Below are 140,568 nucleotides of genomic sequence, written 5' to 3'. Positions count from 1 at the left end.
CTTACCTGGTCAGAAGCTTTGACTTTGGCCCTTGTAAAGATCAAAAATACTGAAAAGAAGACAAATGGATTGATTCTTTTAAAAATAATAGTTGAATGCTCAGTGCCTACTGGCAACTCTAAATCTTCCATTCTCAGGTGTAGTAAACGTTATGAGAATTTAAATGAGCAAGTTGATGCTCTGACTAGCTATATCCAAGACCTATCTAGCATACTTGAAGTATATAACCATCAGGTAAAAGAGGCATAGTCTCAGGCAATGACAAGCCTTACCATCTCATTTGACCAGGAGACTGAATGTACATCAATTTCTCTAGAAGAAAACACCACCACTTCCATAGAAAGACCTACCTACACTGCCATCAAAATAAAAGTCTTCCTGGATCCACACAAGCCACGCCTAAATAGATCCATCATTCTCAAGACAATTTAGAGACAGCCCCTACAGTTGACCTTCAACTAAGGATGTCTAGGGATAATCCCCAGGCTCAGAAACAAATGGCACTATCACATAGACAGCTTTTCCCAAGATCATGGATCAAGAAAGTTTTCTTTCATCTATTACCTTCCCTTTTAACACCCCTCCCACATACACACACAATTATTAAACACATTTTTGCACATTTATTAGAAGCCTGACTAAAGAATGCTTAGTTCTGACCCACTTTCTTTCTCTGAAGCTGCAACCCCAGTCTTTAATATGTGAAACTTTCAGAGACATTGTAGAGGAGGGCACTGACAGAGCCCAAGATGGGCTGCCTCAAAATATCCTACAATGACACATTGACTAGTTTGAATTAAAATGAGTTGAGAAGCAGCTGGTGCCAGAAGGGTACCTGGATCCTCCTTATGTCCTTGAGTTTAGGAAATAAATGTCCCACTTGAAAAGTATCCTCTCTATACTTAGAAGACAGGTCTTATTGCTAGCATTAAATAACTCAGAACTGAAAGCTTTGTATAATCAAACTTTATTGCCTCTACTCTAATTTATTTTATTCCTTTTTAGATTTCTCACTAATAAAAACCCAAACCTTGCTTAGATTCCTTTCTTTCGAACACTTTCATTGTCCCATCAATTTATCACAAATTTATTGTCTCTTTGTTTAAAAAAGTATAAAAAGGTACCTGATTCAATTATTATGGAGCCTCATTTTATGATCTGAGCATTATATTATCATTTTCCTCTTTGCATGTATTAAATTGCCTTTTCTCCTATTAATCTAGTCTTGTGTCAATGCCAATTACACTGTTTTGATATTAGTCCAGCCAGAAGAAGTAAAGAAGAACAGAGGGGGGAATTGTGCCCCTCCCTGACAGTATTGACAAACAAATGCAGTACCTGGCATTTAATAGATGCCCACTAAATACTTATTGGATTTAATTTATAATATCTGTATCCCATGGGTATTAGGTAACCCAGGACTAATAAAAATTTGCTAAGGAAATACCTGTCCATTTGTTGTGCACCTACTCTGTTTTAAGCATTTATTAAATATTTTACACATACTGACAGCAGCATTCACTGTTTAAATTCCTATTTCCCCACCTCCTTCTCTGACAATCATCAGCTTCTTCTCTATATCAATGATTTTGTTTTTGTTTTTCTTTATTCATTTGCTTTTTTAGATTCCACATATGAGTAGAATCATGATATTTGTCTTTTTCTGTTTGACTCAGCATAACACATTCTCGGTCCATTCATGTTGTTGCAAATGGCAAGATTTCATTCTATTTTATCTCCGAATAACAATCATTCACTTTTTTAGTAGTTAAAGATATGGAAGCCCTGAGAAGGGTTAATATAATACCAAAACTGAAGTTTGAACATAAGATTGTCTTCAAAACTTGTGGGGTTTTTTTGCCCTACCACTTTGCTATATATCCTACAGCTGAATGAATGGATGAATAAATGAATGATCAGTGAACTCTTCAATCTATCTCTGTAATTTGCTTTCTAAGTTGACTGTGAGAACATCTCAATGATCTTTGTGCTGACCGTATTTCTGAGCAGCACTGTTGCCCACTACAGCAGGAGCAGCATCAGCCACTAGGCTCTGGGGTAGCTACTGGATTGTTAGGGAAGGCCATCAAGGCTGCCAAAAGGACCCAGACAACTGGAAGACTGCCACTTCATTCCCTGTGCTTGGAATATGCCCTCTGCTTGAGTCTGCCCAAGGACACTGTCTGGACATAGTAATGTGGTGATGAGAGCATCTGGACTGGGCAGATGGCTGAACCCTGTTAAGGCCTCTTGTGTACATGACTGAGCCCAGTTAAAACATTTATATATGTTTTCAAATTTAATGGGTGGGTGCAGAAATCTATGTGTATTGCAGGTGCCAAGACAAGCTTATTACATTACTTCCCTTGTGTGTTAAGCCTGTCACCTAACAATCTGGAGTGAGCTGCTTTCCTCTTTGGTCTCTCCCTGCCCTTCCTGTGTGTAGGGATCTGTTTCAGATTATACTTGGGAAGCTCCCACTGGCTTCTTTAATGTTCTTATTTGAAGAACTGTGCAGAACACACCTTGGCAAAGTCAAATGGCTGTTTTAGTGGGCTGACCTCTCTATGGGTAGTTCTGCTGGGTGTTGATGCCCAACTAGGGCCTTGAACTTAAGGTAGAAAGTTGGAGAAAGAGCTAAGATTAAAGAAGAATGTGCTGTTGTTCACCTTGGGTCCACTTAGTGTGGATCTACTTTGTCCTAGGTACGGTATTATATATTTTACACATATTTACAGCATCATTCACTTCTTTTTGCACAATTTTTTTATTCCCATCCCCAAACCTCTCTCCTTTGGCAACTATGAGCTTATTGTCTGTATCTATGATTCTGTTTCTGTTTTTCTTTTTAAATTCATTTGTTTTGCTTTGGAGGCTAGAAGAAAGAGCAGGATAATAAGTTGGAGACCCTGGCTTGCAGTTTTGCAAAGCTAGGAAGGTTCAATCTGCCTCAGATTAAGATCTGAGGGCTTGTGACTAATCCCAGTTAGGACACCAAGAAGTAGAATCCCTGGGAGAGTTAGGAGAACAAAGAGGAAGGTGTTATGGTTGCCTGACAGTGGCACAGATGCAGTGCCTCCTGCCCTCTGACCCCTAACACAAAGGACAATTTTAAACAGCAATTAATTCCAAACTCCTAGGAGAAAACTTCCACTTACTCTGTCTCCTGAAATTGTAAATCTTATCATGTCTCTTAAATGTAAACATTCTAGAAAGTAACCTAAACAGAAGCTGAAGAAACAATAAGAATACTGTTCATTTTAATGTATATGTTATTCTAGGTTTATCTACACCTTATTGATTTATATGTTTTTTAATAATAGACTTCTAGTCTACATAGCACTAAAAATTATTCTTATGAACATTTTGAAGTGTATATGCATGCAATAAACAACTTTAGCTCACCTGGGAAAGGGTTTGGAGCATTGGCAAGAATTTCAGTTCACAAAGTTCAAAAAACATTCAGCTGTGCCTGGAGTTCTTTTCACTTCCCTGACATAAACACTCTTCGTCAGAAGAGCAGGCAACTGATTTCTGGACATATTCATTTTTCAGGACATATTCATTTGTCCTGAAAACGACACCACAATTTTACACTCACAAGAAGCTGAGGATGGACTTTCGACCTTATCCTCTGCGAAATATTAATAGACAGAAAGTTAGGGAAGAGGAGAGACAGGCAGAATTGGTGAATTGTTTCCCAATTTCTCTCAGATGAACGTTACATGTTGTTCCCAAATGTCTTCACACAGTAGTCCTTTTTGCAACTGAGCCTATGTTACTGGTAACTTGGGTAAGGATCTAAATTTTAGACTTCGGCCAAGATGGAGGCATAGGTGGATGCACCGTACCTCCATGCACAACCAATATAGGGACAACAACAATTTAGAAACAGAATAACATCCAGAAATGACAGAAAATGTATCTGAATGGAAGTCGGACAATGAAGAAGTTGAATTAGACCCTTCATCCAGACTGGTAGGAGGGGCGGAGACGAGCAGCCAGGCGCGGGTCGTGGCTCGGAGCGCAGATAACAGTGGGACTGGGAGTGTAAGGTATCTGGGGCATGCAAGACTGCAGTGGATGGACCCTGAGTGTGCAGGCAACAGCTGGCAGACCCTGGCCCAGGGGTGGCAACCAGCAACCAGCAGACCCAGTGAGGCGGCGATTGTAAAGCAAGGCAGTGCTTGTAACCCAGGATCACAGCGCTGGGAAATAGAGCCTTGGGACACTGATTGAGGACTCCTGTGAGAGTTGAAGTGCACAGAGAGACACCCAGCCCCACAGGGGAGGTCCTTAGAGGGTCCCATGGCATGCACAAGCCCACCCACATGGGAATTGGCACCAGAGGGGCCCAGGTTGCTTGGAGGAAGCAGCAGAGGGGACTGACGTCCCACAGAGAATGGAGCAACTACCTTGTTCCCTCTCTACTCCTCCCCCATATACAACATCACAACCCAGTGACTGGGGTGCCCTGCCCTGGTGAACACCTAAGGCTCCGCCCCTTACTGTAACAGGTGCGACCAGAACCCCCCCCCCCCAAAAAAGAGAGATGGCTCAAACATAAGAATAACTAAAAGCCCCAGATGCCATCCTTTTAAGCGACCCAGAGATAGCTAACCTATCAGATGCACAGTTCAAACACTGGTGATCAGGATGCTCACAGAATTGGCTGATTTTGGTCACAAATTAGATGAACAAATGCACGCTATGATAAGAGAAATGCAGGAAAATGTGTAGGGAACCAATAGTGATGGGAAGGAAACTGGGACTCAAAACAATAGAGTGGATCAGAAGGAAGAAAGAAACAACCAAACAGGAAAGAATGGAGAAATAAGAATTCAAAAAAATGAGGAGAAGCTTAGGAACCTCCAGAACATCTTTAAATGTTCCAACATCTGAATTATAGGGGTACCAGAAGGAGATGAGGAAGAGCCAGAAATTGAAAACCTAATTGAACAAATAATAAAGGAGACCTTCCCCATTCTGGCAAAGGAAATAGACCTCCAGGAAGTCCAGGAAGCTCAGGAAGTCCCAACGCAGTTGGACCCAAGAAGGAACACACCAAGGCACATCATAATTACATTAGCCAAGGTAAAAATGAAGAAGAGAATCCTTGAAGCAGCAAGAGATAATGAGACAGTAACCTACAAAGGAGTTCCCATCAGACTGTCAGCTGATTTCTCAAAAGAGAACTTGCAGGCAAGAAGGGGCTGGAAAGAAGTACTCCAAGTCCTGAAGGGCAAGGACCTACATCCCAGATTGCTCTATCAAGCAAAGCTTTCATTTAGAATGCAAGGGCAGATAAAGTGCTTCTTAGATAAGGTCAAGTTAAAGGAGTTCATCATCACCAAGCCCGTATTTTATGAAATGTTAAAGGGACTTATCTAAGAAAAGAAGATTTAAAAAAACATGTAAAATGACAGCAAACTCACAATGATTAACAACCACACCTAAAACAAAACCAAAAGAAACTAAGCAAACAACTAGAACAGGAACAGAGCCACAAAATGGAGATCACATGGAGGGTTAGCAACAGGGGAGAGGGAGGAAGAGAGAATAGGAAAAAGTACAGAGAATAAGTAGCATAGATTGTAGAAGCTAAAGAACGTATGACACATGGACATGAACTAAGGGGTGGGAATGTGGGTGGGAGAGGGTGTGCAGGGTGGAGGGGAATGAATGGGGGAAATGGAACAACTGTAATTGCATAATTAAGAAAATATTTTTAAAAAAGAATCTGAATTTTAGATCAAGCTTTAAATTGTCTAGATGTTTAAAAAAGTTTCCAAAGGCTATCTGCTAACTGTGACGTACTGTCTTTCTGCTTTATTTATTTATTTTTTGTTATTTTTTGAGTTATAATAACTTTTGCCATAATTTTTTACCTTTTAAAGTAAAACATAACATAGAAACTGAAAAGTGCTCAGCTCCAAAGTATAGAGTAGGTGAGTCACACAGGATGAACCCATCCCTGTAATTATTACCTTTGTTGAAATAAAAAAGGGACCACTTCCAAATTCCAGAAAATTTCTGTACCTCTAACCCGTCAACTCAACTCAAAGATTGCCAGTCTCATTACTTTTTAAATCAGAGACTGAGTTTGCCTATTTGTTAGATTTAAATAAACAGAACTAAAAAGCATGTAATCTAGTGTGAAGATTATTTTAGGAACCATTATGACTATCAGGATAATACACATTTTTGGGTATAAATGCAGTTTTTTATATTTATATTACTATTACATATTTCATTGTCTAATATATCATAGTTTATTTAGCTATTTTAGATGGACAATTGGCTACATCCAGTTTGGAGCTATTATACATGTCACTACTATGATCATTGTCTGTGTGTTTTTTATGTACTTGTATCCACATTTCTGCTGGGCATATACTTAGGAGTGGAATGGTTAAGTCATAGAGAACTTAAGTTCAGCTTAAGTGTATCTTTCCAAATAGTTTTCCTCAGAATACTTCAAATCATATTGACACTTATAATGACCTCTAAAAGAGAAATAGCTTTTCTAGAGTTTTATTGGTCTGAAACAATTTGTTTATATTATGTTTATGTATTTTTTGTCTTGCTTCTTTTGTTTAACAAAAGGGTTGATTCAATTCACCCATTTAATCTTCCATTGTAAGCTTTTGTGTTCCATTGCATGACAATATGACATTATTCTACTATTGAGACATGCCTGTGTCTCAGTTTTTCTATCACAAAAATATTTTAAAAATTTTTTCACATATACACTTGTACACATGTACATAAGATTCTCCTGTGGAATGTTCCAAGAGTGGAATTCCTGAGTCATAAGATATGTGTATCTTCAGTCTTTGTAGATAAAGTTAAACAGCATTTTAAAGTAGCTATAATAGCTCACACATTGACCAGCAGATCATGATTGTTCTCCACATCAGAATTTTTAACTTTTAAAAATCTACTGGCTGGGTGGTGATATCTCATTGGGACATTAATTTGCACTTTCTTTAATACAAATTCAATTGAGCACCTTTTCATGTTGGTTTACTATTTAGTTTTCCTGTGAAATTTCCGTGAATATGTTTTTTCCTATTGAGTTATCTCTGTTACTCATCTTGACTTCTAGTTTTATTCTTTGTTAAAGATTTTATTTATTTATTTTGTATAGAGAAGGGAAGGGAAGGAGAAAGAGAAGGAGAGAAACATCAATGTGTGTTTGCCCCTCACGTGCCCCCAACTGGGGATCTGGCCTGCAACCCAGGCATGTGCCCTGACTTGAAATGGCAACCTTCTGGGTCACAGGCCCATGCTCAATCCACTGAGACACACCAGCCAGGGCTGATTTCTAGTTTTCTTATATGTATTTTTGTGTCATTTTATTTTTAAATTGTTTTTCAAGTCCAGTTTTCTCCATATTCCCCCCATAACTTCCCCCTGCCACCATCTGCACCTCCCACAATCGATTCTACCTGCTTTGGTTTGGTCCATGTGTCTTTTATACATGTTCCTTGATGATCCTTCCCCTATTTTTCCCATCATCCCTCTCCCCCTCCCCTTTGGTTGCTGTCAGTCTGTTCTTTATTTCAATGTCTCTATTTACATTTTACTTGCTTATTTGTTTTGTTGATCAGGTTCTGCCTATAGGTGAGATGATATGGTATTTGCCTTTCACCACCTGGCTTAGTTCACTTAGCATAATGCCGTCCTGACCAATCCATACTGTTGCAAAGGGTAGGAGCTCCATCTTTCTTTTTGCTGCATAGCATTCCACTGTATCAGTGCACCACAGTTTTTTCATCCATTCATTTACAGATGGGTACTCAGGTTGCTTCCAACACTTGGCTATTGTGAATTGTGCTGCTATGAGCATTGGGGTGCATAGGTTCTTTTGAATTGGTATTTCAGGATTCTTGGGCTATAGTCCTAGCAGGGGGATTGCTGGGTCAAAAGGCAGTTCCATTTTTAGTTTTCTGAGGAAATTCCATACTGTTTTCCACAGTGGCTGCAGCAGTCTGTATTCCCACCAGCAGTACACTAGGGTTCCCTTTTCTCTACAACCTCGCCCACACTTGTCTGTTGATTTGCTTATAATGGCCATTCTCACCAGTGTGAATTGGTATCTCATTGTTTTATTTTGTGTCTCTCTGATTGCTATTGATGCTGAGCATCCTTTCGTATGTCTCTGGGCCCTCTGCATGTCCTCCTTTGACAAGTGTCTGTTCAGGTCCTTTGCCCATTTTTTTAATTGGATTGTTTGTCTTCATGGAGTGGAGTCATGAGTTCTTTATATATTTTTGCCGTCAACCCTTGTCCAAATTGTCATTTGCAAATATATTTTCCCATATGGTTGGTTTCTCTTTCATTTTCCTGATGCTTTCTTTATCTGTGCAGAAGTTTTTCATTTTGATGAAGTCCCATTTGTTAATTCTTTCCTTTAAGTTCTTGCTCTAGGGGACATATCAGTGAAAATATTGCTGTGTGGAATATCTGAAATTTTTCTGCCTATGGTCTCCTTTAGGACTTTTATTGTGTCATGACTCATATTTAAGTCTTTTATCCACCTTGAATTTATTTTTTGTGTATGGTGTAAGCTGCTGGTCGAGTTTATTTTTTTTGCATGTAGCTGTCCAGATCTCCCATCACCATTTGTTGAAGAGGCTGTTTTCCCCTATTTTATACTTCTGCTCCCTTTGTTAAATATTAATTGACCATAGAGACTTGGGTTTATTTCTGGGATCTCTGTTCTGTTCCATTTATCTATGTGTTTGTTGTTATGCCAGTACCAGACTGTTTTGATTACCGTGGCTTTGTAATATAGTTTGATATCAGGTATGGTGATCCCTCATACTTTGGTCTTCTTTCTCAAAATTTCTGCAGCCTTTATGGGTCATTTAATGTTTCATACAAATTTTTGAAATGTTGGTTCTATATCTGAAATATGTCATTGGTACTTTAATATGGAATTATGTTGAACCTATAAATTGATTTGGATAGTATAGACATTTTGATGATGCTAGTTCTTCCAGTCCATCAACATGGCTTATGCTTCCATTTGTTTGTGCCTTCCTTAATTTTTTTCTTTAGTGTTGTGTAATTTTCTGAGTACAGGTCTTTTATCTCCTTGGTTAGGTTTATTCCTAGGTACTTTATTTTTCTTGTTACTATCATAAATGGGAGTTTTTCCTGATGTCTGTTTTTGATGTTACACTGTTGGTATAAATAAATGCCTTTAGTTTCTGAGTGTTGACTTTGTGTCCTGCTATTTTGCAAATTCACTTATTAGGTTGAGTAAATTTTTGGTGGAGTCCAAAAGATTTTCTATGTACGCTATCATGGCATCTGCAAAAAATGACAGTTTTACTCCCTCCTTTCTAATTTGGATGCCTTTTATTTCTTCCTCTTATCTGATCAGTGTGGCTACGACTTTTAATACTATATTGAATAGAAGTGGTGAAAGTAGACACACTTGTCTTGTGCCTGATCTTAGTAGGATAGCTTTTAGATTTTTCCTGTGTCAAGTATGATGTTGGCTGTAGTTTCCTTGTATATGGCTTATTATGTTGAGGCATGCTCCCTCCATTCCCACTTTGCTGAGAGTTTTGATAATAAATGGGTGCTATACCTTATGGAATGCTTTTTTAGTATCTATTAATATGATCATGTGATTTTTGTCTTTCATTTTGTTTATGTGATGTATCATGTTTATTTACTTGTGAATATTGTACCACCCTTGCATCCCTGGAACACATCCCACTTTATCATGTTGTGTGATATTTTTAATGTGTGGCTGGATGAGGTTTGCCAGTATTTTGTTGAGAATTTTAGTGTCTATGTTCATGAGCGATATTGGCCTTTAGTTTCTTTCTTTGTTGTGTCTTTATCTGGTTTTGGGATTAGGATGATGCTGGCTTCATAAATAGAGACTGGGAGTCTTCCCTCTTCTTGGATTTTTTTTGGGCTAGTCTGAGGATAGGGGTTAACTTTTCCTTAAATATTTTGTAAAATTCTCCTGTGAAACCATCCAGTCCAGGGCTTTTTTGTGTCAGGAGATTTTTGATTACTGCTTCAATTTCACTAGCTGTTAGTGGTCTGTTCAAGCTTTCTGCTTCTTCATTCACTTTCAGAAGATCACATGTTTCTAGAAATTTGTCCATTTCACCCAGGTTTTCAAATTTCTTGGCATATAGTTGTTCATAGTAATTTCTTACAATCCTTTGTATTTCTGTGGTATCAGATGTAATCTCTCCTCTTTCATTTCTGATGTTATTTATTTGTGTCCTTTCTCTTTTTTTCTTGAGGAGTTTGATTAAAGGCTTGTTGATTTTGTTTATCTTTTCAAAGAACTGGTTCCTGCCTTTATTGATCCTTTGAATTGTTCTTTTAGTTTCTGTGCCATTTAATTGTGCTCTGATCTTGGTTATTTCCTTCTTTTTACTTGCTCTGGGTGTTGTTTGTTGTTGTTCCTCCGGTTCTTGTAGATGTAGGGTTATGTTGTTTATTTGAAATTTTTTATTTTTATTTTTTAGGTAGGCCTGTATTACTATGAACTTCCTTCTCAGGACTGCCTTTGCCATGTTCCAGAAGTTTTGGACTGTTGTGTGTTCATTTCCATTTGTTTCCAGACACTTAATAACTTCTTCTTTGATCTCATTCTTGACCTATTCATTGTTTAATTGCATGCTATTTAATCTCCATAAATTTGAGTGGTTTTGATTTTGGTTTCTAGTTTTAGGCCCTTGTGATCCAAGAAAATGCTTTATATGATTTCAAATTTCTTGAGTCTGTTGAGGCTTGTTTTATGCCCTACCATTTGGTCTATTTTTGAAAATGTTCCATGTGCCTTTGAGAAGAATGTATGTTTTCCTTCTTTGGGATGAAAGGTTCTATATATATCAGTTAAGTTCATTTGATCTAAGGTATTGTTTAATGCTGCAATATCCTTGTTGATATTTTGTTTGGAAGATCTATCCATTTTTGATGGTGGGATTTTAACATTCCCTAGTATAAATGTTTTTTTCTGTGTATATCTTGAGGTCCAAGATTTTCCTTATATGTTTGGGTGCTCCTATGTTGGGTGCTCATATGCCTATAATGTTTATGCCTTCTTGATGGATTCTTCCCTTGAGTATTATGAAGTATCATTCTGGGTCTCTTTGTATGGCTTTTGTTTTGAAGTCCATTTTTTCCAATATAAACATTGCTACACCCACTCTTTTTTTCCTTCCCATTTGCTTGGAATATTTTTTCCAACCCTTCACTTTCATTCTGTTTTGATCTTTTTTTTTTTTTCTGAGGTGGGTCTCTTGCAGGCAGCATATATGCAGGTAATGTTTTCTTATCCATTCAGTTAATGTATGTCTTTTGATTGGAGCATTTTATCCATTAACATTTAAGTTTATTATTGATAGGTACTTATTCATTTTCCCCCTGTGTACCTGTGTTCCCCTCTCTCTTACTCTTTTTCTTCCTCTTCTTAAAAGGAATCCCTTTAGCATATCTTGCAGTGCTGGTTTGGTGGAGGTGTATTCTTTCCTTCTACTTTTGTCTGGGAAATTCCTTATTTCACCTTCCATTTTAGTTGAGAGCCTTGTTGGGTAAAGTAGTCTTGGTTGCAGGCCCTTGCTTCTCATTACTCAGAATATTTATTACCAGTCCCTTCTGGTTTGTGGTGTTTCTGTTGAGAAATCAGCTGCTAGCGTTATCGGAGTTCCCTTTTATGTTACTTCTTGTTTCTACCTTGCTGCTTTTAAGATTCTCTCTTTGTCCTTATAACTTGGCATTTTAATAATGATGTGTCTTGGAGTAGGCCTCTTTGGGTTCGTCTTGATTAGGACCCTCAATGCTTCCTGAACTTGCTTGGCTTTTCCCCTCTCTAGGTTCAGGAAGTTTTCCATCATTATTTTTTCACACAGGGTTTCTAACCCTTGCTCCTTTTCTTCTCCTTCTGCTATTCCTATGATTTGAATAGTATTGCTTTTCATATTGTGTTGCAATTCCCTTAAGCTACCTTTATATTTTTTGTGTCTGTTTTCATGTAGCTGCTCTACCTGGATGTTTATTTCTACCTTGTCTTCCAGCTCACTAATTGGGTCCTCTGCTTCATCCAGCCTGCTTGTAATTCATTCTAGTATATTATTTATTTTGTAAATTGTATTCTTCATTTATTTCTTGTTGTTGTTTACAGTTTCTATTTCCTTTTGCATACTGGTGTAGTTCCCACTTAGTTCCTTGTAGTTAGTTGTCTGTGAGTTTCTTGAGAATCCTTACAACCATTTTGATTCTATATCTGATCATTTGCTTGCCCCCATTTCATTTGGCTCTTTTACTGGGGAGTCTTCCATTCCTTTTGATTGTGGTTTCTTTCTTTTTCTCCATATTTTAGGTGACTCTTTGTTTGTTTCTGCAATTCCTGATTCTCTGCTTTGCCAGCTCTTTTTGTAGGATGAACTTCTGTGGTAGGAGTTCTGTGGGACTCAGTGGTGTGGTCTCCTTGTTCTCCTTGTCTGGATGCTCTAGGGTTGCCCCTTTTTCCATTTGTGTGGGCTCTGTTTGTGTGGGCTTCCATTTATGTTGGGCTTTACCTGTTGGTGGGTTCTCCCCTCCAGCAGGTTTACTGCTACTCACAACTCCCACCTTGTCTTGTATGTGATCAGGGGTAGGACAAAGGTGAGATGGAATAAGACAGCAGGAGAGTATTATATAGGATTTAAAGTATTAACAAATAGAGAACAGATAGGAGATCCTTTGGAGAAGTACAGCAATAACCATGATACTTCACCCAAGTAGCCACTTTTTATAAAAGGTGAAAAAGAGATAAGACTCTTATTAGAAGGGAAAAAGAATGTGAGCTGACTTTAGAAAGGAGAGTGCTTATTCGAGGTTAGATGGTGAGACATAATGAGAGTAAGGGATAGAAACGTGGCGTAGTGTGTGAGAGAATAAAGTTGAGCTTTAATAAAGAGTAATAAAGCTCCAGAAGATGGCAAAATGGATTAAGACCAGGGAAGGGTGCTGAGTGAGATTTGGAATAACAATATTATGATTAGAAATATATAACCTAAATAAAAAGAATAAAAAGTAAAAGATCAAGAGTAGTGCATTATTGGAACATGAATGAAGTGAAAGAAGAAAAATTAAAATGCACTATAAGAGGGAGTGTAAAGAAAACCAAACAATGAATCAAACAAACAAAACAAAACAAAACAAAAAGCTAAACAGAAAGGGAAATAAAAAAATAAAAATAAAAAATGAAAGATAAAAATAACAAAAATAAAAAATAAACAAAAATAAGATGCAAGTTCTGAAGGATAGCAAAGTGAAATTTGTCTCAGTTGTTGGTGTTAGCCTTCTGATTTCTTTCTGGACCTTTGGTCTTCTCACAGCTCAAGGTCTTTTTGTCTTACCCTTGGATAGAAAAGCCCACTGCTGACTTTACACCTGTGAAGCTGGTTTTACTGTTCTCTCAGGGTGCTGCAAGACAGGGGTGAGCCGGGCTCTGTATTTTTCCCCTTTCCTCTGGTTCTGCGAGGATCGGGGCTCCATCTGGGCTACAATATTTGTGGGTGCCCAGTTTCAGTCCCATGCCCTCAGAGCGTAGTGTGGCCCACACTGTCCACTGTGTATATGTGCCAGGCTAGCACCTCTAATCCACCTCCTTGTACAACCCTTTGACTAATCTGTGGGATATACTGAGTGGGAGCAAATTGTACCCCTTATTTTCCCACTTTGTTGGCCTGAGCCTGCACACGCCCAATGTTCCTTCAGGGCAGTTATGTTCCCCTATTGAATTAAGTCTCTCTGGGTGTTGCTACCTCTCTGAGCCCCTGCTGTCCCCTTGATCAATCCATGAGGTGCCCTGCAAGGGAACAAATTGCTCCCCCACCCCACCCACCATCCCTCTTTGCTGGCCTGGCCGCTTCATGTGAGAGGTCCTTGCACAGTGGCCGGGAGCCTTTTTTGAGCATATTCCCCTTGTTTGTGGCAGGCTGTTCCTAACAAGCACCCGGCTTTCCCCACAGTCTAACTCTCTGACCAGCCCAGAGTCTATCTGCATCACGGCCTGTCATGGGCTACATTTCTCTGGTACTGTACCAGCTGGCAACCACAGTCCCAGCCAGGCCCCGCAGCCAGCTGTGTGTCTCTTACTGAGTCTTTATCCCCCCAGGAACTTTAAGAATCCAGGTTTCTCTGGGCAGAAGTCTGTGAACTCGCCACTTTGGGAAGGCAGGGAACTGAAAAGTCATGAAATCACTGATCTGGCTCTCCTCTAAAACTGCCGAGGCAGCCATGGTCACTGGGGCAGGGCCTGGGGACTCTCCCATCAGCCTAAAACATCTCTTTACCATCGGTTTTTCAATGTCCTCTGCAACCTTTGTCTTCCAAACTTTGTATCAGCTAGAATTCTCTTGGCTGTTCACTCTGTTCGTCAGAAGATTGGCTAGGTGTCCCAGTTGGGTGCATGAACAAGAGGGTTCAGCTACCACCTACTTTGTTGCCATCTTCCAGACCTCTCCTATATTGTATTTTAGATACGAGTTTTTTGTTGGTTAGATGGCTTGAAATATCTATTCTATGACTACTTTTTAACACATTTAAAGGTATTTTTCATGAAAGGTGTAGTTAGATTTGATGTAGTCAAACATCAGGTTTTTCCTTTATGGAGGTAGTGGTAGGTATTTGTGTGTCTTGTGTTCTGTATGAATTGTTTTTTATCCAAGTCCTGACATTATTTATATATGTTAGGTTATTCCCACCCTCATTCTTATGATTAAATTGTATTGACAAAATTGGCACTCACCTCCAAAATATACCTTGGACCCACGTTTCACACCACATAAAAATCTATTATTGGTGAAATATAGATTTAAGAGAGAAAGGTAAACTGATAAGTATTCTAGAAAATAGTGTAGGCAAACAAAACAATGACCTTTGATGAGAAAAAATTCTTGGAGAACACATACACGTGCACACACACACATTACTACTACCATTACCACCACAATGATTTACAAATAATGACAGCCTTATTTCATTCTTTCCAATTTTTGCACTTTTCTCTGTCATTTTATTTGCACACTGCAATGAAAAGACCATCCCAGAATATGAAGAACAGAAGTAAAAAAGATGGCATCCCTGTCTTCTTCCTAGCTACAAAAGTATAATTTAACCTCTAAATATATTTGTTATAATTTCTATAGGTATTTTCTTTATTACATTAATCTTATAGAGTAATTGTATTTTATCCCATTTGATACAATTTTATAAACTTATATAAAATTGGATGTTAAGGTTTATCACACTTTGATTTTATATCTATTAAGATGATCATATTATTTACTTACCTTAAGTCATATCATTTAATGTGAGTGATTATTTAAAAGCTTAATAAAGTAGACTTCTGAGGATAAACCAAACTATGATGTCTTATCTTTGTTTTTATGGCCAAATTTTGTTTAATACTTGATTTAGAATTTTTTGCCTCTGTATTTATAACTGATATAAGCTTTTAAAAATATGCCTTATTGTAATATTTTGATATAAAGGATATTAAGTTATCAAGTAATGAATTGGGTAATATATCCTACATCTTTACTCTGGAGGTATTTATATAAAACTCATATTATTTTTTACTTAAATATTTGTAGAAACTGACATAGAAAGGTCTCTGCCTGCTGACCTCTGGTCAGTCTTAGCCTAGTCACCAACCAGATTATTTCTGGGAGGGCATCTATTGGAAACAAGGAGCTGTGATTCCTGAATCTCCCATGGGAGGTGCCTTTCAGATTTCAGGGAAGATGGTGGGTTGATTCACCCTCTCCGGAGCCATAGTCTGAGTCTGTCCAGGATTATCTCCTGTACTTGGCACAGTGGGGCCTCTGGTAGAGCTCCTGAGCCAAGATTTTGGATCTCCAGATGCCAGAAGGGTGTTTCTTTGGCTCACCTGTGAGGGGGGAGTACCAGTCTGTTTCCCAGGATAGTATGCAGGTTGGTTTAGCCCTTCGTCAGTCTCTGATGAACCCTGAGTCTATTTATGTTGCTGTATCCTCAGCAAGGGTTAAGATGCAGGATGGTGAGATCATATGGTATTTGTCTTTCACTGCCTGGCTTATTTCACTTAGCATAATGCTGTCTAGATCCATCCATGCTATAGTGAAGGGTAGGAGCTCTGACCCCTCACCCCATGTTCTTATATTTTTCTACTTGCATTGTTTGAAATAATAAAGAGATGCCTTTAATTCATGATATGGATTTACTTACACATTTTATTTTATTTAAATTTACTGACACTTTTATCACTTTAGGCATTTTCATTTCTTTGTGAGAACAACCTTCTTTATCAAACTTTAATAAAATATTCTTAAATAATTTCAATCAACTTTATTTTTAAAAAGCTTTATTTATAGTCTTTTGGATACAATTTTATCAAGGAGAAGATTCTGGTTCACTATACTTTTTTATTCTATACTTTGGATATCTTATTCCACTTTGTTTTAACTTGCATCATTTCTAGGAAAAAAGTCTTCTGTAAGTAATGTTCTTTTCATCTTCTTGCTGTCTTCAAAATTTTGTCAATATGTGGGTTTCATAAATTTAGCTATGGTGTTCTTAGGTGTACTTTTGTCTGTTGTATGTTTCACATGGGGCTCTCTAAACTTCTAGGTATGTGGTTTCTTGTCTCTCACTAATTTTGGAAGATTATATATCTCTTTTCTTTCCCTCTTCTACTCTTCCAGTTAAATGTATACTAAAATTTAGATAGTGTTCAATGAGCTATGCTTCTGGGAAGCTCTAAAAGACAACATCCTCATTTTTCACCCAGCCTCCAACCCTCACCACTCTGACAGCTATCAGTCTGTTTTACGTATCCATGCTTCTCTTTGCATTTTGTTTGTTAAATTATTTTGTTCAGTACATTCCACATATAACTGAGATCATATAGTATTTGTCTTTCTCTGACTGGCTTATATCACTTAGTATAATACTTGTCAGGTTGATCCATGCTGTCTCAAAAGGTAAGATTTCCTCCTTTTTTATAGCTGAGTAATATTCCACTGTGTAAAGGTACCACAGCTTTTTTATCCACTCATCTACTGATGGACACTTAGGCTTATGGAATATACAGTGTGGAGCAAAAGTAGATTTATAGTTGTGAGTACAAAAAACACAGAGTCAATGAAGCAATTGTAATAATCATAACCTGGGCATCTTTTTCCATGTGAACAACTGTAAATCTATTTTTACCAAGCCATGTCTTTTTAAAAGATACCTTTTGTTACAATAATTTACCACCATGGAAGATTGGAGGAACTCCAAATGTATTTTCTTCCATAATAATAATAATAATAAATATAATAATAACAATTAAAATAATTCAACAAACATTAAATATGATAAACACCCCTAATCTACAAGTGTTGTCCAGCAAAGCGAAAGGTTGCCCATTTGGTTCCTGGTTGGAACACATGCCTGGGTTGTGGGTTTGACCCCCAGTTGGGGTGTGAGCAAAGGGCAACCAATCGATGTTTCCCACTCACATCAATGTTTCCCTCCCTTTCTTTTCTCTCCCTCCCCCTCTAAATATAAATAAATAAAATCTTTTAAAAATAAAATATGATAAGCTAATAAAACAATAACAATAATAGAATATTAACTTAGTGGCTAAAAGAACAATCTAACCTTATATTCTTTATCTCTAGCCTCACATTTTATTATTGTAGCCTCCAGGAACAAAATAAAAAACAGCAAAAAGTAAGGAGAGAGAAGGGGAGGTTCAACTCTTTTGATCCAGTTGATAAGGAACGACTCTCTTCCTTTGATTTGGCTTGTTGCCTAACACTCATCTTGCATCAATTGCTGTGTCAGTAAATACAGGATCACAACACTAACCCAGCTTAATCTCAACTCTAGAAATTGCCAAGTTAGAATAAGGGTCTTTAAAAAAAACTGTCTCTGATATTCACGCATATACTTTTAAAGCTATGACAGAATTTTCAGCTCTAAATATTGGATGATTGTATTTTAAAAGATGATCTTATAGCTACCCAAGTACAGATTAAATCTTTCTAGCTGCTCTTGCATCCAGGCGTGACTATGTGCGCATGGAATATGAGCATAATTATATGCATGTTATTTGTGGGCCTGGGTAAGAAAACTTGGAGCCTGTTCTTTACCAGTTACTTATTTCTATCTGCTGTCTGGATATCAGATGTGGCAGCACTCAACCTTTACCTTGCAGATGTGTGCAACTCTTTAGGGGATACAGAACAACAGAATGGAAGGAACCTGAATCCCTGAATGAAAGATAGAGTGGTGGGACTGTAACATACTTTTGAAGCTGTAGCACCAGCCTATTTAATCTGATTTTGATCTTGAATACTCTCAACTTATTCATTCTCTATTCCTACCATCAGAGAAACACACTTCAAAATGGCTCTGGGCATGCCTAGTAAACATCAGAGTCTCTACTTGTCTGTGCAACATAGTCCATAGTCCATGGTCCAGGTCCCAATCGATCTCTCCCTTTTTTTTTGCCTTGTTCAAAAGTGAGTTATTCTTTTTTTAAAAAAGATTTTATTTATTTTTTAGAGAGAGGGGAAAGAAGGAAGAAAAAGAGTGAGAGAAACATCAGCACGCGCCTCCAACTGGAGACTTGGCCCTCAACCCAGGCGTGTGCCCTGACCAGGAATCAAACTGGTGACCTTTTGGTTTGTGGGACTATGCCCAACCCACTGAGTCACACCAGTCTGGAACAGAAGGGAGTCATTCTTTAACATCCAACAGGAATGAGACCTTTTCCGTCAAGCCATCTATAACCCTTCCTAATACTTAACTGTTGCTTTTGTAGACACAGGCACTTTTTTGAAATATCATTTTTAACACTCATCACTTATTGCTTTATTTTGTATTTCCTTCCTTCAAGGTATAGATTGCCAAGGGTGAGAACCTTACTCCGTTCATCTTTCAATATGCAAAGGCAATGGTCCGCACAGTTATGTTACATATGCCAGTGAAAGCTGCCACTATGTTTTGCAGGAAAAATATTACTGTCAGGATGGGCGGGGTAGGACAAGTGGGAATCTAGTTACAATTAGTATTTTGGATTACAAATATGGCCACTGTTTGGACTACAAGTAATATGGCAACTGAACTCTGACCCAGAAGAGGTGACTGACATCAGACCAGGGGCCACCAATGCTAAGTTGCTTCTTTGTTCACCAAGAACCAAACCTTGGCTCCCACACGAAGTCAAGCCATATAAAACTCCCAGCCTTTCCCTTCTCCCGCAAGGTGTTTTCTTAGCCCTTTCTCTGGGTGGGGGAAAACGTCGCCTGGGAGCACAAACTTTCAAAATAAAGCTCATCTGCTTGTTTCTATGGCTAATTGGCTGTTTATTTCCTTGGTGGGGTCTAAGAAGACCTTACAATTACCACTGCCCAAATTAAAAATACCAAACAAAGGTAAGTTATAAAGAGTGACCAACTAATATCACACCATAGAATATGTTATAACACTGAAAAGAAGAGGTCCAGGATAGAAACTCATATTAAAAGACAAACACTCCCGTAAGAATATGGTTGGTAGTGTTATGCAACATATTAAATGGAATAAATGGATTTCAATTTTTAATGTATTTAATAGCTTTCCTGGAACAAGTTTTTCGTTTTAGTAATCTATTTTTGATAACGCTATAAAAATGAATCTAACATCTAGCTGTCGCTACTTTGTTTTTACCATGTTGTCAAACAACCAATTTCAACCAAACATTTTGATGAAAGTGGAAATAACACTTTAATGTCTTTGAAACCAACTCAGAATATTCTAGGCAGAGAAAAATAGGCAGGCAATGAAACTAACCCCAAACTGTTCCCAGAACATAACTACTACCTATATCCATCCAGAAACAACAGGTGTTACAAAAGTCTAATTTAATTATGTAATTTTCTTCAGTAATTTAATACAGTGGAATCCCTTAGAATTACATAGGTTTTGTTTCTGAATTTTATTTATACTAAAATTCAAATATGTGGTAATGAAGCTCATTAGAAGACAAAACCAGAAAACAGAGACAATATTTGTGGCACTTGTCAACTTTTAAAAATTTGTTGACGGTTATTTCTTTGCTCATGTTGAATGTTCCCTTTTGAGTTTGCATTTTTATATTATTTTATTTAAAGCAAACACTCAAAATATAAACTCAGGACCACTATTATCCCCCATAGAGCCACCACAAAGAAAGTAAGTGGAAGAATTTACTACAAAATAATAGTGATTATCTCTTGACTGGAAAAGTAAGAGTTTTGTGCACACAATTATCATTGATTAAAAAGGACGAATTACTAACAAGAGTTAAAAATATCTAGAAATGAAAAGGGAGTCTAAGCATAAAATTAAAACAATAATTACAACAAAATCCTTATTGCTTTTCAGAAAGTACTCATGACAGGCTCTTGACCTCTGTCAGCCTGCTGTTATAGGCTCACTTTCTTCCCTGCTAATCTGTGTTCTGTGTAGAGTTAAGGAAAGCAAACCACATGAGGAATGGTACCCCGGCTGGGATTCTGAAGCTTTGCCTCCTCCCTGGCCCTTTGCATGCCTTTCAGTGGAAGGAGGGAGGGGATGAAAACCCAACAGTTAACTTTACAGGAAAGGGTGTATCCTTTCGATTTCGGTTCTATACTTCCCGACCTGACACAAAACTGCTTGCCTGCAATCTCTGGCTCTAATTTCCATCTATAAAAGAGAACAGCGGGTACCGGGAGGAATCAGAAGCTGGAGACGTCGCAAGGGGAGAGCGAGGACAGTTGAGACCTTGATCCTGTTTGCAGTGTCGGAGACACGTAAGTTTGCCCCTAGACCTTATCTTCTGTGCACAAGTTCGGTAACTAACAACAGCACGTGCTTCAACAAATATCCCACCCCAAGGGTGCAGGTTCCGCACCGCAGTCCAGGAGGCAGCTGGCAGGTGGTGGGGGACGGAGGAGGTGTAACCCGCGGGACTAGATGCTCTGGGAAGCTCAGTGTTTCAGTTTGGATCCTAGGCTGCTGAAAGGCGACAGCGGGCACACTTTGTCCCTGGGATGTGCTGCTTCTTCTTGGGTGTCCACACAGGGCTGCACAAAGAGCCCTACATGGGTGAAGGCGGAGAGTATCCTACATCACTTCCTTGACGGGGCTGAACTCCTTTCTGTGGCTGAGGAACAAAACCTGGCCTCCCCCTCAGAGAGGCACTGGTTAGAGGCCCTTCCTCCATCTCCCTCCTCCCCACCTCAGATATTTCTTTTTTAGGACAGTGGAAAACAGAGAGAAAAAATGATCCTCAACAGACAGTTAAATATTAAAATATTCTTTGTTGTATTAACCATTTTTCATATTCCAAGGATTCTATAAAGTGGTATTCAGATGAAATTAATTCATTCTGAAGTATTTTAATCAACTGTTAAAAATAACTGTAAGGTCTAAACCTTTTTTAATCCTGCAGTTTCCAAATGTGTGGTCCCTACCAAACAAATTACCTCAATTACTTCTGTTTTTGGGTTCAGTTGTTTCTGTTTCGTTTGCAAAAATAACAATATTTCTCAGTTTGTTTTAACTTGTACACACTAGCAACAGAAGAGTGGGAGGAGGAAAGGGAGCAAGCAGGGGTGGGAAACAACTGGGAGCTTGTGCTTGGACAAGCTGACCTGAGGAGCCTGGGGCAGAAATGCTCACTTATCAACATTCTTTTGCATGCAGTTTGGTCTTGAGCTTAAACCCCTCAACTTCCGACTCAAAATGGTCTCTGAGGAATGCAGTGGTAAGGGCACCTGTAGCCTCATTGTCTGGGCTGCAGGCTTCAGCTGTGGCTTTAGTTCTGGGAAAGCCCAGCTTCTCCATTTGGAGCAGAGGTAGCTGTGAGGTGACATCCTCGCAGCATGGCACATAACCAGGGCAGCTGCAAGTGGAGTGGAACAGACAGATGCATGGAGAAATGAGAAATCAGGGTCTTCTGACTCTTTAAGGGGGGATGTTAGAGGCAGTTCCATTATCCATGAGCTCAGTGTTCCTAATTATAAGTTGCATAGGTTAGACTTATCACTGGTTCTCAACCTTGGCTCCACATTACATTAGATTTGCCCCCCATATTTGTACCATTATCACTGTCATTATTATTATTAATTATTATTAAATCAAGAGTAGGCTTAGCTAAGAGAGCTCTGCCTGCCTTTATTTGTTGGATGGAGACGGAAAAAAAAGAGCCAGAATGAAATGGGCTGTCTAAAGATTTTTACCTCATTCCCACCCCCAGTCTCACTCTTATAAGCTGGAAAGTAAGCATGTTATCTCTGGGTGTTGGCTGAGTCACTGCTCAGGCTGGAGCTTGCTCCTGGGGCAGCTTCTTTCATAGTATGTTCTGAAAATTGGGAAATGCCAGCTTCTCAGCACTTCCTGGAAAATGAGTAGTTCTTTCTTCTCTCTAATGAAATCCTATGACAGCTGTGTTCAGGAGTTTACAGGCCCACTGGAGGGTAGAGTTTGCTTTGGGTCTTTTCACATGGATATTTTTAAAAATGTATTTTTAAATTAGAGTTAACATAATATGTTATCTTTAGTTGGTGTACCTCTCTGGCACTATACAGAGTTATTCCCATATTATTGACTATATTCCCTATGCTGTACTTTACATCCCTATGACTATTTTTTATAATTGGAACTTTGTACTTTTTAACCTCCTTCACCTTATTTGTGCATCTCACAGCCCCTCCCATCTGATAATCAGCAGTTTGTCTCTGCATCTATGAGTTTATTTTGTTTATTTATTTTGGTTTTTAGATTCCATTTAATACCATAGTGATTTCATGTGGTATTTGATCTTCTCTGACATACTTCACTTAGCATAATACCTTCTAGGTATATTCATGCTGTTGCAAATGGCAAGATTTCATTTTTTAAAACATTTTATTTGTTTTTAGAGAGGAGAAGGGGGGAGAAAGGGAGAGAGAGAAAAATCAATGTGTGGTTGCCTCTCACCCCCTGCCCCCACACTGGGGACCTGACCTGCAACCCAGGCTTGGACTCTGACTGGGAATTGAACTGGCAACCCTTTGGTTCACAGTTTGGCACTCAATCCACTGAGTCATACCAACCAGGATAAGATTTCATTTCTTATGGCTATGGAATATGCTAATATTCCATTGTATATATGTACCATGTTTTCTTTATCCATTTGTATATCGTTGAACACTTAAACTGCTTCCATATCTAGACTATTGTAATTAATGCTGCAATGAACGTAGGAGTGAATGTATCATTTTGGTTTTTTATTTTTCAATTAAAGTTTACATTCACTATACTTCTGTATTAGTTACAGATGTGTAGCATAGTGGTTAGTGCATACGTCTTTTTGAATTTGCACTTCTGAGTTCTTTAGATAAATACCTAGAAGTAGGACTGCTGAGTCACATGGTAGTTCTACTTTTAATATTGTAAGGAATCTCCATACTGTTTTCCACAGTGGCTGTACCTGTTTACAGTCACACCAGAGGTGCACAAGGGTTCATTTTCCTCCATATCCTTGCCAAGATTTAGCCTTCATTGTCTTTTTGATGGTAGCCATTCTGACAGGTGTGAGGTGATAGCTCATTGTGGTTTTTATTTGCATTTCCCTGATGACTAGCAATGATAAGCATCATTCCATGTATCTATTGGCCATATCAATAGTTTCTCTGGAAAAATGTTTACTCAGACCCTAGGACCATTGTTTAATTGGATTATTTGGTTTTTGATATTGAGTTGCATGAGTTCTTTATATATTTTGGATATCAACCCCTTACCAGATATATTATTTGCAAATATCTTCTCCCATTTAGTAGGTTGCCTTTTTGTTCTGTTGATGGTTTTCTTTGTGGTGTAAAAACTTTTTAGTTTGATCTAGTCCCATTTGTTTATTCAACCTTTTTGTTGTCTTTACCTTAGGAGAAATGTTCTCCCCAAATATTGCTAAAATCAGTTTCAAAGAGTTTATTGCGTATGTATTCTTCTAGTAGTTTTATGGTTTCAGGACTTACTTTAAGAATTTAATCTATTTTGAGTTTATCTTTCATATGGTATAGTAAAGTGTTCTGATTTCATTTTTTGTATGTATCTGTCCACTTTCCAAACACCACTTATTGAAAAAAGTTTATCCCATTGTATATTCTTGACTCTTTTGTCATAGATGAGTCAAACATATAAGTGTGGGGTTACTTCTGGGTTCTTCATATAATCTATGTATCTGTTTTTATGCTAGTTCCATACTGTTTGATTACTACTTCCTTGTAGTATAGTTTAAAATTAAACAGCATGATACCTCTAACTTTGTGTTTCTTTCTCAAGACAGCTTTGGCAATTCAGAGTCTTTGTGATTCCATACAAATTTTAGGAATATTTCATCTAGTTAGGTGAAAAATACCATTGGTATTTTGATAAGAATTGCATTGAATCTGTAGATTGCTTTGGTCATATGGTCATTTTAGCAATATTAATTCTTCCAGCCTATGAGCACTGTATGTCCTTCAAATTATTTGTATACTCTTCAATTTCTGTCATCAATGTCTTATAGTTTTCAGAGTACAGGTCTTTTATTTCTTTGTTTAAATTTTTTCCTAGGTATTTTACTTTTTCCGATGCAATTATAAATGGAATTGTTTTCTTAATTTCTCTTTTTTAAAAAAGATTTTATTTATTTCTTTTTAAGGAGGGAAGGGAGGGAGATAGAGAGAGAGAGAGAGAGAGAGAGAGAAACATCAATGTGCGGTTGCTGGGGGTTATGGCCTGCAACCCAGGAATGTACCCTGGCTGGGAATCGAACCTGGGACACTTTGGTTCCCAGCCCACGCTCAGTCCACTGAGCTATACCAGCCAGGGCTTTTAATTTTTCTTTCTGATTGCTTGTTATTGTTATATAAAATGCGATTGATTTCAGAATATTAACTTTGTATCCTGCTACTTACTGAATTAATTAATTAATGTTAATAGTTTTTTGTGGAATCTTTAAGTTTTCCTATATATTGTATCAAGTCATCTGCATATAGGACAACATGGGTATTTTTGAACACTGACATAGAGGGTAAAGAATTCAGAGGTACTCTTGTTATTGCTAACTGAATTTCATTAATATATACATTTTATTGGCTTTAAATATACATCTTCTTTATTTTGATGCACATTTCTATTTTGAAAAACAAAAATGATCTCCCAGTGACTCAATTTTGTTTCAAAAGGAATGATTTTTATACTTTGTGGCCAAAAGGATTTTGATGATTTCTCACAAAAGAAAAAAATCAAAAGCTATTTCCCTTCTGGAAACCCAAATTCATTCAGCCTCTTGAATATCATAGATGATTCTATAGATACTACATTTCATTGACCTGTCATATGTCAAACCGAATTGTCAATTTAAAATATCAGATTTTGATGAATACTAGTCATACTCATTATTAGTTGAGTAGCTGTTCCCAACTACTAAGACAGAAGAGATGCATGAAATCTCTGGCTAAAAAATCATGGCTTATGTTTCTGGGGTCATCCTAATGCCAGGTCCTCCCTCAGCATCAGCCTCATTGCCCCCTATGCAGCTGGTTAAGTCTTAAGTTTGGTGACAGGATGTTCTCATAAGGTGACGGCTTTGCTTCTCAGTGAGGATGACCCTCACATTGGGTAGGCCCACTCCAGTGCATTATAAGAATTGGCCGCCCAGAGCCAACAACAACATTCAATCTGAGGTCCTTATGGCATTGGGAGCAGTTTGGCCCTTGCAGAGAGTCACTGTAAGGGCAGAACCAAAAATCGATGAATTTTTCATTGTGGGGCTTAGCCGATGCTTACTGTGACAGGAACAAAGCAGAAAACTCACACAGCCTAAGGTGATGGATGCTTTGTATAATGCCTCATGGAGAGTAACAGTATAATCTCTTTTCAACTGGGATGTTCTCCCAGGTTGGCAGGTTGCCATGGCATCTGGACCCAACATGAGAGCCCCCATTTGTCTGGTAGAAAACATCAATGAGCAGCTATCAGTGAATCAGGAAGCTCTACAGATTCTTGAGCAGATTTCTCAGCCAGTGGTGGTCGTGGCCATTGTGGGACTGTATCGCACAGGCAAATCCTACTTGATGAACTGTCTTGCAGGACAGAACCATGGTGAGTGCTGTCCTCTGGCAGGGGACATGTTTATGACTCCGTATCACCGTTTATTAGTTTTCTTTTCCGATTGTGCAAAGAGAGGGCTGAACTACTCTTGATAAACCAATCTTCTAATTCTCACCACTAAATTATAACCTTATTGTATTTTGTTACCATATTCTTTGTTTTATTCAGTTAAGGAAAATCTCTCCTACTAATGTGCAGATTCCTACCTTATTCTACCTGTGCAAGCACTGTAATCTTTCAGTTGTGTCTCTTCTCTTTCATGACACATTTTGCTTTCTCTATGGAATATTCCCGTCAACATATAAAGATGTTTGAGTATCTATCATGATGTTAAAATTTTATGTGAGTGCACATTCCACTGTGGCCACTATCTTCCACCAGCCAGCCACCATTTTTTAAAATCACTTTGGACAAAATATCATCTCAATTTCTTTTTTTCCTTCTGTTGTTTTTTCTTTAGCTGCCTCTTTTGTCCACTGCTATCTGGTTTGGACTTGACCATTTTTTAAAGTGCTTTTATTATGGTTATCAGATACCTCCATTATTTCTGGTTCGTGGATGCCTCTTGCCTCCATCTTGAGCACTTGCTGGGTATCATTCTCACAGTTAACATTCATTTTCTCCTTGAAGTAGATGACACACACAGTAGGGCATTTTTACAAAACAGAGAAAGCACCATCCTATATTCTCAAGTTCTTACATTCCAACAAGTTTGACTTTGCAATGCTTTGGCTGCTTAGATTATCTGTTGTCACTGTGTGTTGGGTCTCTCCTTCCATTTAGGTTTCCCTCTGGGCTCTACGGTGCAGTCAAAAACCAAGGGCATCTGGATGTGGTGTGTGCCCCACCCCTCCAAGCCTAACCACACTCTGGTCCTTCTGGATACCGAGGGCCTGGGTGATGTGGAAAAGGTAAGGCAGAAAGTCACAGATAAATTGTTTTTAATCTGGATATTGTCATAATGAACTCTTTAATTTAACTGCTTCATCTGTATGTGGAACCTCAAAATCCAACTGTATGTCAGGCAAATTGTTGTTTGTTTGAATCTTTCTTCTAGGTAAGGTGTCATGGTACACTGAGTAAAATTTTATTTCTTGGCATTTAGTGGATAATTTGATTCAATTTAATAAATAATTACTGAGTACCATATTCTCAGGTCTCTAGATTAGTACTGTAGGTACTAGTGACCAAAGTAAAAGTCTTTCTCTCAAAGCATCTACAGTCCTATGGTGAAGTCTGTCAAGTATTCACAGAACATTCTGGAAGACTTTGAGACACCTCTTGATGCATTAATCCTATGAAAGCAGGTATTTTTCTACAACACCATTTTAAGATGGGTTTTTGATATTGTAGTTTTATACTAATTGGTAAAATGAATTATTTCTCCTTTTCTGCTTTAGTTTGAGACTTTTTGGAAATAGTATCTAAATTTCTACAGCTCTCTAAATCTACCCAAAGAAGAGTTAGAAATTTTGTGTTTATTTTTAGATATCAAACAGTGGTCTGGTTGTCTAAATAAACTATTGTTTGTCATATGTGTAATTATGTAATTAATTGTAATTATTATGATTAATTACAATGTAATTATTATTATTTTTAAATGTCTTTTAAATTTATTTTTATTTTTAAATTATATTTTATTGATTTTGTTATTATAGTTGTTCTGATTTTTCCCTTTTTGCCCCATGTCTGACTAGCACGCTGTACTTCCTCAGGCCATTCCTCCACCATTGTTCATGTCCGTGGGTCATAAGTATAAGTTCTTTGACTACTCCCTTTCCTATACTGAACTTTACATCCCCATGGCTATTCTGTAACTACCTATTTGTACTTCTTAATCCCCTCACCTCTTCACCCATTCCCCGACACCTCTCATCTAAAACCTCACAATATCCATGATTCTGTTTCTGTTCTTCTTATTTGCTTTGTTTTTTAGATTCTATTGTTGATAGGTATGTATTTATTGCCATTTTATTATTCATGATTTTGATTTTCTTTTACTTACATAAGTCCCTTTAACACTTAGTATAATAATAGTTTGGTGATGATGAATTCCTTTAGTATTGTCTGGGAAGCTCTTTATCTGTCCTTCAATTCTAAATGGTAACTTTGCTGGGTGGAGCAGTCTTAGCTGTAGGTCCCTGCTATGCATCACTTTGACTGTTTCTTGCCAATCCTTTCTTGCCAGCAAAGTTTCTTTTGAGAAATCAGCTGACAGTTTTATGGGAACTCCCCTGTAGGTAACTAACTGCTTTTCTCTTGCTGTTTTTAAGATTCTCTCTATACTTTTAAACTTCAGTATTTTAATTATGATGTGTCTTGCTGTCAGCCTCTTTGCATCCATCTTGTTTGGGACTCTCTGTGCTTCCTGGAATTGCATGTCTATTTCCTTCACCAAACTAAGAGTTTTCTTTCATTATTTTTTTCAAATATTTTCAATTTCTTGTTCTTTCTCTTTTCCATCTGACACCCCTATGATGTGAATATTGGAATTCTTGAAGTTGTCCCAGAGGCTGCTTATAATATCCTCATTTTTTTCATTCTTTTTTCTTCTTCTTATTCTGATTGCTTGTTTTTGCTTCCTAATGTTCCAGATCATTGATTTGATTTTCAGCTTCTTCCACTCTACTATTTCTCTGTAAATTATTCTTTATTTTAAGTAGTGTAAACTTCATTTCTAACTACATCTTTTTCATGCTGTTGAGGTCCTCACTAAGTTCCTTGAGCATCCTTAGACCAGTATTTTTTTTTCATAAATTACTTTATTGTTGTTCAATTACAGTTGTCTGCATTTTCTCCCCACTACTCCCCCTCACCCCCTCCAAACTTCCCCCCTCCCTTGCTTCCACCCTCCCCCTTGGTTTTATCTATGTGTCCTTTATAGTAGTTCCTGAAAACACTTCTCCCCACAGTCCCCTCCCCCTCCTCTCTGGCTATTGTTAGATTGTTCTTAATTTCAATGTCTCTGGTTATATTTTGTTTGCTTTCTTCTTTTGTTGATTATGGTTTTAAATTGAAATTTGGGAAGATAAACTAACAAATTGATGTTCCCTTCTAAAAATTTCTTATTGCATTTTCTAGATATTTTTAACTTTGCTAATGAACCAATTTAGACACCGTTTATAATAGAAAAAACTCTGTATTATGTCATTATTTACACACTGTTATATTTTATACAAACAAATTAGCCCAGCCTTTAAGATCCTTCATGTGGTTTCAGTAGACTCACTGTGCACCCTTAACTTCTTGCCTACCCTGTGTTCCAGCCAAATCAAGTAACTCTATTAAAAAGACCCCTGGATTCTGCCATGTTTACTTTTGCTTCTTAGGGTCTTTCTATCTGCAGGTTAACCTTCATTTCTTCAGATTCACATTCTACCAAGTCTTTAATTTTCAGCCAAGATGCTGAGAAAGGCTTCAGGTTATATACAAGTCTCCAATTTTCAGATCTTAGTTCTTCCTTGAAGAACTTGTAAATTTTAATTTAATATTGTAGCTATAGGTTCTAGTGCTTATATACATTATTAAGATGTAATTCCTTACAGATATTATCTTTGTTGCATTCATTGTTATAGATGTGCATCACAGCTTTGAAACAGTCATCTAGAAAATAATATTTTTCATTTTAAACTGCTTTTAAATTTAACAACAGTGGAAATATTCAGTAGTTTCCCATAAACATTTGTTGATAATCTCCCCAGTTGTGTTACTTATGGTATATTTTATATAGCCCATGACCAACAAATATATTTAGAACGAATATGTGCTAGCTAACACCCTTCATTAAACCTAATTGTACAATAGGTACAGCACTAGGTTTTTCTATGTTATTTTATTTCATCCAATTAAATAAAAAGAAAGTCAAGAAAGTCCTGTATGATATAATCCTTTATCTATGAAAAAAATTACAGTCACAAGAAATGCCATTGTAATCGTCAAACCTGATATCTGCATCTATGTCTGTTTTCAAACTTCTTTGTGTGGTGAGTATGTTAGCTGGAATAAAAATGAAAGACTGGTAGAATTAGTGTCTGAATGAATTTCCACATGTAAACTCCTAGCTGTCTGGCCCTAATGTCCTTCCTAGGGTGATCCTAAGAATGACTTGTGGATCTTTGCCTTGGCCGTGCTTCTGAGCAGCGTGTTCATCTACAACAGCATGGGCACCATCAACCACCAGGCCCTGGAGCAGCTGCAGTATCCTTCCAGGGACCACACCACCATGGGTCCTGGGGTCTGTGGGAATGGAGATCCAGTCAGCTTCTTCCCTTTCACTTAGTTGCCTTTGGTGGACCAGCAGGAACCAGAGCAAAAGAGTTTTACCATATATGTTTTCTTTTAGAGGAATGTGGGAATTGTGGGTAGGGAGTTTCTTTTTCTTAACCAGGTGCTAGTTATGTGACAGAGCTGACAGAACTCATCAGGGCAAAGTCCTCCCCTACACCAGATGGAGTAGACAATTCCATGGAGTTTGTGAGTTTCTTTCCAGACTTTGTCTGGACTGTACGGGATTTCACCCTGGAGCTGAAGTTAAACGATCACCCCATTACAGAAGATGAGTACCTGGAGAATGCCTTGAAGCTGATTCCAGGTGAGAGAGCATGACTGGACAGTGGATGGTCCAGTACAGAGTGGGGGGGTGCTAAACACTGTCTGTCATCTCTGGAGTTGCATTTGTGTTTTAGACTAGATGAAATCTGTAGAAATGGTGGCTGGGAGATGGGTTGAAAGGCCCTAGGGATTGGAGCTTAAGTTCACTTAAGAAAAGTAGAGCCTATAGTAAACTTATAGTAAAATTATTCACAGTCAATTTGTTCTTTACACAATTTTTTATTTAGCATCTGATTCTAACTTTAGCTCCTGCTTTCCCCTTGAGAAAAACAACTGATTAGATAGTTAGATACAAAATTGCAAGGAAAAGTCTGTCAAATGAAAAAACAATCTTTCACATAAGTAAACATTATTCTTCTAAAATAGGCATGTAACTTTCTAATGTCTTTATATATTGTCTATAAAAATGATTTTATGTTCTAATAAACCTGAAGAAGTATATTTTGTGTTTTCAATCTATGCATTTTTGAATTTTTGGTAACTATCAGAAAATACATTTTAATTTATACATCTTAGCATTTTTCCTTTTAAAAATAAATTAATTTTTCAAATAAATTTACATTCAACATTATTTTTGTATTATTTTTAAGTTTATAACATAATGGCTAGATATCACATACTTTACAAAGTAATCCTCTTAATTTTTCTAGTACCTTGCATCATACGCAGTTATTACAATATTTTTAACTGCATTCCCTATGCCATACTTTACATCCTCATGACTGTTTTAACTACCAATTTGTGTTTGTTAATCTCTTTATCTTTTTCACCCAGCCCTCCAAAATTCCTTTCCTCTGTCAGCCATCAGTCTGTTTTCTGTATCTGTGAATCTGTTTCTATTTTGTTTGTTTATTTTGTTCATTGAATTCGACATAGAAGTTAAATCATATGAGATTTGTCTTTCTCTAATGTATTTCTCTGAGCATAATATCCTCTAGGTTGTCCACACTGTCACAAATGGTAAGAGTTCACTCTTATGGTTACATACTATTCCATTGTTTATATGTACCATATTGTCTTTATCTACTTGTCTATTTTGGGGCATTTCCATGTCTTGGCTATTATAAATAACACTTCAATGAACATAGCAGTACATATATATTCTTTCAAATTACTATTTTAGATTTGTTCGGATATATAACCAGAAATGAAGTTGCAGTGCCATAAAATAGTTTTATTTTTAATTTTTGGAGGAACCTGCTTGCTGTTTTCTGTACTGGCTGCACAAGTCTGTATTGCCATCAACAGTGTACTATGGTTCCCTTTTCTCCACATCCTCACCAATATTTGTTGTTTGTTGTTTTATTGATAAGAGCCATTTGGACAGGTGTGAAGTGGTATCTTATTGTGGCTTTAATTTGCATTTCCCTGTTGATTAGTGATGTTGAGCATGTTTGTATAAGTCTTTTGGCCATCTGTATGTCCTCTTTGGAGAACCATCTATTCTGGTTCTCTGCTCACTTTTTAATTTTTTTTTATGCTGACTTGTGTGAATTTTTTATATATTTGGGATATTAATCCCTCATTGGTTGTATTTTGACCAATATGTTTATCCACTCAATAGGTATGTTTTTATTTTGTTTATGGTTTTCTTTTCTGTGCAAAAAGAATTTAATTTGATGTAGCCTCATTTGTTTATTTTATGTTCTTGTTTTCATTGCTGGTAGAGATATATCAGAAAAAATGTCGCTAAAAGAAATGCCTGAGATTTTACTGCCTACGCTATCTTCTAGGAGTTTTATAGTTTTGAGTCTTAACAGTTAAGTCTTTAATCCATTTTGAGTTTATTCTTGTATATGAAATAAGATGGTGTAGTTTCATTTTTACATGTATTTGTCCAATTTTTCCAACACCATTTATTGAATAAGCTTCTTTACCCCATTGTATGTTATTTTGCCTCCTTTGGCATATGTTAATTGATCAGATTAGTATGGGTTTTTTGGGGGGCTCTCCATTCTGTTCTATTGATCTATGTGTCTGTTTTTATTCCAGCACCATGTAATTTGATTACTACAGGATTGTAGTATATTTTGGTATCAGGTGGCATGATTCCTCCAACCTTGTTCTTTTTCAGGATTTCTGTGGCTATTTGGGATCTTTTTGGTTCCATATACATTTTTGGACCATTTATTCTTGTACTGTGACAAACACCATTGGTATTTTGATGGAGGTGGCATTGAATCTATAGTTTGCTTTGGGAAATATGGACATTTTTACAGTTATTTTTTCTATTTATACTACAGGTTTTTTCAATTCCCACATATTTATCCATGCTATGATTTCAATAATAATAAATAATTTTAATGGGTATATATGTATGTGATGAAACCTTGAAAGAAATATCAGTTCTGATTTATTCATTTTTTTCCTCATGCTTCTATTTTTGCTTTCTCAAAAAGTGAGAAATTGGCTAGGCAGAAGAGCAGCACTGTCAAACCAATACAGTTCTTTATTTTTAATACTTTAGAGATTAGTGGTGACATATTTAAATTACATTTTAGTTATATTTACTCTTCAGAGGTTTTGGTTTAAAAAAAGCTAGTGGTGTACACATTATTTTTTGGCATCTAAGCAGTATTCCTTAAATAATCTGGCTGCTATTGCTACTATTTTTTCATTGTCTTGTTTGTTGCTCTTCATTTTGGTCCCACAGCTCCATTTCCACACAGAATTGAGCAAATTTACATTTGACTTATTTTTCCATTAGTCATTCATCTATTAATCAACATAGAAAACACAGTGTTCTAACATTTTAGGTCTGATAGCAGCAATAGATATTTTACCATGTTTGATATATTCTAAAATTTCTCCCCAGAGTTGTATCATTGGTAAACTTGATGTTAACGAAGCATTGAATATCTATGTGCTAAAGGAGATATAAACTGAAGCTATACACATAGACTATGGCAAAGATACAAAAATCTGCCATAATAATTTTTAGGTCTCTTGTCCTCACTCAGACTGTTTCTACTGTAATCTCTGTTTGTTTATTTTTTTGTTTTGTTGGTTTGTCTTCAGGCAGGAACCCCAAAGCTCAAATATCCAATCTCCCCAGAGAGTGCATCCGTCATTTCTTTCCAAAAAGAAAGTGTTTTGTCTTTGACCGACCTATCTATGACAAACAGCTCTTAGCAAATATTGAGAATGTTGCAGAACACCAACTGAATCCTCAATTCCGGGAACAAACAAACAATTTCTGTTCTTACATCCTCACCCAGTCAAGAACCAAAACCCTAAGAGAGGGAATCATGGTCACTGGGAAACGTGAGTCTCCTTTTCACATTCTGCGAAGTCTAATATTTGTTGAATATATATCATATGATGTCTTCTTCAGGATTTCTGTTTGATTTTATGTTGAATTATGGATTTACAGATATTTATACTTCATGAAAACAAGTGTATATTTATCACACATTTGAGGGTTTATTAATTCTTCTTCAAAATAACAGACATTATCAGTAATATCTACAACATACATACCTGTGAAAAAATCCTCTAGTGATAATAAATCACTAACTGGGTATCAAATAGAATATACTGTTTCCTCAAAGGAATTTCTTTATAATGAGTGTGATTTGCAAGGAGAATACAAAAGATATTTTGACAGTTTAGAACAGTCCAATAATGAATATTAGCTCATATATCTCTGAAAATTTACTGGAAACTTTAGAATTAGAAATAAATATAATCACATATACCCTGATCCATATGTCTACCTATGTAAACAATTTGCTTCTAAGATTGCTAATAAGATGTTATGTTTTCCAGATATCCTTTAGTATGTTAGATGAAGGTAGACATTGAAATTTTTTATCCTCAGATGAGGATATGTTTATTAATTTATAAGAGTGGAAATGAAAGAGAGAGAGAGGAACGTCGATGGGAGAGAGCCACATCGATCAGTTGCCTCCCATGTGTGCCATGACTGGGCATCAAATCTGCAACCTAGTATGTACCCAGCCTGGGAATCGAACTTAACAACTATTTGGTGCATGGGACAGTGCTCCAATGAAGTGAACCTCCTGGCTAGGGACACATGGAAATTTTTTAGTCTTGTGGCATGAAGAACCATGAGAGTTAAGAGTCAGTGGGACAATAGTGTTACCAGAAGAAATAGGTTCTTCTCTGGTGTTATGGGAAAAGAATTCCAGGGACCCTTGTGTAGGAAAAGTTCTAAGCCTTGGTGGCAAGATTTATTAAAGTGAAAGTGAAAGTAAACTCTCAGAGATACAGAGGGTAGGCAGTCTAGAGAGCAGCTACTTGCTTGAAGTCTTCATTAGCCTCCCTATATTTTGTGGGGTTTGGAAAAGAGCAGGCTTTCTTTCAAACTATGTGATCCCTTTCTTGAATTTTCCTGGGCTTGTGCTTGTGCCCTCCTCCTATCAAATCTATTTCCTGGCATTTTCCAGGCTGTGCCCTCAGGCTTGTACACACACCATTTTGGCTCCTGTTGCACATGTCTCATGGTTCTGCTTAGTCATTTGGTATCTACTGTGTATGCACTCAGTAAAAGGAATTCCCTCTATACCTTTTTCTCCCTCCTCTGTTATTCAGACAGACTTCCCTGGGGGACTAAAAAACTGTCTTTCCTGCCTACTTGGATGATTTTGTTTTGTTTGGCAAAATGATGTTACTCCAGTGTTGGTCACTCACCAGGGTGACTGTAAAGCCGTTTTTTCCTATTTAAAAAGGCTTAATCAGATATCTAGTTCCCTACGCTCCCTCCTCTCTTGTTAATATCTAACTAACAGCCTACTGTAATAGTGTAACAATGTAGAAGGAGACAATATATGTGTGTGTGCATGAGAGACAGGAACAGAAAGAGAAAAAGACTTTTAGAGATGTAGTCTCAGAAACTTGACCTTGTTGAGTGTTAACTTGATAAATTTCTTGGCTTATTAGGGCTGCAGACTCTGGTAGTGAGTTATGTGGATGCCATCAATAGTGGAGCAGTGCCTTGTCTGGAGAATGCAGTGACAACTCTGGCCCAGATTGAGAACTCAGTGGCCGTGCAGAAGGCAGCCGACCACTACAGTGAGCAGATGGCCCAGCAAGTGAGGTTCCCCACAGACACGCTCCAGGAACTGCTGGACCTGCATGCAGCCTGTGAGAGGGAAGCCATTGAGATCTTCATGGAGAAGTCCTTCAAGGATAAAAACCAGGAGTTCCAGAAGAAGCTTGTGGTACTTTGTCTTAGCACTTATTTACCCTTTGTGGCCATTCCTTTTGAAGAATGAAACCTATAAGTACTTTTGATGACCCATTCCTCCTCTCTCACTCATGGATCAAGTAGTTTTTTCCTGCCTCAAATGGAATTTTCAGGGTAGTGAGTAAATCAGATCTTGTAATTCCTGCTTTATTCCATGTCTCTCTTCAACAGAATGCTTTTCCCACGAGGACCAGAGCCAGACTTCCTTCTGCAGGGTTCTTTGTAATTTTATATCCTTAGTTCTTTTCTTCTGGTGACATCCCTCTATACTTCCCTTGCAGGAGATCATAAAGGATAAGAAGGATGATTTCATGCTGCAGAATGAAGAGGAATCTGTTAAGTACTGCCAGGCTAAACTTGATCAGCTTTCAGCGGCCCTCATGGAAAGTATTTCAGCAGGAACTTTCTCTGTTCCTGGGGGTCACAAGCTCTACTTGGAAACAAAGGAAAGGATTGAAGGGGACTATTGCAAAGTGCCCAGGAAAGGAGTGAAGGTGAGGAATATGCAAGCATGAGGATATTATGACTGTTTTAGTCCTTAAGTCCTATTAGTTGCCTTTTTTCTTAAGTAGAATAGAAATATTAAATCTTGAATGAGCGTGGATTTCCAAATTCTGCAACAGGCAGCACAGAAATTATTCATCTCTTCATTCAGCAACTTGACATTTAATGTGCCAAATGTTGATGATTTACAACTTCAAGTCAGACTCTTTGGCTTTAAAGCTGATCAAAAGTAAGAAAGGAAGTACATAGATAATTGTACATCACTATAATACTCATGAACCCGAGAAGGTTGGCTACATAGGTAATGGCAACATGTAATAATGTTAAAAAGCAATAATGATATTTATAGTGGAACTAATGTATAATGAACTGTTATTAGTATAAGCATAGTGTTAAGTTCTTTCCCTAGACTTTTAAATGTAATTCTTCAGATAGAATGAAGAAGCATTTGTACTTTTTGTGAACATTTTACACATCTGAACTGAGAGGCAGAGATAGGTTAAAATGACTTGCCTCAAGTTATAGTCAGCAAGTGACGGAAGGAAGGAGCAGTGTTAACTAGAGATATTTCACCCTGAGGAAGCAAATACAGATAAAAAAAGCAGCAGAGACAGTGGGTCTGTAGAACTGAGCATGGGGTTTCCACTGGCTGGAACCTGGAGTGTGGGAAGGAAGGAGCCCTGGGAGAGAGACAGGAGGGAGAGAGGAGGGTGAGAGGATGAAGCGGGTATGGAGAACCTCTGGTCACTCTAAGGAGTCTGGACACTGTGTGTAGGGCCATGATACAGTTTTAATCCTGAAGAAAAATGTCCATGGACTTCCTTGTTCTTGTTGCATTATTCTTCCCAGTGGAAATCAACGTCTTTTGATCCTGTTTGTTTCCTTAGGCAAACGAGGTCCTCCAGAGATTCCTGCAGTCACAGATGGCAATAGAGAAATCCATTCTGCAGGCAGACAAAGCACTCACAGATGGGGAGAAGGCCATGGCAGGTATGGGACAGGGCAGGTTCCTGTGTGTCCTTGACAGGTGTGAAAAAACACCTTCCCAAAACAAGGAGCTCTTTTTCTCTGTGGAAAAGATTCTGCAGTCTTTTAACATTCAGTGAATATCAACCAGTCAGGCCTTTCCAATGACATTCTGAACTATGCTGTTGATGGTGAGGTCAAGGGGGCTGGTTTAGAGATTTCCCACCTCTACTTTGGTCTGGTTTGGGTTCTGAGCTCAGGAGGGTAGACATCAGACTTCACTCAATTTTCTTGCCTCTCTCAAACCTCCCTGGGGCAGAGGAGCGGGCCAGGAAGGAGGCTGCTGAGAAGGAGCAGGAGCTGATGAAACAGAAACTTCAGGAGCAGGAGCAACAGATGGAAGCCCAGAAGAAGAGTCTCGAGGAAAACATAGCCCAACTGAAGGAGAAGATGGAGCGAGAAAGAGAGAACATAATAAGAGAGCAGAATATGATGTTGGAGCATAAACTGAAGGTAAGTCCTGCTGTAGCCTCAGTAATGCTCGATGGTCATTGTACTCAAGTGGGATGGAGAAGATTACCACCAGATCATGGAAGGAAGCGCATTTTCTGCTTATGGTTTAGTAAAACCTTGAATCTTTCCCTTCGTTCTCTGTCATTGTTAAAATGTCTTTGTACTCTATTCTGTTCATACACTCTGGTGTGTCAGGGCAAGTAGGTGGCTTGCTGAATCATACAAGAATATAAATAGGCTTTTAGGTATTATTTGGTGGTATTTTCATTTTCATTCTCCTTCTCCTTCCACTTCCCCTTCCCCTTCTTCTTTTCTTCTTCTTCCCTTCAACATTTCATGTAATAGTTTGGTGGTGATAAACTCCTTTACCTTTTTTTCTTGTCTGGGAAGGTCTTTATTTGTCCTTTGATTCTAAATGATAGCTTTTTTGGGTAGAGTAATCTTGGTTATAGGTCCTTGTTTTTCGTGTCTTTGAATATTTCTTGCCAATCCTTTCTAGCCTGCAAAGTTTCTTTTGAGAAATCAGCTGATAGTCTTATGGGGATCCACTGTACGTAATTATCTGCTTTTCTCTTGCTGCTTTTAAGATTCTGTCTTTATTTTTAAACTTTGGCATTTTAATTATGATGTGCCTTGGAGTGGGCCTTCTTGTATCCATCTTGTTCAGGACTCTCTGTGCTTCTTGGACTTGCATATCTATTTCCTTCACCAAATTAGAGAAGTTTTCTTTCATTATTTTTTAAAATAATTTTCCAGTTTTTCACTCTTCTCCTTCTGGCACCCCTATGATATGAATATTGGCATGCTTGAAGTTGTCCCAGGGCCTCCTTACACAATCCTCATTTTTATGGATTCTTTTTTCTTTTCGCCTTTCTCATCAGTTGTTTTGTGCTTCCTTATGTTCTAAATTGCTGATTTGATTCTTTGCTGCATCCACTCTATTGTTGATTCCTTGTAAATTGTTCTTTATTTCAATTAGTGTATCCTTAGTTTCTGACTGGATCTTTTTTATCCTGTTGAGGTCCTCACTAAATTACTCAATCATCCTTATAACCAGTGTTTTGAATTCTGCCTTAGACAGATTGCTTATCTCTGTTTTTTTAGTTCTTTTTCTGGAGTTTCATTTTGTTATTTCATTGGTCCATGTTTCTTTGTTACTCATTTTGACACCCTTCCTGTGTTTCTCATTACTGGGTGAAGCTATTCTCTCTCCCAGGCTTAATAGAGTGGCTTAATGTAGCAGGTGTCCTTTATGGTCCAGTCACACAGCTTTACTATCACTCAAACTGGGAACTCAAGGTGCACCCATGTTGTAGGCTGTCTATACAGTCCTCTTGTAGTTGGGCATTGATTTCTATTGGCATGTCCAAAGTCAGCCAGTGCCTGTGTTCTGTCTGTGGTCACACAGCATAAACTATAAAGTGATCTGCAGATAGTCTGCTATTGATACTGGCTTGAAGGTCCCCTGGAGAGACTGAGCTACAAACTAAGGCTGGCTCCTACTAGTGCCAGACCTGGGGCAACTTAGTGAGCAGTAGGTGGCTTGCTGAAGCCAGATGCTGCTTGTTTGAGAGAATTTAGAAAAATGTGAAGCATAGGCCAAAGCAAGCCATTCATATGGAAAAACCACTGGAAACATCTTGGGTGGGCCTGAAAGCTTGGTGGGGTAGAGCCTCATGGAATCTCTAGGGTATGGCAAACAGTGTGAACCTTGTTGATGGAGTCTCAGATATGATGCCCACATGCTGGCTTTGTGGCTGTATTGGCAGAAAGCTCAAAAAGAAACAATGACCTCTGCCAGGACTTCTGTCTTGGCGAAAGCTGTCCCCAAGTTCCTCCCCATATTTCTCTGATGCCTTTCAATCTTCTGCCCTCATGCTGGAGTTCAGAGGTAGTGAGTTTGAATAAGTCTGTGTGCGGACCGTTTAAGAGGAACTGCCTGGAATTCCAGTAGTTTCTGTCTCCTGTAGCCTCAATTTCTGCTGGCTTTATAGTCAGAAGTTATGGAGACTTATCTTCCTGGCACTGGAACCCTGGGCTGTGGGGCCTTGTGTGGGGCTAGTACTCCTTGCTCCTGAGATATCCCTCCCAACTTTTACCTGCCACATGTAGATTCGGGGCCAGTTTACTTCACATCTCCATTACTTCTACCATCTTGATATGGGGTTTTCTTTAATTCTGTAGTTGTAGGACTTCCATTCAGCTCAATTTCTGACCATTATTAATGATAGTTGTTCTATAGTTGGTTGTTCTATCTGTTGTTTAGTTGTAATTTTGATGTGGTTGTGCAAGGATGCAAGCCATGTTTATCTATACTACCATCTTGACCTGAAGTTCTTGGGGTATTTTTAAATGATCTTACATGGCCTGATTAAACAGTTTTAAAGAATTTATTTATTTATTTTTAGAGAGAGGGAAAGGGAAGGAGAAAGAGAAGGAGAGAAATGGCAATGAGTGGTTGCCTCTTGTGCACCTCCTACTGGGGATCTGACCCACAACCTAGGCATGTGTGGTGTTTGGGAATTGAATTGGTGACCCTTTGAGTGCTGGTTCTCAGGCCAGCACTCAATCCACTGAGCCACACCAGCCAGGGCACAAGCAGTTATTTCAAACACATGTATTTATTATAACCAGCAAGTGGTTTGCTTTACCATGATCATTGCCAATTATCAGGAACCCTACTACCACCCAAAGACCCTAAGGTAGATATCTATGCTAATAATGTGATCAGAAATGACCATACTTCAAAACACAGGGAAATGACAGCTTTTAAACTTTCTGCATTTTCCCAAGCATGGACAGTGTACCCAAATTACTCTATGGCAAAGGAAGCATCCCTAATTTCCATCTGGACATGATTATAATAGAGTTCTAGAACAAAGTATAAGCTCTGATTATTTTTACATTCTGGGTAACCATGTTATTTCAAGTGGGACTGAGAATTATTGTCAGCACATCAAGGCTACCTCTCAACTGCTATTATTTGTCTGGAACATATTACATTTGTACTCAGACCAGGATTAGCACCCCAGCAAAACTCTATTGATGTGTGAATATTTGTAAGGCTGTGAACTATGCCCTTTTTCAATGTTTAGGCCCAAGACAGAATATATTCCTTACTGTAGAATTCTCCTTGATTTTGTAAGTGAGAACAATTTTAAGAGTGAAAGAAAAATATTTCATATATTTAAGAACAAGTTTTTAAATACTAAATTTAATACTTGAAAAATGAGAATTTAAAAAGGTTTACTTCTCTCAAATTTTTTGTTTCAGGTTCAAGAAGAACTGCTTAAAGATGGATTTAGAAAGAAATCTGAAGAGATGGATGCAGAAATAAATCATTTGAAAAATATGATTGATAGTACTCAAAATGATACTTCCTGGATTGGAAAAGTCATAGATAGAATTGGCACTGAACTCGGTTCAATATTGCTTGCTCCCGCTAAACTTATTGGTGGTGTTGTGAGCAGCATAGGCTCACTATTTAAAAAGAAATAGTTTTCCTTTCAATTAAATTGTGAATGTAGATACACGTTCTGGCTTATTTTTGGTCTGTGTTCTATTTTATTTTATTCATCTCAGTTTTAAACATAAAAAGTGCCCGCTAGAGGATATCAATGCTTAGCACACATTAGACAGAATAAATTCATGTACACTTTGATATAATATGTTTACTGTATGAAATATACATATTTAAAATCATATGAATGTACTTACAAATAATCCATTGCATCACTACTTTAAGTGACTCAAGGTTGGAAACTACTTATGTACTCATCTATGGAAACTAGTAATATAAATTCGACATGTGTGTATACTGGAATACTATGCATCCAGTAAATAAATTTAGAGTACAGCTCTACTTTTATAATTACATAACAGTCTTGAAAATATATCATAAAGGTAAAAAATGAGGTACACAAGGTATGTATGATGTGCTTGCTTACTGGACATCAGTATAATCGCTGTATGCAGTCATACATATGTACGCACTGACTATGTCTGGGAGCCCTTCTTTTTTAAAATATATTTTATTGATTATGCTATTACAGTTGTCCCATTACCCCCCCCCCACTTTATTCCCCTCCACTCTGCACACCCTCTTCCACTCACATTCCCCTCCCTTTAGTTCATGACCATGTGTCATAAGTTCTTTGGCTTCTACATTTCCCATACTATTCTTGCCCTCCCCTGTCTATTTTCTACTTGCCATCTATGCTACTTATGCTCTGTACCTTTTCCCCCTTTCTCCTCCTCCCACTCCCCTGTTGCTAACCCTCCATGTGATCTCCATTTCTGTGGTTCTGTTCCTGTTCTAGTTGTTTGCTTAGTTTCTTTTTGTTTTTGTTTTAGGTGTGGTTGTTAATAATTGTGAGTTTGCTGTCACTTTACTATACATGTTTTTTATCTTCTTTTCTTAGATAAGTCCCTTTAACATTTCATAAAATAAGGGCTTGGTGATGATGAACTCCTTTAACTTGACCTTATCTGAAAAGCACTTTATCTGCCCTTCCATTCTAAATGAGAGCTTTGCTGGATAGAGCAATCTTGGATGTAGGTCCTTGCCCTTCAGGACTTGGAATACTTCTTTCCAGCCCCTTTTTGCCTGTAAGGTCTCTTTCCAGAAATCAGCTGACAGTCTGATGGGAACTCCTTTGTAGGTTACTGTCTCATTATCTCTTGCTGCTTCAAGGATTCTCTCCTTATCTTTAACCTTGGATAATGTAATTATGATGTGCCTTGGCATGTTCCTCCTTGGGTCCAACTTCCTTGGGATTCTGAGTTTCCTGAACTTCCTGAAAGTCTATTTCCTTTGCCAGAATGGGGAAGTTCTCCTTTATTATTTGTTCAAATAAGTTTTCAATTTCTGGCTCTTCCTCTTCTCCTTCTGGTACCCCTATAATTCAGATGTGGGAATGTTGAAAGATGTCCTGGAGGTTCCTAAGCCTCTCCTCATTTTTTTGAATTCTTATTTCTTCATTCTTTTCTGACTGTATGTTGTTTTCTTCCTTCTGGTCCACTCCATTGATATGAGACCTAGCTTTCATTTTATCACTATTGGTTCCCTGTGCATTTTCTTCATTTAACTTATTGTAGCCTTCAGTTTTTCATCTAATTTGTGACAAAAGTCAACCAATTCTGTGAGCATCTGATCACCAGTGTTTTGAACTGTGCATCTGATAGGCTGGCTATCCCTCAGTTGCTTAAAAGTATTGGTTCTGGAGCTTTCATTTGCTCTTCTGTTTGAGCCATCTTTTTTTTTTTTTTTCCTTGTCGTGCCTGTTACATTGAGGGGCAGAGCTTTAGGTGTTCACCAAGAGGGGGTAACCCAGTCGCTGGGGTTGTGACACTGTATGTGGGGGCAGGGTCCAATAGGGAACAATGGCACTTGCTCTACTCTCCACTGGACTCTCAGTCCCTTCTGCCAGTTCCCCCAAACAAACTGGGCCTTTCTGGTTCTAATTCTTGTGTGGGTGGGCTTGTGAACCCCATGGGTCTTTCCAACAACCTCTCCTGTGAGGCTGGGAGTCTCTCCCTGCACCTCAACCCTCACAGATGTTTTCAATCAGTACCCCGAGGTTTTATTTCCTGATGCTGGGACCCTGGGACCGCCTGATCAGTCAGACACCTTGCGTGCAGTGCCTTGCTTCACAATGGCCACCTTGCTGAGTCTGCCAGCCACCACTTGTGTGCCTAGGGTCTGCCCGCTGTGGTCTTGTGTGCCCGGGATGCCTTACGCCAGTCCCAATGCTTTGTTCTTCAACCCCTCCCCCTCTCCGCCTGGCTGCCTGACTCCACCCCCCCCCCCCCCCCCAACCACCATTCTGGATGAACATGTCTATTTTAACTCCTTGGCTTTCCAACTTCCATACAGTTCAATTTTCTGTCAGTTCTGGTTGTTATTCTGTTTCTAAATTTTTGTTGTCCCTATCTTGGTTGTGCAAGGAGGCACTTTGTGTCTACCTATGCCTCCATCTTGGCCGGAAGTCCTGGGAGCCCTTCTTAGAAGCTGGTGATATCAGTTTCTACTCAGGAGAACTGGGTGGAATCAGGGGTGAACAAGTCACATGCTTTTCCTTTTATACTCTTTCCCTTGAATATTGTAAAGAAAACTTGCTTTACCATTTCATAAATAAATAACAAATAAAATGTAAAATGTAACACTCATAACAAAAAAGGAATGTAAAAAATGGCTATGAGATGATGAAAGTGCTCATTACTTCTAGAAATGACATCAGCCTGTACAATGAAGGGTCTCAGATTAAGATCAAACTATAGAAAGTATAAAGTTTGCATCCTAATATTATTTTCATTTAGGCCAGTTCTGAATCCTTTACATTTGCTTCAGAACTGATATATACACTTTCTTGTCTTTCTTTGAAATCTCAGCTAGAGTGGCTTCTACTTCCTATCTTTGAATTCCACTTTCAAGGTATTAGAAGCAATTTACCAAACATAAGAACATGCACTGGTGAGAGGGATCCCATCATCATTAAAAGTGCTGTGGTGGCCTCTCTGCCATAGACAAGAGCCAAAAGGACGTGCTATTGCAGGACTGGATGCTCCTGCTAGTGTGGGGGGTGACAAATCTTTAGATATGGAGGGAAGGTGTTGCCACTTAAATATCAGAAGCTAAGTTTATACAACAATAGTAATGAGCATCATGGTTTATGTTAGCTCAGGCTGCTATTAAAAGTTACCATACATTATGTGGCTTGAAAACAAATATTTATTTCTTCTAGTTCTGGAGGCTTTTATTTTGAGATCAGTGTGCCAGCATTGGAGGGTTTTGGTAAGGGCGCTCCCCCTGCTTTACAGAGGGCTGCTTCCTTCCTGTGTTTTCACATGGTGGAAAGAGTGGGAGGAGCTCTCATTATTCTTTATTATAATGAGGGCAGTAATCAGACTCATGAGGGACTCAATTTTATTACCTAATTGTCCCCCAAAGATTTACAAGTAATTACCATCACTTTGGCACATTGAAGATTAGGGTTTCATTAAATGAATTTTTGGAGAACACACACATTCATTGCATAACAGGTTGGAGTCACAGCTAGCTGGGCCTGACCAGAAAGAATTCTGAAGATGATGAATACACAGGGCATCTGTAAAGTCACAAGAGATGGGGAGGAAACAATCAAATAGAATCTAGGATGTTAGCAAGAGGCTGAGAAGAAGTCATGATAAAATGTCACAATGCCTAGCCTTAATCTGAACCAATTCGGGATCCTGAATCTGTTTCCTGGAAGGGGGAACAGGATCCCAAGACAAAGGAGCCAGGAACTCTGGGACAAAAAATAATAATGATAATATTCCCAGTTCTCCCAGGGGGACCTCTGCCCATTTACTTGGTACCTGTGTCCTGGGGAATGGGAATGCCTAAACAATTTGAGAACTTTTGAAATCAGGATCCAAGTTTGGATACCAGATAGAGGAAAGACATCACAGTCTCTTTAGTAAAGTAGGGGGCACACAAGATGCAGGTACTAAATGCCATTTTGGCCCAGCTGCAGCTGTTAGAATAAGTAGCTAGATATTAATGAAAGAAGGGTGCAAAGGAAATCAGAGATTAAGAAGCTTAAAATACAGCTTCACACATTCCCTAGGGGATCGCAGCATTGCCATGCCAAGGAGATTAACACTCCTTCCTTTCCCATGTGGGGAGAAAGAGCTAGCTTTCCAGTTTCCGTGGGGAGCTGCTGGATTATCGAGCAAAAGAGTGGGGGAAGTTCTTCTGTTGGGCAAATGCAGGTATAATAGTCAGGACTGGAAGTTTTAGAGTTTCTGGTAATACTAGATTGTTCATTGGTCCATACCAGAGCTTTCTCTTCTTATTAAACCAGCAATTGCTGGATTTCCAATGTAGCTTTTTTTTTTCTTCCCTGAAGCCAATTGTTGGGCTTCTCTGGCCAGTTTTTCTGAGTAATTACCTGGGGAAATGTCTCTTTGGACCATAACAGAGGTTTGACTACTGGTGATGCCTTTACATTCAGCAATTCTAGCAGAAATGTCAGCCAGGTGATTTCCCTTAGCTTCCATGGAGTCAAGTTTACAATGTCCTGAAATCTTAATAATAGTTAAAGCATCAGGTAAAACTATAGCATCCAAAAATCCCTGAACATAAAGATAATTTTAAATTTTATCTCCATTAGAGGTAAGAAAACTACATTGCTTCCATAACATTCTGAAGTTGCAAACTACTCCAAAAGCATATCTACTGTCAGTGTAGGTGCTGACAGTTTTACTCCTTGCTAAAATGAAAGTTCAAGTGAGGGTATATAATGCAGCCTGCTGTGCTGAAGTAGCCAAAGGCAAAGACGCTGTCTTGAAGAATTCGAAAGGATTTACAATTGCATAATCTGCAGAATATCTACCATTTTTGTTTTTAAAATATAAACCATCTGAAAGCTGTGAGAAATCAGCTTTATCTAGAGGTGTCTCCTCTACATTGTTCACAAAGAGTCAGGAGGTGATTTGTCAGTGCGAAGCAGTCATGAGATTCTTTATCAGTTTCAGGAGGGAGAAAAGGAGCTGGATTAAGGTTATTACAATGGCCCTAGCCGGTGGGGCTCAGTGGATTGAGTGCCAGCCTGCCAATCAAAGTGTTGCAGGTTCAGTTCCTAGTCCGGTGCATATGCCTGGGTTGCAGGCCAGTTCCCTAGCAGGGGGAACACAAGAGGCAACCACACATTGATGTTTCTCTTCTCTCTTTCTTCTTTCCTTCCCCTCTCTTTAAATATAAAATCTTTTTAAAAAGGGTTTTACAATGTGAGTTATATAGGAAGCAGTTTACAAAAGGATTTCATAGGAAGTAAAGTGACCAATTGAAAGATGCTGGGTGTGATGAAAATTCAGGACAGCTGTACTGCATGAGGTACAAAGATGGTTGGGGCAGATCCCATAATAATGTCATTTGTGACCTTAACCAAGAGGGCAGTAGCAGCAATGGCTCTAAGGCAAGGAGGTACCGCTGAGCCACTATACTATACTAGCAGTCTGTGAAGGACCCCAAGGCCATTTTCTTCCTTTTCATGTACAAAAAGGAAAAAGGGAATCTGACAGTTAAGATGCCCCAAAGCAGGTGGGCATTATTAAACTCACCTTTAAGGCTTTCCAGGTTATGCTATCTTGTTCTTCCCATAAAACTGGGTCAGGACTATCATTCTTTAGTAAGGCATACAGAGTTTCTGCCATAAAAGAGAGATTTGGGACCCAATTTTGGCAATAGCCTACCAGCCCAAGGAAATCTCACAGCTGATGCTCAGTTTTGGACCTCGGAAACTTAGGACACTATGAAGTCTATCTGGATCCAAGTGTAGTCCTTGTTCTGGTATCAGATACCAAAGCTCAAACCTGATTTTGGACCAATTGTAATTTTTCTTTAGAAGCCTTAGATTCCTTTTAGGCCAAAAGTTCTAACAGATGGTTGCTGTCTTCCTGTGAGAAGACCTGAGAAGGTCAAACAACTAAATCATCTACATATTGCATAAGGTACAACCTTTAATGAAAATTGTGTCATCCAAATTAGTCTTCAAAATTTGTGAAGAATAAGAAGGGTTTTCAGAATAACCTTCAGGTATGCCTGTCCTGGTAAATTGTTTCCCTTCCCAAATGAAGGAAAACAGGTATCGGCTAGTTCCATCCACTGTCATATTAAAGAGTGCTCCCCATAAGTCAATTACTGAAAGGATTTACTTCCAGTTGGCATAGATGGTAGCAGTGTGTGAGGGTTAGGGACAACAGGGTTTTGAGGGATGACTATGTGGTTCATTGCTTGGAGATGTTAACAAATCTCCACCCTCACTCCTTGGTTTTATCACAGGTAACCTTAGTACAAAGAATAGCTTTTAAGAAAGTTTTCTAGCTTCTTCCCCAAAATTGGAAGTTTGTCTTTCTATGTCCTTTTTGGGATGCTCTCATTTGGCAATTTTCATCCAGTGCCAACATTGGCCTTTACCAACTAACATGTGAAATAGCTGATATAAATAAGAACCACAGGCAGATAGGCATGAACAATAACATGAAAATTATCAGCAAACTTGAGAAGATCCTCCATTACCCCAGGGAATTCCTTTACAATGGCTTGTAACTCAGCTTTAGACCAAGGGACATATGAAACTTGGGGTCTGTTTGATACCCAGAGGGTTTAATTTTTAATGGAAAAGTACTGATGAATTCAGAGGATTTAAGGGGAGATGGCATTGGAAGAAAAGGTAAGAATGGCAGTAATGGATGGCAAGATGCTGTTGGAGGCAGAGCTGGAGGCAAAGGAGTTGAAGAAGAGGCACTTGTGTAAGCTGGAGAACAAGGCTGCAGGGAAAGTCTCCACCGAAGGTTGAACAGACTGGAAGATGGATCCTGAAACAGTGGGGAGAGTAAGAAGGCACTGCAGAGGAAGGGCATTTGGCTTTGGGTGCCATTTGCTCTTCTTTTTAAATTTTCAGTAGCTTCTGTTAATTTTAAGACTTTGTTTCCCAAAGAGGAGACCATTGGTCTTATTTGGAAACCTCAAAATATCATCTAAAACAGCCTCCCACGCACTTTTACCAGTTTTAGCACTATTATTTTCCAATTCAGTTTTAAGGAAATTGAGTTTGGGAATCTCGAAAGTTCCCAAAGTGGCCACTAATTTCCAGAATTACTTCTAGTCAGATCTGTTCTTTTAGTTAAACATGCTCATTAAAATTGCCCACAGCTTTTAACCACATACTCAGCCAAAGTCCCTGGTGGAGGAGGGTTGGTCCTAAAGTATTTAGATAGCTAAGATCCCACTTTTCAAAGGCTCTTTTCTAGAACAAAAGCCCAAGACTGTTTACAACAGCTAGAGCAACATATGTCACACCAGCCAGTCACATTCCACAACAGTCTGATCACAGAGGACCCGGCCAAAGGCAAAAAAACAGGTTTTGGAAAGTAACCCATCTTTGGAGAGTCCAGTTACAGGCCAAGTGACACTCCTTTCAATGAGAGAGCACAGTCTAATATTGGTCTAAACTAACTAATTTCAGTAGAAATAAACCTAGTTCCTAAAGCGATCTTTAGGTGAAAGCTACTTCTGTCACAAAGGACAATGTGTTTCTGAAGAAATCAGGTTGATGTGCCAAATCAAGTACTCAGAGATACAGATGAAATGATCAAGCAAGGCCTTTTAACAAAAACAAACAAAAACTCTAAACAATTGCCAAATAAAGCCTGGAAACCTTCAAAAGGCAAAAAGTGGAAGCTAAATTCCAGGAGAAACTCACTCTAAACTCCCAATTTAAGAGCAATCAGTGAGCCAAAGCAGCTCCATGTGAGGTGCTTATACCTGGTTGCTCACCTGCTCTGAAGATTTTGGGATTGTTCTTTTCTGGATCCCAAACAGATGCCCCAAATGTCAACTGAAAATTAATATTAACTAGGTGTTTCATCACCTAGGAAATGATTTATTTGGGAAAATAAAAGGGTTACAATAAGAGTGTGAGCAGACATGATAAGCCACGTGAACACCCTGCCTGGTGTGCCAGGATGGAGAGGTGTTAATCCAAGGGAAGAGGAAGTTAAAGGAAGGAGAAGTTAGAAGCATAGAGCTTTATTATAAGCATAGAGTTCTCCCTGTCGAGACTTCTGTAAGCCTTAGCTCTTCTAGTAGATCCTTGGGACTCACTGTGTTTCCTTCAAGTTTCAGTTAGTTTTTATCAAAGTGAAAGGTAATATGATAAATATTATAGAAATGACATTGGTAAATACTACAGAGACTTTATATGAGTGAGAAGTTGTTACAGAACACACACCACCACCACAATACCACTACCACTGTAAAAATTACAAATAATGAGAATTTTATTTAATTTTTTCCAATTTCTAGACTTTCCCCTTATTTTACTAACAAACCATCCAAAGGTTGTACACATAAGCTTCTCCATTTCCTATACTATCCTTAATCTCCCCCTGTCTATTTTGTACTTACCATTTATACTTTTTATTCCCTTTACCTTTTCCCCCTGGCTCCCCACTACCCCTCCCTACTGATAACCTTCCAGGTGATCTCTATTTTTGAGATTCTGTTCCTATTCTAGTTGTTTGTTTAGCTGGTTTTTGGTTTTGTTTTTTTAGGTTCGATTGTTGATAGTTGTGAGTTTGTTGTCCTTTTACTGTTCATATTTTTTATCTTCTTTTTCTTAGATAAGTCCCTTTAACACTTCATATAATAAGGGCTTGGTGATGATGAACTTCTTTAACTTGACCTTATCTGGGAAGCACTTTATCTGCCCTTCCATTCTAAATGATTGCTTTGCTGGGTAAGGTAATCTTGATGCAAGTCCTCACCTTTCATGACTTCGAATGGTCTTTCCAGCCCCTTACTATTTCCTATACTATCTTGCCTGCAAGGTTTCTTTGGAGAAATCAACTGACAGTCTTATAGGAACTCCTTTGTAGGTAACTATCTCCTTTTCTCTTGCTGCTTTTAAGATTCTCTCTTTGTCTTTAAACTTTGGGTAATGGAATTATGATGTGCCTTGGTGTATGCTGTTTGGGGTTCAACTTCTTTGGGACTCTCTGAGCTTCCTGGACTTCCTGGAAGTCTATTTCCTTTGCCAGATTGGGCAAATTCTCCTTCATTATGTTTTCAGATAAGTTCTCAATATCTTGCTCTTCCTCTTCTCCTTCTGGGACCCCTATGATTCTGAAGTTAGAATTTTTAAAGTTGTCCCAGAGGTTTCTAAGCCTCTCCTCATATTTTTGAATTCTTGTTTCTTCATTCTGTTCCAGTTAAATGTTTCTTTCTTCCTACTGATCCAAACCATTGACTTGAGTCCCAGTTTCCTTGTTGTCACTGTTGGTTCCTTGTGCATTTTCCCTTATTTCACTTTTCATACCCTTAACTTTGTCCTCTATTTTGCAACTATACTCAACCATTTCTGTGAGCATTCTGATTACCAGTGTTTTGAACTGTGCATCATATAGGTTGGCTATCTCTTTGTTGCTTAGTTGTATTTGTTCTGAAGCTTTGATCTGTTCTTTCATTTGGCTACATATATATAAATATATATAAAATATATATTTTTTATATAAAATACATATATATTTTTTTGTCTCAGTGCACCTGTTAAGTAGTGAGGGCTGGAGCCTTAGGTATTTGTCAGGGCAGGGCAACCCATGTTGCTGTGTTGTGGTGCTGTATGTGGGGATGGGGTCTGAGAGGGAACTTGCTGCTTGCTCAGCTCTTGGCCAACTTTCAGTCACTTCCTCCGCTACTTATAAGCAACTCTGGTCCTTCTGGTGCTGATTCCCGGGTGGGTGGGTTTGTGTACATTCTAGGACCCTTTGCATCTGTCCAATGAACACTCCTGTGAGGCTGGGAGTTTCTACCACCATCACAGCCCCCACAGGTTTTTTTTAGACACATGTTGTGAGGCTTTATTTCCCCACCCTGGAACCCTGTGTTGTGTATTCTGTCTCACTCCCTAGTCATTACTTCTGATTTATCTGCATGCAAATATGGGGTTGCCTGCCCTGGTTCTCTAGCCACTGCCTTGCTGTAAGTCCTCTCCACCCCGGCTGCCCATCTATGCCCCATCCTACTGGTCTGGGTGACTGTTTCTTTTCTAACTCCTTGGTTGTCGGACTTCCACACAGTTTGATTTTCTGGCAGTTCTGGTTGGTTTTTTTTTTTGTTTTTAAATTTGTTGTTGTCTTTCTTTTGGGTGTGAGGAGGCACAGTGTATCTACCTATGCCTCCATCTTGGCTGGAAGTCCTATACATGAATTTCTTTAGGGCAGTGAGAAGGAGGGTCAAAGTTTTTTTCAGAGTCTTTTGTTTGTTAATAACAAGTTTAAACTCCTGTTTTAGAGTGGGAAAAAAATCTCTGGTCCCTTTCATTTCTTTCTGTATTTTTCTTAGTTGAAAATTGCACTCAGAGGAATTTTGAACTGAAACTTCTTCAAGTTTGTGCTTCTGTGGAAGGGCTGCTATATCTGCAGCTCTGTGGTCTTCTTCCAAGCTCTTTCACTGGGTGTTAAAACAAGGCTCCTGTTTGAGAATTTTTAGTAGGTCCCAAAGCTTTGTGCCAAATAAACACATTTTCTAAAACAAGATACTAGGTCATCTTTCCTAGATTTAATCTAATAAACATGAAAAAACTTCATTTCAGTTGCATCAAACATTATTAATAAACTTCCATAAATTTAGGAAATCATTGTTAAAAAAATCCTCTCCTGAGGATATACTTATTGATTTTAGAGAGAGGAAGGGGCAGAGAGAGAGGAGAGAGAATAGAGAGAGAAACATTAATGTGAGTGAGAAACATCAATCAGTTTCCCCCATGCATGCCCTGGCTGGCCATGCTCTGACCATGCCCCAGCTGAGTACTGAGCCCAAAATCTAGGTATGTGTCCTGACCAGGGATCAGTCCTGCCACATTTTGGTTTATGGGATGATACTTCAACCAACTGAGCCACCTGGCCAGAGGTAGGATATCACTGTAATGATTCTTTTTTAATCAATATTACACTTTTGTGACTTAGACTTGAATATATTTTTAGAAGATTTTTTTCTTGCCACAGTTTCTCACCATGGAAACTGGGAGAAAGACTCCAAATATATTTTTCTTTAATAGTAATAAAATAATAAATTTACACATAAAATATTAGTCAAATAAGTCAATAATTACCCCCAAATAAGAGAAATAATAATAAAATATTGATTTAAGGCTAAAAATGCTAAATAGTCTTATATTCTTCATCTATATAGTCACATTTTGAATTACAATTTCAATATAAAAAAGAATAACAAGGGGGAGATTGAGAGAGTGAGAATCAAGCTACTTTGATCCACTTGGTGAGGGAGGATGCTCTTTCTTAGGGCTTGGATTGATGCCCAGCCACTACCCTGCATCAGTCAATCACTGTATCTAACTATACTTAGCCCAGCTTACATTCAGCTCTAGAAATTGTCAAGTTGGAATAAAGGTCTTTGAAAAAAGCTGTCTCTGATATCGTTGGCTATACTTTTAGACCTATGACAGAATTTTCAGCTACAAATATTATATGGTTGTATTTTAAAAGATGATCTCAAGAAACCCAGGTAGACATTACATCTTTCTGGTGGCTCTGGCAGCTAAGTGTTGCCATGCGCACATGGAATATGAGCAGAATTATGTGTATGTTACTCATGGGTCTAGATCAGAGAAATTTGATCCTGTTCTCCATTAGTCACTCTTTTCCATTTACTGTCTGGCTATAGGATGTGGCTAACTCACTCAACTTTTGACCTTGAAAATGTGTATAATAACTTAGTGATATGGAACAACAGAATGGAAGGAGCCTGAATCCCTCAATGACTGCAGGGAACCTAGAGTGGTGGGACTGTAATATGCCTTCTAAGCTATAACGTCAGTCTCCTAAATGATCTTGCTCTCTAATGTCCTCAATTTATTTGCTCTCTACTCTTGTCATCAGAGAAATGGATTTCAAAAATGGCTCTGATCATGCCCAATAACTTTCAAAGCATCTACCTGCCTGTGCAACATAGTTCATCATCCAGGTCCTAACTGATCTTTCTACATTATTCTCAGTGAGCTCGTAATACTGGCTGCATTGGACCTGACTGATTCTTCCCATCTAGCCCCTACTTCTGTGTATTTATTCATTTCTTTCCTATCTTCCAATCACTCTTTTCTCAAAAGTGAGTCATTCTATAAATCCCCCCAAAATGGCACCTCCTCTGTGAAGCCATCTCTAACCTCTCCTAATACAATTAACTGTTGTTTTTGTAGAGAATAAGCACTTTATATGTAACATTATTTTATCACACATCACTTTTTAAAAAATTCCTCCATGAAGATCACATTACAGAATTAGATAGTTAAGAGATTTAGTGAGTAAAATGCCTGTGACTGATAAAGAGGAGAGGGAGCAAGATACAACTCTATGTGGTCCACAAGTAGCACACTTTATCATGACACAGAAAACTTGTAAGTAGGTAGCAAAGAATATAGTCTACAAATGCTAGTAATAACAAAGCTAAAGCATCTATATTAATGTTAGACAAAGTAGACTTACTGAGAAAAGATTTTCTCCAAAAAAGGGATATTTCATACTGAAAATAAGTCATCAGTAATACATAACAATCATGAATGTGTGTTTATGTAGCTAATAGAGTTTCAACATTTATGACATATAGATTGAAGGAATTAAAATAGGTACAATCAAATCCCTATATATTTGTGTACAAATCCACCACTGCAGTTGGAGATTTTAACACCTGTCTTTCAGTACTTGATAGAATAACTAGACAAAACATTCCTAATGGCATAAACAACCTTAACAACTCTATTAATGAAATCAGTCTTATTGATATTTATGGAACACAAATACCCAACAAATTCTGACACAGACACCAGCAAGCAGTGTCCACTGCATTGTGGATGAGATATGAAAAATTCACACAAACTACCAAGTCCTGTGGAGGAAAAGGAATGGCACGGCCACTCTCTCAAGGGGAGAACTCCTTAACCTTCACCTTGACAACCTTTTATTGCTTTTCTGGGCACATTACATGATGGTCCTTATTTACTATGCAGAGTTCCACTTTAGGCTCACCTTTTACAGAAGACAAAGGAGAGAATGCTGCTAATCACATCACAGAGGAAGGATATTTGCAAATGCAAAGGGAAAAGTGGTTGAACTGGTTACACTCATCCTTGGAAGGTTTAGCATAGATTTTAGGAAGTTACTTTAAAGATATGCAGTAAATGTTTGCTGCCTCAATTCAGGGCAAGGGAGTTTGGCAAAAAGCAAGTCTCAAAAGCAGCTTAGGTATAATGCAGGCCTGATTCCCCATGGGAGAACCTACCCATGGGTGTGCGGACTGTCTATGGCCCACGCCATGCAGAATGGTCTCCTATAACATTCTGTTTCAAGGCACAGAGTACACTCCTCAAGATATACCACATCCAGAGCCATAAAACAAGTCTCAATAAATTTTGAAAGACTGACAAATTCCAGAGTAGGACTCATTAACAGCAAGAGATCTGTGCAGCCTCCAATATACCAAATTATATAGTGAGCATCTATAAAAAACATGAGTCAAAGAAGTTATTACATGGGAAATTTAAAACATTTTGAACTAAGTGATAATAAAAATAAAATATAAAAGTCTAAGATTAATAATATGAGGTTCTACTTCTTGCTTGATTTTTATAATATTTTCCCTTTTCAAGGTATAGACTGCCCAAAGGTGAGAGCTTCACTTTGTTCATCTTAAAATATGCAAAGGTAACGGCTTCCTATTTAATTCTGCAAATAGGAAGTCTAGGGTATAAACTTATATTAAATGACAAACATTTTAGTAAAAATATGATTGGTAGTAATATTACATATGTGTATTAAAGGAAACAAAATGATTTCAATGTTTAATTTTTCAATGTATTTTCTGATCTTGTACTCAATATAATATCTTTCTGGGAACAAGTTTTTCATTTTAGTAATGTATTTTTATAATATTTCAGAAATTAAAATCTAAAATCTAGCTATTGGTAGTTTTTACCATGTTGTCAAAGAGCCAATTTCAAAAAAACTGATTTGTGAAAGTGAAATTAACACTTTTAATGTCTTTGAAACCTCAGAATATCTCAGGAAGAGAGAAATAGGCAATGAAACTAAAACAAAATTGTTCCAATAACACAAATACCTACTTCTTTCTAACTGGAAAGCAACAGATGTAGCAAAAGACTAATTTGATTATTTGAGTATAATTTTTATTCTGTAGCTTAATATAGTGGAATCCCTTAAAATTACACATAGTTTATTTTTTAATTAATTGTCATACTAAAATACAAATGAGAGGGGAAGAACCTTAACAGAAGACAAAAGCAGAAAACAGAGACAATATTTGTGGTGCAAAGAACATTTTGACTGTTGCCAGATGGGAGGGGTGTTTGCAGGGATGGTGAAAAAGGTGTAGGGGGTAAGAGGTACAAATCTGTTTTTACAGAATAGTCATGAAAATGTAAAGAACAGCATAAGGAATGTAGTTAATAATATTCTAATAAGTATGCATGGTGTCAGATGGGTATGAGATTTATCATGGTGATCACTTCAGAAGTTATATAATGTCAAATCACTGTGGTATACACATGAAACATAATATTGTATGTCGACTGTAATTGAAAAATTAAAAAATGATTTAACAAAAATTTGTTGATTGTTATGATTTCTTTGTTCATTTTGAATATTCACTTTGGAATTTGTATTTTTATATTATTTTACATATTTGAAACAAACACTAAAAATATATAAACTACAGACCTTTGGTATCCCCCATAGAGCCACCACAAAGACATAAGTGGAAGAATATGCTGTAAAAATAATAGTGGTTATCACTGGACTGTAAAATTTGGAGCTGTATACACCCACTATTTAATGAAAACGACAAGTTAAAAACAAGAGTACTTAAAATCAAGAAAGAAATGGAATAGTCTAAATGAAAAATTAAACAAACACCCAAATTGCCCCCAAAAGTACCCCTGAGAGACAAGGCTGTTGACACCTGCCAGCCTGCTGTTAGGGGATAGCATTCAGCCTGGGCTCTGTGCTCATCCAGGGAACCCAAGCCAAGGGAGGAGCAAGGACGGGCGCCGGATTCAGAGGCAGGCTGTGGAGGAAAGAGGTCCTCGTTTCTCCCCCACACTGGAAACTCCAGCCTCCGCTAACAAAAAGGAAAACCCTTAACGTTTAACACCACTGGATGCGCGTGTCCTTTCGATTTCGGTTTTCCTCAGCCTCACTCATAACGTCTTGGCTCTAACATCCGCTTGATTTTCAGCTGCTAAAAAGAACAGCCGGTACCAGAGGACCCAGGAGCCGGAGAAGCACGCGAGGGCAGAGCGAGGACAGCTGAGAGAACTTGTCTTCTTCCTGCAGCTCCCACGCCACGTAAGTTCGGTCCTAAACTTGGTTTTCCACGCTCGTGTTTCTTAAAGGACAATGCGTGACCAAGAGCACTTCCCACACTGTAGACGAAGGGTCTGCGCTGGTGGCAGGAAGGCAGCCAGAAACCGATCAGGGTTTGGAGGGCTGGGGAACGCGGGAGGAAGCCCTTTGTTTGCTCTGGGAAGCTCAGCGTCTTTGGGTCCACAGGATGTGCTGCTCCAGGCTGCACACAGAGCCCTGCCGCATCTGCAGAAGGGGTTGAAGTCCTTTCTTGGCCTAAGGGACTAGTGTCGCCCCCTTGCAGAGGTGCAGGGTAGGGCCACTTCCCTCATCTCCCTTCTCTTGATGACTGGCACCTGCTGGATATTGGAGAAACCAGGAAAAAAATGGTCTTCAACATAGAATCTAAACATTAAAACACTCTTTATTGTATTAACCGTACTTAGTATTCCGAAGATTCTATAAAGGGGTATTTAGATGAAATTAATTCATTCTGAAGTATTTTAATCAACTGTTAGAAACAGCTATAAGGTCTAAGCCTTTTTTAATCCTGCAGTTTCCAAATGTGTGGTCCCTACCAAACAAATTACCTAAATTATTTCTGTTTTTAGGTTCAGTTGTTTCTGTTTCCTTTGCAAAAATAACAATATTTCTCAGTTTGTTTTAACTTGTACACACTAGCAACAGAAGAGTGGGAGGAGGAAAGGGAGCAAGCAGGGGTGGGAAACAACTGGGAGCTTGTGCTTGGACAAGCTGACCTGAGGAGCCTGGGGCAGAAATGCTCACTTATCAACATTCTTTTGCATGCAGTTTGGTTTTGAGCTTAAACCCCTCAACTTCCGACTCAAAATGGTCTCTGAGGAATGCAGTGGTAAGGGCACCTGTAGCCTCATTGTCTGGGCTGCAGGCTTCAGCTGTGGCTTTAGTTCTGGGAAAGCCCAGCTTCTCCATTTGGAGCAGAGGTAGCTGTGAGGTGACATCCTCGCAGCATGGCACATAACCAGGGCAGCTGCAAGTGGAGTGGAACAGACAGATGCATGGAGAAATGAGAAATCAGGGTCTTCTGACTCTTTAAGGGGGTGGGGTACGGGCAGTGGAGGTAGTTTCTTCATCCATGAGCATAATATTCCTCATTGTAGTGTATATTAGGATGAACTTATGGTTCTCAATCGTTACTCTATATTAGATTTATCACCTACACAATTTAAAAAATTTTAATTTTTAATTTCATTTATTTTTTAATCAAAAGCAATCATGGCTCAGGGAGCTCTGGATTGCCTTTATTTATTGGAGAAGAAAGAAAGAAAAAAGAAAGAAAGAAAAAAGAAAAATGGACCAGACATAATTGGTCTGCGTAAAGATTGTGGCCTCATTTCCACTCCCAGTCTCATCCTTAAAAGTTGGGAAATAAGTACGCTGTCCCTGGACTAGACTGTTAATCACTACTCACACCCAAACTTGATTAGGATGCCTCTCAGTTGAGCTTCATTCTTGATATGTTCTGAAAATTGGGAAGGACCAGCACAGTGCTTCCTGGAAAATAAGTAGTACTTTCTCCTTCCTAACAAAGTCCTATGGTAGACATGTCCAGGAATTATGCAGACTCGCTTAATATTTTCACATAGATATTTTTAATGGTACACAGAGGGTGCAGAATTAGGTCATCCTAGTGCCAGGTCTTCCCTCAGCAGCAGCCTCATTGCCCTCTTTGCAGCTGGTTAAGTCTTAAGTTTGGTGGCAGGATGTTCTCATAAGGTGACGGCTTTGCTTCTCAGTGAGGATGACCCTCACATTGGGTAGGCCCACTCCAGTGCATTATAAGAATTGGCCGCCCAGAGCCAACAACAACATTCAATCAGAGGTCCTTATGGCATTGGGAGCAGTTTGGCCCTTGCAGAGAGTCACTGTAAGGGCAGAACCAAAAATCGATGAATTTTTCATTGTGGGGCTTAGCCGATGCTTACTGTGACAGGAACAAAGCAGAAAACTCACACAGCCTAAGGTGATGGATGCTTTGTATAATGCCTCATGGAGAGTAACAGTATAATCTCTTTTCAACTGGGATGTTCTCCCAGGTTGGCAGGTTGCCATGGCATCTGGACCCAACATGAGAGCCCCTATTTGTCTGGTAGAAAACATCAATGAGCAGCTATCAGTGAATCAGGAAGCTCTACAGATTCTTGAGCAGATTTCTCAGCCAGTGGTGGTCGTGGCCATTGTGGGACTGTATCGCACAGGCAAATCCTACTTGATGAACTGTCTTGCAGGACAGAACCATGGTGAGTGCTGTCCTCTGGCAGGGGACATGTTTTTTTAAATTTTTTATTTTATTGTTCAATTACAGTTGTCTATATTTTCCCCCTACCACTCCCCACCGCACCCCAGACAAATGCCCCCCCTCCCTTGCTTCTACCCTTTCCCTTGGTTTTGTCCATGTTTCCTTTACAGTAGTTCCTGAAAATCCTTCATACCATTATCCCCTCCTGCCTCCCCTCTGGTTACTGTCAGATTGTTCTTACTTTCAGTGTCTCTGGTTATACTTTGCTTGCTTTTTTCTTTTGTTGATTATGTTCCAGTTAAAGGTGAGGTCATATGGTATTTGTCTTTCACCACCTGGCTTATTTCACTTAGCATAATGCTCTCCAGTTCTACCCATGCTGTTGCAAAGGGTAGGAGCTCTTTCTCTCACTCTGCTGCATAGTATTCCATCCTGTAAATGTACCAGAGTTTTTTGATCCATTCATTTACTGATCTGCACTTAGTTTACTCTCAGCACTTGGTTATTGTAAATTGTGGTGCTATGAACATGGGGTGCATAGGACATTTTTTTTTACTCTATATCACAGCTTATTAGTTTTCTTCCCTGGTTACATGGGTAACTAAACTCCTCTCAGTAAAACAATCTTATAATTCTAATTCTCACCACTAAATTGTTACCTTATTGTGTTCTGTTACCATATTCTTTATTTTATTCTGTTAAGGAAAATGTACCCATACAAAGATTCTAGCCTTTTCACTTGTTTGAGCACTGTACTTTTTTTTTTTAATTTTTAAAATTGAATTTATTGGGGGTGGCATTGGTTAATAAAATTACATAGGTTTCAAGTGTACAATTCTATAAAACATCATCTGTGTAATGTACTCAAACACTGTACCCTTTTAATTGTGTCTCCTTTCTCTCTCTCATAACGTATTTTGCTTTTCTTATGAAATATTTCCATCAACATATAAAGATGTCTGAATACCTATTATCTCAAAAATTCTTCAAGAATTTATATACTATTGAGGCTACCAACCCCCCACACCTTTTTTTATCACTTTTTCTGGCAAAAAAATATCATTTTAATTTTTTTCCCACTTATTCTATTCCCAGGTTTGTCTTTAATTCACTTATATTTGGTTTTGAATTTTACCAGTCTTTCAAAATGTTGTTATAGTTAAACAGTTACCTTCATTATTTGTGGTTCAGTGATGCCTCTTTGCCTCCATATTGAGTCCTTACTTCACATTATTCTTACACTTTATACTCCCTTCTACTGGGAATAAATGACACACACAGCAGGACATTTTTATGAAGTAGAGAACGGACCATTTTGTATTCTGGGGTACTTACAACAAGTCTGACTTTGTAGCCTTTGGCTGCTTAGATTTTCTACTTTCGTTTTATGTTGCTTTTCATGCATCCACTGCAGGTTTCCCTCTAGGCTCCACCGTGCAGTCGGAAACCAAGGGCATCTGGATGTGGTGTGTGCCCCACCCCTCCAAGCCTAACCACACTCTGGTCCTTCTGGATACCGAGGGCCTGGGTGATGTAGAAAAGGTAAGGCAGAGAGTCACAGATAAAGTATTTTACATCTGAATTTTCTTCTTAATGTTTTATGATTCTTTGTAATTTCACAGCTGTGATCTATTTTGAAATCTAGAAATCTAACTATATATATAAGGCAAATTTTGGTTTATTGGATTCTCTCTTCCAGGTAAGATGTCATGGTAGAATGAGTAAGCCTTTTTTATTTCTGGTTCTATTCAATTTAATAAACAATTCTGAACACATAATTCCCCAGCATCTGGATTAGTACTGTAGATATTAGTGTCCAAAGTAAAGGCCATGCCCGCAAAGAGTCTACAGCCCTATGGTGAAGTTCATTAAGTAGTCACAGATCAGTCTGTAAGGTTTTACGACACCTCTGAATGCACTGATTCTAAAAAAACATATGTTTGTTCCACAACATCATTAAAAATTGTTTTTTTAATAATGTTTTAATTTTCTATGAGTGGGTGAAATGAATAATTTCTTCTTTTCTGCCTTAGTTTGAACCTTATTTGGGAATAGTACTTAAATTTGTATGACTCTGTTTCTATCCAAGAAGAGTTAAAAATTCTGTGTTTATTTTTAAATCTACATATCAAAGAATGATATAATCTTGCTATCTAAATAATTTATTGTTTGTTGTAAGTGCCATTTCTTCTTAACTTAAATGATTACTTTTAAAAATTTAGGTCAGGGAAATAAATTAATGAAGTGGCTATCCGCCCCGCCCAAACTCTCATATTGAGTCTCCTAGGTATATGTCCCAGTTTATATAGTTTCTCTAGGGAATGGCTTTAGATTGTTTATAAGACAAATAATGTCTTGATTAGATCATTATTGAGACACAGCTGGCTATAATCCATACAAATAAATTATCATGGCCATTAAGGCCGTTCCTCTGGCTGCACCAGGTTCACTATCTGCCTTAATTTCTTGACCTACCCTTTGCTTCAACCAAATCAAATAACTATAATTTTATTCCAAAGACCCGTGTATTTGACAATCTCTAACTTTGCTTCTGTGAGTCCTTCTACTTCCAGAATTATCTTCATTTCTTCAAGTCTACATGCTACTAATTCTTTCACACTCAACTAAGACTTTGAGTAAAACTTTATAATATGTAATTTTTATTCCAGTGTTTATAGCTCTGTTTTTCCTTGATAGATATCTAAACTTTTAATTAATATTATAGCTATAGGATCCACTGCCTATATGCATTACTAAGATGTAAACCTCCTATAAATTTTTTCATCATTGCTGTATTTATCATAATGTTTGTCGCTGCCTTAAATAAGTCATTTTCAAAGGTAACAACATTTTAAACATTGCCTTTAGAAACTTAAGCACAGTGGGAAACACTCAATAGCTCCTACAAACATTTGTTGAATTTAATTGCATATAAGTTGAATCCTCGGTTGTGCCAGCTATGGTGAATTTTGTATGGCCTATGATGAACAAACGTGAAGAATGAATGCATGCTAACATCTAACACTGAATACCTAATTGCACACCAGGCACCATACTAGTTTTTCTATATGTTATTTTTGTCATCCAGTTGAATAAAATGAAAGCCCTGTGAAGATAAAATTCTTTTATATGTGAAAAATCACAGTGACAAGAAATTTAATTGCATTTGTCAAAGCTAATACCTATATTTATGCCTGTCTTTAAATTTACCTCTTTGCATGGTGAGTACATTAGCTGAAATAAAAATGAAAGACTGATTGACTTAGTGTCTGAATGAATTTCTACATAGTAAACTCTCTTTTTTTTACTGGTAAACTCTGAAATGTCTTGCCCTAATATGCTTCCTAGGGTGACCCTAAGAATGACTCGTGGATCTTTGCCCTGGCTGTGCTTTTGAGCAGTATGTTGATCTATAACAGTATGGGCACCATCACCAACCAGGCCCTAGAGCAGCTGCAGTATCCTTCCAGGGACCACACCACCATGGGTCCTGGGGTCTGTGGGAGTTGAGATCCAGTCACTTTCTCCTTTCCTCTCACTTAGTTGCCTTTGGTGGAGTACAAGAGACCTCGGGAGAAAGATTAATGTTTATAATAAATTTTATTAGAGAACTGTGGGAATTGTGGGTGGGAAATTTCTTTTCCTTAACTAGGTCCTAGTTATGTGACAGAGCTGACAGAACTCATCAGGGCAAAGTCCTCCCCTACACCGGATGGAGGAGATGATTCCATGGAGTTTGTGAGTTTCTTTCCAGACTTTGTTTGGACCGTACGGGATTTCACCCTGGAGCTGAAGTTAAAGGGTCATCCCATAACAGAAGATGAGTACCTGGAGAATGCCTTGAAGCTGATTCCAGGTGAGAGAGCATGACTGGGCAGTAGATGGTACAATACAAGGTGGGAGGTGCTAAACACTGTCTGTCATTTCTGGAGTTGCATTTGTGTTTTAGACTAGATGAAATCTGTAGAAATGGTGGCTGAGAGGTGAGCTGAAAAGCTCTATGGACTGGAGTTTCAGTTCACATAGAGTAGAGCCTATATAATAAAAAATAAAGAAGGACATTACATAATGATAAGCAAATCAACCCAACAAGAGGATATAAACCTTGTAAACATTTATATACCAACATAGTAGCACCTGAATATATAAAGCAAATTTTGATGGACATAAGTGAAGAGATCAACAGTAATACAGTCAGTCATAGTAAGGGATTTTAAAACCTAATTGACATCAATGGATAGATTTTCTAAGGTGAATTGCATTTTTGGAAGCAAAACAAGTTTGAGTAACTTTAAAAACATTGAAATTATATTAGTTGTTTTCTCCCACCACAATGAAATTAGAAATCAAGTACAAGAAAAATACTGAAAAACACAAACGCTCATTGAAGCTAAAGAACATGTTACTGAACAATAAATGGGTCAACAATACAATCATAGAAGAAATCAAAAGTTACCGTGAGACAAATAAAAGTGAAACAATAACCAAAAAAAATTTCAATTACTTTATTATTGTTCAATTATAGTTATCTGCATTTTCTTCCTACCACTCCCCACCCCAGCCAAGCCCACTTCCCTCTCTTGGTTCCACCCTCCCCCTTCAATAACCAAAAATTTATAAGACACTGAAAAGCAGTCCTAAAAAGGAAATTCATGACAATACAAGCCTACCTTAAGAAGCAAGAGAAATCTCAAATACACAATTGAACCTTATACCAAGAACAACAAACATATTCCAAAGTAATGAGCAGGAAGGAAATAATAAAGATTAGAGCCAAACAACAAACAAAGCCTAGAGTAAGTAAAAAGAAGGACATAATAAAGATTAGAGTGGAAATAAATGTCATAGAGACAAAAAAGTATCAGTAATACCAAGAGCTGGTTCTTTGAAATGATAAACAAGATCGATGAACCTTTTTAACTAGACTCATCAAGAAAAAAGGAGAGAAGACCTAAAAATTAAAATTAGAAATGAAAGAAGTGACAAATGACACCACAAAAATATAAGCGATTATAAGAAAATACTATGAATAATTATATGCCAATGACTTGGACAACCTGGGTGAAATGGAAAACTTCCTAGGAACATACAATCTTCCAAAACCAAATCAGGAAAATGGAAAAACCTAAATAGACCAATTACAACTACTGAAATCAAAGCAGTAATAAAAATATTCCCAGCAAACAAAAGTCCCAGACCAGATGGCTGTCCAGGCCAATGCTATTTTAATGTTATTTTCATTCCAAGTCCAAATAAATACACAACAAAGAAAGAAAATTGTGGGCCAATATTTCTGATGAACATAGAAATCCTCAACAAAATATTAGCAAATTGGACCCAGCAATACATGAACAATATCATATAACATGACCAAGTGGGATTTATCCTGAGAATGAAAGGTTGTTACAATATTTGCAAAAAACATGATATACCACATAAAAATGAAAGGTAAAAATCACATGATTATATCAATAGATGCAGAAAATGCAGTTGATAAAATCTAGCACTCATTTATGATAAAATCTCTCAGCAAAGTGGTAATAGTGGGATCATACCTCACATAGACACATACAACAGTGTGGTGATAGCCAGAGGGAAAGACAGGTGGGGAGTAGGTGGGACAATTGGGATAGAAAGATACTTTGTTTGGGGCCATGTGTGCATGATGCAGTAGGCAGATGATGCTTTATTGAGTTTTACACTTGAGACCTATATGGTTTTACAAACCAATTTCACCTCAATAAATTCATTAAAAAATAAAGATTATAGTGCATAGAAATGACATAGAAGCACTGAAGAGATTCAAGAATATACGAATAAATGGAATCATATACCTTGCTCATAAATAGGAAGAATTAACATAATTAAAATGTCCATACTACCCAATGCAATCAAAAGATTGAATCTATCTAATTCAATCTTTTTCAAAATACAAATGGCATACCTCACAGAACTAGAACAAATATTCCAAAAATTTATACAGATCCTCAAAATACCTAGAATAGCCTCACAGTATGGAGAAAGAACAATGTTGAGAAAGAACACTATCTGATATCAAACTATACTGCAAGGCCATACCAATCTAAGCAACATGGTGCTGGCATAAAAAAACAGACACAGACACATAGATCAATGGAACAGAATAGAGAACCCAGAAATAAACCCAAATTTATATGGTCAATTAATATTTTACAAAGGAGAGCAGTAAATGGGTCAACAATACGATCATGGAAGAAATCAAAAAGCTTATTCAGCAAAAAACATCTTTCAAACAGATATTTTTCTTTTAAATGGGGATACATCTTTCTATTGACTCTATAGCAAAGTCATCTACAAACATGTCTTTATGTTTTAAATGAACGTGAAGAAGTATGTGTCTTTTTAATCACTGCTTTTGAAATATTTTGAATAATTATTCGAATAATGAATTGGGACACTGGGGGAAGCCATTTTGAGTCAAAGGGAAAAAAATCAAAACAAAAGGCTGCATTTAGGAAAACAAGGTGTCAGCACAGTTATAGGTTTCTTGCTCTGGGACTGTTCCTACTGTAATCTCTGGTCTTTTTACCCTCAGGAGGAAATCCCAAAGTCCAAATAGCCAATCTTCCCAGAGAGTGCATCCGGCATTTCTTCCTAAAACGGAAGTGTTTTGTCTTTGATCAGCCAACAAAGGACAAAGACCTTCTAGCCAATATTGAGAATGTTCCAGAAAGTGAACTAGATCCTAAATTCCAGGAACAAACAAAGAATTTCTGCTCTTACATCTATACCCAGTCAAGAACCAAAACCCTCAGAGAGGGAATCATGGTCACTGGGAAACGTGAGTCTTCTTTTCACATTCTGTGGGGGCTAACATATATATGTTTAATAAATTATGATGTGTTTCCTAGTATTTTTGTTTGGTTCTACATAGAATTGCAGCCATATAGACATTGGTATTTTATGAAGATATGTATATATTTTATAATTATCACACTTTTTAGTGCTAACAAGTTTCTCCCCAAAATTGCAAGCATTATCAGTAATATTTGTGGCTTCTATATTTCTGAAAAAATGTCCTCTATTGATAAGAAATCACTAACTGTGTATAAAAAATAGAATGTACTATTTTCTCAAGAAAAGTTCTTTATAAAAAATGTGACTTGCTAGGAGAATATAAAATATATCTGGGGAGTGTAGAGCCAACCAAGAATAAATATACATCCCTGAAAATCCATGGAAAGTTTTTAATTAGGAATAAATATAATTTCATTTACTTGCCCTTACCTATCTACCTATATAAATAATTTTGCTTTTAATTTTTAAATAGGAAATTATCTTTTCCAGATAAATTTTTGTATGTTAAATGAAGGTAAATATTTAATGTTTTTAGTCCTGTGTCTGGAAGAACCATACAAATGAATAGTCAGTAGGAAAATGAAAGGGATGATAGTAGAAGGAGTAGGATGTGCATATGTGTGTGATTCAGAAATATAGTCTCATATACTTCAATTTGTTGAGTGATAACTTAATATTTTTCTGTTAAATTTCCTGGCTTATTAGGGCTGCAGACTCTGGTGGTAACTTATGTGGACACCATCAACAGTGGAGTGGTGCCTTGTTTGGAGAATGCAGTGACAATTCTGGCCCAGATTGAGAACTCAGCGGCCATGCAGAAGGCAGCTGACCACTACAGCGAGCAGATGGTGCAGCAAGTGAGGTTCCCCACAGACACGCTCCAGGAGCTGCTGGATCTGCACACAGCCTGTGAGAGGGAAGCCATTGCAATCTTCATGGAGAAGTCCTTCAAGGATGAAAAGCAGGAGTTCCAGAAGAAGCTTGTGGTACTTTGTCTTCATACTTATTTACCCTTTGTGACCCTTCCCTTTGAAGAATGATGCCTATAAGTGCTTTTAGTGACCCCATTCCTCCTCTTTCACTCACGGATCAAGTAGTGTGGATTTATCATGAAGAATAGTGTTTTAGATGACTCCTGAGAATTACTTCTGTAATTGCCCCAAAGCTCAGGTACTTTATCATGAAACTCTCTGATCCCTGATGCCTAATCAGCATAGATATCACCTGAAGTGAATACTACTATGGATTTCAAGCCTGCCCAGAATACCCTAGGAATGACCCAAAAGCCATTCCTAAACTGGTCACTTTGTAACACATCTCCATTCCCAGGTACCAAAATTTCTTTATTAGATCCTCATTCAAGGTCATTTCCACCTACTATTGCTCCTTTTGTATCATTGTGTCATTGAATATAGAATCACTGAATGCTACAGCTGCAAGGACCCATGGAGATTAAATAATGCAACTACCAATTTTCAGATAAAGAACCTGAGACCCAGAGAGGTTGAGATTCTTCCCCAAGTCTTATAGAGAGTTTTCATGGTTATGAATAAATCAAGACTTATGGTTTCACATTTATTCCATGTCTTTCAGGAACAGAAAGCTTTTATTACAAAGACCACATCCAGATGTCTTTCTGACAGATTCTGTGGAATTTTATTTCCTTTGTTCTTTTATTCTGGTGACATCCTTCTATACTTCCCTTGTAGAAAATCATAAAGGATAAGAAGGACAACTTCATGCTGCAGAATGAAGAGGAATCTGTTAAGTACTGCCAGGCTAAACTTGATCAACTTTCAGCAGCCCTCATGGAAAGTATTTCAGCAGGAACTTTCTCTGTTCCTGGGGGTCACAAGCTCTACTTGGAAACAAAGGAAAGGATTAAAGGGGACTATTGCAATGTGCCCAGGAAAGGAGTGAAGGTGAGGAATATGGGAGCATGGGGATCCTACAGATTAAAGTCAGGAGGATCTCCTGAAAGTCTGAGAGCACAGCACCTGTTGTGGGTAATATGAGAGCATGGTGATATTATGACTGTTTAGTCCTTAAGTCCTATTAGTTGTTTTTCTTCTTAGGTAGAATAGAAATATTAAATCTCAAATGAGTGTGGATTTCTGAATTCTGCAACAGGCAGCACAGAAATTATTCATCTCTTCATTCAGCAACTTGACATTTAATGTGCCAAATGTTGATGATTTACAACTTCAAGTCAGACTCTTTGGCTTTAAAGCTGATCAAAAGTAAGAAAGGAAGTACATAGATAATTGCACATCACTATAATACTCATGAACCCGAGAAGGTTGGCTACATAGGTAATGGCAACATGTAATAATGTTAAAAAGCAATAATGATATGTATAGTGGAACTAATGTATATTGAACTGTTATTAGTATAAGCGTAGTGTTCTTTCCCTAGACTTTTAAATGTAATTCTTCAGATAAAATGAAGAAGCATTTGTACTTTTTGTGAACATTTTACACATCTGAACTGAGAGGCAGAGATAGGTTAAAATGACTTGTCTCAAGTTACAGCTAGCAAATGACAGAGGGAGAGTAGTGTTAACTAGAGACATTTCACCCTGAGGAAGCAAATATAGATAAAAAAGCAGCAGAGACAATGGGTCTGTAGAACTGAGCATGGTTTCCACTGGCTGGAACCTGGAGTGTGGGAAGGAAGGAGCCCTGGGAGAGAGACAGGAGGGAGAGAGGAGGGAGAGAGGACGCAGTGGGTATGGAGAACCTCTGGTCACTCTAAGGAGTCTAGACACTGTGTGTAGGGCCATGATACAGTTTTAATCCTGAAGAAAAATGTCTATGGACTTACTTGTTCTTGTTGCATTATTCTTCCCAGTAGAAATCGAAATACTTTGCTCCTGCTTGTTTCCTTAGGCAAACGAGGTCCTCCAGAGCTTCCTGCAGTCACAAATGACCATAGAGAAATCCATTCTGCAGGCAGACGAAGCACTCACAGATGGGGAGAAGGCCATGGCAGGTATGGGGCAGGGCAGGTTCCTACAGTGTCCTCAACAGGTGTGAAAAAAACACTTTCCCCCAAAAAAGAGCTCTTTTTCTTCTGTGGAAAAGATTCTCCAAAATCTGAGAGTGCCACAGGAACATCAACCAGTCAGGCCTTTCCAATGACATTCTGAACTATGCTGTTGATGGTGTGGTCAAGGGGGTTGGTTTAGAGATTTCCCACCTCTCCTCCAGGTTGGTTTGGTCTGTGATCTCAGAAAGGTAGAGATCAGACTTCACTTAATTTTCTTGCCTCTCTCAAACCTCCCTGGGGCAGAGGAGCGGGCCAGGAAGGAGGCTGCTGAGAAGGAGCAGGAGCTGATGAAACAGAAACTGCAGGAGCAGGAGCAACACAGGGAGGCTGAGAGGAGGAGTCTCGAGGAAAACATATCCCAACTGAAGGAGAAGATGGAGCAAGACAGAGAGAACATAATTAGAGAGCAGACTATGATGTTGGAGCATAAACTGAAGGTAAGTCCTGCTGTGGCTGCAGTAATGCTCGAAGGTCATTGCCCTGGACCCTCAGGTGGGTTGGAGAAGGTGGAAAGATCATCAAAGGAAGCACATTTACCACTTCTGATTTACTAAAATCCTAAATTCTTTAAAGCTTTCTTTTTAATTCTTGTTAAGAGCATTTTGAATTTTACTTTATATTACTTTGATTCTTGAGACTTTAGAATTGGCATGGTTCCTCCATTTCCCTTGGAGAATACGAATAGGATTTGAGCTGTTATTTTTGGAGATTTTGAAATGACCTTATGAGGCCTGTTTAAATAGGCATTCCAAACAATGTGTTTATTGTGACCAGCAACTGCTTTGCTTTATCAAGATCACTGCCAATTATCAAGAACCCTACAACAACCCAAAGGCCCTGAGGTATATCTATGGTGACGATAAACTATCAGAAATGTTCAGACTTCAAAACACAGGGAAGGGACTGCTTCCAAACTTGCTTCATTATTTTCTCCTGTGGCTCTCCCAGGTTATCATATAGTTTAGGGGGAATTCTCTCATTGTCTCTCCAGACATGATTACAGCAAATTTATAGAACAATGTGTAAGTTCCCATTATCTCTCCAATTTCAGTGACCATAACATCTCAAGTGAGACTAAAAATTAGTCCAAGCAGATAAAGGCTACCTCTCAACTGTCAAATTTGACCAAAACATACTACATATGTCCTCATGCCAGGGTTAACATTCTAGTAAATCCCTAATGGTTGTAGGAATATTGATGAAGCTATAAATTATGCTTCCTTTCAATGTTCAGGTTTAAGGCAAGAAATATTTCTTGTTAGAAAATTCTCTTTGATTTAGTAAGAGAGAACAATTTTAGGACCAAAAGAGATGTAGTTTGACCAAACACTTTAATACAAAATGTATTTTTGGGGGAAAAATGGGGACTTAAAAAGTTTTCTCTTCCCTTTTTTTTTTAGGTACAAGAAGATCTGCTTACTGAACAATTTAGGAAGAAATCTGAAGCTATGAATGCAGAGATAAATCAGTTGAGAAATACGATTGAAACTGGAAATGACAGTCATTTAATTTCAGAAACCTTGAGTATGATTATCATGGAACTCATTCCAATATTGTTTGCTAAACCTATTGGTAATATTGTGACAAGAATGAGCTCACTATTTAAAAAGATCTAGTTCTTCATTTAATGAAATTATAAAATGTAGGTATATGCTCTGGCTTATTTTTTTGTATATACACCTCTGAACTGAAAGGCAGAGACAGATTAAAATGACTTGGCTAAAGTTATAGCCAGCAAGTGACAGGGGGGAGGAGCAGCATTAACTAGAGACAACATTTTACCCTGGGGAGGCAAATATAAAAAGCACCAGAGACAGTAGGTTTGTAGAACTAAAGATGGTTCTCACTGGCTGGAACCTACAGAGCCGGCAGGAAGGAGCACTGATTGTTTTTTCATTCATACAAATTTTAAACATAAAAAGTGCCTGTTAGAGAATATTAATGCCTAGCCCACTTTAGGTGGACTAAGTGCATGTGCATTTTGATATAGCATGTTTACTTTTGAGAAATATACATGTGCAAAATTATATGGGAATATATATAAAATCTATTGAGGCATTGCTTTTAATGGCCAGATTTTTAAAACTACTTAAATATCCATCTATAAAAATTAGTAGTATAAATTTATCATGCCTGGCTGGTATAGCTCAGTGGATTGAGTGTGGGCTGTGAGCAAAGGGTCACTGGTTCGATTCCCAGTCAGCACATGTGTCTGTGTTGCGGACCAGGTCCCCAGTAGGGGGTGGTGCGTGAGAGGCAACCACACACTGATGTTCCTCTCCCTCTCCTCCTTCCCTTCCCCTCTGTCTAAAATTAAAATAAATAAAATCTTTAATAAATTTATCATGTACATATACTGGAATATTATGTAGCCAGTAAATAAGTTGAAAGTGTTACTCTATTTGTACCAATATAGAACAATCTTCAAAATATATCACACAGAGAAAAAAATGAAGTACAAACCAGCCTGTGTAATGTGTTTACTATAAATAAGTGTAACTATTGTGTGCAAACATTCATAAGTACACATGAATATTTCTGCAATGATTCATTAGAACTGAGTAACATTGGTTTCTCTGGAGAGGATTGATGTGATCAGGGGTGGAAAACATACATGCTTTTCATGATAAGCTGTAGATTTTGAATTTTATAAAGAAAGCTTGTATTAACATTTTAAATAAAGTTCAAAATAAAGAAAGAAAAATTAAAATGGAATACTAATATAGATACTAAGAAGAGAATGTGAAGTTGGCTATCAGATAATGAAAGTGTTCATTGCTTCTAGAAATGACATTAGTCTGCTCAAAGGTCAGAATACTACAAAACATAAAATTTGAATCCTCGTCTTGTTTTCGTTTTAGCCTTGGGTCTTGATCCTTTATATTTGTTTCAAAACTAAGATATAAACTTTCATGTTGCCCTTTGAAGTCTCAGCTAACTTATCCTCTTCTGCCTATCTTTGGACTACACTTTTAAGGTGTGAAACTCAAACCAGTAAACATAAGAATATGCACTGGTGAGAGGGATTCTATCATCTTAGAAGTGCAGTGGTGGCCTCTTTGCCATAGGCAAGAACCAGAAGGGACATATGCCATTGCAGGACTGGATACCCCTGCTAGTGTGGGGGATGATAAACGTTTATACATGGAGGCCAGGTATTGGCACTTCAATATCAGAAGCCAGGTACATACAATGATAGTAATGAGCATCATGGTTTGTCTTAGCTCAGGCTACTATAGCAAATTGCCATGTATTGAGCGGCTTAGACAATAAACATTTATTTCTCCCAGTCCTAGAGGCTGTTAGTTAGAGATCAGTGTGCCAGCATCCCAAGGCAAAGGGCCCTGCAACTCTGGGACAGGGACTAATGATAGCAATTTTCCCATTCCTCCCCCTAGGGGATCTCTACCCATTTACTTGGTACCTGTGTTCTGGGGAAATGGAAATGCTCAAGCAATTTGATGACTTTTAATAAGTCATCAGTGATACCAGTTATGGGAAAAACATCACAGTCTTGTGTCTGAATGCAGGTCCAGCTGCCCGCTATTTTAAAAACTAGTATTCAAGAGGCAGGTGCTGATGTAAAGTGGTTTTATTCAGGTGCCAGCAACCTGGAAGATGAGAGACTCTCATCTCAAAGCCCATCTCAGCATCTCAGGTATCCTGGCTAGTTTACATAGGGGAACTGTGGTAAGAAGGAACTAAGGAATTTCTGGTGAAGTGCAGTTTCTCAGTTCTGCTTTTGGGTGGTTACACTGTTACGTCCTATGTGCATTATCATGTAGTTTCACTGTTCTGTCCACCAGTTCACTGCCAATAAACCCTGGTTCTGATATGAGTCACTGACACCTACCCAGTTTCTTGTGGTCAGGGTCATTTTTTGGTTCAGCAGGAGCTGCAACTGCCAATTTCTATAAAATCCTTATAAGGAAACTTTAGTACATGAATCTTCTATGAGTTTGTTATACAGCCTATTCTATTACTATGATCTGATTAATAAATTATGTTTACTTCAATCACTGTCCAGTCTCTGTCAAAGTAGGGGCACAAGGGATTCAGATTATAAATGTCATTTTGTCCCAGGTAAAATTAACATGGATCTTGTATTTGTTTTCATATAAAAGTAAAGCTCATCTGAAGACAGGAACCATTGCATATTTTTATGGATATTTCCTCATAGTATGCTTAGTTACAAAATGTGCTAAAAGCCATCTTCTGGAAAAACAGAAGGTTGACACATGAAGGATTTTTTTTAGCAGTGAAAATTCTATCAACACTCCAAAGTTTGGAGGAAATAAATAGTTTGTTTTATAGACACCAGACTAAGGTCTCCAAGGTGATTTCAAGGCTGGCAGAACAACGGAAACTTGTCTTGTGACATTGGGTGGCACAGTCTCTCCACCTCTGTGAGGGTGTTAACACATCACCACTGGAGATTTTGAACTACTCCATCCAGCTGTGACTTCATGTGTTCAGAGGAAAAATGAATATTTTTTAGGAGAGATACCACACTGTAATGCACAGGTAGCCACTAAATGGTAGGGTTTAATGAAAAAGCCAGCTTTTCTATAGGAATATCTGTTTTAATCCTTTAAAGACACCCTGAATTGACGACCTAAATGAAGAAGGCTTCTGAAGTAGTTAATTTATTCACACATCTATTTGAACACTCAATAAGAAATACTTAGTTTCAATTATTTACATTTTTGCTAAATTCTCGTGCTCTACCTGCCATTGTTCTATATTTTCTGAAGAGGAAAAGGTAAAGGCCTTGTCCTCATGCAGCTTATACTTGATAGAGACATTATAAAAGAAATAAAAATAAGTAATATTATTTAGGGAGTAATAAATGCTGCAAAAAAATATTTCTTTTGTGGGTAGTGATTAAGGCTCAGAGTAGAAACCAATGGTCCTTTTCTAAATTAGCTTCAATCTAATTCTAATTATGTGGAAATATAATTGCTTGTTTGTTGAGGAAATATTCATTATTGAGTCTTAAGGATCACAAATGATAACATTTGAGCATGGCAAAACCCAGGGTGCATGGTGATTGCTAGGATAAATAAATAGATGAATAATAAGATAAATAAGTATAACATTTGTTTATGACTAGAGGGATACATATCTTTCTTATTACTCATAGACAAAAGAATAAAGACTTTTGCAGAGAGTGTTGTGTTCTTGGGAACCACGGAACCAGAACACAGACAAGGTCCTAGGTGGAAAGAGCACATTACTAGGCTGATGCAAGGCTCTCGGTAGCTGGGTTAGGGGAAGCAGGTACCATGGGCAAGCTCCCTCACAGAGTAGGGCTTGGGCTTTATAGCTCTGTACTCCAGAGTCCCAAAACACAGTTAATCCAAAAATTCCTGACCTTGTTAATACTCAGAATGATTTCTTATCTTAGGTTTGAGTGATTATCAGAGGTAAATAATCTTGTTAAAAATGATCTTTTTTGACATAAATTTTTCTCTGCCCCTTTTTTGAAAAAATTTCACTCCATGTTTCTTATCAAAAAGAAATTTTGAGTCAAGTCCATTTCCATCTCAGTATTTCAGATAAAAAAACAAAAGGTAACTTTTGTACATTAAAATTACTGCCTATCTTTGGGAGCTCCAAAATTTTAAACTGGAAACTATGTACCTTTTTAGCTCTTCATATCCTCTATAAGTGTAGAAAAAAAACTCAAGGAGAGTTTGGATAAACCTGGAGAAAGAAGTAGTCTTACTTGCCAGTGATTCTAACCAGGTTTTATACAAGTGACTCTGTGGAGCTTGACTTTACAGGGTCTGGTCATATGTACTTTTATGACAAAAAATGATGATGGTGAAGGTATTGGTGATGGAAACAGAGCCAGGCCTGCGCCTTGTAGTTGGTTTTGCATAATATATTGCTGGACCTGCTGTACTTGTTGATTTTATAAATTTCCACTCACTCATAAAATGCCTTCTGCCTCCATCTTCACTTGCCCGGGACCATCCACATTTTGAAATAAACACCTGCAAGACATGGAAAGGGTCCTCTGGGAAAAATAATCCAGCCCACAACCTGTTCTCAAAATTTGAGCTTCCAAAACTAGGTTTCAGGTTCAATCCTTGATAAGGGAGGATATACAGAAAGCAAATGATCAATGCTTTTTTCTCTCACATTGATGTTTTCTCTCTGTCTGTTTCTGTCTTCCTCCATCTATTTCTGCAATCCAACCAATGATCTCCCTTTCTTCCAACTGATGCCAGCCCCACCTCTCTCTGCCCTTTTCCTGAGATACTTTTCTCTGTCTCTAACGCCAGTTTCTGGGGTGGACATATTGCTGGCCTTTGCCTGATTGGCTCTAAGATCATTTTGTTCCCTTTCCTGCTGCTCGCTATTGCAGTGGGAATGGCAGCCACAGCACTGTATTCCACCTCTCTGGTTCAGCTGGCTGCCTGCAGGGACTAGCTAATGAAGCAGGCAATGGGTGAAAAGCACGAGTGGGAGGAAATGACAATTTTGGGTTCCTCTACCTCTTTTGTGCCTCAGGTGGTATCTGGGAGGAAACTCATTTCCTGCACTGCTCCAACTTTAGAATATAGGCTCTGTTTGACATCAATATGTGCAATGAGACCTAGTCTTTTGGGATTTTATATCATAGCTTTATGACTTGTCCCTCCAGCCTGAGATTGTTGCTTCTCCAGTGGATTGAAGCCACTGGATTGCTTCATGAGCCCTGCTTCTGTCTCAGCTCCTCCATCAACTGTACAAATGCACTATGTTTTAACAAACTGAAGTGGCTTCTGTTTCCATGACTGCAACATGACTGATACATCAACACTGGAAAGTTCTACTTAACAGCTCCTTTTTTGGAAGTGGAGTTTCTTCACTCAGCAGTGTTATTCTATGACTACAATTTTTATTCCACTTGTTCTTGCTGGACTGAATATGTCCACTCTTGGTCCAGTTGATTGTTCAAGGAAAATGTCCCTGAACAAAAGGTAATCATGTTGTCTCTAAAAATTGATACTTTTATTTCTTCCTTCCAACTGTTCATACCTTTTACTTCCTTTTCTTATACTGTGTTAGGTAGGACTTCCAGTACACCATTGAATAGAAATGGTGAGAAATGTTTTGCTTTGTTCTGGTCTCTTTTTTTTTGCCATTTTTCCTTTTCTTTTTGTATTGTTGTTCAAATGCAGTTATCTCCATTTCTCCCCACTCCTCCCCGTGCCCCATGCATCTCCACCTCCCACCCTCGTTCCTATCCCCTTTTTTAGCTTTGTCCATGTGTCCTTTATACATGTTCTTTGGTGGCCTTCCCCCAACCCTACATTACCTCCTTCCCCTCCCCTCTGGTTACTGTCAGTTTCTTTTTTATTTCAGTGTCTTTTGTTATATTTTGCTTGCTTGTTTGTTTTGTTGATTAGGTTCCACTTATAGGTGAGATCATATGGTATTTGTCTTTCACTGCCTGGCTTACTTCACTTAGCATAATGCTCTCCAGTTCCATCCTTGCTGTCACAAAGGGTAGGAGCACCTTCTTTCTTTCTGCTGCATAGTATTCCATTGTGTAAATGTACCATAGTTTTTTGATCCATTCATCTACTGACAGACATTTAGGTTGCTTCCCGCACTTGGCTATTGTAAATTGTGCTGCTAGGGACATTGTGTGCATAGGTTCTTTGGAATTGGTGTTTCAGGATTTTTAGAGTATAATCTCAGCAATGGAATTGCCAGGTGAAAAGGCAGTTCCATTTTTAGTTTTCTGAGGAAATTCCACACTGTTTTCCACAGTGGCTGCAACCAGCCTGCATTTCCACCAAGCATGTACTAGGGAGAACATATTTGCCAATAATACATCAGACAAAGGTTTAATCTCCAAAATACAAAACAAATTTGTATAACTCAGCACCAGGAAGATAAACAATCCAGTTAAAAAATGGGCAACAGACCTGAAAAGACACTTTTCCAAGGAGGACATACAGATGGCCCATAGACACATAAAAAATGCTCAGCATCACTAGCTATCAGAGAGATATAAATTAGAACCACCATGACATATCATTTCACACCTGACAAAATAAAAACCATTAATCAATCAACAAATAACAAGTGCTGGCAAAGATGTAGAGAAAAGAGTTCCCTGTTGGTAGGAATGCAGACAGGTGCAGCCAGTGTGGAAAACATTATGGAGTTTCCTCAAAAAACTAAACATGGAGCTGCCTTTTGGCCCAGCAATTCCACCACTGGGATTATACCCTAATATCCTGAAACACCAATTCAAAAGAAATTATTCACCCCTATGTTCATAGCAGTGCTATTTACGATAGCCAAGTGTTGGAAACAGCTTAAGTGCCCATCCTTAAATGAATGGATTGAGAAACAGTGGTACATCTACACAAAGGAATACTACACAGCAGAAAGAAAGAATAAATTCCTATCTTTTGTGACAGTGTGAATGGAACTGGAGGTCCGTATGCTAAGTGAAATAGGCCAGTTGGTGAAAGGCAGATACCATATGATCTCACTTATAAGAGGATATAATGAACACAACAAACTAATAAGCAAAAAGACACCAGAGGCATAGAATCATGGAATAGACTGACAGTGGTAAGAGGGGAGGAAGGAGGAGGGGACTGTTTGAAAGAAGGTGAAGTGATTAGTCAAAGAACATAGATGAAGGACCCATGGAAACTGACTACAGTGTGGGGAGTGGGAGGTGGGTGGGTGGAGAAGGGTCGAAGATGGAAAATGACACAACTATAATAGCATAAACAATGAAACAAAAAAATAAACTCATAAAATTCTCTTAAAAAACAAACAAAAAATCCCGCCCCAAATAAATAGGATATGTATATATGTAGAAGTAAATTTATTTAAAGGAATTGGCTCACATAATTACCGAGTTTATCAAGTTCAAAACTGACAAGGTGGACCAGCAGGCCCAGGAGAGTTGATGTTCCAGTTTTAGTCTGAAGGCCAAGAAGAGCCAATGTTGCAGGTGAAGTTCGAAGTCTACTGGAGACTTTAGTATATGGGTACCTAATTATTTACAAATAAATACATCCTTATAACTCCCACCCAGATCAAACTATAAAACATTACTTGAATTCTAGTAATGTTTTTATTTCTGATTACTCAAGGTTAACCACTACTCTGACTTCTATTAGCAAGCCAAGTTTAATGCATTTCTGAACTTCATATAACACATATTCATGTACTGATTTCTGACTGTTCTCTTTCTTTGTTCCACAAATCATTTCTCAACTTCAGCACTCTTGACATTTTGGGCTGGGAAATTCTTTGTTGTGGAAGCTGTCCTGGACAATGTAGGATGTTTTACAGCAGTTCTGGCCTCTAAGCATTGGATGCCAGTAGCACCTGTTCTGTTAACCAACCCAGTTGTGACAACCAAATATGTTTCCCGACATTGTTAAATGTCACTTGAGGGCAAAATCACCACTTTTAGGAGTTACTGAGCTGGAGTAATTAAAACCATCTCTATTTAATCACATCCCAGCCTAATAGTAGGTGTTCCAGGATCTAAACTGACATAAGGGCTGAGAAAAGGATGGAAGAAGGGGCCACTTAACAGTGCCTAAGGAACAATGTTTTCCTTAACTCAAAACATGGTTACTTGCCTGATTCTTTCGGGAGGAGATAAAAGTAATATTATCCAAACCACTGACCCATTTGCACTTCATTAATCTTGAGGGTTTTTTGTTGTCATTGTTATGCTTTATTAATGAGTAAGAAAGCATGTGTTTATTGAATTTTTTCAATTTTTAAAAAAAATTTAATTCAAAGTTATATTAAGTAAATCATTGAACTCAGAATAAAATCCAAACTCTCGATATTAATACAAAGCAAATTTAAGCCAAATCTTTAAACTTCTTTGGTTTTGCATAATACATTTATCATTTAAGGACAGTGGTTTCATTTGAGTGACAGAACCATCAAAAGCAAACCTAACATAGATGGTGATGGTCTTGATAATAGTGATGGTGATGACAAGAACGATGACAGGAACAAATACAGTATCAGCAAGAGCTTGCCTTCATCAATTCATGTTTCATATATCATCTATGGATTCTTGATATTTTTTTACAAGGTTTCAACGCAGAAAGAAAAACTCAAATGTGGCTGACATCAAATGGGTACTTTTAAATGTGACTGGATTTAATCACTCGGTAAATATGTATTGATCACTGATCATGGCCTGGACACTGGGGAAGGCACTGGGAAGGCATTAAGGATTTGCACAACAGCCATGGTCTCTATGCTCAATCATTTTTTTTTCAGTTCACAAAGACACTGAAACAAGTTATACAAGCAAATTTAATAATTTAACATTTGAATGCCTAATAAGCTAAGAGTTAAGATAGATTTTCAGTGAACACAGTTAGGAAAAAATAGGGACAAGAATTAAAGGCAGAAAGAGAGTGTGTGTACAACACTCTGGACTGGTGGGGAGCTGGGTGGGTTTTGGTATCTGAATGAAGGAAGGTGCATGTGCTGAAGCTGACATAATGTGGTGAGAAGGGCAGGCAGGAGCTAGACTGTGTAGGATCTTGCAGCCATGGTATGGAGAATACAGCTTTAAAGGCATTAGGACTTTGAGTAGAAAAATAAGTGACAGTTGGTTTTAATAAACTCATAGTGACTACTGTGTGACCATGAATTAGGACAGCCAAAACTGATTATTCTGGGCCATGCCATCTGACCTCAAAGTAGGTCAACCAGCTGCTTCTTAAAATTAGCAGTGTGTTTGTTAAAGATTTAAAATGCTAAAAATAAATAAATAAAATGCTAAATGCCATATATTTGCTCTAGAAAATGACTTTGAGAGGTGCTGGAACCCTTATTTATGATATTTCTCCTCTTGTTCCCTTCAATTTTTGCACCATTGCAGCCATTTTCCCCTTCAGCTTTACTAAGATAGAATTTATATATATACATATATATATATATATATATGGTATATGTATATATAACACTCTACACATTTAAGATAAACAGTTACTAGATTTTAAAATGATTTAGTCTAAAGGTTTTCCAGCCAGAAAAATAGCCTCTGTGTTATTCAAGGCCACTGGAATGGCATTTTTCCTGGACACACAACTCAGATGAAACTGAAAGCAGTGAAAAGCTATCTTTATCACAGACTTATTTCCAGGAAATCAGCTGCCTTACTGTAGGAGCAACCCAAGAGCCTGGTTCTGACTATCTAAATCCATAGCAGAATGCATAAAAAGGGTCCAGGCAATTAAACCACTGTCCTGAATGTGCTCTGCACACCCTCTTTGGGCACCTTCCACTGGGAGCCTCTTGTATTTCATGGGCCAAAAACAGTCATGGATTGTGCAACTGCTGTTTGGAAACCTCACTGAAACCCCAGAGTGCTGTTCGTAAAACTGGAATTCAAATGGAGCTTCATGCCTCTGTCTTCCTGTAGTGCATTTTCCCACAGAGTTTCCCAAAGGAAAGTGTCTGGGCACTAGTTGAAGTCTTAAGTTGTTCACACACAGCCTTCTTTCTTATAGAGGAATAGATATTGGGGTAACATATTATAAAAAGGTAAAAGAAAGTTTTATTATTTTAACATTTGACCCCCCTCCCAGTTCTTGATAAGAAAATGTGTGTAAAAATTCATTGATATGCCTATTGGAACAGAGGGGAGACTACAAGGATGTGTCAGTAGAAACCTCAGCAATAAAAATAAAAGGGTGTTCAGTTGCTTTGTTATAGGAAGTTTAATTACTCCTAAAGTCAAGGTAGTGACTCAAGGACAGATTAGAATAGGGAGAGAAGGGTGGGGTCAGCAAGGTAGGAGGGGCTGGGCTGCTGTGGATTGAAGAACTCATGGTTCCCATCAAATCTGTGATGAGCAAAGAAATCTTAGGGGAAAATATGTGTTCCCCCCTTTTCAGGAAAATCTATTACATTCATATAAGCTTTTTGGATAGTTTTCCATTTGACATTGAGGTTATAGGAGGTGATACATGCAGCTCTATCTCTGATTAGATTGTTATCCTGAAGGTGAGGTCACTTCTTCAAAAGTCATGCTTCAAGACATCAGACAATGACACAGCATGGTCTCAACTGGTCATTGAAACCACCCAAATGTCACAGAAAATAATGGGAATCACTCCTTGATCTGCTTTCCCCTTTGGGGTGCTGTGTAATTTGAGGCAGTGTGTTTGAATTAGAGAAGTAGAATTATTCCAATAAATGACCTAAGCAGAATAAAGGAGTCCATTGTGAAGTAGCAATTAAGATCTTTGAGAATGGATTCCTAGGGAAGGGAATGGAGGTTCAGTCCATATTCTTGGACTGTTCTAAGTTCTTTACTATGTCTCATGGGTTACAGACTGGGTTCCCAGCTTGAGATCGGCTCTGAGATAAGTACTGGAGAATAAACTACAGATTATGTGCTACCAAAAACTAAGTATGATCCTAGAGATGTTGAAAAAATGAAAGCAATCTACGTGTGTTTCATTGGACAAATGCAAATGTTATATTTTTATTTGTAATGTGGCTATTCAAGAATACACATACACACATTGAAACATTTACTTCTTTTAATATCTAAAGAATACTCTCAGGATATTCTTCAGATTTATATAAATATCAAAACTTCAGTTTAAACTTAAGATTGTGTTCAAAACTTACATTTTTTTCTCTATTATTTAGTTGTATATGTGCATATTGGGTTGTCCAAAAAGTCTGTATGGGTTTTCTGTAAAATAAAAGGCATTTTTATTTTCATCAACAACTTGAATGATTTGCATATTTTGAGTTTGTCAGCTATCTCCCCTGTGTTATAACATTTATTATTCTCAATTAATGTCTTGATTTGATTGCTATCAACTTCAACTGGTCTACCCAATCATGGAGCCTCATCCAGTGAGAAATCTCCAGCACAAAACTTCAAACTACTTTTGACATATATGATCAGTCACAACACCTTCTCCATAGACTGCACAAACCTTTTTTTGTGTTTCTGTTGAATTTTTACCTTTTTAGAAAAATCAAAGCATAATATGCAGAAAATGTTGCTTATTTTCTTTCACTGTCAATATTTACATGGCTACTCAAAAATTTGCCAATTTTGATGTTTTTTCAGATGCACAATGATTTGCTAGCTGTCACAATACAATCTAACAGAATTGTTCTGAATGAGGTTAAAGACAACTAAATGTAACTAGAGCCGTCTTACAGGAAAAACCAAAGAAAACTTTTGGTCAACCCAAAAGTACAGCTGAAATAGTGAGTGAACAAATGAGTGAATGAAGAGTAGATTTCTAAATCCCTCTTTGCAGTATGCTTTCTAGTTTATCTATGTGACTGTTTCATGGGCTTTGCACTGATTGTGTTTCTGAGTGGCACTGTTGCCCACTACAGCGTGAGCACTATCAGCCTTCACACTCTGAAGTAGATAAAGGAACTAAACCATCATGCTTTACTTAGTCAAGAGAAATGGTAACTAAGACTATTTCTCTTTCCTGTGACTCAAAATCCTGGCTGGAGATAAGATGATAGAAAGCCAATGGGAATGTTTATAAACTGGTTTCTAAGGAAAATCCAGAAATTGTTTTGTCAGATGTTTCTCCTTCCTCAGATAAGATTGCATCTATATGGCTAAACTAAAGAGAGCTAATCAGGGCAAAATCTTCCCTTAGACCTGGTAAAATAGAAGACTGTACTAAGTTTATGAATTTCTTTGTAGGCTTTGTTTGGACTGTATGGGATTTCATACTGAAAATGGAGATAGAGGAACACCACAGGACCGAATATGTAAGTACCTAAATGATGCCTTGACTAAATTGAGGCATCAGAACATGGCCTGGTTGGTGGACTTTTCAGCAGAAGGGTGGATTCAGCACTTAATGTCAATTTTCATTTGAGTTGGGTTGATGTTCATGCTAATGGTGATTGTTAGCTGTTGAAAAGTAATTGGTAATTCCTTTTAATGGGCTATTGTCACCTGAAAAACTCTAGAAACTACAGTTTAAGCTCACTAAGGAAACAGGCTCTAAGTTGGATCAAATGATATTAGACCAATTTGTACCATGAACAAATATATGGGTTACAATCAGTGCTATTATTTCCCAAGGCTAATATACTTGTCTTCTTTTCCAAATGTTCCTTTTGCTCCATATTGAGAAAAACAGCTAATCAATTGGAAGTTGCTAAGTGAAAAGTCACAATGAAAAGAAAAGACCTAATTAAAAAAACAACATATATTACTAGTGCCTAAATAATTACATACTTCAGACAAAGATTATTTGTATTTTAAAAGGTCAAGAACAAAATACTGACGTGCCCTCCTGACAACCCATGGTCATCAGCAGCAGTTCAATGCTGACAACAATTCCCAATGTGGGGTGCAGTGAAGAAGGAAACATTATTGAGTGCAAAACAGCTCAGTTGTGATACAGTATGACCGGGAGAAAAACACTGCTGTAGAACAGCCCTGGGGCCAAACGCCTCTTCTGTTAGCTCTACTCTGCTTCTCAATGTTCTGCCTCGCGATGGTCTGCTTTGCAGTGTGCTGGCCTGAGCCCCACTTCGCGGTTGTATGCTTTCACTCTTCTACTCTCTGAGTTGGACTGTTTAAGTCTGCTCTGCCGACATTTTTAGTGTTTCAGCTCAGACGGGGAGACAGCCTCCATTCTTCACTGGAAAGGCAAAGTGCGCTTTCAGTCAAAGGGAAGTGGTTTTACGTAGATAGGAATCCCCACCCCTGATCCCTGACTCGTCCATCCTCAGGCAAATGAAAGCTCCAAATTCTCACAGTTTGATTGGTACAAAAGGCACTATCCTGATTGGACAGAATAGGACCACCCCAGTTGCTTAGAGCTGCAAAGCTCTGATTGGATGGGGAAAGTCTCAAACCTATTGATTGAAATAGGATTCCAGGAAACCTTTGGAAGGGCTGCCTCAGACATCAGAAACACAGTACAAACAGGCAGTTCAGCCCAGGCTTCTGTAAGAAGTGCAGTTTGCGTGAGAGGCCCCTGTATGGAAATCGATGCCAGGCTTTATTTTTCTTAATTTGAGCCCAGTTAGGTACCAGGAGCCCTTCTTTGACTTGTCTTTTTTGTTGTTGTTGTTAAATAACAACTTCTTCTGTAGTGACATGGACAATAGTGGCTGAACAGTTTTAATCAAACTCTTTGTATTGCCAAAAGTTGAGGAATGGCAAATTCCAACATTTTGTGGTTCACATTATATTCGCACTTATTCAGCACTGGAAAACCCTAATTTATTTTTGTTTTTGTTTTTCCCCTTTTTTAAATTTTTATTTTTTTTATTGTTGTTCAAGTACATTTGTCTCCATTTTCTCCCTTCCACTCTCACCACCCCAGTCATCCCCTCTTCCCAGCCTCAAACCCACCCTGTTTGGCTTTGGCCTCGTATCCTTTATACATGTTCCTTGACACCCCTCCCCCCTTTTTCCCCCATTACCCTTCCTACATCCCCTCTGGCTACTGTCAATTTATTCTCAATTTCATTGTCTGTGGTTATATTTTGCTTGCTTGTTTGTTTTGTTGATCAGGTTCTGCTTATAGGTGAGATCTGCTTATGGTGTTTGTCTTTCATCTCCTGGCTTATTTCACTTAGCATAATGCTCTCAAGATCCATCCATGCTGTCGCAGAGCTCCTTTCTTTCTCCCTTGTAGTATTCCATCATATAAATGTGCCACAGTTTTTTGATCCACTCATTTACCAATTCAAAGGAACCTATGCACCCCAATGTTCATAGCCACACAATTTATAAATGAATTAATGTATTTAATATGATTCAATAAATATGGGAAAAAGTACTTTTTGTAAGTACAGACACTTATTTAAAACTAGATATGTAAAAACTAAAAGCAAGAATATTCAGTGCAATTTTGAAATAAAGGTGATATATGTGTGGGGACTCAACACTAATCCTGTGATAAAATATTTCAAAAATTAGCACAATGGTACTGACACCTAAATATTTAAATGGCAATAAAAGAGACCTGAAAGTTAAAAAAGACCCAACTTCATAGGGAAATTTAGAAGATGATGGATTTGCTGTTTTGTATTAGTGAAGAATTATGGAACATTTTAGTGTTTGGACTACAGGTTGTCATATGAAAAACTGCAGAGTTAGAGACTCTCTTATACCCTTTAGCAAAATAAATTTCTTACAGATCAAGGTGAAACATGAAAAACTGAACTAAAAACTTAGATAAGGTAGTTGAATTAAAAAAAAGTTTTGTATAAAGAGGCCACTTTTAAGTGTGATATGAAAAAAGACATAAAATAAAAGATTTAATAAATTCACCTACAGGAAATAGTAAAATTATTTCAAAATACATAAATAAAACCGAAAGACAAATGGCAAGTTAAGAAAACATTGGCCATTTCTATCAGACAGAGAGATAACTTCTTTACACTATAAGGAGCCCTTTGTATATCAGTGAGGAAAAGAGCAACGACCACATTAAAAAAATGGGCAAAAATAGTAGATGAAAATAAATATGTTGATTTGCACTTACTGATAATAAGGAGATGTATGAGTTAAAACTATTGGTTACCTGTTTTACTTCTAAAGTTAGAAAAAGATAACACTTTTCTTGGGACAATAAGTTGGCAAGGTTTTGGAGAATCTTTACTATTTCCAAGTGACAGTGCAAATTGTTACAATTATATACCAAAAATTCAAATGCACCTAAACCTCTGGCCCAGCAAGTCCACATTTGTCCTACAGGAAAATGACATATGTACTAGGATGTTAGTTGCAGTGTTGTTAGAATTGCAAAAGGTTGAAACAACTCTTTCAGGTTTTAGTAATGTAGACCATGAGATATATGTATAAAGAAATACTCCAAAGTCACTAACATAAAGATGGAAATGTTGTTTTTACTAATATTGCTACCAGGGAAACCTGAGTTAGGAGCTCCCCCTCCTCGGTTCTTGTCCCACTTGCAAGAGATGGAGTCATACAAAAGACAACAGGTATAGTGGAAGCAACATGGCAAGTTTATTTATGAAACACACTTGAGCATGAAGCTGCAAGTGGGCACCCAGCTAGTCTGAGAGCCCTGACTATTGAGATTTTAGGGGTTTTATACATGTGGCCAGCTTCTAGGTTCCCCCTCCTCCTCCTTTCTCCAGACACTGGAATTAATACACAGTTTCAAAGGCTTTCTTTCCCAGATAGTAGAAACAATACACACAGAATTTCAAGGGCTCTCCTCCTCCTGTGCTATCAGACTTTTTCTCGGGATTTTGGACACCTGGCAATCTTATTTGACCAGTCTTGGGACTGCTGAGTTAATCAATGAGACCTGTCTCGCCCCCCCACTCCCGCCCCCAAACGCTTTGATTTGCTATTTATTGTGCATAACAATATGAGAAAACCTCCAAGATTTATCATAAAGTAAAAAAAAGATGTTGAAACTATATAATTTGAATATAACATGGACAAAATAATTGTCCTAGTTTCAACTTCATATTTTCATGAAACTTTGCCTCTTTATTTGCTCACCAGGATAATAAAACATCTTTATTCTTTTTCTTTTTTTTCTTCCTTTTTTTTGTTTTTGACTCTGCAATTCTACTAAATGTTTAGCTTTTGTCCAAGCCACTGGGGCCAATAAAACTGTTCATTCTGAGCGTCCTTTCCTATCTGACCTACCTCAGTACCAATAACATAAATATGCCCAGTTGGGCCCTAATGGGTGACAGAGGTTTAGATGTAGTAGTGCTTATTAAATACTTCTCTAACAGATAAATGACCAATTGATATGCAATAGTCAGAAAAATTATTTTCTTTATCAAAATGGAAAATATTTTATCATATATATGTACTTCTGTTATAGGGTGCAGCCAAGAGGAGGGCCCCAAAAAGGGATTTGGCATGGGGTCCAGAACTCAAGGAGTCTAGGAAATATTAAAAAGACATATAAGATGTCCTCACCAACCACCCCCCCCAACAGGTGTGGGTTGGGGGAAGGGACAAATGGAGCAGGGGCACTGAGAGCAACAGCTTTGCAGCTAACCTCTGGTGTGGTCATTTAACATATCTATAACCTGTAACTGGTTGCATAGATATGTTAAATAGCTGTGGTCATGCTCAGAGCCATGGGAATGGAAGTAACTTCCCCCCAAGACTTAACTGGGGGGCAGGTCTCCCAAGTTACAGCTCCTGTGTGGGAGTTTGGAGAAGATTGGCTCCATGACATGGGGCCACACCTGCCCAGACTCACAACGGCAGCCCAGTAAAGCTGGAAGGATATGAGAGTGCTGGCAAGTGTAGCCAATTGTGGGAGGAGTCGGAAATGGGGCTGCAGAAGAAGACTGGTGTGGGGATTTATACCAGATGCGGCAGGCCATTGGAGGGAGAACTGCGCAGTTTTGGCAGAGTGGAGACTCCCTCGGCCATTGCGTAGAGAGGACCACGCAGCTGTGGCATTGCAGAGAACCATGTGGCTGTGGCAACAGAAGGGAGAACCACACAGCTTTGTCAGAGTGGGGATCCCTGCAGCTTTAGAAGGGGGAACCACCACCTGGCTTTAGCAGAGATCCCGGTGACACAGCTGATGGTGCTGGGAACTGAGGGAGGCCTACCAGCTGAGATGGATTACTAGGAAGAACTGGGGCCTGCCTGAGCCATGGACTTCTATTTCTTTTCCTGAGATATGATACCCCAAACTGGATAAAGTGGGGAAGGAAGGACTGTGTATGTTTGTGGGTGTTTTAAGGGACTGTGGGATTTTGATGAAGACATTAGGTCACTACTTTACATCTGTATAGTATTAAATAGACATTTTCTTTCCTTTTCACGAATCTCTGGCATTGAGAGATGTCTTTCTTCTGGCGGCGGACAATCGAGCCCATTAGGGGGTCCTTTCGATAATAGTATATCGCCCTTGGCCCCCCTGTGTTCTGTAACACTTCTAAGATGAAAAATTACTTACATTCATTGAAAATAAATTCATAAAGCACACAAAACTATGAAAATAACAGTCACTTTAGTGACCTATAAATACTATTAATTTTAGTGCACATGTTCTTCTATCTACACCTTATTGATTTATAAGTTTTTTTTAACAGACTCCCGCTCTACATACCAACAATGAAATTATCCTTACAGACATTTCCAAGCCTATGTGCATGAAATAAGTAACTTTAGCTTATCTGGAAAGAAGTTTAGAGCATTGGGAAGAATTTCAGTTCACAAAATTCACAAAAGCAGTCAGCTGTGACAGGAGCTCCTTTTGTTTCCCTGACATAAAGCCTTTTTTGGTCAGAAGAACAAGCAGCTGATTTCTTAACATTAGTCCTATTTCAAAGTAGCCCTGCTCCACTTTACTTTCATTCTCATTTTATTAATAGAAACTTAAGTATCAAATTCTGTCCTGTAATTGACACCTGCATTTTACACTCACAAGAAGCTGAGGATGAATTTTAGACCTTATCCTTTGCAAAACAGTAATCAGACAAAGTGAGGGAAGAGGAGAGACAGGCAGAGTCAGTGAGTTGTTTCCTGATTTCTCTCGATGAGAGCTGCACATAGCTCCCAAACGGCTGAGACTATATCACTGATAGCTGGGGTAAGAATCTGAATTTTAGATCATATTTTAAATTGTTCAGTGACCTTTTATTAGTGTGACATTTCACCTTTTAAAGTAAAACATGACCTAGAAACAGAAAGGTTCTAAGGTCAAATGTACACAGTAGGTGAAACATACAAAATGAATGCATCCTATAATTATTATCTTGGTTTAAAAAAAGGCGCTCTCCCAAATCCAGAAACTTTCCTGTACCCTCTTTACCTAATAACCACTCCATCCTATTCAAAGATAGCCAGTGTTACTACTTTTCTCCTCACAGACTAAGTTGGCCCATTTGTGAACTTCATCTAAATGGAATAAAATAACATGTATTTTATAGTGCACAGTTTATTTAATTCACCATTATGACTATTAGATGAATTCATATTGTTGGGCTTAAGTGCAATTTGATTATTTTCATTAATATTACATATTCCATTGTCCAATATACCACAGTTTATTTAGCTATTTTAGGTGGACATTTGGGTTATATTCAGCTTGGGGTTATTATACATATTGCTACTATGGTCATGCTCCGTGTGTTTTTTGTGTTCATGTGTACACATTTCTGCTGGACATATACTTAGGAGTGAAATGGTCAGATCATGGGCAACTTAAGTTCTACTTAAATATATGTTTCCAAATAGTTTCCCTGAGAATATTCCAAATCATCCTCACACTTGTAATGGATTCTTAAAGAGAAATAGCTTTTCTAGAGTCTTGCTAGTTTGAAATAATTTGTGTATATTTAATGATTCTACTTCTTCATAATGGTAGATAACAAATATAATTTATATTTGTTTGGAAACGAAGAAACCATGACAACAAGTGAAATAATGTGTGGAATGAATTTAGGCATAAACAGAAATGCCTGCTCCAACAGGCTATGCACAGTATCCCAGGAAGCAGAAGGCATGAGATGGCTGGAGAGCAGAGAAGAGGAAGAGGACAAGACAGGAGAAGGAAAGGAGACATGTGGAAAGGAACAGAGAATGCGAATTCTGCCAAACTTTGGTGAAATGTACTGGACATATAATCAGAAGAAAAATTGGTCATGATGTTAAAAATAACAGCTCTCCTCAGTTATAAGTCTTGCTGTCCTTCAGGATTGGCCCTATTCTACAGTTTGGGGAGGATAATTCCTAGGTAGCTGGCCACTCACTGGTCTAACTCCCATGTTCAAGTTTGGGCTAGAACACCTCTGAAATTATAGGAAAGAAGGTCATCTACATAGAGAACGCAGAACATCCTGGGATCTTGGACCCTGCAGAGGGTACTCAGTGGAAGGTGGATCAAGGAATGCGAAGACCTGTATACTTCCCAGAGTGAGCTTTTTTCTGAGACTGCTACTTTTAGTAAGTTTTTCTAGCAATACATGTTTGTTCTGAAGACACTGGAGGTATAAAAATGATAAGTAGAACAAATGTAAATCATTACTCTTGCCAGCAGTCACAAATATGACAACTACTTAGCTTAGAACATTCTTGAAACTATCCTTGAAGTTTTGGACACATGTATTAAGAGGCGTTTCCAGCAGTGGAAATCAACAGCAGTCTATGTGCACATGTAACACACTTACCACCTCAAACCAGATGTCACAGCACTAAAGGGAAGCCAATCCGTTGTTTTAATTTCACACACTGGATTTTGGGACCAGGAGTGAAGATACTCTTTACAATTGGCTTCACTAGCAAGGTATCAAATCTGTTCCTTGGAGAATGGGGTCAGGGTGAGATGAGGAGCAAGCAAGAATCCAGGCTGTAACCTAGATTATCAATGACGTGGCCTAAACAGATACATTCAGTTAGTGGGGGAATGAGGCAAAAGATATGAAACAGAAGGGGCCTCTCATGGAATGGCATAGAACTTTTTCATCTTATGTTAAGTTTACAGATATGAAACTCTTGTATCCAGTATCCTGTTCTTAGAAGAAGCTTCTTTCTTCCATATGTACCAAGTATATATCATGATAATAGTAAATCCTCCTAAATTCTTATTTCCATCCTACTCCCCAGGCCCTAAACACAGCAAGGGCAGACTTTCCCTCTGGTCACCCACAGTGTCAATTCCTAATTCCTTTTTTCTATATCTCCATGCCCAGCAATATCCAAAATGTTCATTCTGGTGTTTTCAGGTTTGTGTCACAGTAGCTACTGTCTCTTTTTACTGTTCATGAATCCCAAGCCTATAAATCTTGATTGTAAAGAGCATGTCTTCCTCCTTCTCCAGAGTTGCATCAGCTGAGGAATTTCACTAAAAATATTCCTGACCTGGAAGTGCTTAAAGCGTGGTTTCAAGAGCCCCCTTCACATCTGGATATGGTCAGGTTTGTGTTCCTTCTCATGTTGCAGGACTTTAAAATGAAACTCTTCCTGTCTGGGAATGTTTACTAAGTACCCAAAGCTGAGAACACTTGGTGGCAAATAACAACTTACTCCTAATCAAAGTGCTCAATCACCTTTTTTCAGGGTTGGAAGTTCATTAAATTAGAGGGGCAAGAAAGAATGCTATTCCAAATTAAATAGACATGTTGCTTACAAACATACCAGTTTGGGAAAATCTTTTGATTGTAATCCTTCTCTTCCCAATATACCTTACCAATACACCAATGCATTCTTCTGTAATTACACATATTGAGTAAAATATTAAAAAATGAGAGTGGAAGTTGGTTTCTAAATTGAATTGGGGGCAGAGTGAACACACACATAGTTAATAAAAACTTAGTGAGATTAACAACCATTCCAGCTGGAGTTCATTTTTTAAAAAATATTTTATTTATTAATTTTTAGGGGCAGAGAAAGGAGGTAGAAAGAGAGGGAGAGAAACATCAATATGTGGTTGCCTCTTATATGTCCCCTGCTGGGGACCTGGCCTGCAACCCAGGCTTGTGCCCTGACTGGGAATCAAATGGGCAACCCTTTGGTTCTCAGGCTACGCTCAATCCACTGAGCTACACTAGCCAGGGCCATTTTTACTTTTGCTAACAGCAAAAAAAAAAAATTATCACTATTTGTTCAGCACTGGAAAGATATCACTTATAAGTTCTCATGAAAGTGCTACAAGATTGGTCCTATTATGACCACTCTGCAGATGAGAAAAATAAGTCAGAAAGAAGTTAGGTAAATTCCTCAAGGTCACACAGTCACCGGATATAGAAATGCAATTTGAAAACATGCATCTTGGCTCTAAACTTATGCTGTTATAAACTTTACTACATTATTTCTTTAAGATCAGCATATCCTACAAAATATCCTAACATACTATGATTCTATTTTAAAAGGTGTAGCAGACTCTGGTTGTCTGCCCCATAAAAAAGTCTGTTCTGTTTTTTTTCTTATCACATGGTCACATACCTATGGTCTTCATTTACTACATTGCAACCGGGTATGTCCTGGTGTTTAAATTTTCACAATGAAACATGAGTACATATGGATTAAGCATATTCAAGTCTGGATCATAAATCATTGACAAGTATTCTGACATTCTCTCTTTTCACCTGTCATGGTCTGGAGTTCAGACATGTATGTTAGAAGCCTAGAGAATTTGGTCTATAATGTTCGTAAATATTCTTTCATGCTTTAAAACATATTTTGATATTTTGGAGTCCTTTTTAAAGCAATATACAGTAGATGTTACCTTTACTGGTATAAAAACAAGCAAAATGAATAAGAATATTTAAACTTCCTCTTGAGAATTAGAGAGAGATAGAGAGACAGAGAGGGGGGTGCTCTGAATTGAAATTTTAAAGGTATTGGTAACAATTCCTTTATTTTGGGGAGGGAATAAAAAGTGGAAATTTAACAAAAAGTTATAATAATAAGCAAAGATTTCAAGTGATTATCATCATTTCTAGCAATAATGCCTTTTTTACTTACTCTGTCTACAGGAATCACGTAAACTCATGAGTAGGAGCTCCATCTATGTTCACAACAGTGATGTTTGATATCTGGTGTGGATTTGGTCCTATGTGTCTGCCTTTCTCTTCAACATAATACAAAAGCAAATTTTGTTCCTTCTCACAATTACTAAAATTTAGAGAAAGAAAGGACTTCAAGTTTCAATTCCAACTGTATATCTATCTATCCTATGATACACTTCCCTCAAAGAGAAATTAATACTAAATCCACATTTGCAACCAGAAACTTTATATCATGTAAACTCTGTCCAGTATATTCTCCACTCCCTACTTCTACCTGCTCAACCATCTATTTTCATGTGTTCTTAGCTGACATGTCACCTCCACAGAGAAAGCCTGCCTGCCACACTTCTGAAGTCTCCACAATCGTTTCCCCAAAAGGCTAGAGTCACATTTGGATGTGAATGTATCCTACCAAGTGCAGAAGCAGATGGATGTATGTGAGCATTGGGGAAGAAAAAACTGTGCTGTAACAATTTACACATTAACCAGCAAATTATGATTGTCCTCCACACCAGAACTTCGAACTTCTTCAAAATCTACTGGCTGTGTGGTAACATCACATTGGGACATTAATTTGCATTTTCTTCACTATAAATGTGATTGAGCACCTTTTCATACATTTGTTTGCTGTTTTGTTTCTCTGTGAAATCCCTGCAGCTGTCTTTTTTATCTATTGAGTTGTCTTTTTCATCTTGATTTGTAGGAGGGTTTTTTTTTATTTTTTTACATTGTTCAGTTACAGTTGTCCCACCTTTTCCCCCATAACTCTCCCCTGCCCTGTCCACCCCTGACTCTCACAGTCAATCCCCATCCCCACTGTCTGTGCCCATGAGTCCTCTATTCATTTTCCTTGGCTTGCCCCTTTCCCCTTCCTCCCCCTTTATCCCCTTCTTCTTCCGTTCTTATCATGTATTTTGGAGTTTTTTGTTGGTTATGTAACTGAATGCAGGTCCAGCTGCCTGTTGTTTCAAAAGCCAATACTCTAGAGGCAGGTGCTGATGAAAAGGAAAGTGGTTAATTTTCAGGTGCCAGAAACCTGGAAGATCGGAGACTCATGTCTCAGAGTCCACCTCCACATCTCAGTGGAGGCAGAGGTTTTTATAAGGAGGGAGAGGGGAACGGAACAAGGAGATCAAGGGAAGGGGGTTGAAAAGTTCTTTACGTGCAGAGGAGCACAGTCCACTCCAGTCAGGTAAGTGATGGTTCAGTGTGCGTCATCCTGGTTTCGACATCCTGAATTCACCTCATCCTGGTTCCACAGTTGAAGGTCAGCAAATCTCCCGGGGCTGGGCTGCCTGAAGGTCAGAGTCTGTATTGTTTGAAGTTGGTTCCTAGGATTCTTATACAAACATGCTGTTTATCTGCAGGCTACATGTTAGAGTGAGCACTTACAGAAACAATGTCAAAAAAATGGTGGAGTGGGTTACAATCCCCTGTTTCAATTTTCCACTGTTAGATGATTTGCAAATGTTTTCTTTCCATGAGTGCCTTTTTATTCTTTAATGGTATTTTTCTTGAAAGATGTACTTAGTTTTGATGTAGTCAAACTCTTACTTTAGGAAGGTGGTGGCAGGGAGTGTGTGCATGTGTGTGTGTTCTGAAAGAATTATTTTTGTCATCTAAGGTTCTGGCATTTTGTGTGTGTGTGTGTGTGTGTGTGTGTGTAATATGTAAACAGTTATAGCAACTTTGAAATGCTCTTTAACCTTATCTACAGAAAGGCTGAAGATGTATATACCCTATAACTCAAGAATTTCACTATTAGTACATTCTGCAAGGGGATCTTATGTACATGTGCACAAGTATTACACACATACATGGTAATTTTCCCTCCAATCCCTATGATTAATTTGTTTGAAAAAATTAGTACTCATCTCTAAAAATAAATGTTGGGCCCATATTCCACAACATGTAAAAATCAATTCTCGGTCAATTATAGATGTAAAAATGAACAGTAAAATGGCAAATATTTTAGTAAATAACACATGACTTTGGATGAGAGAAAAATACAGATCATACACATCACCATCACCACCACCATAATTACAAATAGTGGCAGTTTTATTTATTTTTTTTCAGTATTTAGACTTTCCCTCACTTGACTAGCATACTGCCATGTAGAGCACATCCAAACTGTGAAGAATAGATGTAATGAAGATGGTAGCTCTGTTTTCTTGGCTACGGAAGAATGACTTAACCTCTAAATATGTTTGCTATAATTTTTGTAGGTATCTTCTTAAATTAGATTAAGGAAGCTTCCTTTTATCCTTGGTTTGATGGAATTGGATGATAAGATATATCACACTTTTAGTTTGTATCTATTAAGATGATCATATAATTAACTTCACTTTAATTGTATCACTCAATGTGACTGATTATTTAAACATAATCAAAGCAGACTTCTGAGAATAAACCAAACTAGGTCATGATGTTTTAGCCTTGCTTTATACAGCCGAATTTTGATTTAGAAATTTTGCCTCTCTGTTAATAAGTGATAAAAGCTTTTTCATTTTTTGAGTGCTGTTTGGTCACATTTTGGTATAAAGGAGCTCCAATTCAAGTAATGATTTTGTTAGTGTATCCCATATTTTTATATGCTGAAAGAATATGTATAAAACTGCAATTATTTTAACTACAATATTTGTAGAAATGATAATGGAAGCATCTAGGCTTTGTGATTTCTTTATAGAAAGACTTCTTTCTCACTGATTCCATTTTGATAATAGTCATTAGAAGTTTCTAGGTGTTTATTTCTTCCTTGCATCAGTTGTGGTAATTTATATTTCACAGAATTTGTTGGTATTACTCAACTTTTATTTATATAAAATTGTTCAGACCTTCTTATAGTTTTATTATTTATAGGGGTTCTGATAATAACAAGTACTTCTAATTCCCAATACAGATTTATTTATGCATTCTATTTTATTTATATTTATTGACACATTATTTCAGGCATGTATCATTTTTCGTGGGAAAGAGAATAACCTTCTTTATCAATCTTTAATCAAAGTCTGCTTACAATAAATTCAGTTAGTTTTACTTTGAAAAAGTATTTTGTATTCCTTTTAGAAACATTTTGACTGGGGAGAGAATTTTTGTTTTTTGACATTCTTTTTCATTCAGTACTTTATGAATGTTATTCCTCTTCTAACTGGCATCACTTCTAGGAAAAAGTTTTCTGACATTGCACTTTTTGTTCTTCTGTACGTAATGTTTCCTTTTTTTCTCTAAATGTTTAAGATTTTTTCATAATATGTGGGTTTAATAAATATGGCTGTAGTTAAATAATTGTGATTTTGTTTGTTATTCATTCTTCATGGAGTTCTTGGAACTTCTGCCTATGTAGTTTTTTGTTTTTCACTCATTTTGGAATAATTTTGTATCTCTTTTAATTCCCTCTTCTATTTTGCTATTCCAGTGGTATACATACTACATATTTTGTATGCCTTTACCTTTTAGGGTAGCTCTAAAAGACAGCAGCCCCTCCTGCAGATCCACTCCTTAAAATTTAACAGCCTCTTAACTTTGTTCTGTGAACTCTCTGATACACAAGAAATGCTCACAGAAAAATATGAAGCCAGGAAGAACATTATCCCATTTATAAATGGGACCTGAAGAGGCTTTAGAGTGAGCATTGTGTAATGTTGAGAGCTGACACTGGTTAAAAATTTTAAATTTCTTCTAATTTACCTACATATGAGGTCTGTCCAAAAGGTATCCAGCCATGTAATATGAAAAATAGAGACACTTATTGAAGAAGATACAAAAAACATTATACTTAAGGCAATAACACCCCAGTCCCCTTCAAAATAGCCACCTTGGAACCACACACAGTTCTCCCAGTTGCCATTAGCTGCCTTGTCATATTTTCCTGAATCTCACTAATGCTCCAAAATCTCTTCCCTTTCAAAGATGATTTTAGTTTTGGGAAAATCCAGAAATCACAGGGCACCAAATCTAGGCTGTAAAGGGGCTGAGTTACCTGGATGATTTGATGTTTCACCAAAAAACTCCACATATGACAAGTGATGCATGAGCAGGTGTGGCAGACTCTGGCTAGCAGAGTCTGCCTGTTGTGACTGAAGACAAAAACAAATGCACAGGCTACAGCAATCCTGTGGAGAAAAAGGGGATGGCATGACCGCTCTCTCAAGGGGAGAGCACCTCTGAGTGCCTCGACCACTCTCTAAGAGGAGAGCACCCCGACCCTTGCCTGGACAGGCTTTTATTGTTTTTCTTGGGTCTTACATCAAGAAGGATTTATTATCTATTACACAGAATATTATTGTCTACATTTTAGGTACAATCAAGGAAATGAAAATAACAAATTCAGAAGGGAAAGGTGGTGAGCTGATTAGCTTTGTCCTTGGGAAAATTCACACAGGCTTTGGAAACTACCTTGAAGATACGCAATAAACATATACTGTTTTAGACCAGGGTGAGGGAGTTTTAGCAAGAGCAAGCCATAACACTCTGTATGCATTTTCTACGCCTGATTCCCATTCTCACTCAGACTGAGGGTCTGGCTTCTGCCCACCACCTCGCTCCTGTAGATTTTCCATACAGGCTGAGTCACATTTGCCAGATTCAAAACAAACTGGTCCCCTACAAGTAGGTATGTTGTCATGATGAAGCTGTCAATCACCAGTTGCCCATAACTATGGCCTTCTGAATCATCCAAATAGTTTCTGCAAAGGAATATTCAAGCTTAATGCAAAATTTGATGCACATTGCTCTACTCACTCAGTTGTTTTGATTGTGTCAGCCACACAGTACACGTGCTCGCTCAATGGTGTCTACCACCCCTACTGACTAGTACAGTAAGTCATCATTGTTCATGCATGTGCATTCCAGTCCACTCTCCTTGGCTGCCTGAACTTTAAGACTGCTTTCCACCTATCATTCTTTCCCATCTGACTATCTGGGTATCAGATGTGACGGCACTCAACCTTTGATCGTGTAGATGTCTATAATACCTTAGTGGGTATAGAACAACAGAATAGAAGGGACCTGGATCCCTGAACGACTCTGTGGAACTTAGAGTGGTGGGACTGTAATATGCCTTCTAAGCTGTTATTACCAGATGCTAAAAGATCTTGATCTGTAATACCCTCAATGTAGTCCTTAACTCCTGCTATCAGAGAAATGGAATTCAAACATGGCTATGAGCATGGCTATGAAGCTAACAAGCTTCACAGTCTCTGCTTGCCTGTGCAGCATAGTCCATAATCCAGTTCCTAATTAATCTTTCTACATTATTCTCAATGAACCTGTTATACTGGCTGCACTGGACCAGACTAATTTCTAGCACCTAGCCCTACTTCTGTATATTTGCTCATTCCCTTACTTTGCATTAAAATATTTTTCCTTCAATCACTCTTTGTTCAAAAGTGAATCATTCTTTAAGACTCAGAAAAAATGGGACCTTTTCTGTGAAGCCATCTCTAACCCTTCCTAATATAATTAACTATTGCTTTTGTAGAGATAAGCACTTTAACTGTAACATCATTTTAGCATCCATCACTTTTGGCTTTACTTTATATTTGTCACCTTCAATGTATATATTGTCCAAAGGTGAGAACCTCACTTTCTTCACCTTCAAATCTGCAAAGGCAATGGGCTTCACAGTTGTATTATCTGTACCAATGAAATGCACCATTGTGCGTTGCAGAAAAACAATAGCATTGCCCAAATTAAAAACACCGAGCAAACACAAATTATAAAAATTATCTAACAATATCACACAATAAGAATACACTTTAACTCTGAAAATAGGAAGTCTGGAATATAAACTCATCTTAAAAGATGAGAATTCCAGTAAAAATGTGATTGGTAATATTATATCACATATTTAAAGAAATAAAGGAATTTTAATTTTCCTATTTTCAATGTATTTTCTGAAATTGAAGTCAATATAACAGTTTTCCTGGAACAAGTTTGCATTTTAGTAATGTATTTTTGATAATGCTATAAAAATGAATCTGTAATATCTAGCTATTGTTAGTTTTTACCATGTGAAAGAGCCAATTTCTTTTTTCTTTTGAATCATATAATTTTTTTTCTTTTTTTATTTTAATCATTGTTCAAGTACAGTTTTCTCCCACCTACTCCCATTCCAGCCCACCCACCCAACCCTCCCTCCTCCCCCCCCCCCATTACCTCCCACTCCTAGTTTTTGTCCATGTATCCTCCAAATTTGTTCCTGTAAACCCTATCCATTTCCCCCTGAAATTCCCTCTTCTCTCCCCTCTGGTCACTGTCTGAAAGAGCCAATTTCATCAAACTGATTGACGAGAGTGGAGTTAACACTTCATTATCTTTGAAACCAACTTGGAATATTCTAGGCAGAGAAAAATAGGCAATGAAGCTAGCCCCCAAATTGTTCCAGTAACACAACTGCTACATATATCAATCCAGAGGGCAACAGATGGAGCAAATGACTAATTTAATTATACAGTTTTTGGTCTGTATTTTAAATGGTGAGATGCTTTAAAATTATATATCTATTTTCTTCTGAATTAATGCTCATATGTAGGGAAGACCTTAACAGAAGACAAAATCAGAGAACTGAGAGGAAATATTTATGGCATTGCCTGCTTTTACAAATGGGTTGATGGTTGTGATTTTTTTGCTCACTTTGAATAAATATTCACTTTTGAATTTGTAATTTTATATTATTTTACTTCAAGCAAACACTCAAAACGCATACATTCAGGATTTTTATAATCCCGAGCTGTGGCAGGAAAAGAAAACTCCAAAGTTTCTTATGCTCTGTAACACTTGCAAAACTTCACACAGGACTGTAGAAGCTGACAAGTAGTAACCAAAGCAACGGCCAGCTACTCACGGTCGTACACAGATTCCCATGATAAGCTCCTGTGCTCTGTAGCTTCTGCAAATTCCTCCTGCGTTTTCCCCTTGTCTCCCATATAAGGTAGCTGGACCTAACTTCCGCATTCACCTTCTGTAACCTTGCTTGGCCACGTAGGTAGGGAGCCCGGGACTATTTAAACCCGGGGAGAGTGAGGATGGGTGCCCAGAGGATTTGGATGTTAACCACCCCCTCTGGGCCCCAGGTAATAAAGTTTGTGCTTCGTTATCTCCCCGCGTGGGTGGATTTTCCACAACAGAGCCACCACATACACAAAAGTCAAAGAATAAACTGCAAAATAGTGATTATCTCTGGACTGTAAAATTCATTAATGAAAACTGACTTAATAACAAGAATACTTAAAATGAGAGAAAGAAATGAAATAGTCTAAATGAAAAATTGAAGCAAACAAACAAACAAAACACTCAAACAGTCCCCAAAAGGACCCCCGTTTACACCTGCCAGCCTGCTGTTAGGGGCTCACATTCACCCTGGGCTCGGTGCTCATTGTGGGGTCAGGGAACCCAAGCCAGGGGCGGAGCGGGGACCTGCCCTGGGTTCTGAAGCAGGCTGTGGAAGAACCGGGTGTCGTCTGCCTGGTTTCACCCCCACCCTGGGACCGCTAATCTCCGCTAACAAACAGGAAAACCCTAAACAGTTAAAATAACCAAACTTGCATGTCCTTTCGGTTTTGCTTTCCTCAACCTCACTCATAACCTCTTGGCTGTAACATCGGCTCGAACTTCAGCTGCTAAAGACAGCTGGTACCCAGAGGACCCAGGCGCCAGAGAAGCGCGCGAGGGCAGAGCGAGGACAGCTGAGAGAACGTGGCCCCTGTCGGTGGCACTCACACAGCGTAAGTTTCTCCCGGACTTGGTCTCGCACGCACAGGCAAAACAACAAGCGCACGTCCCACACTAGAAGCGCAGGGTTTGCAGGCGCTGTCAGTCAAGGAAGCAGCGGGAGTTGGTTGGTGGGAGGTGGCAAGGGGCAGCGCGGGATGGGAGGGGGCGTGGGGGGGGTGGAGCGCCTGCAGGTAAAGCCCTTGGGCGCTTTGCTCCCAGCTTGTCGGCCTTAGCGCTGCGAGAGCACCCAGTGTGTCTGCGGGAGACGCTGCTTTACCTCGGGCATCTACTCCTGGCTGCACAAAAAGCCCTGCATTGGTGAAGGGTTGCCCCTTTTATCATCTGTGAAGAAGGGCTGAAGTCCTCTCTGGGACTGATGGACTAAACCCTAACCCCCTTGCAGAGGTGCTGGGTGGAGTGGCTCCCTCCCTCTCTTCCCTGTTTCACACTTTTTCTAACTGGCCCCTGCTAGATACTGGAGAAACAGAGAGAAAAGGTAGTCCTCAATATAAACTATAATATTTTATGATATTTTATAATATTTTGTGTTAACCAATTTAGTATTTGGACAATTCTAACAAGCTCCCTTTGTATAAAATAATTCATTCTCAGTCTCTTTAACCAACTGTTAAGAGTAACTGTAAGGACTAAGCTTTTTTCCCCCTGCACTGCTTCTGAATGTTTGGTTTCTATAAGGGGAAAAAAATGACATAAATTACCTTTATTTTCAGGTTCAGATTTTTGCTTAATTTCCTTTCCATACACTAGCAACAGAAAAGTGGGAGGAGGAAAGGGAGCAAGCAGGGGTGGGAAACACCTGGGAGCTTGTGCTTGGACAAGCTGACCTGAGGAGCCTGGGGCAGAAATGCACCCTCATCAACTTTCTTTTGCATACAGCTTGGTCTTGAGCTTAAACCCCTCAACTTCCAACTCAAAATGGTCTCTGAGGAATGCAGTGGTAAGGGAGTCTGTATCTCGATGGTCTGTGCTGCAGGGTTCAGTTGTGGCTTTCGTTCTGGCAAATAGCTGTGAGGCGACAGCCTCACAGCACGTCACATAGCTGGGACAGTGGCAAGTGGAATGGAAAAGACAACTGCATGGAGAGATGAGAGTTAGGCTTTTATCCAGCCTCTTTTTGTTTGGTGGAGGGGTGTGGGTCGGCGGTGGGGGAAGGTGAAGACAGTTTCTTCACCCATGTTCCTTATTTGAATTTGCATTAGGATGGATTTACCACTGGTTTTCAATCTTGACTCCACATTGGATTAGATTAACCTATACTCTGTTTTGGCATCAAGAGCAGACTGGCTCAGAGACCTCTGGCTGCCTTTACTTACTGGAGGGAAAAACAGTAAAAGAGAGCCCAAACATAAATGGACTACCTAAAGATTGCAGCCTCACCCCATCCTCAGTCATGCCCTTACAAGTTGGAAGACACACATTAGCTGTAAATCACTGCCCAGGCCCAAGCTTTCTTTGGACTCCTTGAGCAGCTTCTTTCTTGGTATGTCCTGAAAACTGGAAAGGAGCAACTCAACACTTCTCAGAAAATAAGCAGTTCTTGCTTCTCCGTAGTGAAATCCTACGGCAGACATGTCCAGGAGTTATGTAGCCCACCTGAGGGCAGTTTGGTTCTGGGTCTTTCCACACATACATTTTTCAAACAGTTATATGGAAAGTATGGAAATTGAGTGGTTTTCTTGTCATTCTTCATTGACTTTTTGTTAATATAGACTTTTTATTGGCCTATGGCATACATCTATTTCTTGATTTTGGTGTACACTTCTATTCTGAAACAAATCAGTCTCCCAGTGACTCAGTTTTTCTACATGGGATGATTCTTGAGCTTTGGGCCAAGAGGATTTTGATGATGTCTCAAAAAGGACAAAAATTAAAAGCTATTTCCCTTCTGGAACCAAAAATCTCTTCAGTCCCTTGAATATTATAAATGCTTCTATAAATATTATATTTCATTGATCTGTCATATGTCAAACTGGAATTGTCAATTTAAAAACCAAGATTTTGATGAATACTTGCCATATTCATCACTAGTTCTATAGGAGTTCTCAACAACTAGGACCACGAGACAGAAGAGATGCATGAAATCTGTGTCTTAACAATTTATGGCTGTGCCCCTAGGTCATCCTAGTGCCAGGTCATTCCTCAGGATCATAAACCTCACTGCCTTAGGTCTTAAAAGAGGACAATGGATGAGGTGATGATTTTGCTTCTCACAATGATGACCCTGCTTTAGATAGGGCTACAATACTGCGTTATAAAATATGGCTGTCCCATCACAGCAATAACATTCAATCTGAGATCTTCGTGGCATTGGGAGCTCTTTGGCCCTTGCAGAGAGTCACTATAAGGGTAGAACCAAAAATTGATGAATATTTTTATTGTAGGGCCTCGCTTATGTTTACTGTGGGAGGAATGTAGCAGGAAAGAACAACTAAAACTCAGAGACTGCCAAAGTGCAGCCTAGATATGAAAAGCTTTACAGAGAAGTGCAAGGCGGTGATCATCACTGTTACTGTGGGAATGGTGATTGGAGACCTCCAGGAGGCGCTGTCCATGTTAGCATTTCCTCATTTTGTGTCTCTTTCCCTTCAGTATCCCTAAGACATAATTAATGGATAGAGTTTCTACCAGGACCAAATTGTGAGCTGTTGGGTGGGTTAGCCTTAGAAGTCATCAAGACATAGATGGACTTTAGAAGAGAAAGGACCAAGCATTTACAGTTACCCAAGTCTTGCTTTGGTAAAGAACTTCTCCTTGTCAGTCTGTGGCTTAGACAACAGACCTCTTTTTAGTCCTTTGGATCCCTGAGCTCTGCACATGAAGGTGACCAGGGAAAAATCTCATATTAATATTTAGAGCTTGGAATAGCTGAGATTTTCTCAAGGCCCTTCTCTGCCAATTTGCTTCATGGAAACAGTATCGTTGGAATGAATATCTAATTAAAGGTAAATACATGGCCAGTTATAATAGCTAATATTATTGTAACAACAGGCTGCCACTCCACTTTTTGATTTCAACTATATTTAAGAGACCAAGTCATTAAAAAATTAGTCTAAAAGCTAGTATTTTTAGCTTGATTTCAAAGTTCACATTTTGTTTCATACATAATTTAAAAGTTTAATGTTAAATTGATTAATTTATGTTTTTGTGTACATAATGTATAAAGATATCTTTTAATATAAACAACTAAAAATGTAGAAATAGAGCTATAAAGGAGAGAGTTTTTGTATGTTTTTCAAGTTAAACTGGTATAAATTTAAATTAGGGTGTGAAATTTTTAGGATGTTAAATATAATCTCCATGGTACCCACAACAATAATAGCTATAGAATATACAAAAAAGGAAATAATTGGGGAATTAAATTTTTTTAGTACAAAAAGTCAACTAAACATAAAAGAAGACAGTAATACAGGAAATGAGGGGTTAAAAATATAAGACAGAGAAAAAATAACAAAATGATAGAAGTAATTCCTCTTTATCAATAATTACTCTAAATATAAATGAATTAAACTCTACAATAAAATGATAGATTGGCAGAATTTATTTTTAAAAATCATTGATAAAAGTGTATGCTGCCTGCAAGAGATTTACTTTAAATTTAAAGACACAAATAGTCTGAAAGTGAAATTGTGGGAAAAGATATTTTATAAAAACAATAATGAAAAGAGAGCATGGGTAGCTATACAAATACTAGACTCTAAATAACTAGAGTTTAAAATGAAAAAAGTTACAAAAGACATAGAAAAGCATATATTAACAGGAAGTATAATATAGAAGAAGTATAATAATTGTAAGTACACACTTAATAATAGACCTTCCAAACATACAAAGCAAATATTGGAATTGAAATTAAAGAGTTCTGCTATAATATAGGAAAGCAGTAAAGAAAATCCATGAAACCAGAGATTGGTTATTTGAGGTGATCAACCAATTCACAAACCTTTAGCTAGGTTGGTTATGAAAAAGAGAGTAGACACAAATAGTGAAATCAGAAAGGAAAGTAACTCACATAGACTCTTTCCTTAGGATAGTTTCAGAAATGAAATTACTACCAATTTTGTAGGAAAAAAAGGATATGAGAGAGTACTATGAACAACTGCAAACCAACAAATTAGATAACTTAGATGAAATGGACAAATTCCTAGATAGACAAAATCTACCAAGACTAAATCGCAAAGAAAATCATTTCTGGCATACAATTGGTAAGGATATTTAGTTAGTAATCAAAAATTTCCTGACAGAAATAAAACAGCCTGATGGCTTTATTGGTGAGTTCTACCAAGCATTTGAACTACTAACACCAATTCTCAAACATTTTTAAAGAACTGAAGGTGAGGAAATCCTTCCTAACTCATACTAAAAGGCTACTATTATGCTGATGCCAAAAACACACAAAGATACTACAAGAAATGAAAACCAGACTGATGTCTCTGATAAATATTCATGCAAAAACCTTCAACAAAATGCTAGCAACCAAATTTAGCAGCAAATTAAAAGAATTATATACTCCATAACCCTTCATGACCAAGTAGGGTTTATTCTTGAAATGCAAGAAGTTATAACATACGAAAATTGGTCAACATAGTATAGCAAATAGATAGAATGAAGGGGAAAACAAGCACATCATCATCTCTAGTTATGTAGGAAAAAAATGACAAAATTCAACACCCTTTTATTAATAAAAATACTCAACAACCTAGGAATAGAAGGAAACTATCTCAACATAATAAAAGTCACATATGAGAAATCCATGTCACACATCATAATTGTGAAGTAGTAAGAGGTTTTTCTCCACAATCAGGAACAAAACAAGGATGCCTGTTTACACTATTTTCAGTATAACACAGTACTGAAAACTTTAGACAGATCAATTTGTCAAGGAAAAAAAAGTCCTCTAAATAGGAAAGAAAAAAGTAAAATTATCTCTGTTCACAGATGATATGATTTTATGTGTAGAAAACTTTAATGTTTCCATACAAATTATTAAATGTATATAATAACATTTAGCAAAGTAGCAAGATACATATGAGTGTATTCAACATGCAAAAATCAGTTACATTTCTATACACTAACAATGAATAGGCTGAATAGAAAATTAAGAAAACAATTTCATTTACAATAGCATCAAAAAGAATAAAATACTTAGAAATTAAGTTAACCAAGAAGGTGAAAGACTTTTTCAGTGAAAACTACAAAACATTGGTGAAAGAAATGTAAAAAGACAAATAAAGAGGAAGGCATCTCATGTTCATGGATGGCAAGACAATATTGTTAAGATGTTAGTACTGCCAAGGTGATCTACAGATTTAATGGAATCCCTATCACAACCCCAATGACTTTTTTTTGTAGAAAGAGAAAAACCCTTTTAAAACTCATGTGAAATCTCAGGGGGTCCTGATGTTCAAAATGATCTCAAAAAAGAACAACAAAGCTGGAGGACTCGTAATTCTTAGTATCAAAACTTGAAGAACTTACAAATCTCTAGTAAACAATTGTGTGATATTGACATAAAGACAGGCATATAGACCATTGGAAAAAAACATGGGATCCACAAATAAACTCTTGCATATTTATGATCAAATGGTTTTCAACAAGGGTACCAAGACCATTCAATGGGAGAAGGGACCATCTTTTTAACAAATAGTGTGGGGACAACTTGATAACCACATGCAAATAATTGAAGTTGGACCCTTACCTAAAGTCATATGCCAAAATTAACTCAAAATTGATTTAAAAAAACTAAATATAAGACCTAAAACTATGAAACTCTTAGAAGAAATCATAGAGTAAAAGTTTCACTACATTGGATTTGGCAATGCTTTCTTGAATATGACATCAAAACAGAGGAAACGAAATACAAAATAGACAAAGTGAACTTTATGAAAATTTAAAAAAAATGTACATCAAAGGACACTATCAACAGAATAAAAAGGCAACTCAGATGAGAGAAATATTTGAAAGTTATATATGTAAATAAGGATTAATATTCAGAAAATATAGAGAACTCCTAAAACTCAACAAGTTTATTATTTTAGATTAAATTTTTATTTTGAAAAAAATAATCCTGACTTGTAGAGAAAGTTCAATATTATAATGAAACATCATGTACTTTTCACTTAGATTTACCCCTGGTGATATTTCATGATATTTGCATGTTCTCTTTTTAAATGAATGCATTCTTTCTTCTATTTACATTCTTATACTGATAATTATTTAGGAGACTAAATAACAGAGCCTGTGAAGCTTCACCACTAAATACTTCAGCTCATATCTCTTGAGACCCAGACTTTCTCCTCCTACCTTTCCTTCTTGGAAAGGAGGCTGCCTTCTTTGAATCTTCCTCATTCCCACATGGTCATTCTTTCCTTCAGCTCTGGTTCCATCACTCTTGTAAATCTGTGCTCACTATAGGATCATCCTGGCCTTTCTGCTGACAATTGCAGTGAACTATCTGGCTATTTAACATCATGGACCTCTCCCCTCTCTGGTTGTTTACTGGTCTACCTCTCCTTTGAAACTCTATGCCTTCTCAGAATAATCACCCCTTAGAGTTCCCCAAGGCTTTTCTTCTTGTTTCTTCTTAAGGTGAATTGTCATCTCAACACATGATTCAATTACCATCTATACACAGCTTTCTCGTAAACACATGTCACTCACATAGACCGTTTTCCTCAGGATAATTTCAGCTTAATGAATGTTGACTGAGTGCATTCTAAGTGTCCAAAAAGGGGACTAAGAAGAGAGTGAGCTTAGACTGGAGATAATTGAAAGTGTGATAGTAAGCCGTGATCAATGTTGTATCACCTGTCGTCTTCCTAGTTTGAGAGTTACTGGTAAACACTGGTAGTTGTTCCCTTATATCTATTTCCCTTTCTTTCATACTAAGAGAATGCCTGCTTATTCGCTGTGTATATGTTTTCCCAGGCTACTCATGATAATTCCAGCTTCCCATGTGGCTGGATATAGTGATGTGATAACTTAAAATTCATTTTTTTAAGTAGAAGTGATGAATTCTTAAGGTAGAGGGCTATGCCAGTTTCTCTTCTCCAATCTGTCTTACTACAAATAGGATGGCACACCATCTTAGTTAGACCTTGGGCTGCCTCTTATAGTTGACTGAGCGTACAATATAAGTAAACTTTCTGGAAACCAATACTTTATGAAAAAATCGACCTTACTAATACTGGGACTACTAATACTGGGATTTACGTAAGAAAGCAGTATAATTAAATTGTTTATAAACCATTTTTTTGTTTCTCACAGGTAAACCTAATTCTAACTGATACACTTTAGTATAATTTTGTGGGCGGGGACCATAGTTTGTAAATAATTTTATCCCTGGAAACAAATATAATTTCAGCTGTACAATAGATATTCATCCAATGCACTGCAATAAATTAAAGACTGTACTGATAGAACTAGCTATCAAGAGGTGAAAACATGAGAGCACATCATTCAAAAATTACTGGGTGACCTGGAGGCCTTGATGAAAAACTGATCATGCAAGGAAAGAACCTGGTCTAGAAACTGCTGAGAGGCATATGGAATGATAGCCTAACTCTAAAGAAGTAAAAGAAACCCATCTCATCACATGAATACATTAGAGAATGTATTGTTCGTATAGGGTAGTCAATAGGAAGCTCCTATACATTACTCATCTAGGAGTATATGGAGTAATCTATGTTATTGAGGAAAATTATTCTGCCAGATAAGTGATTGCAAAGCATGGCATGGTGACACAGTCTTCCCTGGTTTCAAGTCCTGAATCTACCACTTATTCATGCATAAATTTGAGCATATCCCTCAGTCTTTCTGAACTGCACCTACTACGTATGCAAAGTGGTTATAATAAGCCCCAATCTACAGGGTTCTCATGAATTGCAGTGAGGTTGGCTTTGTAATGCATGTGTCACAAAGCCCAGCACAATGTAGACTCTCAGATGAAAAACATTGCTTGAGTTTTATTTTAATTATGGAAGTAAAACTTTGGAGGCTGGTAATAGCTGCTATATCATCACTACCATTGTCAGAAATTGTAGTGCAGGAAACTTTCTGTTTTGGTTTGCTAAAGCTGCCCTACATTTTCTCCCATAGGGAAGTACAGAGGCTACACAGGCTCTCTGCTGACAAACACATGCTTTGATTAACTGTAAGGCAGAGAATAAATTTGTGATCTGATTTCTACAGAGAGACTCTTTTTGGTTTGTAGGTTGTCATGGCATCTGGACCCATCATGTTGGTTCCCATATGTTTGGTGGAAAACAAGAATGAGCAGATGTTTGTAAACCAGAAGGCCTTAAAGATTCTTAACAAGATTTCTCAACCAGTGGTGGTGGTGGCCATTGTTGGGCTGTACCGTACAGGAAAATCCTATTTGATGAACTGTCTTGCAAGAGAAAAGCTTGGTGAGTGAAGTCCTGTGATAGAGAATATTTCCTTAACTCCAGCTGAATCTGTTCCTCAGTACTTCTCTAGGGAAGTCATATGAAGGGAGATTCCCAATTTCTTATTAAACATATTTTCTAAGTCTAAGTCTTACCAGTAAACCTGAAACTTGACTTTTTTCTGTTCCTAATTCTTACTCTTGTTGTTTCTGCTTCCTATAAAAGGAACATCTCCCATATCAGTACTCTTAGAGTACATCTTTTCTAACCTGTAAGACATTGAGCTCTTGAAGTTAATGTCTCCCTCATGAAATTTGGCTTTCTATACTGTAGTATTCTTATTAACTAACCAATATGCTTGAATTTGTGTCATCTTAAAATTTCTCCCTGGACTCCATATCTCATTCTGACTACCACCTCATTTTTTCTTTTAACTCCTCTTCAAGCTAAAATACCTTGTTTTAATTTCCTTTCACATTTCTGCTCTTCCCACCTTTCTTTTCAATTGACTCCTCTCTGGATTTAACCCTAACAGTCAGTCCACTGAATGCTCTTGTTATATTTACCATTGACCTCCATTTTTTATAATTTAATGAATATTTCTTTGGATTCATCTTAGTCCCCCATTTGACATCATATCGCATAGAGGACTTCTCTCTGATGCTTGAATTTCTTTCCATCCTTGGCTTCTGAGGCACCACACTGTCTGGGTTTCTTTCCACCTCTTCAGTCTCTTCAAGTCTCTTTACCAGTCTCCAACTTTTAATCCAGTCATCTGAATCATAGGTCCCTCCAGGACTTGGCCCTGGGATGTTTTCTCTTCTCTGTTTATACCCTCTTGATGTGGTCTCACCCAACTCTCATGCTTTTCTAACTGATATTTCTTGCTTTGATATCTCTTCTGACATTCAGACCCATTAATCAAATAACCACCTAAATTTTTTCTCTTTGAAAGTTGTCCACTTAAAGTTATCATGTTCACAAAAAAGTTTACATCAGTCCCCACTTTGAAACCCAAATGAAACCAATAAAAACACAGCAAAATTACAACATTTTCTGCTTTCTCAATCATTTTCTTTCCTGTACTATACCATCCTTCTAGTCTCAATCCCCAAACTTTATATCCCTTGTTTATCTCCCACATCCAGTTTCTACATCTATCCTCTTGTCACTCTTACTAAATATATCTCAAATCTGTGTCTCTCTCCATTTTTATTTTACCATTTTTATTTAAGAGGCTCAGTCTCATCCTTTTGTTTGAAATAATTCTTTCTGAAGGCTCCTCCTTGTTTCTACCTTGACCCTCTCTAATAATTCTCTTCAAAGCATCTAAGCAAAGTTTAACCTAGTTACTTTGAATGCCTTCCTTCAACTTGCATTATTCCTACATAAAATCCATACTCCTCAGAGGCCCACTATGACTTAGTGTCTCCTATTTCTCCAAACGCATCTTTTATATTTTCTCCACCACTGTTAATGATATAGCTATATTAGCGTCATTTTTACCCTTGCAAATTGCAAAACCTTTCCTATTTCCAGGTCATTGCACTTGTGGTTCACTCTGTCTGCAGTACTTGCTGCTTCTTCATTGAGCTAGTTCTTTTTATTCAAGGCTCTGCACAACATTAGCTCTCAAAGTAGTCTTCCCTGACCATCCTGTCCCATGTTGCCCCTTCACTAAATTTAATATAATATGAACATATTTTATATATTTTTATACTTATTTTTTCTTATATTAAAATTAAAATCAGTAGAGGAAAAACCTTACCTGGAGTTTTTGCTGACAAGTTTGTAGCAACAAGGATAGCATGTAGAATGTAGTAAGCAAACAGTGAATGCTTTTTCAATTGAATAAGAGAAAAATAAATCAGAATGTTTATCTTTTAGCTCACTGTTACTTTTGTGTGGCTTTAGCTAGCTTTCATGAAAATTTTGGTTGAAGCACAGTACCTTAGTGTTGCAGAATATCTTATAGACTAGCATGTTCAAATTCTGCAAGTCCATGAGTGTGATTTAATGTAAAGAGTATCTGACACTGTGAATATAAAATAAGTCATAAGAAAAACAGAGAACAACTTATTGAATTTCATGGGCAGAAAATGAGAATATAAAAGCAGCATCAACCACATGTCAACACTTTTTCTATTCTGATTCCATGCAAGGCTCTCAGAAGTTCGGTTTTCTCTCAACATAGAAAAAAAAATCAGAATGAATTTGATGTGATAATGTTTCTTTTTGGGAATGTTTTAATTGTTGCTTATATCCTTTGAGTTAGTTTTGGTTTGCAGTATCTTCAAAACAGGAGGTGAAATGAAACTACAATCATTTATGGGGACTTATAAAAGGATGCCTTATTTTTTTGTTAGTTTAGTATTTTTTCTTTTTTTCACATTTTTTTTATTGTTGTTCAAGTACAGTTGTCTCCATTTACCCCCACAACTCCCCCCCACCCCATCCATCCCCCACTTCCCACCCTTGATCCTACCCGCTTTTGGCTTTGTCCATGTATCCTTTATACATGTTCCTTGATGACCCTTCTCATTTTCCTCCTGTTATCCTCTCCCACCTCCCCTCTGGTTACTGTCAGTTTCTTCTTTATTTCAATGTCTCTGGTTATATTTTGCTTGCTTGCTTGTTTTGTTGATTAGGTTCCACTTATAGATGAGATCATATGGTATTTGTCTTTCACCACCTGGCTTACTTCACTTAGCATAATGCTTTCCTTATTTTTATTTCAATTTTTTTACTCATTCCTGTCTCTCCATAGTTCCATCCATAAAGACCAGATTTCATATGGCTGGCCCATAAACTAGCCGTAAATTAGCAGGACCTTCACACTCATTGGCTATAAAACTCCAAACATATGGTGTTTCTGTTTATTTTAGCCACTGCAGTATCTCCTGAGACTTAAACATATCCCCAGTGCCAAGAACATAATGGGTACTTAATAAATAACATCGAACAAATTATCTTGTTCATTCTTCAGATTATTTAAAAGGCTTGATCTAATTATAGTACATTCAACTAGTTTAACTTTTTCAAGGAGTCATGATTGTGGAACAGTGAAATCAAAGCTTTCTTTTGTGTTGCATGCCTTTTCTCTCATCTAATGTGTGGGTAGGCCACAGAGATAGGAACAGATATTTTTTACAATGAAAAATGGAATTATCAATATGTATAAACCAAACTTATGTAAAGAGCATGGCTACTAAAAGTATGAGTAGTTACATGATGTAGTTACAAGTTTGGATTTCATCCTTGAAATGAAGAAAACATGATGCTATATCTTAGGGCATTTATAACCCTATGAGTCCATGGGCTTCTTAGACTATATGTTGTCATTTAATGTTGCTTTTACCATTACCTTCAGGTTTCTCTCTGGGCTCTACAGTGCAGTCTGAAACCAAGGGCATCTGGATGTGGTGTGTGCCCCACCCCTCCAAACCTAACCACACTCTGGTCCTTCTGGACACTGAGGGCCTGGGTGATGTAGAAAAGGTAATGCACAAAGTCACAAATAGATCCTTTTTATTCTGATTTTCTCCTTCTCTCTTCATTATCCTTTGTAATTTAACTGTTGTGATCTATTCCTGAAATGCTGAAATCCAAGTATATTGAATGAGGCAGACTTTGGTCTCTTTGGAACTCATTTCTAGGTTAGACAAAATAATGTAGTTTGTTAGGTAAGATATTTTATTTCTGAATACTGAAGTGAATAATTGTATCTATTTTAATTGACTTTTACTGAGAAGCTGAATTCAAGGGTCTTGAGCTGAGCTATACACTGTTTATACTACAACTAAATTCTGGCTTCTGTAACAATTCAGACAACAATTTTTTTTTTTTGCCCATCTATAAGGCTCTTCATCATCCCGCACAGAAGCTTGCTTTTGAGCTTATTTTCTCTACTTATCTCAGACCAAATAACTCTACTTATTGCATTCTAACTTTCGTTTTGCTTCTGCAGGTCTTTCTACTTGGATACTTCTTTCATTTCTTCAAGTCAACATTTTACAAATCCTTTAACATCCAGCACAAAATTTCTAGAGATGTTTCATATTAAACACACATGTTCTTTCTCTAAATACAGTATATTTTGTTTCCCTTTGACAAATTCATTATTTTTATTTGATATAATGGCAATTGTTTTCACTAAGATTCAATATTGCTATGTGAACTTTTAATTATATTGTCATCTTCATGCATTTGCTTTTCAAATGTTTGTAAATACCATGAGATAGCTATCTCAAGTGTAACAATTATCATAATTATATTTTCTGCTCTGTAACTAAGAAGATATATAACATTTAGTAGTAGTGTATAAATATTTAATTTAATTGGATTATTTTGAGAGTTCAGTTATGACCGGCATAGTAGATATTTTGTAGTTTGCTTTTTGTTAAATGGACTTCTGGTGTCACTATAAACAATTAATTGCTCAAAATTGTCTTATTTGATTCCATTCAGAGGAAAAGAACACTTTGAAGAAATTATTATTAGAATTCTGTTATCCATGTGAAAACTGAGGTCATCAGAAATGTAATTGCCAAAGCTGAGATCTGCCTTTAATTCTGATTTCAAGGTTATTTCTTTGTACCAAACACACTATGATCTGAAATAATGAATAATGATTGAACAAATAACTGAAAGAGTTTCTGAAGAGAAGACTGCTAAGTGTTTTGTCTAACATGTTTGCTAGGGTGACCCTAAGAATGACTCGTGGATCTTTGCCCTGGCTGTGCTTCTGAGCAGCACTTTAGTCTACAACAGCATGAACACCATCAACAATGATGCCTTGGAGAAACTGCAGTATCCTTCCTAGTTTTGTTGAGAAATTGATGGAAGTGGAGACCAAATTGAATTTCCCTTCCCTGTGATTGAGTGGCCTTTGATGGAGCAGAGGGGACTCAGGACAAAAGACAATGTTTATAATAATATTTTTGAGGAAAATGTAGGAATTGTGGGTAGGAAGTTCCTTTTCCTTAGCCAGGTCCTAGTTATGTGACAGAGCTCACAGAACTCATCAGGGCAAAGTCCTCCCCTACACTGGATGGAGGAGATGATTCCATGGAGTTTGTGAGTTTCTTTCCAGACTTTATCTGGACTGTACGGGATTTCACCCTGGAGCTGAAGTTAAATGGTTGCCCCATTACAGAAGATGAGTACCTGGAGAATGCCTTGAAGCTGGTTCAAGGTAATAGCATGACTGAGCAGTGGATGGTCCAATATGGAGCGAGAGGTGCTAAACACTGTCTGTCATCTCTGGAGTTGTGCTTGTGTTTTAGACTAGATCAATCCCCATAGGCATGGCTACTGGGACCTAGGTTTTTATTTGTTGGTAAGTTCCACTGACTATAATTAAGCTCCCTCAAGAAGACTGGGGCTTAATGTAGAGTGAAATTATTCAAAACTAAATTTCACTTAAGATAATTTATGCCTTAACATCCAAATACAATGGTGCTAAAAATGTTCCAAAGACCAGATACTTGTTCTTTGTTATGTTTCTCCTTTTTTGTGTTGATGAAAACAATGAACTATATAATTGTTAGGCATAAAATCACAATGATGTATACATTTCCCTCAGTTCTTACTCTTCTCAAGGAGGTATATAAATTTCTAGTATGTGTTTAGTTGGATCTTCTACAAAAAGTTAATTTATACCCTAAATAGACCTGATCATCGACTATCAGTGCATATATTTTAATTAATTATTATTTTTTGTACATTGGGGTAGAATTGACATACAGCATGGGTAGATCCTGTGCCTGCAGTATCCAAGTGCAAGGGGAAGATAAGCAATGCTCTTCACTGGCCCCTCCATTACTCATTGATCAGTTCCTTCAGATTTTGGGAGGCTCAAACAATTCCCTTCTCTTCTCTGACTGGTCACTTCGTTTCCTTGTTGTGCAGGAGCTGTTTGGATGTCTCCCAAAAGGAATTGCTTTAAGTATATGTGCCCATTCATGTGTTCATGGGCCTGCATATTTTTCTATTTTTTGAGGTGTAACTGTAGGTTTATTTATTTGAGATTTTTCTTGTTTCTTGTAGTAGACATTTATTATTATAAACTTCTCTCTTAGAACTGCATTTGAGGAATCCCATATTTTGAAATGTTGTATTTCCATTTTCATTTGTCTCAAGGCATTTTTAAATTTCTCTTTTGATTTTTTTCATTGACCCATAGGTTGTTCACTAGCATGTTGTTTAATCTCCACATATTTGTTAAATTATCAGTTTTCTTCTTATAATTGATTTTTTGTTTGTTTTCTACTATTGTGGTCAGAAGAGATGCTTGATATGAACTCAATCTTCCTAAGTTTAAGGCTTGCTTTGTGATCTAACCTACAATAGATCATAATCATGTGCACTTGAGAAGAACATGCATTCTGATGCTTTTGAATAAAGTGTTCTGTATATTCCTGTTAAATCCATCTGATCTAATGTGTCATTTAAGGTGCTTGTTTGTTTATTAATTTTCTCCATGAGCTATCTATTGATATAAGTGGGGCATTAACATCCTTCACTCTTATTGTATTGCTGCCTATTTCTTTCTTTATGACTGTTCATGATGCCTGCCCTTTTTGGTCTCTTATTGCATTCTGTGTCTTAAATTCTATTTTGTCTGATATAAGTATTGCTACTTCAGGTTTCCTTTGGTTTCCAGCTGCATGGAACATCTTTTGTCATCCCTTCACTTTTAGTCAGTGGTGTCCTTACATTTAAAGTGAATCTCTTATAGCAGCATATACATGGGTCTTGTATTTTTATTTATTTAGTCAGTCTGTCTTTTGATTCGAGAAGTAGTCTATTTACATTTAAAGTAATTATTCATAGATAGGTACTTATTGCAATATTGTTTATTGTTTTCTGGCTATTTTGGAGTTCCTCTCTTTCTTCCTTTCTTGTTTGTTCTCTTTGTGGTTTGATGGCTGTATTCAGTAGTATGGTTAGATTCATTTCTCAGTATCTTTTGTGTTATCTATTATAAGTTTTTGTTTTGTGGTTACCATGAGGTTGACATAAGAACATATTTAATAGTCTATTTCAAGTTCATAAATATTTACATTTGAACATATTCTAAACTCTACATTTTAGTCCCTCCATTGTTTTATTTTTTGATATCACATTTTATATCTTTTTATCTGGGATATTAATTAATTAATTATTATAGTTACAGGAATTATTATGCTTGTTTTTTAACTTTTGTACCTGCTTTATAAGTGATTAATCCACTACCTTTACTTTATAGTTACATTTACCAGTAATATTTATACTTTCATGTGTTTTCTTGTTACTAATTGTACACTTTCTTTTCAGCTTAGAGAGTTTTCTTTAACATTTCTTTTAAGGACACTTTAGTGAGGATGCCCTATGCTAATCGTTACTCCATGATCTTTGTTTGTAGCTCCTCTTCATTTTGTTCTCACAGTTTACTTCCAACATGGGTTGGAATAGACCAGAAATTGATATTTGACCATCACTCATTAAATCACTAATTAGATAAATATTTAATAAACCAGTCATCATTTGGTTTTTGTGGATACCAGCCATAAATTTCTTTTTCTTGGGAAGATGTTTCCTAATGCTGTAGCCAGGTGGTTCAGTTGATTGAAACATCGTCCCACACATCAAAAAGATTGTGCATTTGATTCCTGTTCAGGGGGCACATACCTAGGTGGAGAGTTGGATCCTTGCTCGGGAGGCATATGAGAGTCAGCTGATGGGTATTTCTCTCTCATGTCGATATTTCTCTCTCTCTCTCTCCTTTCTCTGTCTCTCCATTCCTCTCTCTCTAAAATCAGTAAACATAGTCCTTGGATGAAGATTTAAAAAATTCTTTCCAGTAATATGTCATTTCTATGAGTTTAATTTGTAATTTGTGTCAATACGTTAAAGGAGCTCTATGAGTATAGAAATTTCCATAGTTCAAAACCCCAGTCTTAAAAATCTTTAGCTGTCTTGTCCCAGACCATGCTGATTGTAACTATGTTTTTCATTTTCCCAGGTCTAAATCCCAAAGCTAAAATTTCCAATGTACCCAGGGAGTGTATCAGGCACTTTTTTCCAAAACGGAAGTGTTTTGTCTTTGACCGACCAACGAAAGAAACAGAGCTCCTAGCCCATATTGAGAACATTTTGGAAAGTGAACTGGATCCTAAATTCCGGGGACAATCAGATAAGTTCTGTCATTATATTTTCACTCATGGAAGGACCAAGACCCTCAAGGACGGTGTCAAGGTCACTGGGAAACGTGAGTCTCCTTTTCCAAACCTGTATTTCTGAGTGGTATAATATGTGTTAACTATGTCATTATAATGTGTTCTTAAGTAGTTTTATGTAAAAATGTATACTCTATACTCCATAGAGAAATATGTATGTATTTTTGTAATTATCTCTTACTATGAGATTTATAAATCCCTTTCCAAAACCCCAAATATTATTACTGATATCTTGAAGTCTCACATTTAAGAACCCCACTACTGATGATAAAACCACTAATTGGATATAAAAATGGGTACATTGTATTTGCAGGGGAAGTCCTACACATTAAGTTTTTTCGTTCTCTTTTTATGTTTTATTGTTTATGCTATTACTGTTGTTCCAGTTATTTTTCCATTTAGCCCCACTGCCCATGCTGCCCACCACTTCCATAGTCAGTCCCACAGTGTTATTCATGTCCATGGATGCTTCATATATGTTCTTTGACTAATGTCTTCACCCGCTTTCAATCAGTCCCACCTCGCTCTTCCCCTCTTACCACTGTCAGTCTGTTCCATGAATCTATGCCTCTAGTTCTGTTTTGCTCATTAGTTTATTTTGTTCATTAGATTCCTCTTATACATGAGATCATATGCTATTTGTCTTTCACTGAATGACTTACTTCACTTAGCATGATAGTCTTCAATTCCATCCATGCTATCACAAAAGATAGGAGGAATTACTCTTTTTTTCTGCTGTGCAGCATTCCATTGTGTAAATGTACCACAGTTCTTAAATCTTCTCATCTACTGATGGGCACTTAGGCTGTTTCTAACTCTTGGTATTATAAATAGTGCTTCTATGAACATAGGGGTGCATAAGTTTTTAAACTGTATTTTTTCCACTAGCATATAGTCCCCTTACACATCTCTAGCCCTGGAAATCACCACACATAGTCCATGCCTATGAGTCCTTTTTCATTTTTGCTTAATCCCACCACCACCTAACACCCCACAACCAGCTGTCATCCTGGGTTTCATTTCAGGATTCCTAGGGTATATTCCCAACAATGGAATTGCTGGGTCACAAGATATTTCCATTTTTAGTTTTTTGAAGAAATTCTATACTGTTTTCCACAGTGACTGCACCAGTCTTCATTCTCACCAGCAGTCACTAGGGTACCCCTCTCTGCATATCCTCACCAGCACTTGTTTGTTGATTTATTAATGATTGCCATTGTGGAAGATGTGAAGTAGTATTTTATTGTGGTTTTAATTTGCATCTCTTTGATGGATAGTGATGTTGATTGAGCATTTTTTCATATGTCTATGGACTATTTGTATGTCTTTCTTGGAGAAGGCCCTTTGTCCATTTTTTAATTGGATTGTTTGTCTTCCAGGTATGAGTCATAAGAGATCTTTGTATCCAATGTCCAATGTACATGTTCAATGTATTATTGGCAAGTACATTCTCCCATACAGTCAGTTCTCTTTCCATGTTGATAATGGTTTCTTCAGACATGCAGAAGCTTTTTAATTTGATATAATTCCTTTTTTTCTTTATTTCCTTTGCCTTGGAGATATATCAGCAAAAATATTGCTATGTGAGATATCTGAAATTTTACTGCCCATGTTTCTGCTAAGATTTTTATGATATCATGACTTATATTTAACTCTTACTCATTTTGAGTTTATTTTAGTGTATGGTGTAAGTTGGTGGTCTAGTTCCTTCTTTCTTTCTTTCTTTCTTTCTTTCTTTCTTTCTTTCTTTCTTTCTTTCCAGTCCAGTTCTCCCAACACCATTTATTGGAAAGACTATTTTTACTCTGTTGAATACTTGTTCCCCCTTTGTCAATATTAATTGACCATAGAGTCATGGGTTTATTTCTGGACTCTCTATTATGTTCCATTGATTTATGTGTCTGTTCTTATGCCAGTACCAGACTGTTTTGATTATAATGGGCTTGAGGTATAGTTTGATATGAAGTATTGTGATCCCTTCAACTTTGTTCTTCTTTCTGAAGATTGCTGAGGCTATTTGGGGTCATTTTTGGTTCCATATACATTTTTGGAGTATTTATTGTGAATACTCCAAATATGCTATTGGATATTTTTGTGAAATATGCTATTGCTATTTTTGTAGTAATTGCATTGAAACTATAGTTTGCTTTGGGTAGTATGGACATTTTAATGACATTAATTTTTCCAATTCATGAACATAGTATATGCTTCCTTTTATTTGTATCTTTCTCAGTTTCTTTTTGTCAGTGTTCTATAGTTTTATGAATACAAGTCTTCTACCTCCTTGGTTAAATTTATTCCTAGGTATTTTATTTTTGTTGTTGTCATCATTGCTATGATAGATAAGATTTTTTTCTTGGTTTCTTTTTCTGGTATTTCATTGCTGGTGTACAAATATGCTATTGATTTCTGAATACTGACTTTTTATCCCACTACTTTGCTGAATTCACTTACTAGGACAAATGGATTTTTGATAGAGTCTATGGGGTTTTCTATGTATACCATCATGTCATCTGCAAATAATAACAATTTTACTTCCTTCTTTTGAATTTGGATGACTTTTGTCTCTTCTTATCTGATCACTGTTGTTTGAATGTTCACTAGTATGTTCAATAACAGTGGTGGAAGTAGACACCTTGTTTTATTCCTGATCTTAAAAGAAACAGTTTTATTTTTTGCTCATTGAGTATGATGTTGGCAGTAGATTTTTAATATATGACCTTTATTATGTTGAGGTATGCTCCCTCTATTCCCACTTTGCCAAGTGTTTTTCTCATAAATGGGTGATGGATTTTATTAAATGCTTTTTGGCACCTATCAATATGATTATTTGATTTTCTCCATTTTGTTTATGTGATATATCACATTTATTGATTTACAAGTATTGCACCATTGTTTACAAATATTGCACCATTGTTTACAAATATTGCACCACTGGAATAAATCCCACTTGATCATGGTGTATGATTTCTTTTACTGTATTACTGGATCTGGTTTACCACTATTTTGCTGAGAATTTTAGCATTTATGTTTATCAGAGATATTGACCTGTAGTTTTCTCTCATTGTTGTGTCTTTACCTGGGTTTGGAATTAGGATGATATAGGCCTCATAAAAAAGATATTGGGAATTTTTCCTTTTCTTAATTTTTTGGAATAGTTTGAGAAGAATAGGTGTTAGTCCTTTTTTGAATGTTTGTTAAAATTCACCTTTGAAGCCATCTAGTCCAGGGCTTTTGTGTGTCAGAAGTTTTCTAGCTACTGCCTTGATTTTTCTAGTTGTTGTTGGTCTATTCAGGTTTTCTGCTTCTTCCTGGTTCAACTTTGGAAGGTTGTATGTTTGTAGAAATTTGTCCCTTTGACTCAGGTTGTCCAATTTCTTGGCCTATAGTTGTTCATAGTAATTTCTTAAAACTCTTTTGTATTTCTATGGTATCAGTTATTACTTTTCTCTCTCATTTCTGATTTTGTTTATTTGGCTCCTTTCTCTCTTTCTTTTTTTTGATGAGTCTTGTTAAAGGTTTGTCAACTTCATTTATTTCTTCAAAGAACCAGCTTCTGGATTTATTGTTTTTTTAATCTGTATGTCATATAATTCTTCTCTGATCTTGATTATTTTCTTCCTCCTACTCACTCTGGACTTTGTTTTTTGTTGTTACTCTAGTTCCAAAAGAATTATTGTTGTTCAAATAAACAACAATAAAGGATGTTTATTTGAAAATTTTCTATCTTTTTTAGGTAGACCTGTATTGTTATGAACTTCCCTCTCAGGACTGCCTTCGCTGTGTCCCATAGATTTTGGGTTGTTATGTGTTCATTTTCATTTGTTTCCAGGTACTTTTTGATTTCTTCTTTGATCTCATTGTTAACTCATTCATTATTTTATAATACATTATTGAGCTTTCATGAATTTGAGCAATTTTTAGTTTTTTTTCTTGATGTTGGTTTCTAGTTGAAGCCATTGTGATCTGAGAAAATGTTTGATATTATTTCAATTTTCTTGAATTTATTAAGTTTGTTTTGTGTCCTATCATGTGGTCTATTGTTTAAAATGATCATGTGCATTTAAAAAGAATGTATATTTGCTTCTTTGAGGTGATATGTTCTGTAAATATCAATTAAGTTCATTTGATCTAGAGTATTATTTAATACCACAATACCCATTTTGATTTTTTATTTGGAAGATCTATTTTTGACAGTGTGATGTTAAAATCCCCTCTAATGGCTGTTTTATTATCAATCTTTTTCTTAAAGCCCTTCAGGATTTTCTTTATATATTTAGGTGTTCTTATATTTGGTGCATACATGTTTACAAGGGTTACATACTCTTGGACTGCTCCCTTAAGTATTATGTAGGGACCTTCTTTGTCTCTTGTGGCAGCTTTTGTTTTTTTTTTGTTTGTTTTTTTTTTGTTTTTATGGCTTTCTCTTTTTTTTTTTTTTTTAAAGATTTTATTTATTTTTTTTTAGAGAGGGAAGGGAGGGAGAGAGAGAGAGAGAGAGAGAGAGGGTTATGGCCTGCAACCCAGGAATGTACCCTGGCTGGGAATCGAACCTGGGACACTTTGGTTCCCAGCCCGTGCTCAATCCACTGAGCTACGCCAGCCAGGGCGCAGCTTTTGTTTTGAAGTCTATTTTGTCTAAGAATTGCTATCACAGCTATTTTTTCATGTCCATTTGCATGGAATATTTTTTCCATCCCTTCACTTTCAGCTTGTGTGAATCTTTTGTTCTGAGGTGGGTCTCTTGTAGACAGCATGTATGTGGGTCATGTTTTCTTATCCATTCAGCTACACTGTATTCTTTGATCGGGGCATTTAATCCATTTACATTTAAGGTTATTATTGATAGGTGTATTCATGGCCATTTTTCTCCCTTTGTACCTGTGTTCCTTCCTTCCTTCCTCCCTTCCTTCCTTCCTTTCTTTTTTTCCTTGTCTTGTCTTTTTCCTCTTCTTCCTCTATTCCTCCTTCTTCTTATTCCTCTTCTTCCTCCTCTTCCTGCTTTTCCTCTTTCTCTTCCTCTCCCTCCTCCTTGTTCTCATCCTCCTCATCTTTTTTTCTTCTAGCAGTCCCTCTAGCATCTCTTGCAATGCTGGTTTGGGGGAGATATACTCTTTTAGCTTTTGGGGGGTCTGGTATCTCTGTATTTCACCTTCCATTTTAAATGACAGCCTTGATGGATAGAGTAGTCTTGGTCAGGTCTTTGCTTTTCATTACTTGCAATATTCTATGACGGTGCCTTCTGGCTTGTAGTGTTTTTGTTGAGAATCAGCTGATAGCCTTATGGGAGCTCCCTAGTATGTTATGATCTCTTTCTCCCTTGCTGCCCTTAAGAGTTTTTCTATGTCTTTAAATTTTGCCATTTTAATTGTGATGTGTCCTGCAGTGGGCCTCTTTGGGTTCATCTTGATTGATATTCTATGTGTTTCCTGAATTTACATGACATTTTTGTTCATTGAGTTCAAGAAGTTTTTCATCATTATTTTTTTTCAAACAGGTTTCTATCTCTTGCTTATTTTCTTCTCCAATATCCCACTAATATGAAAATATTAGTATGTTTCATATTGTCCCAGAGCTCCCTTAAATTATCTTCATTTCTTTTGAGTCTTTTTTTTTGTTTTGTGACTCTGACTGGGTGGTTTTTTTTACCTTGTCTTCCACCTCTCTGATTCAATATCTGTTTCATCTAGCTTACTTTTAATTCCTCTTAATGTATTCTTTATTTTAGATATTGTGTTTTTTATTTTTACCTGGTTCTCATTCATAGTTTCTATGTCCATTTTCATGTTGATATAGTTCCCACTAAGCTCCTTGTAGCTCCTACAAAGCTCTTTGTAGTTCTAAGTTCCTCAAGCCTCTTTATTACCATTACTTTGAGCTCTATGTCTGATAAATTGCTTGCTCAATTTCATTTAGTTCTTTTTCTAGGGATTCCTTCTTTCCTCTTGATTGGGGGTTGTTTCCTTGTCTTCCCATTTTAGGTGACTTTTTTGGTTTATTTCTACATATTAAGTTGATTTGCTTTGACTTCCTGTCTTTGTGAGGTGGCCTTCTGTGGTAGGAGACCTGTGGGACTCAGTGGTGCGGTCTCCTTGATCTCTTATGCTCTTGCACAAGCACTGACAAAACAACACAGAAAATAAAGCTCATGTCAGCAAAAATACCCCACCCCTGCAACAATAGCAATATCAACAACAAATGATCAGATATAATAAAGGTGGAGAGAGAATAAGTTTATTATAAGAAAGTTAAAAAAGAATATGATATGATAAAAGAAAGAAAAATTATCTTGTGAGGGTAGAGGGAGGAGATATAATAAGAGTAGGGAATAGAATAAGGTGAAGAAAGGGAAAAAAATAAAAGTTAAAGTGTAAATAAGAAAGATAAATAAGAAGGCAAAATGGAGCAAGAAAAGGGAAGAGAGAATATGAGGTTTGAAAAAGCTCTAAAAATTTGTGAAAAAACTAGGAACAAAGTTGAGGGAAAACCATAGCCACAGAAATATCAGTGACAAATGAGCAAAGATCAACAAAGTTGGAAAGAGTGAGAATATTATAAGACAGAAGAAAAGAATATGAGATGATCAAAGAAAAAAAGAAAAATGATTTTGAGAGGGTAGAGGAAGGAAAAACAACAAGAGTAAGGAATAGCAACAAGGTAAAGAGAGGGAAAAATAAAATTTAAACTGAAAGTAAGAAAGGGAAGGAAGAAGGCAAAACAGGGTAACACAAGGGAAGAGTAAAATATGAGATTGGAAATAAATTTAAAAATATTGAACAAATAGGAACAAAATTGAAGGAAAATCAACTACAACAGCAATATCAATGATGCATGAGAAAAGATTAGTAAAGGTGGAAAGAGAATATAATTATTATAAGAAAGAGAAAAAGAATATGAGATGACTAAAGGAAAGAAAAATGATTTTTGTGAAGCTAGAAAAATGATTTTGTGAAGCTAGAAATAATAAGAGCAAGGAAAGAAAAGGGGTGAATAAATGAAAAATAAATTTTAAAATGAGAACTAGAAAATAAGAAAGGGAAGCAAGAAAGCAAAAGGGAGTAAGAAAAGGGAAGAGTAAAAGATGAGATTTGAACTGAAAACTAGTGAACTGACAGGAACAAAATTGAGGAAAAAGGAAAGAAATGTTAAAAAGTTCTATGAAAGAAAGAACAATGCAAACAATGAAAAAGAGCAAGGTGGATCTCAGCAGAGTCCAGGGCTTGCCTGGTGGCCCCTCGTTCTGGATCTGACTCTGGCAATGTAAAACGTTGTCCCCATTTAGCTCTAGGCTGCCTGCTCAAGCCTGCAAGTGATCCACAGTCTATGGCTGTCTCCTTCAGGCTTGGCTGTGTCCAGGATGGTCCTTGCTGCTCTGCCCTGCTGACTTTTCATCAACACAAGGTCCAGGGGTGGGTCATCCAACATCTGAAAGCTCCAGAGGTATCACCTCTACCTGCCTCTATCTGTGGTCCTGCCATTAGTCTTAGTTTAAGTGCCGACCTGTCTGTTTCTTTCTTTTTTTTTAAGATTTTATTTGTTTATTTTTAGAGAGGGAAGGGAGGGAGATAGAGATGGAAGGAGACGCATCAATGTGCGGTTGCTGGGGGTTATGGCCTGCAACCCAGGCATGTACCCTGGCTGGGAAGACCTGTCTATTTCTTAGTGCTTCTCGTGTGACCGGGAGATTGGGACCCCTGGACCTCCCCTAGGAGCCGCTGTTCAGACTTCCCTGACTGGGAAGACAGTGGGTGTGTACTACCACCCCTGTGCCACGGGTCTTGATCTATCCCAGGTTATTTTCAATAATGTGTAGTTTCTGATGAGTTAGCTGTCCGTTTCATATGAATTTCCAATCTGTGTAACAGGGTCAGCTCTTTCCTGCTTGGTGTTGATGGAAACTCTGTATAAGGGCCAAGGCTGGATGGGGCCCTGAATAATCCTTGCTGTGCCAATTTCTCCACTCTCAGCCCAGTTTGTTTCAGTTGAATAGGGCCACAGGAGCCAGCTTGGCTTGTAGTGGCTGTAAATTTCAGAAAGGCCTCCCTTTAGTGTCTTCCTTTCTTTCTCCTGCAGATAGGCACTGAGCAGGTTGCTCCTGAGCCTGGCGGGACTGCAGGAGGGGGATGGGCAAGGTTCTCCCTTCCCAGAAGTTTTTACTCTGTGGATGTAGGGGTGAGTGGAGTCTGTTTGGCTGCAAAGAATCTCTGGTGCTCAGTTCTTGCCTTTGCAGGAGATGCAGTCCAAACCTCTGTGGTCTGCACAACACCCAGCTTGCTAGCAGAGCTGGATGGGGCCCAGCAAGCACCTCCGTGCACAACTTCCTGCCCAGCTGAGTTCAGTGGAAACAAACTGCACTTTCAATTTGGTCTCTTTTCCAGAAGAGCAGCTGTATGAGGGGTCTCTGTCCAGTCATATCTCAGCCTCTTTTTAAAAATTTCCTATGCTGTACCCACACTGCAGTACTGAGTCACTCACTGTCTGACTCTCAGCACATACCCTCTCCCCCAAAAGTAAAATCTCTCACAGTCTCGTGTGGCTGCAGTCTGCTGGTGCCTTTGACAGACTCAGGTACAGCAACCTGATTGTTTTAGGAGTCCCTATCTGGAACCCTCCAGGTTGGTGTTCTCGCTATGGACTTGCCGCTCACTGTAATGTATCGCCCAGATAGCATACATCCTCCCAAGTCACTTCCTGTTAAGGTTGGGCATCCTTGTGTGGAACTAGGGCTCCCTGCTCCCAGATGGGAGGGAGCTCCAAAGCTGCTTTCTCTCTGGTCTCTCCACTACTAAGGTGCCATGCACAGGGTATTTCCCCTTCAATTTATAACATCTCCTCACCAGATGATACAAAGTATTTTCTGTATCTCTTCTTGGCTTTTTTAAAAAGATTTTATTTATTTCTTTTTAGAGAGGGAATGGAGGGAGAAAGAGAGAGAGAAAGCAATGTATGGTTGCTGGGGGTCATGGCCTGCAACCCAGGCATGTACCCTGACTGGGAATCGAACCTGCAATGCTTTGGTTTGTAGCCCGCACTCAATCCACTGAGCTACACCAGCCAGGTTTCTTCTTGGCTTTAAAACTTCATATCAGCTAAGATTCTGTTGATTGTTAAGGTTAATTGTTAAAAGGTCAGTCAAAAATATGAGTTGGGGACAAGAGCAAGTGGCCTCAGATTCTACCTACTTGGCCACCATCTTCTCTCCTCCAAGTGGTTTTTTTATTTGTTTGTTTTCAGAGAGACTTCCTGGGAGTTTGAACCAGTCCAAAATAAATATCAGTTTCTAAGTACCTGAAAACCTACTGAGAGCTTAAGAATTAGGAATAATTATTATCTGAATTGTCCTTCTTATCTCTTTACCTGTGTAGTTTATTTTTCTTGTGTGTATGTAATGTGTAATAATTATTCAGACACCCCTGATTATGTTAGATGAAGGTAGGTACTTAACTATTTTTGTGATGGCCTATACAACACTAGGATAATGAGTAAATGTGAAAATGAAGGTGATGGTAGGAGTAAGAGGTGTGTGTGAGTGTGTGTGTGTGTGTGTAGTTTTAAAATTTTGATCTCAGAATCTTGGATTTCACTGAGTGATAAATTTATATTAATCCCTATTTCCTACTTTGTTCAGGGTTGGGGGCTCTGGTGGTGACTTACGTGGATGCCATCAATAGTGGAGCAGTGCCTTGTTTGGAGAATGCAGTGACAACTCTGGCCCAGATGGAGAATTCAGCGGCTGTGCAGAAGGCAGCCGACCACTACAGCGAACAGATGGCCCAGCGAGTGAGGTTCCCCACAGACACGCTCCAGGAACTGCTGGACCTGCACGTGACCTGTGAGAAGGAAGCCATTAAGATCTTCATGGAGAACTCCTTCAAGGATGACCAGAGGGAGTTTCAGAAGAAACTCATGGTATTTTGTCTTGGCATTTGTCCTTCTTAATTCTTGTTTTTCTGGAATGATGCCTGCAGTTTTATATATTCATCTCATAGCTCATCTCCTATTCAGGATACAGTAGTCTGGACTATACTGAGGGAGAAATCTAGAGGACTATATTTATTTCTTTTTCTCCAGTTTAGGAAAGTTATTCAGGATCTGTCTGATCTGTTAAGCAAAATCAGCATTGATTTCTCCTTTAGTGAATTGTGGCATCACTCCAGAACTCCTCAAAGTCATTCCTGAGCTGGTTGCACTCTAGGTATATGCACTCCTATTTCTAGACACTTGGTTTCCTTAGACAGATTCTCTTAACAGATCACTATTTATGTTATTTTAGTTGTATTGTGTTTGTTGAAGATAGAATCACAAGATGCTACAGTTACGAGGAAGTACAAAGAATATATAATACAATCTCAACATTTCACAGATAAAGACGAGGCCTGGAGAGGTTAAGAAGTTTTAGCAGGATCTTGCAGAGAGTTTTCAGAGTTGGAAATAAATCTCCTGATTCTTGCTACTTTGTTTGTGCTGCTCTAGTAGAATGTTTTTCTTAAGAGGACCACCGAGTACCTAGCTAATAAATTCTTTGGAATTTTATCTTTTCTGCTCCTTTCTTCTGGTGACACCTGTCTATATTTCTCTTGTAGGAAATCATAAAGAATAAAAAGGAGAGTTTCTTGCTGAAAAATGAAGAGACTTCTGAAAAATACTGCCAGTATACAGTGGATCAGCTTTCGAAGGACCTAATGGAAGACATTTCAGCAGGAACTTTCTCTGTTCCTGGAGGGCACGAGGACTACAGGAAAGCAAAGGAAAAGATTGAGCAGCGCTATTGGGAAGTCCCCAGGAAAGGAGTGAAGGTGATGAATAGGGTTGCATGGAGATCCTACAGATTAAAGTCAAGAGGGTCTCCTGACCCTCTGAGTACAGAGCACCATGGGGATATCATGACCTTTAGCTTTGAAGGTCTGCTATTTGCTCTTCCTTCTTAAGTAGAGTAGAAATGTCCATTTTCAAAGATGAGTATAAATTTTTGAAATCTATGAGAGACATAATAGGAATTATGCATTTGTCTAACAACATGACATTTAGTGTACTAAGTGTTAAGTATTTATGGTAGAAAGTCAGAATATTTGCACTCAAAGCGAATTAAAGTGAGAGAGAGTGTCAAACAAATAGACAATTACGTGGAGTGGTAACACTTATGAACCTATGACCCTAGGGTGCACTGGTGATACTAATAAATGTGATGGTAATAATAATACAATTAACATGTTGAACTGTTATTACTTATACCAGAGTGTTAAACTCTTTCTCTTAACCTTTTAATTTAATCTTACAAAAAATGTTATGGGACATTTGCTTTTATTACCCCCATTTTATATAATAGATATGAATTAGGAGGCACAGCCAGGTTGTATAATTTGTGTAAAGTTACCCCACAAGTGAGTGGCTAGGGAGAATCACAGCATATTTAAGACTCCATTTCACATTGGACATATAGTCTATAAAACCTCCCAGAAGAGGAGGGGGTTGTAAATTTCGAGGTATTTGTACAGGTTGTCTAGGTTGAGATGTGATGTAAAGGGAAGAGCCCCAAGTAAACATGCAAACATATGAAAGCACGAAGAGATTATGAGTATGTACAGCTGCACATAATTCTGACTGGCTGAAACCTAGAGCATATGGAGAGAAGTAGAGCTGGAAGAGGGACTGGAGGAAGATATGGAGAGTCTCTGGCCACAGTTAGGTTCTTGGATACTTTGTAGGGGATCCTGGCACATTTCACACAGAAAGTAAAATGGTATGAATGAACTTGTTTTCACAGAAGAAATCTCCTCAGTGGTACTCTAAGTTCTTCATTCTTTCTTGATTCCTCAGGCAACAGAGGTCTTCCAACACTTCCTGCAGTCACAGGTGTCAATAGAGAAATCCATCCTGCAGGCAGACAGAGCCCTGACGCAAAGGGAGAAGTACATAGCAGGTATGGGGCCTGATGTAGTTCTCAGTGGGGTGAGTAGGTTCCTGCAGTGTTCTCTGACAGATCACGTGAAGGTCTTTCCAAAACAACAGATTTCTGCTTCTTCTGTAGAATACGCATTCTGCCAAATCTGGAAGTCATAAGCAGAGTTGTGGTTGTATGTCAGCCAGACAGTCAAGGCCTTTTCCATCACATTCTCAGATCTGCTCTTGACGGTGTAGCCATCCGGTGAAATCTGAGATTCTCCATCTTCTCTTGCAAATTTCACTTCTTTCTGATCTCAAGAGGGTAAAGTTCAGGCTGGATTTTTAATTTCTTCTCTTTATAAAACCTCCCTGGGGCAGAGGAGCGGGCCAGAAAGGAGGCTGCTGAAAAGGAGCAGGAGCTGATGAAACAGAAGCTGCAGGAGCAGGAGCAACAGATGGAGGCTCAGAAGAGGAGTCTCGAAGAAAACTTAGCCCAACTGAAGGAGAAGCTGCAGAAGGACAGAGAAGAGGCTCTGAGAGAACAGACCGAGATACTGGAACATAAGATGAGGGTAAGTCTGAGTACAGCCTCAGCAGTTGCTGATAGCGATTGCCCTGGTAAATGAGGAAGGGAAGGATGAAATTTTAAAGCAAAATTAAAAAGAGAGCCACTACTGTTATTTACTACATTTGAGTCACCAAAATTACTGAATTCTGGCTTTCCAAGAGGCCTTTGAGTTTTGCTCCACACTGAGTCTCTGGAGAGTCCAAGGTGACTTTCTTTCCTCCAAGTCCTTGGAGAACATAAATAACCTCCCCAAAGTTTGAGTTTCTACATTACTGTGACCCTTGGGTAATCTCATGGAGACCTAATTAAACAGTGTGTTATAGATTATCAAGTAGATATTCCAACCAGGTGTTTTTAACATAAGCAACAAAGGGGTACTTCACCAAGATCACACTCAATGATCTGGAAACCGATTACCAGCAAAGACAGTGATTTGGATCCATGCTGGCCTAAAACTATCAGATACGTCCAGACTTAGAAATATGGGGGACTGACATCTTCTAAACCTGCTTAGTTGTCTCCATGTCTGAACAGTTTGTGTAAGTTACCACATAGCACTGGGGGATTTCTCCTTTTTCCCATCTAGAAGTGTTTGCATCAGGTTTCTTGATCAGCTTATATGTTCCAATTATTTCTACACTAGAGGAGACTGTGCCATCCCAATTAAGTCTGAAAATTTATGCAAGTGGACTAATGGCTCCCTCCCAATCTATACTTTTGGTTGGAACACACTATTGCATTTTTCTTCATGCCTGCCTTAGTACTATTGAATACGATCCTTCCTCTCACTGTTCAGATCTAACCTAGAAGATATGGTCTGCTTCCAATATTATTCTCTGATGATCTAATGAGAATACTTTTGTGGATAAAATAAAGAAAATTAAATGGCATTCTTGCATATGTAATCTTACCCTGGAGAAATGAGGAATTTCAAAAGTTTACCTTTTCCTCTTTCCACACCCTTTGTTTTAGATGCAAGAAAATTTGCTTAATGAAGGATTTAAGAAGAAGTCTGATGAGATGGAAGCAGAGATAAATCATCTGAGAAATATTATTGACAGTACTAAAAAGGATGAAACCCCCTGGATTTCGCAGGCCCTGGACAAACTTGCCGATGAAGCCGCTGCAATCCTGTCTCTTCCTGGTAAACTAGCTGGGAAGGGTCTGAAAGCTCTGAGCTCACTGTTTAAATAGGATTAGCTTTTTATAAAAGGGAATTGTAGAATGTGCATATGTGCTCTGCTCTATTTTTGGTGTATACATTCTTTAGTTTCATTCACAAGAGTTTTAAAAATAAGAAGTGCCTGACATATATTAGCTAGATTAAGAGTTGGTTTTATTCATTTAAATAGAAAAAAAAGCAACTATTTGTAACTGAACTTGGTGAACTTCAGCTTACAGGCTAACCCTGTCCTGCTGTCTGTTATTGTAAATAAAGTTTTATTGGAATACCACACCCATTTACTTACTGATTGTCTATGGCTGCTTTCGTGCTACAACAGCAGAGTGAAGTAGTTGCAACAATCACTATAAAACCCACCAAACCTAAAATGTTTTGTTTGGGGCACTTTATAGAAATAGGTAGACACTCACTTGTTTAGGAGATAGAAAGAGACCAAATTTGCAGTAGAGGCAACAATTACTTTTGAAAAAACTTATCAAGAATGCTACTGAAAGTAAAAAAAGAAGTATATATTCAAGTTGATTCTTCCCTAATTCATTTACAAACTGAATATATTCTGAGGTACAAAAAAACAAAAGGATGTTGTTATGAAGATAAAGTGATTGAAATGGGTGAAGGGAATCATAAAAACAAACTTCCATTTGTAAAATTAATACATCATAGGGATGTAATGCACAGCATTAGTTACTATATGTGACTATAGTTAGTAATACAATATTGCATTCTTGAATGTTGCCAAGAGAGTAGATCTTTAAAAATTCTCATTACAAACAAAATTCTGCAACTATGTAGGGTGGCAGATGTTAACTAGACTCATTTTGGTGATAATTTCACAATGTAAACAAATATTGAATCACTGTGTTGTATATGTGAAACTATTACAAAACTGTATATCAATTATATCTCAATTAAAAAAGATAGGTACAAGTTTTCATTTATACAAGTGTAAATGAAAATCCTTCAAATGCTTTAATAATTATCAGGGTATTAGAGAAGAGTAAAGAACAGAAATCCTGTCTGCACCACATGAAAAACTGTTCTACACCTGCATTAATTAGACCAGTGCAGGACTGACTCCCCACAGTACAGATGGAGCTATAGAACAGTTCACATCATCTAGAGATAGAAACAAATACTTTCAGGAACTATTTATCTTAAAAGTATTATTTCCTTTTTAAGTATTCTTTATTGATTATGCTATTACAGTTTTCCCAGTTTCCCCCCTTTTATCCCTCCTCTGCCCTGCACCCCCAATCCTCCAGCATTTCTCCACCTTAGTTCATGTCCATAGGTTGTACATATAGGTTCTTTGTGTTCTGTGTTTCCTATACCATGTTTGATCTCTCTCCATCTGTTTTATGCCTACCACTTATGCTTCTTCTTCCCCCTATTCCTCCCTTCCCCCTCCCCACTGAAACCCCTCCATTTGGTGTCCATTTCTCTGATTCTGTTCCTGTTCTAGTTGTTTGCTTAGTTTTTGTTTTTCTTTTCTTTTAGGTTTATTTGTTGATAGTTGTGAGTTTGTTGTCATTTTACTGTTCATATTTTTTATCTTGTTTTTCTTAGATAAGTCCCTTTAACATTTCATGTAATAAGGGCTTGGTGATGATGAACTCCTTTAACTTGACCTTATCTGGGAAACACTTTATCTGCCCTTGCATTCTAAGTGAAAGCTTTGCTGTATAGAGTAATCTTGGATGTAGGTCCTTGCTTTTCAGGACTACAAATACTTCTTTCCAGCCCCTTCTTGACTGCAAGATTTCTTTTGAGAAATCAGCTGAAAACATTATGGGAACTCTTTTGTAGGTAACTCTCTTCTTTCCTCTTGCTGCTTTTAGGATTCTCTCTCCATTTTTAATCTTGAGTAACTTAATGATGATGTGCTTTGGTGTGTTCTTCTTTGGGTCCAAGTTTTTTGGGACTCTCTGGGCTTCCTGGACTTCTTGGAAGTCAATTTTCTTTGCCAGATTAGGGAAATTTTCCTTCATTATTTGTTCAAATAAGTTTTCAATTTCTTGCTGTTGTTCTTGCTGTTCTCCCTCTGACACCCCTCTAATTCAGATATTGGAACATTTCCGGTTGTTCCAGAGATTCCTCAGCCTCTTCATTTTTTTGGAGTCTTGTTTTTTCATTCTGTTCTGGTTGGATGTTTATTTATTCCTTTTGTTTCAAATTGTTGCTTTGAGTGCTAGTTTCCTTCCTGTCACTGTTGGTTCCCTGAATGTTTTGCTTTATTTCATTTTGGGTATCTTTCATTTGTTTTTTCATTATTTGATCAAGCTCAATCAGATCTGTGAGCATTTTGATTACCAGGGCTTTAAATTCTCCATCAGATAGGTTGGCTATCTCCTCATCGCTTAGCTTTCTTTCTCAAGCTTTGCTCTGTGCTTTCATTTGAACCCTATTTCTATGTCTCAGCACACCTGATAAGTTGTAAAGGGGCAGGGCCTTAGGTTTCACCATGGCAGGGCAGCCCTCCTTGCTGTGCTGCCTGTGGGGGAGGAGACAATGCAGCTCATCTGCTCAGCTCTAGCCCACTTTCCAACAAACCCTTTTGTGACACTGGGAATTTCTCCCACTGAGGCAACACCAGTCATAGTCCACAGTCAGCACTGAAGCTCAGTTTTGCCTTCAGCCAGCCCTGCCTGCACGGTCCGCTGCCTAGCCATGGTTTTTCTGAGCTGGTCCCACCTTAGCATGGGTTCTTACCTGTCTGGTTGCTCTGGTTGACTTTTTCTTTAATTCCTTGGTTGTCAGAGTGCCGTGCAGTTTGATTTTCTGGCGATTTGGGTTGTTTATTGATTTTAGATTGGTTGTTATCCTCCTTTTCATTGTGTGAAGAAGCAAAGGGTTTCTACCTACACCTCCACCTTGGCTGGAACTTATTAAAAGTATTATTTCAAGTCAGTAGGAAATAATGACCTGTTGAATAAATTATCTAAAACAACTTCATAGACACCTACAGAGATCAGAGATTAGATCTCATATATATATTATAGCAAATTCCAGATTGACTATAGGTTTAAACATGAAGATTAAAATCATATGATTTGGAAATCTCAAAAAAAAATCTTGGAAGTTCTTTCTAAACATGATATAAAAGCCAGAAAACACAAAATACATATGAAAGTGCATAAAACTGAAAAAAGTGGTTTTTTTTTTGCCAAAAACAAAGTCAAAGACAAATAGCACTCTGAAAATATATTATCAACTACTATCAAAGAAAAAAAGCTAACTTATTTAAGTAATATGAAGGACATAAAACACAATATGTGTGATTAGATAGTTCACAGAAAAAAAAACATATGCATTCTTACTCATATTTAGAAAATGGAACTAAAACTACCAGATATAATCTTTCACTCCTCAGATTGACATGGATCAATACAAAATAAAATAAAACAATTTGTTAACAAAATTAATTTGTTAACAAATTGTATTAGAAACATATAGAAAAAAGTCTCATATGCAACTGTTAGTTGTACAATTTCTGTTGCAAAATTGTCCTCATATTTCTTACATATTAATACATTTTTATCTTGATATAGCATGTTCATTTTTAGGACACACATGTGCATGATCTCACACATGTACACACAGAAGTGAGATCCACTGAAGCATTGTTTTTAATGGAAATATTTGTAATATACAGTTCAGTACAAACATGCATACACGCAGTGGAATTCTAGGTAGCTGTGAAATAATTTGACAATGGAGATTGTATATATACTAATACAGAAAAATCTTTAAAATATATTTTAAGGTGAAAATATTAGGTTTAAAACAGTGTGTATAATGTGGTCCTGTGGAAATAAAAGAAAGTTCATGAAAACTATTGACATGCATGGAAAGTGAAAGGAACCCATAGTTTTCATTACATATTCTATCTTTGAATTTTGTAAAGAAAGCTTGTATTACATAGTCATAAATAAGAAAGAAAATGTAAAGTATAATACTAACAGTAAACACTAATAGGGATGTAGAATTGACCACTAGAAGGTAAATTTTTCATTGATTCTATAAATGACATCACCCAGTTCAGTGAGGGGCTTAAGGCTAAGAATCAGAATATGGAAAGCACAAAAATTGCATCTTAATGTTTTCATTTGGGCTTTGGCTTTTTAAATCCCTATATTTACTTCATAAGTAAGATATAAAGTTTTGAGTGATTCTTTGAAATCTCAGCTAGAGTGTTCTGTGCTTTCTATTTCTGAATCATAGCTTTAAGGTGTTAGAAGCAGAACTACCTGCCCCCCACCCCCCAAAGAAAAGAACATGTACTGGTGAGAAGGATCTCTATCTTTAAAACACTCAATGGTGGCCTCTCTGCTGTGTGCAGGTGGTCCAACATGGTGTTGCAAACTGGACTCCTGCTAGTGTTGGGGATGAGAGATCCTGACATATGGAGGCCAGAAGTTCACGCTTAAACATCAGAAGCTAGGTCGATGCAGTGATAGTTGAGCACCAAAGCTGGAGTGGCAACCCGCTAGGCCTGATCATGGATAATTCAGATGATGATGAATAGCACATGGTCAAAAAGGAATAGGAAGAAAATAATTGATGAAGTCAAGGATAGTTTATGAGGAGGCTGTTATGTATAGCTTCAACAAATTATTACAATCTCTTGATATGAGCCAATTTCTGACATCAAACCCATCATTTGGAGGAAGGGGTTCCTTAGGAAGGAGAACCTGGGTCCTCAGGAAGAAGGACCCTGGAACTCTAGGACAAGCATAATGAAAATGACTCCTCCTGCCCTCCCTCTGAGACTACTGGCCACTTACTCACATATATATGACAAGGTCTGTCCAGAAAGCATCCAGCCATGTAATGAGACATAATGAAAAATAGATACAGACATTTATTGAAGAATATACAAGATATAAGAGTCATTGTACATAGAACAATGATGCCTCAGTCCCTTTCAAAGTAGGTACCTTGGGACCTCACACAGTTCTCCTAGCACTTCTTCCACTGTTTAAAAGACTCTGCAGAATAGTTTGTTAGACTCACCATCAGTTGTCCTCTTCTGTTTTCCTGAATCTCATAGATAGTCTGAAATCTCTTCCCTTTCAAAAGTGATTTTAATTTGGGGAAAGGCCAGATCTGAGGGTGCCAAATCTGGGCTGTAGGGGGGCTGAGTCACATGGGTGATTTGATGTTTCACCAAAGATCTCTGCATGAGATGTGATGCATGAGTGGGCACATGCTGTGATGTAGCTGCCAATCACTCATGGCATCATCCCCAAAAGCCTTCTGCATCATCATATTTAGATGATTCGGAAAGTATTCATTTCTGCAGAGGAATGTTCAAGCTTAACATAAAATTTGATGCAGATTCGTTGCTCTACTCACTTGGTCATTTTGAATGCGATGGCCACACAGTACACATGCTCATTCAACATCATCTACTGCCCCCACTGAGTAGTACAGTAAAGTCGTCATTGTTCATGCATGCGCATTCTAGTTCACTGTCCTTGGCTGCCAGGTTACATTGATGTCATGCAAACTGTTCTTGTTACATTAATAATGGCTGGACATTTAGCTTGCTTCCAGCACTTGGCTACTGTAAAATGTGCTGCTATAAACATTGGAATGCATAGGTTCGTTTGAATTGGTGATTCAGAATTCTTCAGGTATAAAACCCGCAGTGGAATTGCCAGGTGAAAAGGCAGGTCCATTTTTAGTTTTTGAGGAAATTCCATATTGTTTTCCATGGTGGCCACACCAGTCTGCATTCCCACGAACAATGTACTAGGGTTCCCTTTCCTCGACCATGTCACCAGCACTTACTGTTTGTTGATTTGTTTATAGTAGCCATTTTGATCAGTGTGAAATGTCCATCAGCAACTGAATATATCAGCCCTGACTGGTATGGCTCAGTGGATTGAGTGGTGACCTGTGAACCAAAGAGTTGCCAGTTTGATTCCCACTTGGGGCACATGCCTGGGTTGCAGGCCAGGTCTCCAGTAGGGGACACTTGAGAGGCAACCACACATTGATGTTTTCTCTTTCTTTCTTACTCCCTCCTTTCCCCTCTCTAAAAGTAAATAAATAAAATGCTATAAATAAATAAATAAATAGAACTATGGTACATTCACACAATGGAATACTACACAGCAGAAAGAAAGGAGGAGCTCCTACCTTTCACAAGGATGGATGGATGCATGGATGGAACTGGAGAGCATTATGCTAAGTGGAATAAACCAAGTGGTGAAACACAAATATCATATGATCTCACCTATAAGTGAAACCTAATCAACAAAGCAAGCAAGTAAAATATAACCGAGACATGGAAATAAAGAATAAACTGACAATAACCAGAGGGTAGGTGGGAGGGGGATAACAAGGGAAAGGAGGGAAAGGGTCATCAAGGAACATGTGTAAAGGATCCAGGGGAAAAGCCAGGGGTAGGATTGAAGGTGCAGGGTGGGGGTGTGTGGGGTGGGGCAAAGTGGTGGCAGGGAAATGGAGACAACTGTACTTGAACAACAATTTATATATATATATATATGTAACAATGGCTGGACTTTTCCCAGACAGACCTCTTCATACATATACCAGAGAAATAGGAATACCCAAACATTTAAGAAATCTTGACACATGATCTAACTTGGCAATGATACCCAGACACTGGATAGAATCATAGACTCCTTGTTACAATAGGGACACATGAGTCTTTACCAGTTACAACTAGTTGGTGTCTGGTATTTGTTTCCAATTAGATAATAAAGTTCATTTGAGGACAATTTGTCATCTTTCTATTCATCCCCTCAGAGCAAGTTTAGGCATGGAATACGCTAAATAAGCATTTGTTGTAAAGAAAAAAGAAAGGATCATGCATACATGATTGTTTTCAATTGCAAAAAATGCACGACTGTTTCCAATTTTGGAGGTGATAGGCAGTTTGCATTTTAGAAGCCAGATTAAGTTCTCCAAGGCAATTTAAAAACTAGCAGTACAAAAGAAACTTTTCTGGTGAACTCTCCTCCTCTATGACTTTGGCTGTTACAGTATCTGCCTCTGAAAATGTTAACATGTCTACACTGGGGATTTTAAACTGCTATAGCTGGCTGTAATTTCAAGTGTTCAGAAGAGAGAGTGACTTTATCTTTTTCAGACTGAAACTATACAGTGAAGAATGTGTGGCCAATAAATGATAGGGTTCAACAGAAAAGCAAACTATGGTATTTTACAGAAATCTCTGTTCCCATTGAAAGCTCAAATTGAACAGATGTTCTACTCTCTTAGACTAGAGACATCTTATGTGGTAGGCAGAGTAATGGCTCCCTAAAAATGTCCATATATAATTGCCAGAACCTGTGAATATGTTTACCTATGTGGTAAAAGGACTTTGTTAGTGTGATTTACTTAAGGACCTTGAGATGGGTACATGATTCAGGTGGACCCTTGTAATCATAGGGGTCCTTATAAGGAGGAGGCAGGAGGGTAAAAGTCAGAAAAAAAGGTAACTACAGAAGGTGAGAGAGATCAAAAGATATTGCATTCTTAGCATAATGCTTTCCAGCTCCATCCATGCTGTTGCAAAGGGTAGGAGCTCCTTCTTTCTTTCTGTTGCATAGAATTCCATTGTGTAAATGTACCATAGTTTTTTGATCCATTCATTTACTGATGGGCATCTAGGTTGCTTCCAGCACCTAGCTATTGTAAATTGTGGTGCTATGAACATTGGGATGCATAGGTTCTTTTGAATTGGTGTTTTAGTATTCTTAGGATAGAGTCCCAGCAGTGGAATATCACCTTTAACAGGAATCTAAACAACAAAACAAAACAAAAAAAACTAGCAAAATATAACCAAAGACACTGAAATAGGGGACAGTCTGACAGTGACCAGAGGGGAGAGAAGAGGGAATTTCAGGGCGGAATGGGTAGGGTTTACAGGAACAAATTCGGAGGACACATGGACAAAAACTAGGGGTGGGGGGTAATGGGGGGGAAGGGCGGAGGGTGGGAGTAGGGGGGAGAAAACTGTACTTGAACAATGATTAAAATAAAAAAAATAAAAAAAAATAAGACATTGCATTCTTTTCTTTGAAAACGCCAGAGGGCCAAAGATAGAATGAACCTTCAGAGGGTAGAAACTGGTAAAGCTAAGGACAGGTTTTCCCTAAGAGCCTCTAGAGGGAAAGCATTCCTGCAAATCCATTTTTGACCTTTGATTTCAGAACTGTAAAAGAATAAATTTGTGTTATTTTTAGACACCAAGTTTGTGGTCATTTGTTATAGCAACAATAGGAAGCATACATCATGAATTAAAAAAAAGACAAATATTTTATTTAATTAATAATTACATATAATATACATCCATTTTTATATGCATTAACTATTCGAGTTATTTATTTGGACTGTCTGCTCTATTCTCATTATGTACCTATCATTTTCTGGGCCCTTTGAAGAAAGAAAAGAGTAAGACAGATAAAGCTGTTTTCTTCATGGAGCTGATAATATATAAAGACCTTAAAAATAAATAATACTACATAGGCAGTAATAAGTAAATTTTTTTCTGGTTAGTGATTAAGATCTGTTGGAATAAGAACTGATGGTCTTTCTTAACTTTAATTTCAGTCTAATTTATATTTCCTGGAAATAAAAACATGTTTCTTTAGAGAATATTCATTATTGAGTCTTAAGGATCAAACACATAAACATTAAAGCATAGTAAAACCCAGGATGGGTTGTGATTGAAAGAATGAGTAAATAGATGAATCATTGGATGAACTAATAAGTATACATCTGTTTATAATTTTGAGGGATAATATATATACATTTCCTGTAATTCATATTCAACCAAGTATAGACCTGCTGAGAATGTTGTGTTCTTGGGTCTGATAGAAACAAAAAAATAACTGTTGCTTCTAACACCCCTTACCTTTGCTTGCTGGCCCACTTATTCTGGAAACAGCTTACAGTAATGCATTTGGAAAATTCTTCTCTAATCCATTTATTAGTTGATTCGGAAAGCTTCCTATGTGAGTGGGACCTAGAACAAGTGAGTACTGTAAGCTGGTAGAACTGTGGTGAGATATTCCTTTGTGACTGTGACATGTCCAACCTGTTTGATGTTCCTAGAAGTATCCACCAGACCCTGGAGGATGGCTCTTATTCTTCAGAAGAGAAATCATTGTTCTACTAATCAGCTTCTGGGAAGGAAAAAGGAAAGCTTATAGGATTGTATTTACTCTGTGGATCTATTTACTTCCCCTGTCCCCGGCAATGTACATCCTTAGTTTTGTTGCGCTTCCATAAAGGAGACAGTAAGGTCAGAGTAGCTGGAGTGAGAGAGGCAACTGAGAGCTTGTCCTTGAACTCCCTGCCCTGCAGTGCTATGGAGCAGAAATATTCATTCATTAACTTTCTCTTCCATGCAACTTGCTCTTGAGCTTCAAGTTCTCAATTTCAGATTCAAAGCAGTTAAAGAATGGAGACAAAGGGAGTTTTCCTGATTTTCTGGCCCACAGGGGTCAGTCACTGGCTTTATCTCTGGGGAGGTTCAACTTCTTCAGAAGGTCAAGAGGGGCCCTGGCTGGCGTAGCTCAGTGGATTGAGCATGGGCTGGGAACCAAAGTGTCCCAGGTTCGATTCCCAGCCAGGGTACATTCCTGGGTTGCAGGCCATGGCCCCCAGCAACCGCACATTGATGTTTCTCTCTCTCTCTCTCTCCCTCCCTTCCCTCTCTAAAAAAAATAAATAAATAAAATCTTTTTTAAAAAAAAGAAGGTCAAGAGACCACTATGAGGTGATCACATCACATCACATCACACCACATCACACCACACCACCCAGGGCAGCAGCAAGTCAAGTGGAATGAACACTGAGTGGAGAAATAGGCTCTTCAAAGAGGGGGGAGAGAGAGTTTTCATCCATGACTTCAAGTTTCCTCACTGTAATGTGCATTATCACAGGCTACCAGTTCTTAATCTGGCTGCGTAAGACATACTAATAAGTTCCCCTTTTTCCCCATATGACTTAATTGCTCTGAAAGGCACCCCAGGCATCAGTATTATTTAAATGACCTACTCCCCTGCCAGGAGACAATAATGTTCAGCCAGTTATAGGA

General features: G+C 37.8%; 3 protein-coding genes across 4 annotated transcripts; all 3 read left to right on the top strand.

Annotated features, from left to right (window-relative positions):
* Nucleotides 1-20,573: 20,573 nt before the first annotated feature.
* Nucleotides 20,574-79,164, top strand: LOC114496240 (guanylate-binding protein 6-like). 2 transcript variants are annotated; one of them, XM_036026385.1, is made up of 11 exons: nt 20,574-20,819; nt 25,936-26,139; nt 26,932-27,059; nt 30,236-30,345; nt 30,543-30,739; nt 33,778-34,023; nt 35,662-35,942; nt 36,250-36,462; nt 37,360-37,462; nt 37,758-37,951; nt 79,114-79,164. In XM_036026385.1, the coding sequence occupies exons 2-11, from the start codon at nt 25,950-25,952 to the stop codon at nt 79,147-79,149; spliced, it is 1,698 nt and encodes a 565-aa protein (XP_035882278.1). In that variant the 5' UTR covers nt 20,574-20,819; nt 25,936-25,949; the 3' UTR covers nt 79,150-79,164. The 2 variants fall into 2 exon arrangements, with proteins under 2 accessions (XP_035882278.1, XP_028367326.1); XM_028511525.2 differs by lacking the exon at nt 79,114-79,164 and adding an exon at nt 41,225-41,483.
* LOC114496610 (guanylate-binding protein 6-like) lies at nt 56,579-71,956 on the top strand. The gene is made up of 11 exons (XM_028512214.2): nt 56,579-56,869; nt 58,942-59,145; nt 60,559-60,686; nt 62,493-62,602; nt 62,804-63,000; nt 65,719-65,964; nt 66,687-66,967; nt 67,691-67,903; nt 68,870-68,972; nt 69,273-69,466; nt 70,430-71,956. The coding sequence occupies exons 2-11, from the start codon at nt 58,956-58,958 to the stop codon at nt 70,643-70,645; spliced, it is 1,878 nt and encodes a 625-aa protein (XP_028368015.1). The 5' UTR covers nt 56,579-56,869; nt 58,942-58,955; the 3' UTR covers nt 70,646-71,956.
* A 20,815-nt stretch (nt 79,165-99,979) lies between the features above and the next one.
* Nucleotides 99,980-130,775, top strand: LOC114496611 (guanylate-binding protein 6-like). The gene is made up of 11 exons (XM_028512215.2): nt 99,980-100,246; nt 108,463-108,658; nt 112,008-112,135; nt 113,337-113,446; nt 113,635-113,831; nt 116,643-116,888; nt 126,485-126,765; nt 127,440-127,652; nt 128,674-128,776; nt 129,118-129,311; nt 130,280-130,775. Exons 2-11 carry the CDS (start codon nt 108,469-108,471, stop codon nt 130,499-130,501), a joined length of 1,884 nt encoding a protein of 627 aa, XP_028368016.1. The 5' UTR covers nt 99,980-100,246; nt 108,463-108,468; the 3' UTR covers nt 130,502-130,775.
* Nucleotides 130,776-140,568: the final 9,793 nt, after the last annotated feature.

This window comes from Phyllostomus discolor, chromosome 5 (assembly GCF_004126475.2).
Source record: "Phyllostomus discolor isolate MPI-MPIP mPhyDis1 chromosome 5, mPhyDis1.pri.v3, whole genome shotgun sequence".
In the NCBI taxonomy this organism is placed as follows: domain Eukaryota; kingdom Metazoa; phylum Chordata; class Mammalia; order Chiroptera; family Phyllostomidae; genus Phyllostomus; species Phyllostomus discolor.
The sequence above is the reverse complement of the archived record's forward strand: the minus strand, read 5'-3'. Positions and strand labels throughout refer to the sequence as shown.

Excerpts from the sequence above, each read along its gene's own strand:
- LOC114496240 (XM_028511525.2), top strand. The coding sequence starts at position 25,950 with ATGGCATCTGGACCCAACATGAGAGCCCCCATTTGTCTGGTAGAAAAC. Across the intron at positions 27,060-30,235 it reads GCCTGGGTGATGTGGAAAAG|GGTGATCCTAAGAATGACTT; the intron begins GTAAGGCAGAAA and ends TGTCCTTCCTAG. Across the intron at positions 37,463-37,757 it reads TGGGGAGAAGGCCATGGCAG|AGGAGCGGGCCAGGAAGGAG; the intron begins GTATGGGACAGG and ends TCCCTGGGGCAG.
- LOC114496610 (XM_028512214.2), top strand. The coding sequence starts at position 58,956 with ATGGCATCTGGACCCAACATGAGAGCCCCTATTTGTCTGGTAGAAAAC. Across the intron at positions 62,603-62,803 it reads CAGGCCCTAGAGCAGCTGCA|TTATGTGACAGAGCTGACAG; the intron begins GTATCCTTCCAG and ends ACTAGGTCCTAG. Across the intron at positions 63,001-65,718 it reads TGCCTTGAAGCTGATTCCAG|GAGGAAATCCCAAAGTCCAA; the intron begins GTGAGAGAGCAT and ends TTTTACCCTCAG.
- LOC114496611 (XM_028512215.2), top strand. The coding sequence starts at position 108,469 with ATGGCATCTGGACCCATCATGTTGGTTCCCATATGTTTGGTGGAAAAC. Across the intron at positions 126,766-127,439 it reads AGTTTCAGAAGAAACTCATG|GAAATCATAAAGAATAAAAA; the intron begins GTATTTTGTCTT and ends TTTCTCTTGTAG. Across the intron at positions 129,312-130,279 it reads TACTGGAACATAAGATGAGG|ATGCAAGAAAATTTGCTTAA; the intron begins GTAAGTCTGAGT and ends CCTTTGTTTTAG.